The sequence below is a fragment of the Ctenopharyngodon idella genome, chromosome 12 (assembly GCF_019924925.1).
Source record: "Ctenopharyngodon idella isolate HZGC_01 chromosome 12, HZGC01, whole genome shotgun sequence".
Taxonomy (NCBI): Eukaryota; Metazoa; Chordata; class Actinopteri; order Cypriniformes; family Xenocyprididae; genus Ctenopharyngodon; species Ctenopharyngodon idella.
In genome coordinates, this window is record NC_067231.1 from 7,328,858 (window position 1) to 7,438,035 (window position 109,178).

Here is a 109,178-nt window from a genome sequence, read left to right on the forward strand (position 1 = left end):
TGTACTGAATGTTACCTTGCCACATGTCATTTTAACAAGAAACTATGCTTCTAACCATAGTACAAGAGCTGTAGATCCAACCACGTAAGTAGCAACTATGGTTTTGGGAAATGCCAAATCAATCAACTACATTGGAACTACAGAACTTGGCTAACAATGCTTTTGGGAAGCACCAGAGTGTTACAGACAGATTGGGACGAGAGGTGCTGCAATGTAGGATATGTGAAAATAATGTTTTTTGAACATTCAAGCATGACAATATATTCTAGTAGACCACAAAAACAAAATCAAGTATTTGAAAAAGTTAGGTCCTCTTTAAATTCAAATTGCTTTCGAATTTTGAAATGTAAGAAGTGTGCTTTCATGTGCTTTCCATAAAAAGTGTCCGGTCTATGAGGTTTTTTAAAAGCTGTATGCAATTTCTATAAAAATTCAAAATTTTCTTCATCTCTGCACTTTCTGTTCAACCCTGTTATTTGGTGGCATTTCACATAATTTAAAAATTATAATTAAAAATAATCTTTCTAACAACATTTTTTTAATAATAATAATAATAAAAAAGAATTCTCTAGTATTTTCAAGTTCAGAACAATTATTGGTCCTGAAAACATTAAATACTACATTAAATAATGTGCTCACCAATTGCTAACCAGTTTTTAATTATGAAACTAAACAATTATTATTAAAATCATGAAATTCTTTGTGCTAAATTGCAGTTATCTAAAGATATTCTTTACAGAAAGGGCATATGTCAGGACAAAAAGTCCTTCTCCAAGAAGTACAAGGTCTCTTGGAATCTGAGGTGCTTTTGAATCTCTTGAGTGATAATTCTGTAATTATTTTCCTTTTTGCATGGTGTAAGTATGTGCATGTGTAAGTGGTTAAGAGAAAGTTTAGGAGTGTGCACACAGTGTGATTTATTGTAGTATTTCTTCAGGAAGGCAGAACAAATCAGGGGTCAGACAGTAAGTGCATGTAAAGCGTGTGTGTACTGTGCATTATTCTTTTCATGTCTCCTAGTTCATTAGGTGACCTCTTTATGTCCTGCTTTTTCCTTTGAATATTTTACTTTCTCTGTGACTGTATAGATAGGGAAACAGCAAGGGGCAGAGTGAATCCATATGACGAGGAGCTCATACAGTATTTTCTTAAGAGATACACCTACAGTGACCTCAAAAACAATTTGTACACTTAGGGATCACCAAAAAATGAAAATTTTGTCATTAATCACTCACCCTCATGTCTTTCCAAACCCATAAGACTTTTCATCTTTGAAAAACACAAATGAAGATATATTTAATATTCTCAAAGTAACCTTTTGTTTTGTCAAGATTTAGTCTTTCTCAAAATCTAGTACACAATTTTTCAGACAGTCAACAACATCAGTGTAGACTAAACTGTGGATCACTCTCATTACTATACAGAATGCATGTATCTGCAGCTTACATTATGTACATACATTATTGGATGTACATATCACTGAAAAAGGAAGTAGTATTTGGATGAGCCTGTAATTATTTCATTTAACAGAGAACTTTTTCATTCCATGATTACAGTTACTGAGGTTTCTTTTTCCTGTGAAAAGTAAAACATCGAATACAATATATATGATTGTAGCATGTGCTGCAGTGCATGTAAAACAATAAAAAAGACATCTCTAGTAAAAAAGACACTTGTAAAGATAGTATAAAGGTACCAGTATTTACTGTTTTTGACTAGTGTGAATGTTTGTTATGTCATGGTAGAACGAACTGTTGTATAAAGTATGATGTATGATACAGTATGTTAATTATCTTTAGGTACCATTATGTACATTTTTACACTTCTGTTAATTTATGAACAGAATACTCCATGAACCAGGTGTTAACACATACTTGCATGGAAAAAAACATTTTATTCATTATACATCATACACGATGTTTGGAGAACATTATGTGCCCAAGGTCAGCAATAACAATTTATCATAAATTTACACCTTTGAAAAAGCAACAGTCTCCAAACTTTGGACAATGACAGGCATTCATCTTAGAAACCTACAGGCATGAAACACAAAAATGACAGAGAAGAAGATTTATGCACCTTTCAGGCTGATCAGTTCCAAAGCCAGCTGGATTATTTTAAATAGAACATTGTGACATCCAACCGCCTGAAGACTTGAGATGAACCGTATTATTTAAAGGTGCAGTGTGTAATTTCTGTGCCAATAACAGCATTTATGTCTCTTCCCGTACTCACGTCATTGGCACTAATTTTAAAACAAAATATAAAGACCATAATAGAGTCTTATGCCCTACCACTGACATCCAAATGGTCAAAAGTAATTTTTAACAGTATAGGCCTACTAAAATTGCTGTCGCTTGAGCTTATATTGAACACAGAATATTCTTTTGTAATGCAGTGGATTAAAATAGACTTGAGTCAGCTAGTTAGAGGCTGCTTTGCTATATCACACACAGTGTGACTTCTCAAGACTATTATTTAATGCAATTGACACTACAGGCAAAACCATTATTGTTGTTGTTTTTTCATGTACTCTGCAATTTTGAGATTTTGGGCTGTTCTGCTTCTGTAACATGTCTTCTTTAAGACTAGTGAAAAGAAAATATCCAAACTACGAATTTAAGTTAAAAAAAAAAAAAAAAACTTTATTCAACAATTTCTTCTCTCCCCTGTCAGTCTCTTATGCTGTTTATGTTGTATAGACAGTGCAGTGTTTCCAGGTTCTACGTCAAAACACTGGGCCCTGTCACACACCTGGTGCAATGCGGCGCCAGGCGCGACGCAAGTGTTTTTTTGCTAGTTTCACCCCGATGCAGTTATCATTTTCACGTCCTGCGCCACGTTGTTTAAATATTGTGCGCCCATTTGTGCACCCATGGGCGTGCTGGTCTGAAAGCGAGGTGTGTTCAGGTGCATTGTTGGCATATTGCTATTTTGAGGCAACTGAATTAGACTGCGCTATTGACTTTAGACCAGGTTTCAGGTCAATGGCGCAGTCTAATTCAGTTGCCTCAAAATAGCAATATGCCAACAATGCACCTGAACACACCTCGCTTTCAGACCAGCACGCCCATGGTCGCACATATTTGTTTTGTTATTTAAAGAAAGCGTTAAGGCCTTTGCACACTGAGTCCGAAATTCGCATGCGAAATTTTCGCACGTTAAAAAATAAATACGACCTCACGTTATGTCAATCACGTTTGCACACTGCCTCCAAAACTTTCGTCCGTCACAAAAAAATTCGGATCACGTTCGATTTTCTGCGTTTTTCGCATCTGTGGCACGCATTTTGAGAGACGTTTTGACAATTCAGAGCCACCGTACGCAAACGCCAAAATCCCCAATGCCATCTGACAAGTTGATCCACGTCGTGTACAGCACAAAGCAGTAGCACTGTATGACAAACAAATTGCGGAAAGAGACAGAATATAAAGTGCCAGTATCGCTAGCAAAGCATCAAACTGAGGCACTGACATCTTAAAGTAAACTTTGAAACGCTTGGGATAATCACGCAGCTCCTTGATGAGGTGGAACTCTCCTTCCTCTCTACGCAATCTCAGGATTGGATGTACCCAATATTTCCTCTTTCTTTTTGTCTTTTTAAGAAGAGAGAGGACAACTAAATCATGTTCACTGCTTGAAGGCTTCATTTTGTATTATTTTGCGAATTTTTTTCGCAACGGATTCATTAATACGCATCGCACTTACTGTGCAAGGTCTCTGTGCGTGACAAATTTTTAGGATCACGGATACGAAAAAAGCATACAAAAATTTTGGACTCAAAGGCCTTTAGTAATATGCGCCTATATGCGGGCGCACACCGTGCATACACTCTGGTTATTGCACACACATGGACACAAACATGCCAGCAGGACACAAACATGCCAAATATTAAAAATAAAAGGATTACAATGTAAAAGATTATTATTGTGTGCATAAAGATAAAAATGCTTCGGTGGAATCTGGCTTTTCCCGTAGATGGTCTGAGCAGACTCATTTCCTCCCCAGAGAAGCGTTCAGTTTTTCCGCTTGTAAATTCCGCCATGTAAACAGAGAATCCCCCATGGCGTGAGCGCAACTGGCTTTTAAAGGGAATGGGAGATGAGACTCTGATTGGTTTATTGCATGTTACACCCAAAACACACTCATTACTCATTAAGAGAATAGGGACAACCCTTTTAGACCATGCGCCGGGCACGCCGGCCATTTCTCCCGATCCTTTCTCCTTAAACTAGCAAAAGTGGATTCGGACACACCCTAAGCGCACTTGCGCCATGCGCTTTAGACCATGCGCTTATATCGTTAAAATAGGGCCCTCTGGCTCAGTATTGGCCGATGCTGTTCACGTGAGCAGCATGAAGCATGCGTGTAATGCTGGTGCAGGAACCGACCAATAATGAGTCGTCATTCTGACGTAGAACCCGAAAACGCTGCACTGTCTATACAACGTAAAGAGCATAAGAGACTGACAGGGGAGAGAAGAAATTGCTGAATAAAGTTGTTATTTTTGTTTTGTTTTTGCACAAAAAAAAAATTCTCGTCACTTCATAACATTAATGTTGAACCACTGTAGTCACATGGACTATTTTAACGATGTCTTTACTACGTTTCTGGACCTTGAATGTGGTAATTATGTTGCTTTCTCTTGGGGATAAGAAAAATCTCGGATTTCATCAAAAATATCTTACTTTGTGTTCTGACGATGAACGACGGTCTTACGGGTTTGGAACGACATGAGGGTGAGTAATTAATGACAGAAATTTCATTTTTGGGTGAACTAACCCTTTAATGGACAAAATCAAATTCCGCCCCACATTTTCTTTTTTGTTTGAGAAGCCATTTCAGATATCCATCACAATAGGGAACTGACTATTTCTCTTGTCGTGCAACAAAGGTCATGCAAATCCATCAGCTAGTTAGTAAGAATTTTTTGGGGCTATCCTTTTGGGAAATATCCTTTTAACACATTTCCTCATTTTTAGTGCTTAGCTTGAAGGTTGACATTTGCAACAAAATATTTGTTATTGAAATATTTGCACCATCTGCAATGAACCCTCTACATAAACATATCATTCCTGACCATGTTTTTCCTTCAGTAAAGCGCTCAGGACATAATCCCAGCCATTGGACCTCCTTCCCAGCCAATATTGGTTTCACATTTTTATCATCACCTCATTGACCAGCTCCCTAAAGGAGCAGAATGGGGCTGTGGTGAAATCTTAGCGGCTTTACAACGGATGAAATCTGGTTCTTTATCCAAACAAGCCTAGTATATGAAAATATGGAAAAATATCACCCAAGTCATCTGGCTGAGAAACCAGTAGGAGCATCCCAAAAAAAACATTATAGTTCTGGTCAATATGAACAGAATGTGTATCTGAAAGACATGTTGCTTTAATAAACTTATGACCACTAGTGGATTAAGTTTACAAAGAACTATTTGTTCATCTCAGTAATCGCAATTTCCTGTCGTCACCTACTGGAAACACTTTCAAACCTCACAGAAACCTCAAAGTTCCGACACCCACTTATAAACCTATTCTACAGAGCCTCTTGGGGAATAGATCTGTTATGAGAGTGTCATGTCTGTTTTCACGGCCGAGATTAAGACCCATTTCTGTCATGTTAGCAGCTTCTAACAGGAAAGATCAGGACTTCGCTCAGCTCAAAGAGAAGAATGTTTGGGGAGCTCTTTTATGTCCTCTTTATGTTTTTAACAATGGAGAGAAACATAATAGAGTAAGTTTACACTGCCAGACTCTTTCAAGCAGTCTCCCTCATGTTAGAGACACATGTAATAATACACCTTAGGATTCGGAAGCAAAATACAACTTTGCATTGTAAACATTAGTCATTCCTTTAGTTCGATAGCTTACATGTAAGCTAGATTTAATGTACAACAAAAAAACTCTATAGAAGCAAAAATATATCTTGACATTACATTTTACTCAAGGGAACTTGAGCTTCTTTTTTAAAGCCATAGGATAATAGCCTCACTGAAATAAGCATATTAAAACAAACACAACCTTTTTCATTTTTCTTTGTTACTGTACAGTTAAATGCTGATATAACTGAACATTAACATTTCATTGTTATTACAAGGGGTTACACAGCTCCAGTTTTTTTAATTTATGTATTTTCATTTGCAACAATGAAAATTCATAATGTAAACTTACATAATATCGCCCCCTTTCAGAATAAAGTGGTATTGCATGACCCCACATTACATCTTTAACTAAATGACAGGAGGCAATCCACCAAGCCAACACATATGTAAGTGGACAGACATAGCTAGATAGATAGTTACATTTGAATTCATGGACATCAAGTTTGTCAGTTATTGAATATTATTGTTTATAAAACGGAGAGTTCCGGCCCTTGATTCTGATTGGTTGAATCACGTTTGAAGCCATTGTAAAATTCACGAAAACATACAACTGGCCGCATTACATAAGTATGGCTGCACCACTGAGTGTGTTGCCACTCTTAGCAACATAAACACATATTTGCTCTGAATTGATTTTATTCATTGAAGCTTACTGAATTATGTAAAAGAGTACTGGGAGAGAGATATCGAGTGACCGAGTGTATTACTTGCATTCAGATTTAGCCTTTTCCTTCAGGTCAGTCCTATGTTCATAATAAAAATCCGTTTGAATGTCAGCTGCGATCTTGTTCTTTTAACATTTAATGGGTTTTTTCTCCGTGCCCTGCTAATACTGACAACGCTAGTCAAAGTATTTGTCATTTGCGTCTTGTTCCGTGTTCACAACAAGTTTCAATATAAAAGTCTTTGCGACTGAGGGACTCGCTCATAAAGACAATCTTTGCCGCCATCTACAGGCGTAATAAATGTAACTTCTGTTGCTGTTCACGGTCAGGGACTATTTTTTCCAGCGGAATGAAGGCTTTTAATGATTTTACTTAATGAAAGTTGCATTGATACATATTTTTTGGCTTTCATAGTTGTATTGTGTGGTAACCGTTTTATAAAAGCAATAAGCCCCGTGAAGTCGTGGTTTACACTGAATTTATAACAGCTAAGGGGGTTTTAGGCACTCCACTCTGCATCGTGCCTAACAAAGCCCCTTAAGTGTTATAAATTCACAGTAAACCACGGATTCTTGGGGCTTATTGCTTTATTATATATATTTACAATATACTGAAACATTCTGAAACATAAGGCCCCAGCAGCGCGGCTCATTCTCTGAGGTGGCTGCAGATGTTTTTGAAATGCCTATAACATCTCATGGTCATAAGTGTTTGTAGTGAGGATTATTTTGTGAATGAAGTCATCCTGTACATGCACCCCCCTCTCTGCACAAATAATCAACCACGGCACTCTGAATGACCGCGGACCTAATCAATCAATCTTCTGTTCTTTAGGGGGCAAAACAAATCTCGAATGTTCCTTACTGTGATGGCACAGCCCAGACAGACGCTACAAGAGTTTACGTTGAAATAAATGCCAGGTACAGCTTATTGTGTAACCAAAATACCAATAATACACACACACACACACACACACACACACACACACTGGGACTCTTATTTTGAAATGTCTTTGCTGTACTACTTCCAGCTGCTCATTCAAAAAGATGGAGATAAAATTTACAATCATTTACAACATATTACAAAATAAACATTAAGAACAAACTGTCATCAACAGTAGATCATAAACAATCGTTTGGCATAAATGCTCATATTCAATGATTGAAAACTGCTCTGAAACTGCGTTTGGACTTTGAAATGTACAGGGCTCACATTTATTAAAGGGATAGTTCACCTAAAAATGAAAATTCTGTCATCATTTACTCACCTTCATCTAGTTCCAAACCCGTAAGACTTTCGTTCATCTTCAGAACACAAATGAAAATATCTTTAATGAAATTTGAGAGATTTCTGTCCCACCACTGACTACCACTTTGACGCTTCAAAAAGTTCATAAAGAGATCGTAAAACTAATCCATACGAATCAAGCGGTTTAGTCCAAATTTTCTGAAGAGAGTCAATCGCTTTATATGATGAACAGATTGAATTTAGGCTTTCACATATAACCGTTCATCAGCAAACATAAACAAACCTCATTGGTTCTTCTGGTAGCTCAAACTTGCTGCGCAACACACAAGAATGAACCTCATTGGTTCACACACGTCAAGCAAACATGCTTGAGCTTCCATTTATCATAACTGATGTGTGCGATGATGAATGTTTATATGTGAATTAAATCCTAAATTAAATCTGTCCATCCTATACTGTAAAGCGATCGAGTCTCTTCAGAAAATTTGGACTAAACCGCTCAATTCATTTGGATTAGTTTTACAATCTCTTTATGAACTTTTTGAAGTGTCAAAGTTTAATTTGTGTGGACTGTCAATGGAGGGACAGAAATCTCTCAAATTTAATTAAAAATATCTTCATTTGTGTTCTGAAGATTGTGTTCTGAGAATTTTCCTTTTGTGAACTAACCCTTTAAATCATCACCTTTTGAAGTTTATCCTGTTATCTTGAGTCTACAAATGTAAGAGCTCTTGAACTTATGATTCAGATGTTTTTTATAGCATTTACACTAAGATATTGACTTCCATATGAAAAAAAAAAAATACTATGGAAGTCAATGGGGCCCATCAACTGTCCGATTACCAACATTCTTCAAAATTTCTTCTTTTGTGTTCAGCAGAAGAAAGAAATTCATACAGGTATGGAACAACTTGAGGGTGAGTAAATGAAATTTTCATTTGGGGTGAAATATCCCTTTAAGTCTGTCACCAAAGTCATTTTTGAGTAAATTGCGCCATCTATTGAAAGGCTAAAGACTCTCTGTCAGAGTAACCTTTTTAAGAAGACCTTTTTGAGTAGTCAACAACAACAAAAAAAATTGTAAGAAAACAGCTCTGATTTGATTTGGGTACCTCCATATTACAAATTGTTCTCATTCAAATTATTGTGGATAGATTCATCTTAAATCTGAAACTCTTTCTCTCTCTCTCTATATATATTTATTAAACATGAAAAAAAGTTCATAGCATTGGATGCTTCACACACAAACACACACACAAAACACTTCTGTTATTGCTGTCTGTCTTGTTTATTTGGATAAGAGGAAGATAACTTCAGACAATATTGATACATGATTGATGAAGCATTTCCCTTGAGGTGTCAATATGTGTATCTGTAAAAAATATCATTTCTGGATAAAGATAGACATTCAGATTTTATAGCTTATGTGTATGTGCACACTTTCTGTTTCTTTAAGGATTTTAAATGGTGATTCACATTCACAGAAGAGTTCTTGTATCTGATGTCATGTTGAATAGAAGTGCAGCGTTTAAGAAACCCAGCTGATTCGCTAGACTTTGCTCAGAAATCAGGCCTGTCCTTCTTCAGTTTAGAGTAGTCCATGTTGACAGAGAAGAGCTGTGGGAAGTGAAAATAAAAAAGTACCAAATATTACCATCATGAGACTATTTGTGAATTATAAGGATATAGGCTAACAGGCTATATTAGCTAAATATACAAAGCTGGATAATCAGAAATGGGTCAAAATGTGGTCTACGTAAATGTTGCTATCACCTTGTACTGGTCATTTGGACCCAGTTTATTCCAAGGCTCTGGGTTGTTCTTGCGATCCCATCTGTTGACAGATTTCAGTCAGTTCTCCATAAACTCTGAACTATATTGAAACCTAAAGATTGCTGCCTGTTTGATAAGGTACTTAATAAAAATTTTACTCACGAGCAGTCAGGGTTCTTTAGAGCGATGCGGCCCAGGTAAAGCATAGACATGGTCGCTCCACCACCGATGAAAATAAAGAGAGGAATCAACTTCAAAGAGAGAAAGAATTATAAATAAATTACTAAAGAAATGACAAAATTGGCCAATAGTAAAGCTGAACACCCAATAACCTGCCTATTATGCCACCTATAGGCTAATAAAAGACTGTCAACCCTGTTATCATCACATATATAGACCCTGAAACATAATTTGTCTAATGGAACGTTTAAATATTCAAAAATCACTTTAGGTACGTTTCCTAGAATGATCCATATAATGCTGTCTATGTAGGCAGCTCACTAGGTTTTGAGACACTGACGTGCTTGTCTGATGGAATTAGATCAATGGTATTTATATTGAGCAAAAAGCTAATTTCTTGCACATATATAGGCTATATATAAGTATATTAATAATCCTGAACTGCAGCATTGTATTAGTTACTGTACAACAAAATATGTAGAAAATGTTGGCCTATCAACCACAGACTTTTTTCTTTTTTTTTCAATTAGCCTAAGTATTCGTCCAAAATTCCTTCGCACAGGCTAATGTATGTTCTGTCCTATTATTTTATGCTTAAGTCTTTTAAGTCTCGATAGAAATATGTTATGTTAAATGAATAAAAAAAAAGGCTAAGCTGATTTCACCTCAATGCCCTTGACAGCTGCTGAACAGCCATGTATGACAGATACCAAGACCTACAGCAGGCATACGTGCTCAGCCACTGTTGTTATATGGGGAATTCACGTACACACTGTATTATAGACAGAAATACATTTGGGAAATGCCAATGCCCTCACCATCTCACAGAATGGCCAGAATATCTAATCACTGTGACATGAAATAAACCATGATTATTCCCCTAGTATGCGGCCATTCAATTTACTTAAAACCAAACAGCCTATTTATATTAAGTATATATCATCCCTCGAGCAGCGGACGAGGATGTATTTATCTAACGCCTGAAACGATTCAGAGACACAATTTGAGAATGAATGAATCATCATTATTAACAGACATGAGCATCATCAGTGTCAAATGTGAAATACTTACAGCCGGGTGGCTTTTCAGTTGTTTCAGTACGGTATTCAGCATGTCAAACCCCCAAAATATTTCTATACAACAGGATTTGATGAGCGTTCGTACACTGAACTGTAGGCTATGTTTCCTGAGCGGAGTGTGAAGGGATGCCTGATACAAATGAGCTGAAGGCTTGTCCAGCTGCTCCGTTCTGGCGATAGAGGGCGCCCGCGGGTAACACATTCCTCCTCATTCAAATCTCGGGCCGGAGAAATTCGTCCTTATAAAAATCAAAAAGGTACTGTCGTTGTCAAGCAAAATGATCGAGGTCTATTTGTAGATCATAAATGCTGGTGAATAAAACTAAATTAGTAATACGTTTAGATTCTTTGAAACCTCTGTCATCTGAATTTATATGTACTGATATTGTTTTAAAACATTTCCCGGTTTGACAAGGCTCAAGCCTAGTGCCAGACTAAAATGCATATTTGAGCTGTTTTAACTGAAAACAATTTACACTGACACACACGGATAGCCTACACAAAAGTAAGTTTTTTTTTTTTAAATGCGCGTTTATAAAAGCTACTTAAACATCCTAATATAACTATAGTTATATAACTATAACAATAACTAGCTATAACTATAACAAATATAACCTTATAAGACCACCCCTGGCTTAATCTAAGTCCTGTCTGTGAAACCAGGCCTAACTAATATCAGGAAAATAAGTGAAATCTCAAGGTAGGCCTTTTGTTCATGGGATCTAGCTAACTTTTTTTGTTCGCAGTACGTTCTGGGAAGGTTATTTTTGGAAAAAAGAGAACGTTCTTGTTTGGTTCCCACATGGGAACATTCTGTGATAGGAAACTGAATCGTGAAAAAAAATGTAAGGGCACACAAATTAAGTTTTTCCTGTTTAGTGCAGATTACATTATGTGAGATTGACAATTTTTTTTTACAGTCTTACCATTCAAAATCAGTTTGCTATTTCTCAAAATGCACCCACTTTGAAGTTAGTGATTGAATAGACATTCAGTCACTATTCTTGCTAATTTCTCCTTTATCAGTGCCAAAAACATACTGCAGACATGCAAGGATTTTTAAATTGATTTACAGCAATAAAAGAATAATAATAATAAAAAACAAGATTGATGAATCACCAATTTGCATGTAGTTTCCCCAAGCACTTCCCAACAAGAAGGCCAATAGTTCAAACTAATACATTTGAACATAAAGCATTTTAACCTAAACTTAAAACATCAACAAAAATCATGTGCATTAAATGAGCACATTGAATAAAGAAATACTTTGAAGTCAGATAATGCGTCACCACATTCTATAGCTTATGTTTAGCAAAAACGTATGTGCAAACAGTACAGAGCACCCAACTGATTTTACATTCATGTCCAGATTCATCTATTCAAGTATAAAATTAACATTTATATGTACAAGGTACACAATTTTAACATAAAAAAAAAAAAAAAAACACAAATGTAAAGGGTGATATTCACCTTAAATCAAATGACATGAATATACCCACCCACAGTACCTAATTCAATCTTTTCAATAACTGCAACTAAATAAAGCTAAGGTAAAATATAAAAAAATAAAACAATTGCCAATTTAATTGTTCATTATAATGCTGAAGTGGGTGGTAAAATACTGATTTAAAATACAAGCACTGTCTTAATCGTACCATTTGTCTTTATATAACAACAAAATCTACTTATTCTTTCCTATTCATCATTCAATATTCAAAGGACAGCCTTTCTCTTATAAAACCGTCTATTATTATACCATAAATCTATCATGTCTGCCATTCCAATAGGATATTTTCACCACTCTCACTGTGAGCCATATAAAGAAAGCTGGCACTCTCTTATTACAATTATTTTTTAAATTAGAAAATAAATGTATATATTTTTCACTGTTCAACAATGAAAAAATGTAATTTCTCGTAGTAAGGATGCTGAAGCAAGTGCAACATTACAAGCAAAGTACTGAGTGTTTTTAAAGACACGGTCACTTCATCTCTCTCTCTCTTTCTTTTCTTATCAAGTCATCACTGTCCCACCCAGCAGGACCCTGGAGAAACTGAGAGGCTGCAGATCAGGAAGTCCACTGGAGGAGGAAGGAGGGGCTTCGGGAGATTGACAGGGCAGAAGGCTGAGCCTGTGTGTGTGGTGAAGTTCACTTTGTTGGGGTCGGGGCAAGATGACACATACAAGCCTGGAGGGCTGAATTAGAGGATAGGAATAAAAAAATAAATGAAATATGATGCGAGGTGAAGGAAAACTACGAAAACAGCACTGTCGTTCAAAGCAAAATGCAGTTAATCAGTCAGAACACCTTAGCAATGACATAGCAACACCATCATGGTATGCCTACTTACACGTTCTCTTCACACACTCGGACTCTCTCACAGCCCTCTGGTGGATCTCTCTGAAAGCAGTAGGTCTTATTAGGCCGTGGTGATGAAGATAACATCAGGATACGTGAGTTGACCTCCTCAACTGAGGACAGAGCAGGTTCACAATCAGCTCAAATCAGACAAGAATACATAGCATAGTAAGGTGACCAAATGTCTGAAATCTTACTTGTTTTTATCTATTAAAAAAAAAAAAAAAAAAAAAAAAAAAACACGTGACAAATTTTTAAATATGATCAAAGATGACTGTAAAAATAAATCTGCATTGTTTATCCTTTTGATCTTTAATTCATAAAATTAGCAAAAATCTAACCTTTCATTGAAAGAAAAGAATTGAAAGTGGGAAAAAAAAAAAAAAAAAAAAAAAAAAAAAAAAAATCACATTATGAAATTAATGTTTTTCCTCAAACACGTTGGCCACAATTATTGGCCACCCTAGAATTTTTTTATGAGTAAAATATCTCTGAAGTATATTCCCATTCATATTTACATTTTTCACAAAATAGAAAGTGGCTGTAAGAAAATAGCTAAAGTATTGAAAGTATTAAGTTGTTCGGGAGGGTTTCAAGAAAAATCTTCTGCTCTCATCCAGAAACAATCTCCAGAATATTCAGTTGTCAGACAAGACTGGAACTTCAAACGGGACCGGCTTCTATGGTCAGATGAAACTAAAAAAATAAAATGAAAATAAAAAAGAGCTTTTTGGCAGCAAATCCACCAGATGGGTTTGGTGCACATATGGATAAAAAGTACCCCAAAGTATTGAATAAAAGGGTGCCAATAATTGTGGCCAACGTGTTTTGGAGAAAAACATTTATTTCATAATGTGATTTTCCCCCCCACTTTCAATTCTTAATAATAATATAATTGTGTTATTAAAAATGCCAATTATGTTTCTACTCATTTTCTGAAATATAAACATTTAAATGGTAGCCATCATAAAAACATTTACAGACATCCCACCTCTCCTGGAAGTTCCGGGAGTCTCCTGCAAGTTGTGGGAGTCTCCCGCATATTGATAGCAGCTTCCTGACGCCCGCAAATTATATACAATATCACGGAAATCAAAACTGCGAGACTAAAGCCCTGTTGCCACCTGGTATTATTTTTCGGTGATCCGATCACAAATGGTCAACCAACACCTATTACTGTTTTCACCTGGAAATATTATGCATTTCCTGTGGCTTACGTGAATGAATGTATAATATAATATAATATAATATAATATAATATAGACTAAAAAAAGATTAATTCTCAGGACTTGAATTGGTACCGTTTCATCAAAATGAGAATCAAGAAATCAATATGTTTAACCCAGCCCTATTTTCTAATTTCATTTCACATTTTCATTTTCACAAACTGTGAATATACTGTATATAATAATTACAACTTTTTTTCTTTCTTTTTTTTTTATTTTATGTTTGTGCTTTTGGAAATGGAACTTTACTATCCCTAATTAGGCTTATTATTTTGCCTTTTAGACTTATTTTTGAGCACAAAGTGCTTTCTGTAAAACGTAAGTGTAATTGTTGCAAGTGTAATTGTTCAGTTCAGGCTGTACTTTCACCCATGTGATATAGTTAAGATGTGTGTGGGAACTGTGGCTGCTGAACTTTTGGGAACATCTAAAATTGTGTGGAAAACAGGCCCTGTTATACAGTACATACTGTACAAAAAGTAAAACTATATTACATTAATCAGTGTAACATGCAGCCCTCTGTTGGTGAAAATAATCACTACACAATTGCTCTGGTAGACTGCAGGGTATGTAGGTCAGGCTTTTTGCTGTGTATTTAAGGGGTGTTTTGAACATGCTGTAAAATGGGGATAGATTTAGTCGAGGACAGGACACCAATAACGGGGACTGTTTCCGGAAACAGGGACGTCTGGCCACCCTGTTTCCCACCCTGGTAAGAGTTTGAAAAAAAGAAACCTACCAGTGTCAAGATCTAAAGGGCGCTGCGGAGAGCAAGATGTGGCTGAAGATGAAGAGGACTGGGAAGCTACACAGGAAGACTCAATCTGAAATCCACTCCTGGAGCTCAGGTGTGGAACAGGAGCCCTGTGGCCATCAGGAACCTCATATAGCTAAAAAAAACACAGATACAATTACATACAGGTTTCCAGTTGTGCAGGTTTGTAAAAAATAAATAAATAAATTACTGAGGACTTGACTGTCCAGTTTAAATAATATGCAAATTAGCATGATATCAGCCTTCACAATCAGTTGAAATGGTGAAACGTGTTAAGAAACGTACTCTACAGTTGCCAACCGGTGAATGATGTATGAAGACTTTCTCCAGCTCCTGATCTAGTCTCTCTTCACTGTGTCGCAGACGTGACGGCAGTCGAGTCAATGACGCAGCCGAGGACTGAAAAGAGATTAAACGCACACATATTGATATGATTACAAGGGCTTTCCATTGTCATCTTTTGGTTTTATACTGGAATACTGGAAGTCTGAGATCCCCATTTAGAAAGTCCTCATTATTTTCCTACATTTTCATCCCCATAATGTAGGTGAACCACAAACAATGGCTGCTTCCAAAATCACATTCTCTCTTGAGTAGGTACTTATTTTGAAAAATTACTTCACTAAAAAAAGTACGTTCTATATAGTACGAGTGCGTGTAGTATGAATGTAATCTGGACGTACTACATTTGCCATGCTGTCATTATCATGTGACCTACTAGCGTCAGTTGGCCTCATGGGATAGTAAAGTGTCCATCATATGCACACTTCAGAATCTTGGAAGTAGTCCGGGTACTTTTTGCCTAATCTTTTATTAGGAGTACTGTGAATTCAGACATACTTCTCTCTTTTTTTTTTCTTTTTTTTTTTTGTTGGTACAAACTGTTTTTCGCCTATATAGTAGGGAAGTATGCAATTTTGGATACAGCCACAGACTTTAAAGACATGCAATACATCTTTAAACTCCAGAGAATGTTGAAAATTACCACATCACACATATTGCAGCTTCATTTCATGCTCACACTTTTAGACAAATAGCAAAGATAAGGGAATGTGAATGAATGTTCATTCATATGCAAGAGCATATGACAAAAATGGTCTGATTTAATTATTCTCCTAAGCCTGGTATTAAAAAAAGACAAGAAAGAGGACCCTGATCAACATACTATATAAAAACAGCCCACCACAGTTTGCTTTCGTGCATGACATTTTGGGGAATGCAAAACCAAAACTGACAAAACAAACCAATGTGCAGCAAAATGGCATTACACTCTCAAAAAAAGCTCTTGAATAGGTGTATTTCAAAATTTTGGCTAATCAGTAAATAGTTTTTCTCCAGTGTGTACCTGAGTGGATCCAGTCTATGGTGTAGAATCATAAATGTTACAAAAGGTGGCTAAAATGTAGCTGTAAAGCAATATGTATTGCTCATTTCATTGTCAGTGAGTACTGCTGCATTCTTGTACATGTGATTAATAAAACTTTGTGGAGTTTACTTATAATACCAAGTTTACAGTACATATCTAATAAAGTGCTGTCATGTGGCAGATAGATGGCCTACAATTTGGTGCTAAATGTAGTAATGGATAAAAACTAACAATAACAATATTCAGAAAAACACCTTTATATCCAACTAAAGCTAAACTGAAATTAGAAACCATAATACAAAATGAAATAAAACTGAAACTAATAACCCTGGGATGTGTGATTTCTGTTTGCAGCTGGCCAGCATGCGTTAAAGCAGAACAGGTTTTGATACAACCACTCTTCCTGTTACATTTTGCAATCCTCCACACTTCCTCTAACATTTGTGTACATGTGTCAGAATATATCACTTGAGTGCATTTGAAGGCTTCACCCACAGACCACTGAACTCATTTGAATTTTACAAGTGTCTAGGAGCTTCTGGTACTGCCAAAAATGAGCCCCCTAAACTACAATACAAATAGAATCTTATTCTAATTTCATATGCAAAAATGTTTCGTAGCACACTGATACATGAAACGTAATCTCATAGATTTCCATGCAAGAACAAGCTAGATAAATACTGATAATAACTAAATGTTTACAATTACATTTTTTAAATAAAAAGTGATAGTTGTTTGACTGTGCAAAAATTGCTGCCACTATTCTAGGGTGTTGTGGGTGGTTGTCATGTTGCTAAGGTGTTGTAAGTGGCTGTTAGCATGTTGTTTTGTTAGGGTGTTCTGGGTGGTTGCTAACTGGCTGCTAACTAAGTAAAAAAAACAAAAAAAAAAAACACTAGTCTCTATGGCCCTGTTTACACCTGGCATTAAGATGTGTTTTTGTTGATTGGTAGACGAGGGAGACACATTCCCATTTACACCTGGTATTTTAATCCGTCTCTTTTGTTCATTTTCTTCGAGGGGAGGGTCTATGGGCAGGTAAATGTAGTTTTTTTTTTTCCCAGATCTAACGGACAGAATAAGCTTGCGCATTTTAAATATGAACGCGCACGGAGGCGATGGAAAAACATACAGAGAGCATCAGCTTTCGTTTCTGCTTTGATAGCCGAAAGACCAGCTGTGAGTGCGTGTTAGAAATCAGGAATGGTGAGATAACATTGTGTGTTGTGCAGCCAACAATGTTTAATCCGGTATGGCTAGCGCGCTTCCCAAAATGTTTACGCATTAAGTCAGCAAGCGGTCTTTTGTGGCTGTTTGAACACATTCAACCACATGAGCGTCTGCACTACGAAAGCAATCCGATCTAATGTGTTTCAAAACTTTTTAGACCCCATTTACACATGTATTTACCAAAAACGTATCAACCAAAACACATCTTAATCCAGTACCAGGTGTAAACAGGGCCTATGATATGATCTTTAGATATGGCTGGGTTCCCTCCTTAAAGGATTAGTTCACTTTCAAATGAAAATATCTAGCTTCCGCCAGACCGTCCTCCATATTGAAATTACGGAAAAAAAACGGAACTGGCGTCGCGTCAGACAAGCTTTTTCCGTAAGTTGAATAGGGAAGGCGTAGGACGTAGCGTAAGCTTTTTGAACTGCAAGAGTTTTACACTTTCTTCCTAAGTAAAATACGGAAGGCGGTCTGGTGGAAGCTAGATATTTTACTTCATAACTTGTTAAATATGGATTTTTTTTTTTTACACAAACACATCGCTTCGCTTCAGAATGCCTTTATTAACCCCCGGAGCCGTGTGGAGTACGTTTATGATGAATGGATGTGGATGGAGCCACTTTCTTCAGCTCATACTCGTTGATCCCGCTCACTGCCATTATAAAGCTTGAATGCATCAGAATATTTATTAATATATTTCCGATTGTGTTCATCAGAAAGAAGAAAGTCATATTCACCTAGGATGGCTTGAGGGTGAGTAAAGCTTGGGGTGATTTTCATTTGAAAGTGAACTAATCCTTTAAATGCAAGTCTGCCAACGTTTAATATAACACTATGTGAAAGTAGCTCGCCTTGTTGGCAGAGGCTATTTACACTAACTTCACCCTCAACTGTCTGGTTGAGACAGACAAAATTACAATCGAAACCTATTTGATAATATGAGCAGAGACATGAGTAAGAATTGTAAATTTAGCTTTTACCAGAGTTCGAAACTACCGTTTATCTTCTCCCTTTTTCTCATCGCATATCAGCTCGGAGAGGTGTTTATTTTAAATAATGAAGAAAATATTAGAAAAGTGGAAATAAAGTGTCCCTAATGGGTATTTAATAGGCATATAATTAAGGGTACCACTGGATGTGGTGCTACATGCTAAGCTAAAGGCCCTTGCCAACCGACCCCCTCTTCCTGCTATTCTGCTCGCCAATGTACATTCTCTGGATTTGTATTTTAAAGGGTTCATGACATGAAAATTAAAATTTTTCTTGATCTTTTGGCATATAAGAGGTCTTTGTATCATCAATACATCCAATCAAGATGTATAATTTCCGAGGTGGCATGTGATGTCACAGGGGCACAATCATTTGCATATGACTGCCTCTGGAGCAAGGACAACACCACCTACTTTTACATCACCACTGACGTTCAGTCAATGAGCAGCAAGTGGATCTAGGCTGCGTTCCACTCCAGTTTTAGACACGCACTTGAGAACTTCCCTAAGCACTTCCCCTCGGAGGAATCCCTGCCACCATTCTGAAGTGCGTTCTACTTCGTGAAGTGGACGAGGGAAGTTTATATGGACAGACCCTCGCTCCCTCGATTTTGACAGAGAAAGCGAGCCCACTTCATATGTACACTTCAGGCAGCTCAATATACCACAATGCAACACGATTGTGACGTCACCACACATCACATTTAATTTACCCCACCACAAACCACTCTATGATATATTAATTATTTCTTAAAAATATTTAAAACAACCCAAACACACCTATATACATATAGAATGCTACATTAAACAATTTTGTAAGGGAAAAAAATTATAATAAAAAAAAAAAAAAAAAAAAAAAAAAAAAAAATCAACTTCATAGCGGATTCTAAGTGATCAAGGGCTTAGGACGTTCCAATTCAGCCCATTGCAAAGGTTTTGCCAGTAGTGGGCACTCATGCAACGTAAGCAATGATGTACATCCGAGTCAACGAGACTGAGGGAAGTTAGCGAGGGAAGGGCATAAAAAACGAACTGGAATGCAGCCCTAAAGTAGGCCTAGATTACGATGAGATAAGTTTGCGATGCCAGTTTATTTTTGTGTTGTTGATTATTTGGTAATTCGGTCGCAATAACGACGCAGGCTTTGCAAACCGACTTTTACGATATGGATTCGACAGCCACAAACACTTAAGTAACAGTGTTCATTCTAATCCCCGATCTGTGATCAGTGATATCTGATGTGTAATTATTCAAGTTCAGGCAGATTTTCTCTGTACCAAAAATGTTTAATACTGTTTATGCATCAGTAAATCAAGTCAGTGACTAAACAATCAACTTCAAATTGTTTCTCTTAGTAGCATGTAGCATAGTAACTTAGTAGCATCTGATTTTTAAATTGTGATTAAATTACATACAGAAAGCGATCGAAGTATGCTCCCTTTACAATGGCTGAAGCTGTCAATCACACAGCGCAAGTTTATCTGGACACTTGCTAAAACTGCTGTTATAATAAATGACGCTGTTACACTACACAAGGAAGCTCTTAAGCCCCGGGTATACGTCGGTCGTCCGCGTTTGTGCACCGTCCGCATGACGTAATTTTCGTCATGTGGAGGGCTCGCGGCCGGCCGCACACCCCGTCCGCGTGCAGCCCAAATTTCGGTGCGCGCATGCGCAGGCAGGACAGAAGAGTCCACTAGGTGGCAATACGCACAGTACTGAGTACAATGTGCAGTCGTCGAAGAAGAGTGTGGAAAGAGCGATTCAAAAACAACACGAGTAAACTCAGAAGCATGCCTTCTCCATCGTTTTTGATTGCGTGTTCGAAGAGAGTGTGGAAGTGAATACCCGGGGCTTTAGGCTAACATTACTGTATTTACATCATGTTTGCTGTTAGTTGTGGTGAAAGCATTTCGTTAGAGTGCAGGAATCGAGTTACAATGACGAGATCACTGCATTCACGCGATCAACAGACTGTCATCTGCTCAATGCTCATCACTGCAGATCTAAATATAAGGCTATAAATCAACACTTTTCAGGATTTGTTAATCTCAACAGCTGTAATAGTAAAAACGTAGTAAAAGTATCCAAGAGGGTTCCATATGTAATACGTATTTCAAATATAAAGATGTCAGATTTATATTGAAGTCTCACAGCAGACACAGCCCTTCAAACAGAGCGTTCAAGCCAGAGGGCTAAAATCAGGATAAAAAAAATGCCTTTTATTTCTAAATTATGACATTTTATGATGTAAAAATCATACTAACATTATAAGTGCACCTCATGAAACATTATAAAATAATTTAAAAAAAAATCCACTTCTTTAGTGATCTTGGTTAGAATCCTGGTTATCTTCTAACATAAATATACACTGAATGTTATTATTATTGCATACCGTTTTATAATGCACTACTCTGCCACTACTCTAAGTATAAACAGAATCTAACACTTTACACTTTGCGTAAAGAAAATTCTGCTATTTTCACAAATAGTCACTGACTTAATAAAATTTAACCACAATTAGACAATTTCCGAATAGCTATGTTTAATCTTATGTTTAGGTTGAAAAGAGAAATGAGGATCAGGAATGAGGAACCAGAGAGCATAGAATAACGAGAAAGAGAGAATGATAGTGTGTGTGTGTGTGTGTGTGTGTGTCTGTGTGTGTGTGTGTGTGTGTGTGTGTGTGTGTGTGTTAGTACCTGATGTTGGTTGTGCAGTTTCTCTTGGTTGTCTACTGGAAAACCTGACCTTTGCTTCTGTTGAAGTGGTTGTTTCAGCTTGGAAAACTTAAAAACAAAAACAGTGTAAGGATAGAAAAGAGCAGAGAAACAGCAGACAATTTCTTACTCACATATACAGATGTATGTAGTGTGATGTAGATATAGTAATACATTTCTCATGAGCCAAAATACATGCAACCACACATGAACTTTCGATAGTTTCAAGCTATTTTCGTAACAGAAGTGAAGTAGCATGTTTATTGTGCAGTTTGTCTTACCGATGAACTTGCACACACGTCACTTCCATCCTGGAGATGTTCTGCATTTCCCAATGATGCCGAGCGTTTGTGAAATCCAGCAGCTGTTGTTTCAGCTCCAGCTAACCATGCTTGTGGTGTCTTTAACAAAAATATCAACCATCATTTTATAGTTGGCATGAAATGAAAATTTACCCCATTTATTTTATAAATGCATGTTATAGATCTTATTGTGAACAATTCATCCATGTATATTGTTTTTTGGACCTCGTAATGTTTAATTGAAATGTCATAACTGGATCTTCCAGTGAAAATGACTGCTGATGTACATGTATCTCACATCTCAAAATCCAATCAACAACTAATAAATAGAATGGAGTCCCTGACCTATATACAGTGTAGGGGGTAATGCATTACAAGTAACTTGAGTTACGTAAACAGATTACTTTAAGTAACTAGTAAAGTAATGCATTACTGTTTCAATTTACAACAAAATATCTAAGTTACTTTTTCAAATAAGTAACGCAAGTTACTTTTTCACATTTATTGACGGACAGCTCTCCTGTCCCCATGTTGAGAGAAAGTGCAGAGGTGCTGTGTGAACATGGTTATTTTATTTCTAGACTAAATGTGTACATACATCTCACTTGCACAAAAACATTCAGAATTCCTCAAAATGAATAAAAACAGTAAAATGCAATATCATAATTTTACGCAAACCTGTAATAATTAACTATATTAAACTACACTAATATACTTTATGTATTTAATCTCACTTTATTAACCAATGTCTTTGCTGCGGACCTTCAATGATCCAATTCAACTGTACTAATAAGCAAAAATTACTTTAGATTAGATTTAGAAATAAGAGTGTTGAACTTCCTTCTCCTGCGTCCTATTCTTCTTTAATCAGCACAGCTGAAAAGTTTATTTGAGCTGCGCCCTCTACTGTACAGGCATAAATATGCTTTTCCTTCAGCCTTAGGTTTATTCGTTTCACTTTTGCTGTGAAAGGGCCTTAACATTGGCCAAAAATAGAACATTTTTTGTTGTTGTTGTTGTTAAAAAACAAACAAGCCCAGCCCAGCCCAGCTGAGAAAAAGTAACACAAAAGTAATGTAACATTACTTTTCATAAAAAGTAACTAACGCAATTTGCTTACTTTTTTTTTTTAGGGAGTAATGCAATATTGTAATGCATTACTTTTAAAAGTAACTTTCCCCAACACTGCCTATATACTGTATATTCAATAAACTGTTACACGCAGATGTACATCAAAATGTGCCAGAGAAGATTTGCTTGTCTGTCGTGCAGGTGTTCATCCTCTGGAAAAACAGCTGTGTGAACATTCCACTAAATGTCTTATTTTGTTTCATGGAATAAAGAGTTTGGAACCAGGGCTGAAGCCACTGCATCCCCCTAACAAATCGATATGGGGTTTTCAATGAACAATTGAAAAGTCCTATAATTTTGCCTTTGGTCCCCCATAATCTTGAATATTTGGTTACATCCTTGTTTTACTCACAAGGTTGAGTAAAATAAGACAGAAGTCTCATCTTTGGGTGAACTAGTACAATCAGATATATTGTTATTAACCAGCATCACAAGCAAATAAAATACATTTACCATAGAGAGACTAATTTATAAGGTAATTTTACTAAGTAAGTGGGTAAAACAGTCTTAAGTCGACAATATAAAATGAAGGGTGAAATTTTGGCTTAGGTTATAAAAGGAACAGAAAACAGATGATATTTAAAAATGTGAAAAGCTAATGCCCTCACTTCCCTTCACAGCTGAGCTGAACGACTGCAGTAGATCATAGGCTGTGATGTAATAGCCTAGTTTGTGCACAGTGCACACTATGGTACAGTGATGGTGTCAGAAGATACCATGGACCTCTGGTATAAATATAATGGTACTGCATGGCCTGGTTTAGACTGGTATTAACATCCGTCTCAGGTGAGGCAGCTGACACATACTGCTGTTAAACTTGTCCACTTGTGATCAGGGCACCTGAAACTGATGTTGATTCTAAAAGTGGATGCACTAGGTGTAAACCAGGCCAATGATTACCATATTCATGTACCATGGTATTTATATGGAATACCACAGTCTACTTCTAATCAAATGGAACCTTAAAACAGTTTGATAAGCAGGAGTGTACAATGCAAAACAACATGACAGCACCCGTCCATTTTTCTGCACAGCACTGATGAAACCAATGAGAGATGCAGATAGTGAGAATGAGAACAAATGAAAGCAGCACTCGCTCAAGATCTATTTGTTTGACTAGAATCTCTAAAATTCCTACACTCTTAAAAATAAAGGTTCTTTATTGGCATCTGTGGTTCCATGAAGAACATTTAACATCCATGGAACCTTTCCATTCTACAAAAGGTTCTTTAGATTTTTAAAATGTTCTTGACACTAAAAAAAATGGTTATTTTAAGAACTGTCATCTGAACAGTGCTTTGGGGAACCAAAAATGGTTCTTCTATGGCATTGTTGTGAAAACCCTCTTTATTTTTACATCACACACTTCACAGAATCTCACTAATGGCTGAGCCGGTGATATGATGGACTAGAACCTATTATGGACTCGGATTATAATTTGAATCGCTTCACCTGTGTGGATTTGTCTTCCCTGCAGTGTTTGCTGGGACTGTGTTTGTCACCCACTTTGGGCCACTGGCCTTGCAAGTACGGCCCCACAATCGCATCCAAAGATAGTGTGCGCCGAATCCGAGTCTGCAAACGCCACTCTGCTTTGGACCAATCACCTGAGGAACCAAGAAAGCTTGTGTATTGAATAAAAAGGCTTTCAGAAAAAACAAAAACAAAGTGATCACAGTATATTGCATGGAGAGAAAACAAGTGCTAAGCCATTATATATACTTCAATGAGGAAACATGCTATTAAACTTCTTGTTCTAATAAATGTGTATTGCAAAAAAAGTTGCAATAAAAATTGTGTCCTAAATCCTCTTTTGTATTAAACTTCACCATTCACTGGTCTAGATAATAAAAGTTAGTGAATTACTGGATATGAAAAAGATAGACATATTATGTATTACATACAATGGGATCTCTAAAATATAAAATATATAACACTTTGAGCTGTAAACATTAACATGAATTTCAAAGTAATAGCATTTGGATTGTCTGTCTTTTGCTTTAAAGACAGTAACACTGTAGCTGACATGAACAAAATTCTTGAAAAAATGTTCTCTGCCATGACTTGAGATGTTTCAAAGAGCATTTTGTGCTTCAATGGAAGCAAGAAAATGTGACCTTTAGTACAAAGGAGTTCACATGACCAGTGTTACCAATTGTATTATTTGATTAGTGAAATATCTAAAATATTTCTTCTTCATTCTTCTCCAAATGTTATAAAAGTTCCTTGTTTCATCTTATATATAAAAAAAGCTTCTTTATTTCCAGCTTTAATATAAAGTTAATATAAGCCAGTGTTTATAATTAATAATGATGATGTGTTGCTATGCACCAACAAAGTCCAGAAGAAAATCCCATCTTTGCCCAGAAAAAATGAGGAACCATATTAATTAAAAAGCCCAAACAGTTTAATGCTAAAACAAGCTAAAGTAATTAATTTAAGCGTTTAGGTCGTTTAAAGCATATAAAAACCCAAATTCAAGTAATAATGTTGTTGCAAACTCAATCATTCACATAGCATTTCCTGTTAAAGTGGCTTAGATCATTTGTGATAGTCACTGATGAGCATTAGGCCTATTACTTCACCTGAAGTGATATTTGTGACAGCAGCTCCAGCTGGTTTGTGCAGTGTGAAGGGAAAAGTAGCTTTAAGAGGCTGGAGACCTGATCCGCTCCTGGACATCTTCATTTCTCCACAAACACTCACTCTGGCGTCATGAGCTCATAAGCTTCTTTTTGTCTGTGTAGTTACATAAAAAAAAACTGCGTAGAAGACGACGCGTGCAAACATCTAGTTTCTTAACTAGACAAATAACTAGAACACATACTTAATGAATCGTATAAGTATAAGACTATACAGTTGAGAAAAAAGTTACTCTGCTGCTCGACACGGACTGACACAGAACTCTATCAAGACGCTCTGTCGGATCTTTCATTCATTTTAGGAAGTGGGCGGATACCTTCAGAATTCGCCTTGTAATTGGCTAAAAGAAATGGCTATCCAGAAATACACCATAATGGCACGTTTAACTTAAACATTTTGTTGTAAAATATGTAGCCTACAAGTGCAAATGAGATTTGTATGGAAGCTTGTTTCTGCCACAAATAAACAATAATGTAATTGCGACTTTTTTTTATCTCACAACTCTTGACTTTTTTCCTTGTATTTGTGATACTATTTCACAATTCTGAGGAAAAAGTGAGAATTTCTCGCAGTTGCAAGTTGATGATTTGAACTTTTTTTTCTCAATTGCGAATTATAAAGTCTGAATTGTGAGATTTAAACTCCAATTTCAGAATGAGAAGCCTTAAAGAAAGAGTATGATAACAAATTGTTCATTTCAGGTGAACTATTCCTTTAGATTCTTTCTTTGTTGTCAAATGTAGCCTATTAAGTAACTGTACAGTGCATTAGCCAATGCTAGACACTTATTCAATAATATTGTATAATAGTTTTGGAAACTATCATATTGAATTGTGAGTAAAACATTAATTCACATATTTAAACTGCTTTACATTTGTCATATCTATATATACAGGTGGTATTTCTTCCATGGGTGTAACAGTCCCATCCCTGTGGGTGTCTTCAGCATGTATTGTTGGAGATAACCTTCGTCCAAATGACTGAAGACCAGGGAGTGCAATCAGTGGTGGTTTGCATTGGGTGGAGCTTGTGTGAGATAACATCTTGTGAATATGCCCATTTTTTGCAGAAGAGCTGTTTTGTGGTCTGTGCACTCACTTGTTTTTAATTTTTTTTAGTTTTTTTTAGTTTTTGAGACATACAGTGATCCATGAATGCTTTCTCATTATGTGTTTCACATGAGGAAAACGTGCGTTTTTTAGCCACGCATCCAACAGGAAGGGCTTTTTCTTTTAGTCTTTGTCTTTCTCTTAGAATTTAGTTATTTTGAAGATCAAGACATTCATTCTTTAGCTTCACCCTGCTGCATGCTGAGATATTAATCAAGTGTCACATCTTTTTGGTGAACCACCGGTCCCCATTTTGCATTTAGACACTTCTGTTAGGTTCTTTTTACTGCAACAGTCCACAGTGAACAAATGATGCTGATCTTTGACCCATAATTGACACTTGTTCTTTGTTTGACCCCTGGGTCACAGTGACCCTAAATTCAAGTCATGTTGTAATGAGTTTCACAGTGACATCTGGAGGAGGAGCAGGTTTGAAATAGATTAGAATGATGTGTTCCATGCATATGAGACAACAGAACGTTATGCATTTATCTGAGATTTTATAAACCACCCAGAAAACCCCAGCTAACAAAAATATATTTTAAGAACATTATGCTAATGTTCCCATTAAGTTATGAAAATGTTATTTCTTATTGTTCCCTAAATGTTCAAAATGGGCTAATATTTTGAGAACATTAATAGACCAGATAACTATGAATGAACATTCTAATAACATTTGTTCATAACTTTGATCTGAGCCTTCTGACCCCAGCAACCACAGCAATACACTTAAAACACTTAGAATACCTTAGCAACAGTATAGCAATGCCCTGGCAGCTACCTAGAACACCCAAGCAAATTCTACTCACATTTTCATTCATTTAGACATATTTTTTAAAGGGGACCTATTACACAAAATTCACTTTTGCATGGTGTTTGGACATAAATGTGTGTTGGCAGTGTGTGTACACAACCACCCTATAGTGATAAAAATCCACCCGCTCCTTTTTTTTTATTTTTAATCTCCATAAATCATAAACAGTGTCTTCCAATTACCTGTTCTCAGCCATGGTGCTATTGTGACATCACACTAGCCACAGTCCCCGCCCACGACCGCTGACTGACAGTCCTGCATTACCATAGTTTCCGCCCTCAGCGAGCTGTACATTGTCCGCCATTTTCTCCGCGCTTGAGCAGCTGTAGCAACAACAATGTCTGGTAAGTAATTGAGATGTTTTGTTGTTGGCTGTATGAGTGAACGTAACAGTTTTCATTGACCTACATTTGAGACGCTGAACGCAATGGATTAGTTTTATTTTAGAAGGGAATGCGCCACAGATCTAATATACGATTTCTGTAACGTTGCCTGCTATTTACGTTCACAGACATAACTGACTGTATTTATGTGAACTGTGTGTGTTTTTATGTGAACTGTGTGTGTTTTGACCGTGAGAGTGAACGTGATATAGATGATAATCAAAACCAAGCAGATGTCTTGTTAATATTTGGCAGAGAATCGGATTGAGGCAGGAACTGTGATCGTAGAGAGGGGCGGGGCACAGCAGCTAATTTGCATTTAAAGGCACATGCACAAAAACAGCCTGTTCTTGACTGTAGTCAGAAATGGGTATTTACAACATGGATTTATAAATGATCTGTGAGGTATTTTAAGCTGAAACTGACACATTCTGGGGATACCTGAGACTTAAATTACATCTTGTAAAATGGGCATAATAGGTCCCCTAACAACTCCTACAGGTATAGATGGTACAGTATACTGTACAACTGTATCAGTGTTATTACAGTGTTGTTCTGAAGTAAATCTAAACATTGGGTTACCTTTCGGGGGATCTCACCGCTCCCGCTTGACTCTTTTCTCTTGAGGTGTTGGCAGAGGAACTTGAGATGGGTACCTGTCTCAGTTCTCAACTGCCAACCCCAAAGCCTTTGTTTTGGATCCAGAAGCCCACTTTGCAGTTTCTTCTGATATGAATGAGGGCCCAATGTTAACTATGTCTGGCTCCAATTATCTGCATGTGGTTAGAATCAAAGCAGGGGGATTAAAGGAAGTGCCATCCCTTTTTTCCACTTATGATGTGCTCTTGAAGGTTATGATTTGACCTGTGGCTAGGCTTAGCCTTGATTGGCCATCCGAGGAGCAGGAAGTGCACAGGAAAAGTAAACTGGATGAGCACTTCCTCTCCGGTAGAGCCCAACCTCTGCGCCGGAGCCTTCCAATTTTTCCAGATCTCCACACTGAGGTGTCGAGATCCTGGTTAAAACCATACTTGGCTTGTGTTTATGCTCCTGCCTTGTCCACCTATTCAACATTTGCAGGTCTAAAATGAGCACTGTATGGGGCGATGCCCAAGGTTGAGGAGACATTAGCTAGCTATCTCTCACCTTAATCGGCATTGCCTCAGAAGGCTCTGACGCTGCCCACCAAGCCCTGGGTTGGTGGGCAAAGCGTATGCTGCTGTAGGTCATGGCAGTGTTGTAGGCATACCAGGCTGACCTGCTTAAAAACCTGTAGGCGAGGGAATTGGCCCTGGGGAGGTGAAAGAACTCCACCGGGCCACAGATTTGGCTCTCCGCGTCACCAAGCAGACGGCCCACTCCATAATCTCCATCGGCTGCCATGGATGTTGCGGAGAGTAATCTGTGGCTCAACCTATTCGGCAATAAAGGTCCTCTCAAAGGGGGATTGGTCCTCACCACACCACAGTGTGTCCAATTTCTCTAAATGCCCTCAGGATATCAGTCTGCTATCCCCGCCACCTTTGGTGCTTTGAGGTGCAGCCAAAAAATACAGCCATCATCATGGCAGCTGCATCCAATGTCATTCCTTTGGGCCTTTTGTTCTGTACAGGAGATCATTTTAGTGGTGGCTGAAGACCAAGGGGTTTTCTTAGAGGGGCAACCTATTAAGCTTCATCGGGGTTACATCTGCGTGTAACCCAGCAGGTTACACGCAGATGGTTCTTACCAACTCAACACAGGCCCAAGGTCCCGTGTCTGGGCCATCGTGTCATCGCAAAACACTAACGACAGATGCTTCCCTCATGGGCTGGGGTGCAGTCCTAGATAGCCACTCAGCTCGGGGTCTGTGGACAGGTCATCATCTTTTACAGCACATAAATTGCCTGGAGATGAGGGCTGTATTTCTGGCTCTGAAATACTTCCTCCAAGATCTCAGAGGCTACCATACACGAGGCTAACACATCGGTAGTTGCATACATAAATCTCTAGGGCAGTTCTGTTTGTGCCATACCTCATCCTTCTCGGTAAGAGCAGTCTACATCCCTAGTAACTGAATCAGGGAGCAGACATCCTGTCAAGGCAGGGGCTTAGGCCCAGGGAATGGCGACTTTACCCAAAAGTGGTGGAGTCGATCTGGCAGAGGTTCGACAGACAGAGCAGATGTGGACCTGTTCGCTTCAGAGAATTCGACACACTGTCTGCTCTGATTCACCTTCACACCTCCAGCACCCTTGGGGATGGATGCTATGGTACAGATGTGGTCGAAGTTATGTCTGTACACTTTTGCCCGATTGCTCCTCTCCCGGGAGTCCTAGCCTGGGAATGCCAGAACAGGGTTCGTCTACTACTCATAGCCCGTTTTGGCTGACCCGAGTTTGGTTTTCAGACCTGATATCTCTCCTGGATAGCCCTCCTTGGGAGATTCCCATTCAGAGGGATTTTCTGTTTCAGACAGGGAGCACAGTCCAACTCTGAGGGGGACCAACTGTTAGGCGGTGGTCTCTGAACTGAGGTTGTTGAGACCATCCTAAGTGCTAGGGCTCCATCCACGAGGAAAATGTACACCCTCAAGTGGAGGCTCTTTTCCTTGTGATGCAGAGAGTGCCACTTGGACCCACTTAACTGCCATCTTGGTTTAGTGCTGGAGTTCTTGCAAGATTGCATTTCTGCTGGGTTAACCCCATCTACAATTAAAGTGTATGTGGCAGCAATTTCTGCTAGCCACATTCACATTGATGAAGCATCCCTGGGAGGCATCCTTTCGTGTCTTAAGCCTGTTTGTTGTTCCTTCTAGAGACCTTGCAGTTGTCCTGGAAGGTCTCTCTATGGCACCTTTCAAGCCCCTGGAGTCAGCCTCTGAGCAATTTCTGACTCTCAAGGTGTTTTTTCTCTTAGCAATCACAAAAAAAGCAGGGGATTTGCAAGCCCTGTCAGTTGCCTCCTCCTGCCTGGAATTTGCTCCTGGTGGAGTCAAAGCTATTCTCCATTCTAGGCCAAATTATGTCCCAAAGGTGCTTTCCTCAGTGTCACATCTATAGGCCTTCTGTCCTCTGCCTTTTCAATCATAAGAGGCTAAATCTTTTTTGCCCTGTTTGGGCTCTCAGCATTTATGTCCACCTTCAGGTCGTTGGCATAAAACTGAGCAGCTGTTTGTTTTGGTGCACACAGCAGGGGTTTTGTGGCTTCCAAACAATGCACGTTAAATGATTTCACTTCTTTTCAGGCAGGCATCCTTTCATTATGGTGTAGTGGGTATTGAAGTTCCCATAGTGTCAACATTCTGATGCAGCGTTGAGTTCCCTCGAAAGGGAATATCTCTGGTTACGATTGTAACCCCAGTTCCCTGAGTAGGGAACGAGACATTGTGTCTTGTTGTCATACTTCCTACATGCTTGAGCGTCTTACTTCAGCCAATTAGAAGCTGATGACGTCTCCATGTTCTCATTCATGCCGGTACCCTTTCATACTCATAATGGCGTGCCATTTTGTGTCATATGACTGCCATCAGCCAACAGAATTGGTGTGATTTCACAACTACTTCAGAGAACAGTCACTCTCGTTCCCTACTCAGGGAACTGGGGTTACAGTCATAACCTGAGACTTTTTTTTCTTTGTGAATTAATAATTAATGTATCAGAGAGTTAAATTCACCAGTTCCACTCAAGTATCTCTCTCTTACCTTACCATTAGTCTTTACACCCACAAACTATATACAGCATACCCAGAAACACTCTAAAAATGGCACTGGTGTTTCATGTTTGTTTTTAGGAAACAACTATGACTCAATGGAAAACATTAGGACAAAAAAGGCAGTTTTATTGCAATTTAAAATGACAAACAGCATAGGTTCCAATGGCTTTTTAAACAATAAAATGTGCAATGAGTAAAAAAAAAATGAATTTATTTAATGATAATTGAAGGTGAACAGCCTAACACAACACACACACACACACATTCTCAAACAAATAGACTTTCAATTACAATGATAATGGAGGGGGGAGATCTAGCTTATCAATTTTATATGATGCCAATGTGATTAAAATCAATGCAAGGTGTCAAATCTGTTGCTAATATACCAAAAATGACAGTGGTCCACACACTGCAGACGTATTGTAATGATGCAACAACAGATGACAAATAGATGTCAAACATACAGTACAATACAACAGTATGCAGATATATACTGGTTCATCTGTTTATGTCAATCACTATCAGTCATTCAGCAATAGTACACTGCCATCATGTGCAGGATGCTCAAACTTTTTCAAGAGGCAAGAAAAGAGGAATAAGGCAGCTATTCCAGAAATGTCTTTCATTTTATTACCACTATAACTGTACAGTAGACTGTAAAGTAAGACATACACATCATCTTGTTATCAGTTCTTGCATGTTATTTGGCAGAAATGTGATGTTTAGATGGTTTAAAACAAATGTGACGATAATGTCAAAATACTACTTTGTAACTATAATATGCTTTCTTTCACACACTGTTCAATGTTAATTTCTGACTGTTAGTGTCTGTTTGATTTTGTTTGTATGTGTTTTGTAAGGGTATGTTCCCATAGGAGATTTTAAAGGGCAGCAGAATGTGGGAAAGCAGTGTTGGCCTTTAGTAGTGACGATTCAGGCAGGTCTCAGGTCAGTCAGTGCATAGTCCACAATTTGCCTTCACTGGTTACCACAACAAGTCAGGAGAAATACCTGAACAGCAAAGACATTCAGAGATATCCGCATTTGAAAAGCTCTGACAAGACAAAAACTGTAAGAAAACATCTCAACATAACTACAGTGGTCTAGCTATATCTCTTCAAGGGGAAGCAGGATGATACTTCTGTGAGAATTAGGGTAACACGGTTTACACAGGCTGTACCCAAGCCATTATATCTTTGGATGTCTTAGCTGACAGTGCAGATTCTCTCTGCTTGTGACATTGGTCTCATTTGCTGGACCCTAGCTGGGGGTTAAAGCAGGACTGGGCTCTGCGCTGATGTTCACCAGGCACTCTGTTGACCTCAGGCTTGGCAGGGACTTACAGCTGGGTAAAGAGGACAGAGAACCACACAGACCTAACATAGATGGAGTGTAGTCTTTTTCTGAAATGAAAATGGAGGGAATAGGAATTATTGTTGAACACCAATAATAGCATTTCCTGTTGGAAAATCCAAGACTGACAAGCTCAAAGGGATAGTTAACCCAAAAATGAAAATTCTGTCAACATTGTATCACCCTCATGTCATTCCTAACCTGTATGACTTTCTTTCTTTTGTGTAACACAAAAATGATCTTTAGATTAATGATGGTAACTAAACAATTTTGGTTAAAAAAAAAAAAAAAAAAAAAAAAACACAGTGTGATATTTCTCAAAAATATCTTCTTTTCTGTTCCACAGAAGAAAGAAATTCAAACAGGTTCGAAATTACATGAGGTAAGTAAATGGGACAGAATTTTTTTTTTTTTTTTGGGGAAATCAGGGAATCGTCCCTTTAAAGTTTGTATGAAACATTACTTGCAATCGCCTTTTCATCCCTATTGTGATGTATATTAGATTGAAAAAACTTCTTAAATTAGATGAAATTTGGGGCGGGACTTGTCTTTGTCCATCAGGAATTGACTGTATTGTTGGCGTTTTCTAATTGCTGTGATCTAATTTGAGTAACCGTTGCTGGAGGGATTATTGTCCAACCCTTTCACATGTTGGGAGGGGGAAAAGTTGTTTTGATTAAAGATTACGTGGTTACGGGAATTTAAAAATAATGTCCACGGGTAAATCATTTATAATAAACACTGCTATATTCCATAAAAAAAATTAGTCAATTTTGATTTTATGGTGACTTTAAGGTGGTAGCTGTACTTCGGAACATAGTAGCTGGTTTCTAGCAAGTTTTTGGCTTGTCAAAGCAGGTTTAGAAAGTTGTCCAGCTGGATTACCTAGATGGGGAACTAACCTTTTTTGTTTCTCTCTGTTTTTTGTTTCCCATCGTTTTGCTTTATTTAATGTTTGATTCATCGCGGGTTCCCTCCTACGTCATACCCTGGGGTTTCCTTGTGCCTTTCTTGTCCTTCATGCACACACACTCTTCAAAAACAACACTGATTGTTGACATGCTAAAATATATTGAATGAAATGTATACATATTTAAATGGAATGAAAGATATAGATTGTAGTGCATGTTACCTTGCTTATTCCCAACTAACAAAAATATGTTTTAAGTACTTTTTGCTAACGTTGCCATTAAATTTTGAAAACATTATTTCTGAATGTTCTCTGACCCTTCCAAACCTCCAGTTTTTTAAATGTTTTAAAAACATTTTTTCTTGGTTATGAGAACGTTAATGGAAAATTCCATTTTGTAAATATTATGGGAATGTTACTTTTGAATATTCTCTGAACATTCTGAAACAAGCAATAACATTTAAAAAAGGTTAGTAGATGAACATCCAACTAAAATGTTTCAGAAAAAACATTCCATGAACAATGTATAAGTAATGTTTTTGTGCTAACATTTTGAGAACATTATTAAAGACCAGATAACAAACATTTTATTAATGTTACTGGAAGAACGTTTGCTCATAACTTTGAAAGAACCTTGCCAGAACATTAGGGAAGTTCTGAGAATGTTCTCTGTTAGCTGGGTTCAGTGGGATGTGCCTAAAAGCATGATCTATATCAAGTCCACATTTATATACTAACAAGAAACTATCATTCTATCCACGAGAGCTGTAATTCCAACTACGCAAGATTGTCTTGATGTTTGCGAATGTTTGTTGAAACTTTGGTTTCAGGGAAACACCGAATCTTTGAACAATGTTAGTAACAAACGAACTTGAGACCACAGTTGGCTAACTATGTTTTTGAGAAACGCACCCTAGGTCTGTCAGTCTCCTCCTAAGAGGGTAATTCCTGACAGAATAAGCTCTAAAGAGGACCACACCTCATGCTGATAGTCAAAAGTCTAGCTACCATGCTCCAAAAACCTCAACCATCTTACAGCTAGTAACTCAGCTGAACAACCACCAAAACCAGCTTGGACTAGACAGCAAGGTAAAAACAAAGCTACCACTTTAGTCACCATGAAATCAAGTGGACAATTCTCACAGCAATGAAATCACAGCAATAGCAAACCACGATGATCCAATCAATTCCCGATGGACAAAATCAAGCCCCGTCCTACATTTTTTTCTTATTCAAGAAGCCGTTTCACTCTGATATACGTCACAATAGTGAAGTAAATACTATCGCAGCTTCCATTTCATGTCGACTTTAAGCATGTAGCTAGATTTTAAGGTGTACCTGCTGTGCACCAGGCTTTTCCATTCTGTTTCCTTTCCGTCCTCTGAGAACCTGTGGTTAGGCTGATATGTGGCTCCGGGCTGGGGAAACTACCCCTAGCAGACAACAACAGACCCACAGCATAAGTAAATCTTTGTCAGCATTCTAGATATATTTTAAGCAAAACAAACTCAATTCACAAAGCCAGTTGGTTGGTTAATGACTGGGATTTTGTTAGCCTGTATGAAAGAGAGCCTCTTATTACCTGTGGTACAATTTTCTGTCCTCCTGGTTGTTGTATTTGTGGAGTGATGGCCACTGGTTAACAAGAGGGATTGACAAATCCTTAGAAAGGGGATGCGATTCACCTGGAATCAGACTTGTCCTGCGATACAGTTAAAGACAAAAACATATTATGGACTTAGTGAGTAAATAATGTGAGATACTGTACATCCCACTGTTTTTTTTTTTTTTTTTTTACCAGCCATTAATTTTTAAAATAGCAATTTTATAATTTTTATAAGGTTTTTAGTTAACATCAGTTATTTATTTATATATATATATATATATATATATATATATATATATATATATATAAATTGTTGTAATCTTTCATGACACAATCAAGAGACAAGAAATTTTTTGGTATTATTAGAAAATGTCCCTCATTTTAAGTAACTAAAAACACAAAAAAACAAAATGGCTATTGTTTTTACATATGTGATGTGCCAAAATATAATTATTTTCAAAATAATAGATGAAGCTGAAAATCAGTCATATCATACTGTATACAAATCATACTTTATTGGAAATTCATTCATTCATAATTACGAAAGCTAGATGTGTCAATATTTATACATATTTATTTCAACAGTACAGGTTTTTGTCTCTGACAGTGTTGATTCACATTAAATGATTGATATAGAAAATGGAAGAAGCAGAATGTTTCACCAAAACAGGTGAATATGTCTGAACCAATTCAAAATAATTCCATTAACATCTCCAAAAGCAGTAGTGTGTGTATGTTGCTCTCACAGTTGTTCCTGCAGCTCCAGTATGATGTTCTCCAGTTCTCTCTTCTCTTTCTGGCTCTGTAGTTGCAGTTCTTCTAGTCCAGCTGTTAGTTTCTTATTCTCCATCTCCACATTCTTCAACTGAGATTCCCGCAGCCTCACCAGCTCCTCAAGGTACCCCTAAACACAAATAATACAAACACACACACACTTTAGCACATGAAACATTCATTTGAAACATTCATTGACTCACCCGCTATAGAAAATCATATATGTGTGTTTAACCTTTTGCGCATTGACGATCTTGAACCTCTGCTCCATCTTGCGGCACTTGATCCTCCAGCTCTCCTCATCTGTGACCAGAGGGATGTAAGGATGCTCGACGCTCTCATCACTGTTACTGCTGTCCACGCTCTGACCGTCCTCATCGTCACTAAGATAATCATAACTGAACACAGCACAACATCTCATTGCCATGGCAACAGAGCAGTGGCACTAAAGGCCCGTTCACACCATGGATGATAACAATAAAGGTATAGTTTTAAAATTGTTCTCACTGTAAAAGAATAGTAGAGTCCACAACACAACCATAATGCCACAGAGAAACAGTATCATTGGAATCAATTTCACAATGATTTTTTCCAACTGATGTGCTATAAAAACATTGACAGCCAATCAGAACCCATTCTGCTTTTGACCATTTTGAAAAGTACAGTATTCGGGTTTTTTCACTACTCCTCCTTCAAATTTAGTCCAATTTTGTCCAAAAACTGATCACATGATCTTTGGACTGTGCCGCACAGAAATAACTGAACAGAACTTTTTTATTCATCTTTGTTCAAAGTTATGATGTTGCGAACTTAACGCTGTTGATGCAAAATTGGTTCAGAGGCTGTATCTCAGCAAAATTTTGATCCATCGCAACGAAACTCAGTATTGCTTCATTGGAACCATGGTCTGAGAGTTTGGGAACAGTGCCACCTATGGGTCATGAGAAAAATGGCTATTTTAGCTCATAACTTTTGAACAGTTTGTCAGAAAATTGTGATCTTGGAATCTGAGATCTATGGATTCCTTGTCAGGCAAAATTGGTATCCACGTATTCAGACAAACCATCGGTCTGCCATTTTGAAATTTGCCATAAATTGAAAACTTTTTTTAACATTTTGACATATCTGCAAAAAAAAATAGGAAGGGATCATTAACAGCATGTCTTAGGGTTTGTTGCAAAAACACATATAACTTTTGAAACCATTGTCAAAAATTTGTTTTCCAAATTTTTTTGTTTTCTGTGTCATTACATTCCTTGGTTTATGCCAATTTAGATGATATCTCTGACGATTTGTCATTTTCCATCAATTTGCCTGTCCACCATATTGAAGTAAATGAAAAACAGTTTTTTCGCTACTCCTCCAACAAATCTTGTCAATTTTGCCCAAAATTGGCTCAGATGATCTTTGGACAGAACCACACAGAAATGACTGAACAAATTTTTGATAGGCCATTCGATACTGTTCCTGAGAAATACCTTTCTGAAGTCGACTGTCGCATCGTTTGTTGTCCTATGCTAAAAAGCTTAACATGCTAATTGGTTAACATGCTAACCTGTTGCTATTCTTTTCAATGTGAGTCTTGGGCTATCAGGTTAACCGTCAGCTACATTAGCAATTAAGTTAGCTTAGCATGCTAATCTAGTTAACATGCTAAGTAACGCTTTTGTGTGCTAATTCTCACACTGAATGCTCTCCTCGGCAGCCTGGTAAATGTGTGTCAACTGGGTGGCACACTCTGCTAAGCCACAGGCCCCAACCCTTTCAGGTCGTTTTTTGAATCCCATGTGGCACATTCCCAGACCACAAGAGGTACTGGGGCCAGAAGTAGTGCAAAATTTGCTTCTGTTCCAGACATTGTGTCTTCCTAAGAATAATCTAATCTGAATTTATTAAATATATCATGTGGTGCATTTATATACAAAATCTTCATAAGTTAATTCTTCCCTGAACTACTGAACCCCGGCAGCTGAGTGTAAGCGAATCTTCTGAGAGGCGCAAAATGTTAAGCAACAAGCATGTAATCTAAAGATTGTGTTTTTGGGTCCTGCCTGATCCAACATTATAAAAATGTGTGTGATGTTCTGTCACACCAATTCATTTATTATCTGGGTAAGCATTGTATTATTCTTTCTTATTCTTTGATTAGAAATTTTGTTCATTCTGTATTCATTCTCATCTGAACTTCTGTTCATTTTGAGTTCATTCTCACTTTCTGAACCGATCTGTTTTTCATGTACATTCTATTTCTGCTGTTTTTGCTCTTCTGGCTCTGCACTGCTGTTGCTGCCCCTTCAGGGCTTGGCCCCGTATCGCTGCTTGCAGCTATATTCTTTATAGTTAAAGTTCTTGGTGTGAACGGGCCTTAATGGAATAGATTCAATGGAATACTTGATTTGGCTGGTCAATTGCATTAAGCAGTTAAATATTCTTGCATAGTAATTAATCTAGTAGTAGTACTAGATTTATTACTAGTAATAGTAATGAATTTAGCAGATATTTTGCTATATTATCACCACCAACCCCTGAAGTGTCCCAGCACTTCAGGCAATAACAGACAGGTCTGACAGGTCTGAATAAAGAGTTAAAGAACTCACTATAGCACTTACTGGCACTTAATAGGGTGTTAAATTTATATTGATTTACTTATAACGTTTCGATATTTAAAGTGAATGTACATTAGCTATGCTGATATGCTGATTTTTACATTTTTATTATGTTGGCCCCTGAAATTAGTCATACCATTGACTTTAACAGAGCACACATTTATTGCATGTATGGAGAAAGAACATAATGTAAGTGTTTAAAATGCATATGCACAGTTTAGTTGAATCACAAAGTTTTCACTCTTTAACTTAATGCTGTTAAACTGAATGGATGAAGAAAATTGTTTGCTGCAATAACAACAACACTAAAATAAGAGTGTGCGGTTTAACTGTTGATCAGATGCATGTGAAAGTTGCACATTTTTCTTTTAGACTTTGCACATTCTCTTTCAGAATCTTTCATCATAGATGGTACAAAGAAAAACTACAGAAGTAGCATTTTATTTAAGATAGACCCTCATGTCATGCAGAGGTGTATTACAAAATGGTCGGTATAAATAAATATAGTTATTAAGAATAATGAACTGAGATTTCAATTACCAGTGAAGACACCATGAGCCAGAGAAAGGGAATAAAAAGGGCAGTTTTGTAATATCCAATGAAGAAAAGTTAGTTAATAATTTTAAAGCATTTTTAAATCTTGGCTTATGTAAATTTCTATATATACCAATTATTTTTAATATTAAAATAATGTGATGTAGCATCTATAAGAACTAACATGATCTAACAATGGATGAAAGTATATTTATAAATTAACATTAACAAAGAAGAACAAATACATGAAAATGATATTCGTTGATTCATTATGCCTAATTTAGAATGTAATACATGTGCAGATGGTAATGTATACAATCTTGTTGTAATAATAATCCCCATTGTACACCCCAAAAGCATAAAACTTTGGACCCCCACCACTTTTGGAGTAGTGGTGCCACCCTTGATATAGTAATATATAAACTCTAAACATCTCTCCCACACCATTCCCTTTATGAAACTGAGCTGTACTGTAGAATATAAAAGTTCTTACCTTTGTGTGAATTTCAGATAAGGAGTGTAGTCAATAACAGCCTCAGACTTCCCATCCAGAGCCTCCCCCTTCAAACAGAAACTGACAACAAACACAGATCAACAAAGATTTACATAACATTGATTACATTGCATAACATTCTCGCTCTGTTCCAGAACCAGCATTAAAGTATCGTACGCTTTACATTAGCATGGTTGCTGCCTATGTATAGCTTTCTAAACCAATTACTTTTGAGATTCCATTTCAGTTGGAATGCTGAGATTTTGAAACAGAGATTGTGTGTTTTGTATTCCTCAGTTTATTACCCTTTCCAATATCCATCCTCTTACCTGAAGTCAATCGCTCCGAGTCCAATGAGCATTCCAGTCAGAACAGTTGCTTCTTCTCGCAACATTATGGCACCTTCATCGTAGAACCTCCTGCAGACAAACACACACATGCAATACATAAACACACACAATCACATTATAGATGCATTCAATAGTTTAACGTACCTAATGGCTGTGTAAATTGTTATTTTTAAACTGGATATACTGTATGTATTGATGCCTGGGTGTGACCATAAATGGACCATATTGGTGGTATGATTAATATTGAGTTTTTTTCTCTTTTAGTCTGACCTTGTGGTGCGACTATCTCGCAAAGCTGTGGCGATGTATTCAGACAGACGTTTCTCCATTAGTGCAACCCGTAGCCATGCTCTGCCCTAGAGGCACGGATGAATCATAAATCACTGCAAGCTTCATCATACAAACCATATCAAACATGCATATGCATATGCTGCAGAAACATTAATGAACACATTTAAAGAAAGTTGAATCGATTAAAGGATTAGTTCACTTTCAAATGAAAATTAGCCCATGCTTTACTCACCCTCAAGCCATCCTAGGTGTACATGACTTTCTTCTTTCTGATGAACACAATCAGAGAAATATTAATAAATATCCTGAAGCATTCAGAGCTTTATAATGGCAGTGAACAGGGTTCACGAGTATGAGCTGAAGAAAGTACATCCATCCACATCTATCCATCATAAACGTACTCCACACCCCTCCGGGGGGGTTAATAAAGGCCTCCTGAAGCGAACAATGCGTTTGTGTAAAAAAAAATCCATATTTAACAAGTTATGAAGTAAAATATCTAGCTTCTGCTAAACCGCCTTCCTTATTCAACGTACGAAGAAAGTGTAAAACTCTTGCAGTTCAAAAAGTTTAGGATACATCCTACGCCTTCCCTATTCAACTTACGGAAAAAGTGTAACTGACACAACGCCAGTTTACACTTTCTTCGTAACTTGAATATGGAAGGTGGTCTGGCAAAAGCTAGATATTTTACTTCATAACTTGTTAAATATAGATTTTTTTTTACACAAACTCATCGCTTTGCTTTAGAAGGCCTTTATTAACCCCCCCGGAGCCGTGTGGAGTACATGTTTAAGATGGATGGATGTGGATGGAAGCACTTTCTTCAACTCATACTCGTGACCCCTGTTCACTGCCATTATAAAGCTTGGATGTGTCAGGATATTTATTAATATTTCTCCGATTGTGTTCATCAGAAAGAAGAAAGTCATATACACCTAGGATGGCTTGAGGGTGAGTAAAGCTCGGGCTAATTTTTATTTGAAAGTGAACTAATCCATTAAGCGTTTGTGAAAATATAACATATCAGAGTCAAATCATATTTTTTTTAAGAAAACTAAAAATGTTTACAATTCACCTGAGTGCAATTTTCTCCTGTACTCTTCTGTATTATTCATAACAGTTTCCCAAAAATGAAAATTCTCTCATTTATTTACCCTCATGTCATTCCAAACCTGTTTGACTTTCCTTCTTCTATGGAACACAAAAAAAAGAAAAAAGATATTTTGAAGAAAGTTGGTAACCAGTTGGTAAACAGTTTTGGTTACCACTGACAAAAAAAAATAAAAAAATTCTCAAAATGTCTTCTTTTATGTTCCACAGAAGAAAGAATGTAATACAGATTTGGAACGACATGAGGAGGAGTACATGATGACACAATTTTCATTTTTGGGTGAAAAAACCCTTTGGCTATTACGGTGCAATGAATTTACGGTATTTACTTATCCTACCATAACTATTTCACATGCCCACCTTTGCTCGTGAGGAGTTGATGTTCTCCATGTTCTCAATGCTGCTTATGCAGTTATTGGGGACTTTACTGCAGGCTAGACGGATGAAGTCCCAAAAACTGCGGTGACCATCAAACCAGCTACCAGAGCCTGCAAGAGACATGCCTCCATTCACATAACTGACTTAACTGACTTATCCGTAACGTACTTATAAAGTTAAAAGGTAAGTGTACTAGTGATTTTATATATACTGTCTTACCTTTAAAGCGGTGACTGAGGATGTGTTCCAGAATAGCAGCAAAGTTAATGAACTCCTCAGACGAGTCATCGATGGGCTCTGCTGTGTACTTCTCTAACAGTGTCTTCACAGAAAACCTGCCATACAAACACAAACAATACAATGTACTCCAATATGGAAAAAATGATTGCATCTATAATAGACAAAAACAAATCCTACAGACCTGAGTTGACACAAATGACACATTATATACTATGCACTTATGCAATGCTGTATGCACTTATGCAATGCCATAGTGTATGCATTTTATAAGGTTCTCTCTCTCTCACTCTCTCTCTCTCTCCTGTGTTTTTTGCTTTCCTGGTTGATTTGATTTGCATCTAAGAAATATCTTTTTTATTCCATTGACTTCAGTTGTGTGTTGTCTGTATTGTGGACCAACTAAGCTTAAAGGGATAGTTCACCCAAAAATGAAAATTCTGTCATCATTTACTCCCCCTCAAATTGTTCCAAACCCGTATAAATTTCTATGGTCTGTTGTACACAAAGGAATACTGGAAAAATGTTTGTAACCAAGCAGATCTCACCCCCCCATTGATTACCATAGTAGGAAAAATGTTTTTTCATTGATATGATTATGTTCTGCATCTGTCGTTCATTTCCGTTTGTCTTGTGTATTTAAGCCCTGTGTTTGTTCTGTTTATTGTCCAATCTTGTCAAAATTAGTTGGTTGTTCTGTTCGAGAGTTGATCCTGAGTATTCAGAGTGTTTCTGTTACCTTTTTTTGTTTGTTAATATAGAAAGACTGCCACGTATGGCAAGCCGTTTTGACTTTTATTCATTCTCAGGATATGAATTCTTGATATCAACAATTAAATTCTTGATATCAGGAATTGTATTTCCACTAGTAACAATGGCAATTTTTGATATCAGGAATTACATTTCCACTAGTAACCATGTTAATTCTTGATATCAACAATTCAATTCTTGATATCAGGAATTACATTTCCACTAGTAAAAACTAGAATTCTTGTTATCTGTAATTGTATTTTCACTAGTGAAATGTCACCATAGGCTGCCATTCAAATTCAATTGTTGATATCAAGAATTGATTTCTTACTAGTTGAAATTCCAATTTCACATATCAGAAACACAATTATTACTAGTAAAAATCATAATTTTTGATATCAATAATTACATTGTTACTAGTAAAAATGCAAATTTTTGATATCAAGAATTAATTTGGCACTAGTTGAAATGTCAGTTCCTGATATCAACAATTGAATTGCTAGTAAAAATGTTCATTTTTGATATCTGAAAATGTATTTCTGATATCAGTATAATTTCATATATCTAAAATGGCTTTCTTACTACTAACAATCACATTCATGATATCAGAAACTAACTTTGTCACAAGCAACAATCAAATTATTGATATCAAAAATTAACATTGTTACTAGTAGCAATTCAATTGTCGATATCAAGAATAGATATCTGCACTAGTAACAAAGTAATTAATGATATCAAAAATTATAATTTTTATGTGAAATTGGAATTTCAACTAGTAAGAAATCAATTCTTGATATCAACAATTGAATTTGAATGGCAGCCTATGGTGACATTTCACTAGTGAAAACACTTATCAATTACAATTATCAAGAATTGGAATTGTTGATATCAAGAATTGAATTATTGATATCAAGAATTGAATTGTTGATATCAAGAATTAACATTGTTACTAGTGGAAATGTAATTCCTGATATCAAGAATTGAATTGTTGATATCAAGAATTCATATCCTGAGAATGAATAAAAGTCAAAACGGCTTGCCATATGCCGCAACTAAATCCTGCAACTTTATTTCCATTGCTGCAACCAAGCATGACAATAACATAGGCTACTACAGTTAAAATTATACTCAAGCACTTTACATGTACTTTAGTATGTTAACACATCAAAATAAGTGTCCTTCTTTTTAATGATAAAAGATGATTAAAACATGATTTAAAATGTATGTTTAAAGGAAAACTTTTAATTTAATTTGACATTATTACAAAGTGTAAGTTATCTGCAAGTTCAGTTCTTTTAAAAATATACTTTTAAGATTTGAAGTACACTAAAAATGTCCACTTCTTTTTCACAAGGGATAATTAAAAAAAAGTGTAACAAGGCTAATCTATAGGCAAAGCATTACCACAATCTTTATCAAAGAGAACGTCTTTATATTTGTCCACAGTAATACATTGCATATTAAAAACAATTTCAGATACAAAGATAAGATACAATACATTTCAGTACACTCAAGTCTATGCATTACAAACCTGTTGCAAGAAGCAATGGTGACGTAATGGCCAATGATGATATGATGAGAAAGTGTGTTCCACTGAACTGTTTGGATCAATGCACTAAATGAATCTTTCTGATAAATGACTAAAACATTTACTTAACTACTTACTGTACTTACTTCATCTACAGATAGGCCATGACTCGTGAATATAACTGCTGTGTTTTGAATGTGTAGATACAAAGCATATTAGTGCATTCTTCTGTATATATGCCTCCCTGAAGAGCCATATATGCCTTAGAGATTATTAACATAATAATCTCTAAAATGTTTTATAGTAAAATGTTTAGTGTGGGAGTGCTGGAGCCCATCCCAGCATCTGAGGTGACTTCTAAACATAATTGTATTTAATTAATAATATTGTTTGTAATCTGCTGCCATCATTTTAGTGAGAAGATATACTGTATGTACCATTTTACAGTGTACCCACAAATATAATTTCCTTTAATGCATTAAATTATATGGTCATACATGGAGTAATATGTTATTCCTGTCAATGCCAAAAACAGCAGTGACGTCACCATCAACTGTTCTGATCACAACAATGACTCTTTCAGTACAGGCCTCCACAGCAGTACAATAGGCAGAGTTCAGAGACTGGAGAGAAAAACCTTGGTAATAGTTATGTAAAATGTACTCATTCTGTTCATGTTGTATTGCAAACTCTCAACGGGGTAAGGTTAGGGGCAGGTTTGGGTAGGTTTAAAGGTGGGGTAAGGGAAGGGTTAACAGTGTAATTATAGATGTAATTACAGAAATTAATCACCAATGTTATTACATGCTGGTATTTTTAAAATACAAATACAATGTATAAACATTTAGGCTATATGTACACAATAAGTGCACTGTATCAAATGATTAGCTTAAATGTTAATATACATAGTAGTTGAGGGCACTTAATATAAAGTGGGACCATCTACAGTAAAGAACCTTTTTTCACTATAAAGAACCTTTTGTGCAATGAAAAGCTTCCATTCATGTTAAAGGGTTAGTTCACCCAAAAATAAAATTTCTGTCATTAATTACTCACCGTCATGTCGCTCCACACCCGTAAGACCTTCGTTCATCTTTGGAACACAAATTAAGATATTTTTGATAAAATCCGATGGCTCAGTGAGGCCTCCATTGACAGCAAGATAATTAACACTTCCAGATGCCCAGAAAGCTACTAAAGACATATTTAAAACAGTTCATCTGACTACAGTGGTTCAACCTTAATGTTATGAAGCGACGAGAATACTTTTTGTGCACCAAAAAAACAAAATAACGACTTTATTCAACAATATCTCGTGATGGGCGATTTCAAAACACTGCTTCATGAAGCTTTACAAATCTTTTGTTTCGAATCAGTGGTTCGAAGCGTGTATTAAACTGCCAAAGTCACGTGACTTCAGTAAAGGAGGCTTTGTTTAATCATAAGTGTTTTGAAATTTCAATGGTTCACCACTGGGGGGCGTGACTTTGGCAGTTTGATACACGCTCCGAACCACTGATTCGAAAACAAAAGATTCGTAAAGCTTCGAAGCTTCATGAAGCAGTGTTTTGAAATCGCCCTTCACTAGATATTGTTGAATAAAGTCGTTATGTTATTTTTTTTTTTTTTTTTTTGCCGCACAAAAAGTATTCTTGTCGCTTCATAACATTAAGGTTAAACTACTGTAGTAACATGAACTGTTTTAAATATGTCTTGAGTAGCTTTCTGGGCATCTGGAAGTGTTAATTATCTTACTGGCAATGGAGGCCTCACTGAGCGATCAGATTTTATCAATTTCTGTTCCAAAGATGAACGAAGGTCTTACGGGTGTGGAACGACATGAGGGTGAGTAATTAATGACAGAATTTTCATTTTTGGGTGAACTAACCCTTTAAACCATAGATGCCCATAAAGAAACTAGAGACATTTAGTATGTAAGTGGGCCCAAAACGTTCAATGGTATTCTTCAGAATTTCGATAATTGAAGCGCATCATTTTATGACCCCTATTCTCTGTACAGCACAGCAGATTCCCATCGGCCCCCGCCAGCCCTGCTGCCCTTGCGGGAGGAAGGTTGTCGTCATAGCAACGACATCATCCGGGGAACAGACATAAATCATATCGCGTGCAATGTCCGGTTTCAAAAATAACGTTCATGTCCACACACATTTAATAACATACCCTTAATAATTAAGAATATACAAACAGACTCGTAAAACCAAGTCTACAGAACTTAACCAAAGATCTTTAGCGATCCAGACGTCCCTAAATTGTTTATATGTCTGTCAGACCTCACCAACGCCTCCAATCTACAGATACCTTTAGGATGATAGTGTAAACGTTCACCTTTGTTTTCAGCAAGACTCTCTATAAATCCGTTTTACATTTTGCAAATGAATTAAGGTAACAAATCCAGCAGAAAAATTACATTTGTTCGGATCGCATCCGTGTTTATGACCCGCTGAAGGCCATAACATTGCAACATAGGCTACTGTACATTCGTGACTTCTGAAAGCTTGTCACTCACCTACAGACCGTGATAAGGTTTTTTCTTTCCACGGCGATGCTTCTGGAGAAGCCTTTCTTGGACTGTGCACCCATAGCCATCGCGGACTGCATGAAACTCTGCTCCATCCCACTGGACCCCTCCCTTACGCCACAAATACACACACAACCGCATTCAGAGATGAGGCAGAACAGGCGAAGACAGTCGATATGAAAACGCCATTCTCCACTATTATAAAGTGCTGATGAACAGAGGCTTTCTCCTTGAGCGCTGTTAAAGAGAGAGACTTATGGCGACCGTCTGCACCCCTCCTCTATACTGACCTCATCATGATCTCAGCATCCACCGGATCAGCAAAATCATTTTTAGGATGTTTCACATTTCTTTCAAATTCCGGAAGAAGCTCTTCATATTAAACAACAATGAGGCTAAATTCATAAGATTGATTAACTTGAAAGGTTATTCTAAATGGGTCGTAGCCTAATAGTGCTGAAGGGACGTGCATGAAGGACGCACAGACCTTTCCTCCGCTGCTGAGACGCAGTGAACCAATGCGGCCGCTAGAGGGCTTCAGTCATCGAATAAGCGGGTCTGAAATTATCAGAATGTAGCATTCTACCATGCTACTAGGTTGCTATCTGGCTAGATTCAATAGAAACCCATTTTCAGCCACATAAGAAAAAAATAAATCATGCTAAATCACAATTAATTATGACATAAAGAAACCCGATTTGTTGTATGTAGGTTTCCAATTGAAAGGGTTTTTAAGTGTAAGGGTAGTTTTGAGTGTGTTTTTAAGGAGTAAGGGTAGTTTTGTGTGAGGTTTTAGGTGGTTTTCAGTGCAGTCTGTCAAAAAAAGACAAATATAAGAAGTAAATGATTTAGAATTAGGTGTGATGGTTAGGTCTTCTCAATGCTAAAAGTTAATGAGATTAAGCATAATTTTTTCCCAAACCACTTCACCAGAAATCCCGCCCTGCAGCTAATTTAATTGGTTAAGTTTACAATGACGGGTAGGTATAGGGATCAGTGTTTGGTGTAGGCAATCAGTACTGTGATTGACATGACCAATAAAATCAGCTGGAGGGCGGCATGGGCCTGGCTTCTGACATCACACTTGGATGTGGGCCGGGTTGGACGTCCACCGCAGGCTGCAACGAGACGCTTATCATTTTTGCTCTATTTCGCCAACAAAAATAGTTACAAAGAAAGCCACAGCGGAACTGTTTTGCATCTCTTGAGCAACACACAGCGGTGTTTTGTTACTGCATAAATCCACGTTTTTTAACGAATCAAGTGAGCAGTTTTAGTTTCGTATTTAGAGCTTAAGGGTTTCTTGTCTACTGTAATTGTTCAAATTTCCAAGGATCAGCGTTCTCCCATAAAAGTGAGCGGACAGACCAAACCGTAATTTGTAGAGACTTGAAACTTTGAGGGCTGGAAGTCTACAATTTCACCAAGGCTCTCCCTTATCAGCCTGATGGGGGCACTACAGCAGTGAAAAGTACTCCTAAACCGTTACGGTACATTCACGGAACATACACGGGGCGTCAGTGTTAACGCTTCTCTTTACTTTGAATGGGTGACATCATGCGTTGCCGAACTGAACTGCGTTGTGTCACTGGTGTTGCTCGCAGCAGAAGTTGAAAATTTTTTAATTTTTAAGTACCAATGCAGTCATCAGCCAATCAGATCACCTATGCAAATACCCTAATGCAGACGCTAGCCAATTGCATTCATGCAACACCAGAAAAGTAATATGATTGGCTGTTGTCACTATGAGGGTTGCGTCAGCAAAAAACTTCAGACACGCCCTCCATCAAACATCGACGCAGACACCCCGTGTGAATGCACCGTTAGGCGTAGGCTCAAGTGTCTTATATCGTTGGAATCAAGACGGACAAAATGTATGCCTTGGATTCGATCGTCGCTTGTGAAATTTTGGGGTATTTTGGATTTTTTGAAAAACCTACTTTTTGGTTTTTGGCAGTTGCCACCCCAAAGCTGACTAGTGCCACAGCTGGCATACTGATGTAATGCACAAATAATTTTCGCTTTTGGTTTGGCGTTAGTCAACATCCTCATCGGCTCATAATAAAAGATTATCTTACCTAAACTGGGACACTTTAAAAGCATATATCTAATACGAAATATCATTCACAATTTAGTTTCATGTCTGAAATTAATTTATTCAGATAAAGGCACATTTCTGTCTGAAATGCTGAGTAAAAAAGCTAGATCGGAGTGAATCCACAGACTGGAGCGCAGGCTACGCCGCTTCAGTATGTCGGAAGAACGCACTCTTGTCCACAGGAGTGTTGTTATATGGTTGCAAATGCACTCAAAAAAAAAAAATGCTAAGTTGTTTCAACCTAATTTTGGGTCAAGTATGGAGAAACCCAGCTGTTAGGTTTGTCCATATTTGACCCAAATTTGTGTTGAAACAACCTAGCATTTTTTAGAGTGTGGTTTTAATTTATATGTAGTTGCTAGAGTGTTGTGGGTGGTTGCTAGGTGGCTTACTCAAACCTATGGTGTTTTATTTCTAGTGTCTGAATACAATTTTACTCTATGCATCTTTAAAACTCATGCATAGCCCACCTTTACAAAAACTTGATGGAGATGCAGTTACCAATATATCCACTAGAGGTCTTCTTGTCAGCATCATTCAAATTGCTAAGAAGCGTGACACATTATCTGTCTGTTGTTGTTGCTGCACTGTGAATTGTAAATGTGAAAAGGCGTCAGTAATTGTTCACTGAATGTCCATTGCAAATTCATAATGCCAAAGGAACAACAGACAATGCAGTTGATAAGTTTAACGTGCTTGCACATTTTTATGTGAGGCAGGCCGAGACTGTCTATGTCCTGGTCTAGGTTTGGACCTGAAGCTCAGCTGTGAAATTCCTGACTGCAATGAGAGGGCGTCTAGGGCAGAGTGCTGAAAGACTGTGAAATGAATAGTAAGACTATGGGGGAAAGAACTGGGATTGAAGCAACTGGTATGTGAAAGTGTTTGCCAATCAAACACATGCATCCTTTCACATCCAATTTTTAAACCTCACTTCAAACATTTGTAATCATATAATTAATATCTCTACTTATAATAATATCTCCAAATTCTAGTGACAAAGTATTTAATAAATAAGTAAAATAAGTATTACATGTTACAGGCATTCCGGATTTTATTCAACACATCTAAAATAATGATTTTACATTAAACACAGCAGAACATCTACGGGACAAGCCGGATTCCACCAAAGCATTTTTATCTTTATGCACACAATAATAATCTTTTACATTGTAATCCTTTTATTTTTAATATTTGGCATGTTTGTGTGTTGCTGCTCTGTATGTGTAATAAGCAGAGTGTACGCATGTTGCGCGCCCGCATATAGGCGTATATTACTAACACGCTCTTTAAATAACAAAACAAATATTGCGCCATTGACTTTAGACCAGGTTTCAGTTGGTCAATGGCGCAGTCTATTTCAGTTGCCTCAAAATAGCAACACGCCAACAATGCACCTGAACACACCTCGTTTTCAGACCAGCACGCCCATGGGCGCACAAATGGGCGCAAATGCATTTGCTATTTAAACAACGTGGCGAAGGACGTGAAAATGATAACTGCGTTAGGCTGAAACTAGCAAAAAACACTTGAGTCGCACCTGGCGCCGCATTGTGCCGGGTATATGTATATCAGTTTATGCTTGCTACACTTACAAATATTAATGCAGGTTTTTAGGAGGGGCATTAGATTCTTACTGAACATTAACCAGACATTGAGTAACTTGAAAGATGGATTTAGAAATACTCGAAACTTGACAAATCGAAACTGATACTAAAGGTCATTTGTACAGTACATTTCAAATGTAAAAGCTTATCATATATACAAAGTTTTCCAGTGGCCTTCACATTCTTTATCTATTTTCTTGACATTTTAGCTCCAGACATCCATAATTCCAATATTAAAAACTGTATTTTCTTAAGAAATGATTGGTGCTTGTGCTTTTAAAACTCACCACCACAATGCTGAGGTACTGGGGTTAGTTTCTACAGTATTACTATGCAGTTACTAGGGCGTTCAGGGTGGTTGCTAGGACATTTCTAGATGGTTGCTTATCGGCCCAAGTCTCTATGACATTGTGGTTTCTAGATATCATCCCCTTCTTGAATGTAAATCTATGGTCAATCTTTTTTTTTTTTTTTTTTAAAGCAAAATTGAGGTTACAATGAGGCCTTTACAATGGAAGGAAATGGGGCCAATTTTTGGAGGATTCAAATTTTATCAATGTATTTATGAATCATCTATTTTATTATTTATAAAAGCACTTACGTTAGTTCTTCTGTTAAAACTTGTATTATTTGGGCTTTAAATCTGTTCACATCATTTTCATAGTGATTTTACGGTCGACGAGTTTATGGTGTTCCTTGTCAAGGCAACAGAGTTGTAAAATTGAATATAACTTTAGTCAGGAAAGGTTAGTAAGTGTTTTTTCCACATTAAATTCATGTTAACATGAATATCATTTACATCATGTGTAAACAATGTGGCTGTACTATTAAAACAGTTTTCATATGGATTGGCCCTATTCACTTTCATTGTAAGTGCCTCATACCTCAATTATTTTTTTTTTTTTTTTTTTTAAGAAAACAAGAGACATTTTGAAATTATTGACTGAAATTGATTGAGCTTAGCTTGTATTTAAAGTCACCATGAAATCAAAATTCTTATTTTTTTATCGGATATCGCCATATTTAGGTTTTTTTATAAATGATTTATCTGTGCACGTCATTGTTTTTGTTTTAATTCACATTCCCTCATAAACTTTAATCAAAATAACTTCCTTTCTCTCTTGCAGCATCATCTCTTCTCTAATGACGTGTTTACTGGCATGAAGGCGGGGCAACCTGTCACTCACATGACATCACAGCAATATCAAACCACAACCATCCAATCACAATGTACAATTTTTTTTTCTTGTTCGAGAAGCCATTTTTTAAATACATCACAATAAGAAAAGACTATCGCAACTTCCATTTCATCCTGACTTTAATACTAGCCTATTTAATACTTAAGAGTTTCTAACAACAGTAAGCACCATAATATCCAGCCAGGAGACCATCAAAGCATCGTTTCCAGTTCTTTCCAAGACATGGAACCAGAATGTTCCTCATCTGCTACAAAACATGGCTCAAAATCCTGCTCACTTTCCTCTGCATTCCTGCTGATCTGTTTGGACGGAGACCCTTTCCCATCAGTCTGCCTCAGAACCAACTCATGCTGCTGCACTGTATAAAACACAGTCTCTGTATCATGAGGCGCGTAGCCAGGTAAGTTTCCTGAATGGTGGAGACGTGGTTGTCCTTTGCCCCCGATGGTCCCCAGCGGCAGGCCTTTAGTACCACTGACGCTGAGACACACGCTCTGTGTGGTGGTGTGTGACATCATGCCTCCATAGTAGCCACTCCCACATCCCGCACTGCTGTTGACACGAGCCTTCTGCTTCAGGTCTAATGCAAGACTGCGCCTCAGCCATGCCTTCTTAACCTCTGCCTGCACCTGATGGCATCATAGAGAGATATGAAAAGATAGACACAGAAAAAAAAATGGGCTGAGAGACAAATATACTCTGACACACACACAAGTTTAAAAGGTGATGTGTGTAATAATTTCTTCAGTGTTAAAGTGCCCCTATTATGCTTTTTCGGATATTACCTTTCATGTAGTGTGTAATATAGCTGTTTGTGAATGTAAAAGGTCTGCAAAGTTTTAAAAGATCAAAATGCACAATAAATGGAGTTATTGTCTCCCAAAAGTAAGAACCAAGTCTGAACTGCCTGAAACGAGTTGTCAGTAATTCCAGTCTTACTTCCTGCACGTACCTATGTAGGTTTGTATCAAATGTGCAGAATGCCAGCCCTCAAACACTGTAGTTGTATCTGAGGCCTGGAAGAGTTTGGTTTGTGTTGTCGACATGTCAAGAAGAAGCTGTTTTCTGTGCTGTAAAAGCAATCCATTCACTTCCAAAGGATGAGGACTGGGGCTCGAATTGATATGTTAAAACCGACGCCATTGTTACTGTTTGTATCACTGTGTATTAAGTGCTGAGGAAGCCTCTGGAGCTGAAATTCAGATATGATAATGGGCATTTCGTCTTCAACATGCTGCGGTAGACCAATCACAACACACTGGGCCGTCTGACCAATCAAAGCAGAGCAGGAGGAGGGGTTTAGAGAGACTGGATTCTTTATCAGACTGTTTCAGACACATTGGGTGAATTCCAAACGCCGTTTTTGCCCCCTTGAAGGGCACTTCTGGAAGGGGACGCCATTTGTAGGGGCGTTCCAAACGAAAGTGAACAACTGAATCCCTTCACCAAGGGCCATTCTACAAGTCCGTTAGCGAAGGGAACATGCAATGGTCACTTCATGGAAGTAATTTCATTGTTTATGGTCATGTGACCCTCACAATTCATTTCAAATTTAGATATGGCGGGAGAGTTTGAGTTAACGTATAAACAGAATAATTCAAGTAGTTTTGTTGTGATATATTACACACATTTTCGTCATGCATTTCATATTAGGTTTAAAAAAGTTTCATAGGTAAGAAATGTGTTTAATGCTTTATGTTCAATGCTTAACTTATAAAGTTAAGGGAAGATCGGGAACACACACACATATAAAGTATATTCTAAAAAATGTACATTTATTTGCATATATCATATTAACAGCAATAATAAGATATTCCTGTTGTCGCTGCCTAGCTTTGTCGTGGAAACATTCCAAGTGAAGCTAATGAGGAAATTACAAAATTACATTCATTGCTTCCTTTGCCAAATGCGTTCCAAATGGCTTCAAAATGACACAAAAGTGCCCTGCTCCTCCAAAGTCCCCACTGCAAGCTCTGCCCTTCGGAGTCAGTAGGGCATAGGGATGCTCACTCCCGATTAGAAGAGGTGATGCTTCAATGTATATTATGAGAAATGTGTTTTTTGACCTTGGATGCATGTAAACTTATTGTAGCAGACCGCCAAAACAAAATCAGAAGCTTTTAAAATAGCATTTTAGGGGTACTTTAAAATAAATGATCCTATTCCAGCTTGTAGAAATAGTTCAACCAACGATTAAAATTCTGTATTTCGTCTTCATCTCACAAATTAAGATATTTTTGATGAAATCCAAGTTTTTTTTTATATCCCCCATAGAAAGCAACGTAATTACCATCATTCAAGGTCCAGAAAAGTAGTAAAGACATTGTTAAAATAGTCCATGTGACTACAGTGGTTCAACCTTAATGTTATGAAGTGACGAGAATACTTTTGCTCAAAAACAAAACAAAAATAACTTTATTCAACAATTTCTTCTCTACCCTGTCAGTCTTGTATGCAGTTGACGCAGTGAACGCAGTTCAGCACTTCCATGTTTACATCCGAACACCGGCTCAGTATTGGCCGACGCTGTACACGTGAGGACCACAACGCATGCATAAGTTTGAACCACTGCAGTCACGTTGACTATTTTAATCATGTGTTTACTGCTTTTCTGGACCTTGAATGATGGTTAATACATTGCTTTCAATGGGGGATAAAAAAAAAACTTGGATTTCATCAAAAAATATCTTAATTTGTGTTCCGAAGATGAACAAAGGTCTTACGGGTGTGGAACGACATGAGGGTAAGTACTTAATGAAAGAAATTTCATTTTTGGGTGAACTAACCCTTTAAGTATCACCTTAAATATTATTTCCGTAATAAGCACTCTTTTTAAAAGTATGCTAAAATGTGTTTTTTTACGAAGGAAGAACTGTGTGAAGCTTCTTCAAGCATCCAAGTCAGAAGAAAAAAGACATTTGCTATGGGTTTGGAAACACATTTGGTTAAGTAAATGCAGAATTTAAATTTCTTGGTGAGCTATGCCTTTAAACATACAGAGACAATTTTAACCAACCAGCCTGACACAGCAACATTAGCTGAACCAATGGTATAAGTTTAGGTAGGATTGGACAACCAATGGCAGACAGGGGTAGTGTGAAGAAAACCTGTTTGAAGTCATTATTCTCACAATTACAATTACTAAAGTGTCAAACACTCACCTCCCCATTGCAGAAGCAGTAAATAAATGCCACAAAGAAACCCTGAGGAAATAAAATACATCATAAAGAAAAAGCACAATTTTTAAATGGCAACAACAAAACAGTTTTGTAACCAGGTATGTTTCATGTGTCTTAACAAGGAGTAATACGAAAAGTTCTGGCAACAAGTCACACTTAAAGAAGAAAAGCTGCTTGACATGATATAATCACAACCAATCAACATATTTTATGATAATGTACAGCTGTGTGGAGTGGAATTTTGGAGGGGCTACACAGTGCAATGGCACAAAAATAATTTAAACCACTTAAGGCCACCAATTTTGCTGTAATAACCCTAACTAGTAGTCGTTCCTACTCAACTGCAGTGCCCAACATTATCAAGTGGCATACAGTGTGTGAGCTGCACTGTTTCCACTCCTGACAGATGTTTTTTTTTTTTCTCTCTTTTGCAACTTTATTGCGTTGCCAACAGCATCTGTTGACTCAAATCGGCAACTCTCATTGAAAATGAATGACTTCTGGCTGCCGTGTCGTTGAAAGTATAAATAATTGTCACTATGAACATACTGTAACCTATTCACTATTTCTGCTAATTTAATCCAAAATGCAATTTCCTTCATATGCTCTTTATTTCAGATTACAGATTTAAAATTACCTTGGGCAAGAAGACCTGGATTTTAATTTTTTTAAAAACTGGCATATACCTGTGAGGAGTTGAAGAGCATCTCATAATGCATCTGGATCTGCCACAGCAGACCTGTGACGTCAGTGTAGGGAAGAGCCATAAACAGCATGTAATGAACTCCAAACAGCGGCATCAGCACCAGGGTTGACTTCAGCAGCTTCCTACAGGCCACAGCAAACAAATCACTACAAATCATGAGTCCTCATATTTAAAATAGCTTTAAAACATACTAAACAATGTTTTTATTAAAAATGTAAAAATGCAGAATGTTTTCTGTGATGGGTAGGTTTAGGAGTAATGTAGGGGGATAGAATGTATAGTTTGTACAGTATAAAAACCATTAAGCCTATAGAATGTCCTCACTAAGATAGCAAAACAAACATGTGTGTGTGTGTGTGTGTGTGTGTGTGTGTGTGTGTGGTAATTTATAACCTGTACTGCTGTCTAGGGTCCAGTTTCCCTGTGTTTGTTTCCCACAACTTAGAGGCCAAAACCCTGATGATATTGAGGAAGAGGAAGAAGTTTACCTAGATGAAGAGTTATGAGGAACATAAGTGACTTTTCAGTATAGGGTATTTACTGATAGGAAATATTTATACATATTTTATACACAGTAAAATCCCAGAGTTAAATCAACTCTGCTCAGAGTACATATGGTCCCTCTCTAAATAGTGTTAAAGAAACACTGAACCAGAGTTAAAGTTAATGAGATAATTAAGCAATTAATATGGCTGTGACTGAAGTCAGTTGTAGTTCTTGTGTTTCTCTTTTTTTCAGTGATTCTGCTTGTTAACAGCAGGTGTTCATCACTAATGCGCAATCATTACTTAATTAATTGCTTAATTATCTCATTAATTTGAACTCTGCTTCAGTGTTATTTTAACACTATTTAGAGAGGGACCATATGTACTCTGAGCAGAGTTAATTTAACTCTGGAAATTTTGCTGTGTATGTGTGCATTAAGACGTAACAAGTGTTTATAAAATATGTATGATATACAGTATTTTGTACTTTATAAAGTACAGAGTTTTGTTATTGCATATCACATTTAAATATTTAAATTATTATTATAATTTATTGGAGAAAAAAAAAAATCTTACAACAATGGCTGCCAGGATTGGTACTTGATAGATCCATTTCAGGTTGCCTGCACTTATATCCCAGCACCTAGAGATGCAGAAATCCAACCTTCAACTGGATTGTGAGGTAATGTTCATTCATGTTAATTGGTAGTTCACCCAAAAATGAAAATTCTGTCTTCATCTACTCACCCACATGTCTTTCCAGTCTTTTGTTAATCTTCAAAACACAAATTGGGATATTTTTAATGAACCCTGAGAGGTTTCTCTTCCTCCATTGAAAGTCCAGGTAACCAAAACTTAAAAGATCCAAAAAGACATTGTAAAATGAATCCATATTGAGCCTTTTAATCCAAGTCTTGTGAAAAGATACATGATTTAACTTCGGCTTTTATTTATATCTAAACAACGATCGCATAGAGACAGAGCGATACGCATCACAATCTGTAAAATCATGCCCACCGGGGGTGAAAACAATCCAACCCTCTCCATTGACTTTGTATTGCGTGAAGCTGCCTCCTTGTCATTTCTGACTTATAACAAAAAACAGAACAATATCTAAAAGCTGCTATGTGACAGGGTGTATAGCAAACAAGCTAAAAAAAACCCAGAACTAAGTTTTTATAAGCTGTTGACCCCAAAAAACAAGCATTTAAGGACACAAAAGTGGATACAGGCAATTGAGACAGAGCGCAATCTGTCATATTACTCTGGGAACTACGCCCACTGATGGAGAACGTAATCGCCAACAGGATATGCTAGAAGTAAAAACACATTCATTATTTCTAACCATGTCAAAGGATTATTTCACCACCCTATGTGAACCCTAGAGGAGGAGATATATTGAGAAACTAATATTTACCAATATATAATCACTTTTTAAAGTGATTATATCTGTCCACAAGACTTGGATTATGCCATTCAATTCATATAGATTAGTTCTCAGGTTTCATTAAAAGTATGTTAATTTGTGTTTCGGAGATTAAACAAAGTCTTATGTGTTTGGAACAACATAAGGGTAAGTACAGTAAATTATGACTTTTTTTGATGACCTTTAGGAAATCATGTTAAATACATGAACAAAAACATGAATTTACATGCTTTATCACACCATAAATATCTTGACTTCACAGGTTCAACCAGAGACTATTTTTAGAAAGGCAGACATATGGTCATGCCTGGAATTTGCTAAAAACCATGCGACAAAACCTAGACCTTTTGGAAGGCAATTTTGTGGTCTGATGGGCCCTATTTTAGCCTAAAAGCGAAGTGCTAAGTTTGCACCAAGCCAAACAAAGCTCAACACCCAAGTGATTATCCATCTACCCATCCATTCTCCAAACCGCTTGTCCTATGTAGGGTCATGGGGACGCTGGAGCCTATCCAAGCATCTCAGGCCGAAGGCAGGGAACAGGTGATCATGTGGAATATATTCCAAGGTGTTAACATACAGAGATTTACCAGAAACCTTATACAAAAACGAATGTGGAAATAAACCTACTGTGTGTCTGCCAGAGACGCCCGGGCACTGACCCATATGGATACAAACACTGAAGGTATCCCTATGAAAGAGAAAACAAGATCAAACAAAACAGGACGTCAATGTAAAACCCTATCTACAAACTTCTGTTCACCCTCAAGATCATAATAGATTGCTCTACAAATATTATCATCTTCAAAACGAAAGTAACAACTCACCCCAGCCTATGATTGTCAAAGCCCACAGACAGTTCTTATCAGACAGGAAGGCCATGAAGATCAGACTATGCAAGTACAGACCCTCCACCAGGATCCAATAATGATTGGTTGCCAAGAGATACAGGAAAAGGGTCACAGCAACCTTGCAGCCCACCTGATAAACACACAGACCAATAAAACTGATGTTGGGCTTTGAAGAATTAATTACTGTATGTATTCATGTGCAAATGTGTTTTAGTGAGTACCATGTAGGGTCTTTGTCCAACTGCCCCATCCTCTAGTTTGCCGTCATCGGTGACGGTGTAAAGAACGGCATCTTTCACAAATATACTGATTGCTCTGCATATGAATGAGGTGAAGAGGTGGATGTGGATGTAGTTACGGGTGCAATGGAGACGTCTAGAGAGAGAAAAAGAAACACAGAAGAAAAAATAACGTTGACTTTGACGTAGTGGTGGAAATTGATTAATATTAGTGTCTCATAGATCAAATTACAATGCATCCAGATTACAATTATACTACACATATGTAACACCTCTACCCAGGTGCTACTCGCCCTGCTCTGCGTGGGCCTCAAACCTGGGTCTCCGGTGTGGGAGTCGGACACTCTAACAAGGAGGCTAAAGGCTGCAACTTCTAGTGTCAGTCGCTAGAGCATCTCTTAAGATCAGAGGAGTGAGGTTTACTCGCACAGCGACTACTAGCTGGCTTCCGTTACACATAGAACACTTTTTTAACAGTTGTGAAATTAAATACCTACACTTTTTTGTGATTTCGGATGCATTTAGTGTTTTTTGTGTGTTATGACTGTATCATTTACTCATTTAAAGACTCATTAAAAAACACTTGATGAAAATGTCTTTTATTAAAAGCTGTGTGACTACAAAGAGTGTTTAAGCATCATAAACAACAGAAATAAGACAAATTCACAAATTAAATGCCTTCAACATGTCCCAATTCTTTCATTTCAGCAAAACACTGCATCAGTCAGTGAAATGTAGGTCCATCATATTAGGTCTATCTAAATAATGGGTTCTTCAAAAAGGAAAGACTTCAGTAAATGACTGAGATTGATTTGGTCACTTAAAAAGATTCACAAATGTTGCGGTAACACTTTACAATAAGGTTCATTAGTTAACATTAGTTAACTACATTAGGTAACATGAACTAATAATGAACTGCACTTATACACCATTTATTCATCTTTGTTAATGTTAATTTCAATATTTACTAATACATTATTAAAATCTTGTTAACATTAATTAATGCATAAACAATGAACAACTGTGTTTTCATTAACTACGTTAACGAAGATTAGTAAATATAGTAACAAATGTATTGCTCGTGGTTAGTTCATGTTAGTTAATACATTAACTAATGTTTAACTAATGAACCTTATTGCAAAGTGTTACCAGTGTTGCTCCTGGACCAAGAATGTGGATCCAGGAAAGTGTTTCCTTGTGAAAAAGACGTGGGCTTAATTGTATTGAATGTGCACTTAAGAGTGTACTTCAAATCAAAGTAGATTTAAAAAAATAAATATATATATATATATATGTTAATGAAGACCCACTCTTTTTTTACACTTCTACACTTTTAAAAAGTGTACTTTGTAATAATGTGTTACATTTTAAATCATTATGTTTTAGTAATATTTTGTCATGTCATATACACTTATTTTAATGTGTTGACTAACATACTAAAGCACATGTAGCCTAAAGTACTTGAATTTTAACTGTAGTGTATCATTGTATATTATAAATTTGATTTTAAATGTACTAAATTGCAACTTCATCATTACATTTGTGCAATTATAAGTTTAAATTTAAATACATCACACAAGTTTCAACAGAAATTACATTAAAATATAAAGTTAAGAATAAATGCTTGTCAGTATTTGGCAGTGTGCTTTAACCATATTTCAAAGTCAATGGAAGTAATTACATATAGACCTGGTTTCACAGACAGGGCTTAGATTAAGCCAGGATTAAGTATTAGTTCAATTAAGGCATTTAAGTAGCTTTTATAAATGTGCCTTAGAAAAATACATTACTGGTGTGCTTCTTGAGACAAAACCAAGGCACTGACATATTTTAAGATTTGTCAGTGCAAGTTCATTTTTGGGTGAACTATCCCTTTAAGCCTTGTCTGTGAAACTAGGGGATAAAGATGTACTTAAAGGGTTAGTTCATCCAAAAATTAAAATAATGTCATTTATTACTCACCCTCATGTCATTCTACACCCCTAAGACCTTCGTTCATCTTTGGAACACAAATTAAGATATTTGTGATAAAATCCGATGGCTCAGTGAGGCCTCTATTGAGAGCAAAGCCATTGAAACTGTCAAGATCCATAAAGGTACTAAAAACATATTTGAAACAGTGCATATGAGTTCAGTGGTTTTATCTTAATATTATGAAGCGACAAGAATACTTTTTGTGCGCCAAAAAAACAAAATAACGACTTTTCAACAATATATAGTCATGGGCCGATTTCAAAACACTGCTTCATGAAGCTTCTGAGCTTTATGAATCTTTTGTTTCGAATTAGTGATTCCGATCTCCTGTCAAACGGCTAAACTGCTGAAATCACGTGACTTTGGCTCTCCGATTCACTGATTCGATTCGTAAAGCTCAGAAGCAGTGTTTTGAACTAGTCTCATCATTATATATTGTTGAAAAGTCGTTATTTTGTTTTTTTGGCGCACAAAAAGTATTCTCGTCACTTTATAATATTAAGATAGAACCACTGAACTCACATGAACTGTTTCAAATATGTTTTTAGTACCTTTATGGATCTTGAGAGAGGAAGTACCATTGCTGGCTATGCAGGCCTCACTGAGACATCGGATTTCATCAACAATATCTTAATTTGTGTTCCGAAGATGAACGAAGGTCTAACGGGTGAGGGTGAGTAATTAATGACAGAATTTTCATTTTTGGGTGAACTAACCCTTTAAGTCCTACTTACATAAGTGGGGTAAAAGCAAATTTAAGTTCAACTTAAATTTAAATTCTAATTCATTTTCATTTAATTACAAAAAACAACATGCAATTACTGTAAGTGTCAGAAAACATTACATTCAGTTATCATTTAAGTACATTCCCTTAAAGTGTATTATTTCCATAATAAGTACTCATTTTAAAAGTATATGCTACATTATACTACGGGGCTGTTGGATGCTCGAATCTGATTGGTTGACCAGTGTTCTAAGGCGTGCAATTATTTTCAGGGAAACGCATGGCTAAAGTAGTTCTAGCAGGTCTTGACCGCATTGCAATTCCATATCACTTCGCCAAATGATTTCAGCTATTTCAATAGGTCCTAATACAGCCAACCGCAAAAGAAATAAAACCCACAGCGACACTGATCAATCAAATAAATATAGTAAACAATAGGATGAAAAAGACAAATTATTGTCACGGTTTTTGCCACAAAATACGTTTTATTGTGTTCTGAAAGCGCATACTCCCTCCCCCTCTCTCTCTCTCTTTCAAGCGTACACAAGTCACTTGCACAGAAACGTTTTGTCAGCGCTGTTCTGATGAATTAATCAGTAAAAAAGTTTAGCAACTTAAAAGATACATGGCATTTCTCACCAGCGAGGTAATAACTGTGCAGTTCTTGAGGTAGATAAACTCATAGTTTCGCTATTAGTAGAGACACCACTGTCATGAGAGACGCACTCTCTCTCTCTCTCTCTCTCTCAACTGAGTTAATAACTGTATCAACGGTATTATTCCGATATCAAGGCTCAAGCCTCCGTTACTAGTTCTGAAATGACATTTTGGAATTAGCAACGGAGGCTTGCAGAACTACTACAACTATTCTCTACTCTCTTCCTCAGAGAGCAGAGGACCTGCTGACCGTCTGATCAGATCATAGCAAAGATATCTTAGTAAACATAAGTCTTTCTGTACAAATGGTTATCACGTGGATGTAGATAAGCATCAAGGCATCACATACTCATGAACATGAATCAGGCACTGACTGAGGGGACATGGAAACATGTAGCATTCTGCTGGATTAGATTTGTGTTTGTAAAGTGTATGTAAAGTGTTATCCATTGTTTTGTCTTGTTGAAATGTTCAGGTTGCACTTACTTGAAATAGCAAAGGATAAAGACAGCCACTAGTAACGCCGCCAGTGATATGGAGTATCCAACAGTGTACATGAGGTAAAGACGCTCAAAGACCTCCTAAATAAACACAGCAAAATAGTACACAATAATATAGAATTGTGTACATGTCAATGTCTATACATTTTAGTCTATGCTCTTGTTTAGACCTTTTGGACCTTTAGACAAATTACTCTTCATCTCCAAACTAAATACATTTTCTATGTGTTGCTATGGATGTTTCTGCATGGTTGCTACTGTAGGTACTGGTCCATGTAAAATAAGTCTCTATGATATTCTGGTCTATAGATATGGTTCAGGTCCTTCAATTATATACTGAATATATTGATTTTTTTTGTTAATCTGCCATGTGATAAAAATCAAATCATTTAGAAAATGGCAATTAGTCACATTCTGAAGTTTAATACTTATAGTTAACGATTTGTTCAAATCACTTAATCTAAGTATGAGCAACAGTAATAGTAATGCATGCAACCAATTAGATTATAGCTGCCTATGAGTTGAAAAATGCACACACCTCCTGTTCACTGTGGTTATTGTGCAGGTAAGTGGTGCATTCTGTGTAGTTGGCCCATGTCCGGTTTATGGTGGACACCTGCTCCCAGTTACCTGATGCATCACAGTGGCGATATGCATGTCCTAAAATACATGTAAAACAGACATGTATATAAATAGGTACACCAAAAAATCAGCCTCTGAGGGCATTTCTTTTGTGTATTCTTACAAGTTTATTCTATTATTGCTATTAGTATACTTCTTTTAATCTAAAAATAAGAGAGTGGCTATAGTTTCAACCTATTTTTAATGTATCACATATACAGTATATTTAACAAATTTATACTTAAGTGTACTTGGCTTATACTGACAAAAAAAGTCAAAGAATATCTGGTCTATACTTGTACTTAATCTTTTGATCTACCTATACTTAAGAAAAGTATAAATAAGAGAATGAACCTCATTGGTTACACCGCACGTTTGAGCTTCCAGAAGAGGTTTGTTCTTGTGCATCATTCAGGTTTGGTTGAGCTTCTGCTTATGTTCGCTGATCAATGTTTACATGCGAGTAAAAGCCTAAATTAAATCTGTTTATCATATAAAGCGATCGAGAAAATTCAGAAAATTTGGACAAAACCGCTCGATTCATATGGATTGGTTTACAATCTCTTTATGAACTTTTTGAAGCATCAAAGTGGTCGTTGCAAAGGCAGTCAATGGAGGAACAAACATCTCTCAGATTTAATCAAAAAATATCTTAATTTGTGTTTGGAAGATGAACAAAAGTTTTACGGGTGTGGAACGACATGAGGGTGAGTAATTAATGACAGAATTTTCATTTTGGGGTGAACTAATGCTGCGTTCTAGGCAGGTTTTTGAGCCCGTAAGTCACGACTTCAAACCACAACTTTGTAGCATTCCAGGCAAGTCAGGCCAAACTGCCTGAGTGTAAACAAACCAGCATGGCGGACCATACAGGGCTTATGCTCATTTACAATTATTTCTATCGCCAAAGGTGCTTACTCCTTGCTTATTTGAGGGAAACGGAGAAGGAAAAATGGCGCATAAGGCAAGAGAAGCTGTTATACCTTTTATTTTACTTTATTTTACCGTGCACTTGCATAAACACCGCATCCGTAAGGGCTGCCATTGTTGTTTCGCGGGCTATGTGACGTCAAAGCACGGAACTGGGAGTACATCGATCTAGTACGAGTTCACGGGTGGGAAGTCACGGGTTTGACTGCCGTTCCCAGTGCACTTTCATGGGTAGAAGGTTGGAAAAACACGGGTTACGGGTTGCCTGGAACGCGGCATAACCCTTTAAAAAGTGGGGTAGAAGTATAGCTGGTAAACTAACAGTTTCAGTAACTAAGTGTAGTACTGTTTACAGTGTAGCTGCAATACAAAAGAAAAACTTAGATTTAATTAACTAGTTGTGTGCTCAAAGTTTATATAAGGGCATGCTTTTATAAAGTAAATGTGAGCCATTTTATCCTCAGAAATATTGATATTGTGCAGTTAGGCCTATACTATGAGTACATTGATTTTAGTATGCTAACTACATAAAGTACAGTTGCAAGAAAAAGTATGTGAACCACTTGCAGAATCTGTGAAAATGTGAATAATTTTAAAAAAATAAAGGAGATAATACAAAATGCATGTTATTTTTTATTTAGTAGTGTCCTGAGTAAGATATTTTACATAAAAGATGTTTACATATAATCCACAAGACAAAAAAAAAAAATAGCTGAATTTATTAAAATAACCCCATTCATAAGTATGTGAACCATTGATTCTTAATACTGTGTGTGGTTACCTGGATGATCTACGACTGTTTTTTTGTTTTGTGATTGTTGTTCATGAGTCCCTTGTATGTCCTGAGCAGTTAAACTGAGCTCTGTTCTTCAGAAAAAATCTCCAGGTCCTGCAGATTCTTCAGTTTTCCAGCATCTTTTGCATATTTGAACCCTTTACAGCAGTGACTGAATGATTTTGAGATCCGTCTTTTCACACTGAGGACAATTGAGGGACTCAAACACAACTATTAAAAAAGGTTCAAACATTCACTGATGCTCCAGAAGGAAACATGATGCATTAATAGATGGGGGGTGAAAACATTTGGAATTTGAAGATCAAGGTAAATTGTATTTTATTTGTCTTCCGGGAAACATGAAAGTATCTTCTGTTGCTTCCGAAGGGCAGTACTAAATGAAAAAAAATTATATTTAAACAAAATAAGAAAAATTTGGACATCTTCATCCTGTTCAAAAGTTTTCACCCCCCGACTCTCAATGCATCGTGTTTTCTTCTGGAGCATCAGTGAATGTTTGAACCTTTTTTAATAGTTGTGTTTGAGTCCCTCAGTTGTCCTCAGTGTGAAAAGACAGATCTCAAAACCATTCAGTCACTGCTGTAAAGGGTTCAAATATGCAAAAGATGCTGGAAAACTGAAGAATCTGCAGGACCTGGAGAATTTTTCTGAAGAACAGAGCTCAGTTTAACTGCTCAGAGCAAACAAGGGACTCATGAACAACCATCACAAAACAAAAAAACAGTCGTAGATCATCCAGGTAACCACACACAGTATTAAGAATCAGTGGTTCACACACTTATGAATGAGGTTATTTTAATAAATTCAGCTATTTTTTTGTCTTATGGATTATATGTAAATATATTTTATGTAAAATATCTTACTCAGGACAGTACTAAATAAAAAATAACATGCATTTTGTATTATCTCCTTTATTTTGTTAAAATTATTCACATTTTCACAGATTCTGCAAGTGGTTCACATACTTTTTCTTGCAACTGTATACTTGGGAAATATAATTTAACTTTACTGAAGTTTAATTAATAAAATGAACTTTTCCCCTGTAAGGGTATGTACATTTTCAGTATTAAAATACTTTCTCCTCTCCCAGTTTAATATACAGAGTAATATAAGTAAAAAAAAATGAAATACTTCAGCTTTAGAGTTGGGGGGTAATGCATTACAAGTATTACTTTTTTCAAGTAACTAATAAAGTAACGCATTACATTTAAATTTACAACAAAATATCTGAGTTACTTTTTCAAATAAGTAATGCAAGTTACTTTGTTTTCCTTTTTATTGACTGTTGGAAGAAACTGGAAGTAAGGTGTAGAGGTGTTGTGTGCTCTGTGTAAACATGATGGATATTGTAGTTCTAGACTAAATGTGAACATTCATTTACTCATCTCACTTGCACAAAAACAGATAGCTCAAAATGAAAATCGTAATATGCAAACTCAGAATATTACACAAACCTGCAATAATTGAATGTCAAATTTTGTTTATGTATTTAATCTCACTTTATTAACCAATGTCTTTGCTGCTGACCAATGATCTAATTATTCAACCATACGAATAAGCAAAAATTACAGTACTTTGGTAAAACATCACATTTGTGTTTATTTTTTTGTTTTTGTTGCTGAAGTACGTGTTTTCTAATCCTGCATCCTATTCCTCTACAATTCAGAATGGCAGCACATCTGAAAAGTTTATCTGAGCTGTGCCCTCTACTGCACAGGTATGAATTTGAATCTCCTACAGCCTGAGGATTTTTTGTTTCACTTTTTGTTTGAAAAGACCTTTTCATTTGCCAAATGAAAAATGAAAATGCATTGCATTGCATTCCATAAAAAGTAACTAAGTAATGCAATTAGTTACATTTTTAGGGAGTAACAATATTTAAAAGTAACCTTTCCCAACATTGTTCAGCTTTAATTGTATTTAGTTCAGGTGGGTTAAGCAGACCTCTGTGGTTGAAGTCATAGATGTACTCCGGGCACAGAACTGCAACCATCTGACTGGGTTTTCCTGCGGGCCAGCAAATGATCCCATCCCACTCAGGAACACAGTAATTCTCTGAAAACACACAAAAATATCAGATTCATATGTTTTACAAAATTAACACTTATATATTTAACACAAAATATGCAATCAAATTATTCTTCAACAAAATGTTTGGAGACATGCCAAATTAGTCTCTTCAACATAGGAAGCCAACGATATGAATCCTGAATCTTTTCTCATAACCAGACAGCAGTGGATCTGTATTCATTCCACAGTTGTGGGTATGTCCGTATCCTGCTATAAAGTGACTCATCACTACGAACAACAAAGGAACCTGAGCTCAAATCAATATTCCTTATCCTAAAATCTTGCTATAAACAGCGCCGCAGAATAATTTGATCCTGCTGTCTTCAGGAAATTGGGTCTGTAGGGTTAGGAAGATACATGCTTTTGATTGCTTCAGTAGCTGTCAGTATGCTACAACTATTTTTGTTAGCTTTACATTATGCCAAATTACACATTTAATTTATTTGATAGGGTAGGTATCAGCACACATGGGTCATATGTTTTCTTCTGTTTTATCATTCGCCAGGTGAAAATCATAAGTCTGATTGCTTTAAAAGTAATAGCACACCTAAATTTGAGGTGTCAAAGTATAATACTTATGGTTAGGGATGTTGCTAACAATTATGACATTGTATAACAAACCCTATACCCACACAAAAATTATATCATAATACCTCTGACCACATCTAACTGTGCACGGATGTTTCTCTCACACCTCGCACGTGCACCAATCAGAAGAAAGATCTGTTCATCTCTGGTGAGGACATCATCAGAATCAATCTGTAAGAAGAGCAACAGAGAAAGACAGAACATTATTCTCACCCTTTCACTATATATAATCCCAAACCAAACCATGTTTGGTGAATACCAACAGCACAGTATCTTCATCATTTTACTGTTTATACAATGGTGTAATTTTAATTAGCCTACAACCAATAGATAGCAAACAGTTTGCTGAAGACAAGCAGACTAAGGACATGGATTACTGGAACCATGTCCTGTGGTCTGATGAGACCAAGATAAACTTATTTGGTTCAGATGGTGTCAAGCGTGTGTGGCGGCAACCAGGTGAGGAGTACAAAGACAAGTGTGTCTTGCCTACAGTCAAGCATAGTGGTGGGAGTGTCATGGTCTGGGGCTGCATGAGTGCTGCCGGCACTGGGGAGCTACAGTTCATTGAGGGAACTGTGAATGCCAACATGTACTGTGACATTCTGAAGCAGAGCATGATCCCCTCCCTTCGGAGACTGGGCTGCAGGGCAGTATTCCAACATGATAATGACCCCAAACACACCTCCAAGACGACCACTGCCTTGCTAAAGAAGCTGAGGGTACCTAAACCCTATTGAGCATCTGTGGGGCATCCTCAAACGGAAGGTGGAGGAGCGCAAGGTCTCTAACATCCACCAGCTCCGTGATGTTGTCATGGAGGAGTGGAAGAGGACTCCAGTGGCAACCTGTGAAGCTCCATGCCCAAGAAGGTTAAGGCAGTGCTGGAAAATAATGGTGGCCACGCAAAATATTGACACTTTGGGCCCAATTTGGACATTTTCACTTAGAGGTGTACTCACTTTTGTGGCCAGCGGTTTAGACATTAATGTCTGTGTGTTGAGTTATTTTGAGGGGACAGCAAATTTACACTGTTATACAAGCTGTACACTCACTACTTTACATGGTAGCAAAGTGTCATTTCTTCAGTGTTGTCACATGAAAAGATATAATAAAATATGTACAGAAATGTGAGGGGTGTACTCACTTCTGTGAGATACTGTATAACTTTACTTGCAGATAATATAATATTATTTAAATAAAAGGCCACTTAAGTGTACACACTTTATTTGTCCATAATAAGCTTCCTTTTAGTGTTTACATGTATTTGTATATAATATTTATTATGTAGTACTTGCTTTGTTATAATTTGAGTTGGTTTTTTTTTTCGGTCTCATTACTCATTGGGGGATTGACACATCAAAAAAGAAAGTCAGTGTTTATAACACTATCTAGATTTGTTGTTTTACCGTTTCATCTGCATCGCACAGGTGATGCCTGTGATACATCAGATCACAAAAGACTGATAAAAACCTTGTTTGTTTCTAAGAATATACTGTACATGTTGGTTTTTCATTTTCCACGATCTCAGCTGAAATCATTGACATATCATCCATCTATCACCACACCTGTCACACCTTCTTTAAGGCTGATGTGCTGTCTCTCAGTGTTGTGAAATATTTGCACTGTCCTGTGGTATGTGACAAGCTCTCTTCAACCTTCAGGATGAGAGAGCATATCCAACCTTACACACCTCACACCCATGGGCATCCCTCACCACCATCCTACACTATGAGCCCTTATCTCTGTGGAGAATCGCAGGAGCATTTGTGCCCTAAATACTTTCACAACCACCATTTCTTTCTTTGTCTTATATTAGGTGTGTGAGTTTGAGGTTTTCTCAAACTCACACACCTAATATGAGACAAAGAAAGAAAGAAAGACTCAAAAATAGCTCTTAAAAATAGGCTTAATCACGGACAGTGGACCCATGTGATTGAAACAAGTAAAAACCCAATAAAATCAACCATATAAAACTAACTAGAATCAATGGTCAATAGAATCAATTCATTTAACATGAATTAAGTGTTTTAGTTGAATAAATGATTTTCATTTAACTTGAATTATTCAAGTTATCCTACAACTAAGGCTTCTTGTTTAATGATCTGTTTATACAGTATACAAGCTAACTAAATATAACTTCCCTTTACACATTGTCAGGTTTATGTTCTGTTTTGGTACTCTTATTTTGATTTAAGCTTAGTTTTATGTTCTCTGTGTTCTTGGTTCCTGGGTGTATTTCCTGTCTACCTTAGTTGATCTAGTTTCCTAGGCTGCATCTGAAATCGCTAATCACTTGAGCAGGTACTTATTTTGAATAATGTCAAAATGTCATGTTGTCAGTAAAGTGTCCATCATATATGCACTCAGAATCTCACCGGAAATAGTAGGTCATCCAGGTACTTTTTGCTTACTCTTTGATGAGTACTGTGAATTCGAACATACCTCTTTTGTCACATACTCTTTTTCATCTATATAGTAGGAGTTTTTTCCCCTTTGTGTGTTAGTTTTGTTTAATTTTTGTAAATAAATACGGTTGCTGCTGCTAGATCCCGCCTCTGCATTTCCTTGCTCCTGCTGCAACCAGCACACTAACAGAAGAAAGAACCTATCATAAAATATGGATCTAGCAACAATTCTTTCACCTGTCACCCCCGAAGACCTTCTCCTCTCCTTCTCACAAGATGGCCGTCCCCTGGAAGACTACATGGAAGAGTTCCTCAAGCTCAGCCACCTGGTGTCCTAGGGTGACGGTGCCCTGAAGACCATTTTTTTTTCTTTTTAAGTGGATTGGAAATACCCCTTGGCTGTCCCAGTGGGTATTTTAATTGGACTGTTTGGAGTTGGGTCCCGACCATGCCCCCACTCCTGAGGTAGATTTGCTCCCTACGAGCTCATGTAATATAATAGACTCAATGTTTCTGCCCAGTTTCCTGTATCTGTCATCACTGATTCCGTCCAGTCTCCTGCCTCCTTTGTCATCGCTGGTTCCATCCTGTCTCCTTCAGTGTCATTGGTCCTGCTCAGCCTCCCTCTCCCTCCTCCTCTGCCAACTCTCTCCAGCTCCTCAGCTTAGTCTCTGCTGGCTCCCTTCACCTCTGCCGGCTGCCTTCAGCTCCTCAACTCCGTCCTCTGTGCCTCCATCATGCTCCTCACCTCTGCCTTGGGCTTCCCGGACTCCAGCCCCGCCTTGGTTTAAGGATCTCCCAGCTCCACCTCAGGCCTCTGAGCACATGACTCAACCTGTTAACCCATCAGCTCCAACTTGGCTCCACGATCCCTCGTCTCCATGTGGACTGCCATCCTTCAGGCTCCACCGGGCTCCCTCATCCCTCCGGCTCCGCCTTGGTCAGACATCACCCTGGTTTCACCACTGGCCTCCAGACTTCTGGCTACACCTCAGCCCTCCTGCGACTCCACTGGGCTTCACCTTCCCTCTGGCTCCACCATTGTCCTCTGTCTCTCCAGATCCACTGTGGTCTTCCGATCCCCCATCTCCACCTCAGCCTCATGAGCCGTTGGCTCTGCCTTGACCCTCCAGTCCAGTGGTGTCACACTGTGTCTTTGACTCCTCAGCTCTGCCCAGTTCTCCACCTTGCCCAGCTCCACCTCGATCGGTCGGATTCCTGAATCCGTCCTGGCCACTCCCTCCATTGGTTCCACTGTGGGTCTGCCTCTTCATGGCTCAGTTCTGGGTCGCTCCCTGGCTCCTCCCTCCTTCGTCTCCTCCCTGGCTCCTCCTTGGATTCTTCCTTTTTTTTGTTTCTCCATGGACACTTCCTCAGTTTCCCCTGTGGACTCTTGCTCCTTCCCCTTTTCCTATGAACCTTTTTCTGTTTTCACTCCTAACACTACAGTGTAGTTTCTGTTTATGAAAACGGTGGCGTCATGCGCATGCGTATTATAGGTTCAGTCTATAGGGATGTAGTAATTCTTTACAAATTGATATCACCAACTACTGGCCTGGCATGCACAACACAGCATTTTTAGTCATTTTTGGGGATCTCTGTGAACGAGGAACATTTTGACGTTGTTGTCTATACATGAAACATTTCAAAAACACAAAGGAAGAACTTTTCCGTTTTTAGTACATCGTTGTTGTGTAAACGTACCCTTAGTTTCTGTATACTCTGTTTAGCCTTTTTTGTTCGAGCTACTTGATTGAATCATGTTATTTCAAAATGAAAACATTGAGCTAAGCCAAAGCGTAGTCAATTTAACATGAAGCAATTCCATTTGAACCAGAAACCTGATACAATGGTTTTAAATTAAAAATGAATTGTTTAAATACAGTGAATAGTATCAAAATATAGATTTTTTTTAGTAATGTTCATTTTTTATAAAAAAAAGAATGAAAGAAAATTCAGAGATCTGAACAGACTGTATAAAATCATATTCTATTCTCCTATCCTATTAAATGTAATAGTCACCCACTTAAAATCATTTAGCTTGTTGAGAAGAGGTGTCCATTACTTTTCTAAGTGATCAAATGTATAATTTTTGTCTGACGAATGATAAAACAGGTAAAACATTTTTTTAGCTAAATCTCAAGACCAGAATATCACAGAGACTTGAAAATGAGCCCTTTTGATCGGAATAGAAGCAACTTCCTAGCAACCACCCTGGCAACCCAAACAACCACTTAGTAATTAGTAACCACTCAAAAACAGAATATTTACAGTGAATTCTGCACGGACAAGCCCAAAATTTTGCAATTTTGTTCCTCTGTGCAGTTATCGTTATAGTTGTGATGTGAACTGTGCTATTTTTTATATTTAGAACGATTTTTAGAACTATTATTATTATTATCATTAGCATTATAGTTACTGTTCTTGGTGTGAACAGGCCTTTACACTGAAACTGCAAGAGTCAATTAACCAACTGTCTTATTTGATTGTTGTTTTTTACCCTTGGAAAGCGTAGGGATTGATGAACCACACTTTCAGGCGCTCTAATGCCATTGATTCTTAATAATTGGTTTGCGTAACTGCCCAGTGGTCAAACATTTGTAAGGATATTATCATTATAGATGCTGTCCAGAACACTGAGCACATTTACTGTAATTCCAATTGCCTTCTCCAGCAAAGGTGAAATTAGTGGCATGGCAGTGCTCTTGATCAATCATGATATTCAGGGCCTAAATTGCCCATTTATCAAGTGTTCATCTCTCGCTGACCAACTAATTTTCTGCTTCATTGAGCATGTGCATGCATTGGCCAGTAAGTCTTTCTGAGGTTGACAGCACAAACAAAGAGACACATTTTCCTTTCCTCCTTACCAAGAAATATAGGACATGCGCAACCTATATATATATATATATATATATATATATATATATATATATTACAGCATTTACTTTGTTAAGGTTAGTTAATAAAAATGTACAGTTCACAATGCATAAACTAATACAAGTTTTGTATAATGTTGTATAATAGTTTTGGTTTTTATAATGAATTAGTAAAATAGAGGTTGCAATTTTGTACATTTAAATTATATTAACTTTAAAATGTAATATTAAAATATACACTAGAGTTAAAATTATAATCAAGTACTTTATATGTGTAATAGTATTAGTCAATTTTGTCATTCATCAAAGAATGATCAAAACGATAATTGAAATGTAATAATTTAAAATGTACATACATTAATATTATATTATTAATGAATAATGCCGATTTTTAAATATACTTTTAAGATCTGAAGTTCACTACAAGTGCACACACACTTAACACAATTAAGCACACTCCTTTTTCATAAGGGAAAGACTAAATGTGGCCCTTTATTTTACAGTCCTGTTCTACATGTACATACTTGTTAATAACTGGGTAATAACCTGAACCTACCCCTAAACCTAACCTTAACCCACACTGTAATTTTTTTTTTTTAATATTTACAGCAAAATACTGTAAAAATGCTATAGTAAAAACATGTTAATTGGTTAACTATAAGTTACCTTACCATATAACAGGTTTAACATGACATTATTTGTCATTTTACTGTAAAATACTGTCAAATTTATGGTTTTTGCAAGTAAAAACTATGAATTATATATTTTATGACTTATTGACTTATTCACGATACAGCACTAGCCTCGAGTACCTTATTGCTTTTATAAAACGGTTACCACACAATACAAATATTAAAGCCAAAAATATGTATCAATGCAACTTTCATGAAGTAAACTCTTACTAAAAGCCTTCCTTCCGCCGGAAAAAATAGTCCCTGACCGTGAACCGCAACAGAAGTTACATTATTATGCCATTAGATGGCAGCAAAGATTGTCTTTATGAGTGTGTCAGTCAATAGCGAAGACTTTTACATTGAAAAGACTGAATTGTTGTGAACACGGAACAAGACGCAAAAATACTTTGACTAGCGCTGTCAGTCACGGGAAAACCATTTATATGTTAAAAGGACAAGATAATACATAAGACATTTAAACAGATTTTTTATTATGAACATAGGACTGACCTGAAGGAAAATGCTAAATCTGAATGCAGGTAATAAACTCGCTCACTCGATTTCTTTCTCACAACTCTTCTAGTTCTACATACAGCTTCAATGAACAATATCAACTGAGAACAAACAGTTTACATTGCTAAGAGTGGTTGCTAAGGGTGTTGTGTAGTGATACACAGAACCGTTGGGTGAATCAGAATCAAGGACAGGAACTAACCGTTTTATGAATTAACATTATATCACTTAAAATATATATAGTAAAACTGGTCATTATATCACTTAAAAGGCATCTAGTAAAACTGGTCACAGTATTTTTTACTGGGAATTTCTGGCAACCACAGCTGCCAGGTTTTTTTTACCATAAATTTAATGGGATATTTTTTTTTACAGTGCATGTAGTTACCTTACTGTATATTGCCCACTACTTTGGTAAGTACACGTAAGTGCATGTACTGTAAAATAAAGTGTAACCCAAATGTATGCAAACTGTCCCCACAGTAGATGTATTAAATCATTTGTTACATTTATATAGCGCTTTCTGCTATGAATAAAGCAGGGAAGCCAGGCATAAGTCAGTAGTCAGGTACTCACCAGAGCTCTGGCTTTCATCAGCACACTGCACAGCACAAAAGCCACGGCGACCTCCACTGACAACATGCTTAACCAAAGACCTTTGACCTTTTCCAGAACGTCTGCTCACCAGAGGGCTCCTCTTACTTTTCAGGACATGGTGGTCACATCGAGGCGCCGAGAACTGAAGTCTGTAGCCTTTTGTTATTCTGACGCTGTTGTGTCTACCAGCAATTCATCTGTTGGAGTCTGACAAATATTTTAGCTGTGGTTAATTTATGAAATAACTGGATACACTTACATGTAGGCAAATTTCAAAAAAGTAAAATCCACTTTCTCTTTTTAAAGTAAAAAAAAAAAAAAAAAAAAAAAACGCTCCTTACCCATCAAAGATGATATTCTTCCATTTCTCTGATTCTTGTTTTTTCTAAACTCTTATCCTTGATTGAAGATGAGACTTCCATTTGGAGATCTGTTAAAGAGAGGCTTCACTGCCATTGTAGAGATGTGATCTCCTGCGTGTGAGAATGTGTGTTGTGAGAGTGTTCTTAGTGTGATGGTCATCGCTGGCCCTCGGCTGCTGGGCTCCACCACTGCGGGGTAGACATGAAGAATGTTAACCCTTCGCTGTCATGAGAAGACAAAGCCCTGACCCTCCTAATTACCAAGGTTTCTATTTTTCTAAGCTCATTCCTGCACACGCATTACAAACACGCTTCCTTATAAGAGGCTCTGGAATACTATAGATTGTGACTGATCATTGCATTCAAATATTTATAAATTGTTTAACCGAGTCTTTTGTATCCCTTCATGCTCTTTTTCTACTCGCATGAACATATTCGGTATACATAGCAGTGTAATAAGCAGGATAAACAGAGTGACACATGAAACCAGATAACCCATAACCTTCCCCTTCAGTGATCACCCCGTCTGGGTTTATTTTGGAATAATAACTGGCTAATTTCACCTGCATTATCTGTTGCTACTTACAGCATTTCCCAGCTTTGTGTGAAGAAAACAAAGAAGAGAAATCAAGGCAAACATAATTTGGGAATAGAAGAGTGTTATCTTAGTATCACTGATACTATTATAGTTTTCATTAATATTTTGAATTAGTACATAATGTGTGTATATATATATATATATATATATATATATATATACATATATGTAGTTATAATGTAGTGTTGTCAAAAATACCGATTTTTTGATACTGAAATATCTGAATCGCTCCCAATACTCACTTTCCGCAAAATAGATACATGACACCAGCTGCGCTTTCTCGCTCTCTCATCTCTTTTACAGCGAGGTGCCACAAACCCGCCTCCCCGCACTCACTCATTTCATTTGCTCTGGATGAATATTTTTAGTGTCATCAGGGCTTGAATGTCGGTGTGGAATTGCACGTATTGTGCAAAATTTTACTCATTCCCACAGATTTTGTGCTCACCTCCAAAGTGTGCACACATAAAGCCGCCTCTCTACTACATTGAGTTATTTTTCGCTGCTTATTGCACTTAAATGATTAGTTCACTTCAGAATTAAAATTTCCTGATGGGGCCCCATGTCATCCAAGATGTTTATGTCTTTCTTTCTTCAGTCAAAAAGAAATTATGGTTTTTGAGGAAAACAATCCAGGATTTTTCTCCATATAGTGGACTTCAATGGCTACCAACGGGTTGAAGGTCCAAATTCAGTCCCTCCAATGCAGCTTCATGGGGCTCTACATGATCCCAGCTGAGACATAAAGGTCTTAGCTAGCAAAACAATCAGCCATTTTATAAAAAAAATACAAATTATGTACTTTTCTGTGAAGAATCAAGGGTATGTAAACTTTTGAATAGGGTCATTTTTATAAATTCTGCTATTTTTTTTGTCTTGTGGACTTTATGTAAACAACTGTTATGAGAAATAGTTTATTAAGGACAGTACTAAATAAAAAATAACATGCAATTTTCATTAACCTTCTTATTTTGTTAAAATGATTAACATTTTTTGCAGATTCAGCAAGGGGTACAGCTCAACTCTATATATATGTGTGTAGAGCCCTTTATAGCTGCACTGAAACTGCAATTTTGTCAAAATTGTGGCCAGTGAGCAAAACAGTTAATGTCAATCCCTATACTATCCATTTTAGTGTTAGTACATCAAGTCAAGCTAAATGAAAATGAGAAATGTTGCCTTGGTAACTAGCTGAAATAAAATAAGTTTGAGTTTATTATATAATTTATTTTACTCCAATTGGCATTTATTTTATTTCATGTAACAAAAAAGTTTTAGCTTTAGTTTTAGTTAATTATAATAACCCTGGAACATTACATATTATATTATATTATATTATATTATATTATATTATATTATATTATACATTTTTAACTTCATGTAGAATGTGGAGTGAAATATATTACCGAAAAAGAGGTATCCTACATAAAAATAATTCTACATAGGCCTACGTTCAAAACTTCGGAACGATCCTAACGAACCTTAGGACTTTTATTTTGGCATTAGTTTGTTCACCGGTAATGACGTTTGTAGTGTTGCTGTCTCTTTTGCTCGTGTGGGATAAATTAGCCTTACAAAAGAATTATGGCATAATTTGACATTACCGTTTTATTTATTTTCGCAAGTAACGATCACGGAATATATTGAATTATGGTCGTAAAACCGTTCTTGAAACTATCCAGTTAAAACGTGCATGGTAGAAGCTCAAGACGTGTAAGCCAAAGACAGCATGTCATTTTAAAGTTTGACCAAAGTCATTTGATTTTGGACACTTAAATACTTGCTCATCTGTTTAGTGAGGGAAGGACAATGATAGGAGACATGATGCTGAGCGCTTTCAGGCTGACAGTGAGAGTGTCTGCAGCGGTTCAGAGAGGCTATCGGTGTCCAGCCCTCCATTCATGCAGAGCACTGCACTCGAGCCCTGTTCTCTGGGCAGGACATAACAAATGGTCCAAAGTGAAGGACATTAAAATACCCAAAGATGCTGCTCGAGCCCGTATGATTGCCAAGTACACCATGATGATTAGGATTGCAGTCAGAGGTGAATGCGTAAGATATGACTGAAAAATTGGCATTATCCAATCTGGCACTAACCAACAAGTATGGTAATGGTATACTTTAAAGTACCATGGCTCTCTTTTGGTTTTACCATGTAAAGAACATAGTAGTTACCATGTGATACATCTGGTATGTTCACTGTATCGTGACACAGTACAGTGACATTGCTCTGAGTGTGTGGATGCTGACATAACCCTGTACTTGTGTTTCAGAGGGAGGACCCAATCCAGAATTTAATGTTGCACTGGCACAACTTCTAGAGCAGTGTCGGAACAAGAATCTACCGAAAGCCACTGTAGAAGGAGCTATAAAAGGAGCCGTAAGACAGATTTTTTACCATTTCACCAAGTAATATAAAAAACATGTTTAAGGAATTTAGATTTTCGCTCTCACCCGCATACAGTTCATTTTTTCCCCGCTACATGCTTGGATTTGTGTGTTTCTACAGATTCTACATGCAGGCTGCATTTATTTGATAAAAATACAGTAAAAAACAGTAATATTGTGAAATATTATTAAAAATGTTCTATTTTGAATATATTTTAAAATGTAATTTATTCCTGTGATGGCAAAGCTGAATTTTCAGCATCATTACTCCTGTCTTCAGCGTCACATGATCTTTCAGAAATCATTCTGATATGCCGATTTGCTGCTCAAGAAACATTTCTTATTATTATTAATTTTGAAAACAGTTTTTTGCTGTTTAATATTTTTGTGTACCATATAAAAGTTTGTGGTAAGTAAAATTAAAAAAAAAAAAAAGGAAGAAGAGAAGCAGGGATGCATTAAATTGAACAAAAGTGGCAGTAGAGACATTTATAATGTTACAATAGATTTCGGTAACACTTTAGTATAGGGAACATATATAAACTATTAACTACAACTTTTCCCTCAATAAACTCCTAATTTACTGCTTATTAATAGTTAGTAAGGTAGTTGTTAAGTTTAGGTGTTGAGTAGGATTAAGAATGTAGAATAAGGTCATGCAGAATAAGGCATTAATATGTGCTTAATAAGTACTAATAAATAGCCAATATTCTAGTAATATGCATGCTAATAAGCAACTAGTTAAAAGACCCTAAAATAAAGTGTTACCTAGATTTCTATTTCAAATAAATGCTGAATCAAAAAAATGTATTCTGGTTTCCACAAATATATTAAGCAGCAAAAACTGTTTTCAACATTGATAATTGAACATAAGAGACTTTCAAAAAAATCGTAATGATTCCAAACTTTTGACTGGTAGTGTGTGTATGTGTATATATATATATATATATATATATGTTTTTATACATATATATATAAATGGGATGATTAAAAATGAGGTTTTAACAAGATTTAAAGAAATAGTTCCCCCAATAATTAAAAATCTGTCATTATTTACTTGCCTACATACCGTTCCATTTCTTTCCAAACAGCAATAACTGGAAAATGAAATCTTTCAAAATTCTCTAGAATTTTTTATTCTTTTAATCATGCATTGATTAAATGTTAGTATTAAAGGATTAGTTCACTTTCAAATAAAAATTTCCTGATAATTTTTACTCACCCCCATGTCATCCAAGATGTCTATGTCCTTCTTTCTTCAGTCGAAAAGAAATTAAGGTTTTTGATGAAAACATTCCAGGATTATTCTCCATATAGTGGACTTCAGTTGGCCCCAAACGGTTGAAGGTCAAAATGACAGTTTCATTGCATCTTCTAAGGGCTCTAAACGATACCAGATGAGGAATAAGGGTCTTATCTAGTGAAACGATCAGTCATTTTCTAAATAAATAAAAATGTATATGCTTTATAAACACAAATGATTGCCTCGCAAGTGCTTCCGCCAGACCGCCTTCTGTATTCTTCAAAAAGCTTACTCTGAATGTCCTACACCTTCCCTATTCAACTTACGGAACGAATGCGGTGCCAGTTCCGTTTTTTTTTTTTTTTGTAAGTTGAATAGGGAAGGTGTAGGACATACAGCGTAAGAAAATGACAGATCGTTTTGCTAGATAAGACCCTTATTCCTCGTCTGGTATTGTTTAAAGCCCTTTGAAGCTGCACTGAAACTGTAATTTTGACCTTCAACCGTTTGGGGCCAATTGAAGTCCACTATAAGGAGAATAATCCTGGAAAGTTTTCATCAAAAACCTTAATTTCTTTTCGACTGAAGAAAGAAGGACATGGACATCTTGGATGACATGGGGGTGAGTAAATTATCAGGAAATTATTATTTGAAAGCGGACTAATCCTTTAATACTGACACTCTTTTGTCTTTTTTAATGTTTAATAGAAGTCAAAACCAGGAGTACAGTATCTTTATGAGGCCACTGGACCGGGCGGGTGCACGCTACTCATTGAGATTTTGACTGACAACAACACACGATCTCACAGTGAACTCAAACGTATCATGACGAAACATGGGTTAGTACTGATGAGCTGTGAAGATAAGATATATAGGCCAAGTTTCACAGACAGGGTTTAGATTAAGCCAGGATTAGGCCTTAGTTCAATTAGAACATTTAAGTAGCTTTTATAAACATGCTTTGGATAAAACATTACTGGTGTGCTTCTTGTGACAAAACAGTGATACTGACTTACTTTAAGAAATGTCAGTGCAAGTTGCTTTCAGTTAAAACAGCTCAAACATGCATTTTAGTCTAGGACTAGCTTAAGCCTTGTCTGTGAAACCGGACAAAGAAGTAATAGTACTTAAAGGGTTAGTTCTCCCAAAAATGAAAATTCTATCAATAATTACTCACCTTCATGTCGTTCCAAACCTGTAAGACCTTCGTTCATCTTCGGAACACAAATGAAGATCTTTTTGATGAATATAAGCCTAAATTCAATCTGTTCATCATATAAAGCGATCGAGTCTCTTCAGAAAATTTGGACTAAACCACTCAATTCATATGGATTAGTTTACAATCTTTTTATGAACTTTTTGAAGCGTCAAAGTGGCATTTGTCTATGGAGGGACAGAAAGCTCTCAGATATCATCAAAAAGATCTTCATTTGTGTTTCGAAGATGAACGAATGTCTTACAGGTTTGGAACGACATGAGGGTTAGTAATTAATGACAGAATTTTCATTTTTGGGTGAACTAACCCTTCAAGTGCAACTAAATCTACAGCTTTTCTCTGTTTGTCCACAGCGGGGCGCTGTGTGAAGGAGCGCGCCGTAACTTTGACAGGAAAGGTGTTGTGGCAGCATCCAGAGATGGGATCTCCTCTGAGAAAGCTCTAGAACTGGCCATTGAGGCAGGAGCTGAAGATGTGCAGGAGACGGAGGATGAGGAGGAGAGACCCATACTACAGGTCTGAGCACACTTTCTTAACTGGACTGTACAAAATTCAGAATTTAAGCATTTAATTCTGCCTTTCAATTCATCTGTGTGAATTTGAAATTCCTTGGCAAAGGACAGACTTTTAAATTGGAATTAGAGGAAGAGGAATTTGATAATTTATTAATTATTTATTTCATATTGTAGTTTTATAAAAAAAAAAAACAGAAATATAGTCAATGATACATTATGTAGTGTTTACTACAGTTGACCAAGTAGATTAGGTATTCTGAGCTGGTGTGATTGAGTGGAGGCGGGGACTAATTTGCTGATGTTTCTAGAAGGGAAAATAAATTAAATATCAACATTACTGAGAAACTAAATTAATTATTAAAAACCACACTGTTCATTTTATTTTATTCAGCTTCAGTAGATACTAATTTAGTTCTACATCCTGTTTGCTACTTCAGTATAAATTAAGTTCAAAATCAGGAAATTGAATGGTGCACAATATTCCTTGAATTATATTAAACTTGACATGAAACGAAAGTTGCGAAAGTGTCTTTTCTTTCCTATTGTGACACTGACACATATCCAAGTGAAACTGCTTTTTGAACCAGAAAAATGTAGGCGGGACTTGATTTTGTCTATATGGGTCGTTAAATGGTTGTGGTTTGCTATTGGCCAATCTCATGTGAGTGACAGTTTGCCCTGCCCTCGCGCCAGTACACATCATCAGAGCAGAGATGTTGCTGCAAGAGGGAGGGAAGTTATTTTGATTAAAGATTATGAGGGCATATGAGTTTGGTTTTTTTTTTGGTTTTTTTTAAAGATGTACACTGATAAATCATTCATAATAAAAACTGCAATATTCCATAAAAAATAGGAATTGTCCATTTTTATTTCAGTGACGTGATTAGATATTGCCAGTAATTAGAGGATTGTGTAAAATTTGTTATGGGAAATTGTCTCAATTATTAATAACCATTCTTCTGTCCCTTTCAGTTTGTCTGTGACATGACGTCCATGAAGGCAGTGCGGAGTGCTCTAGAAAGTCTGGGCATTCACACGCTATCAGCCGGGCTGGAATTTGTTCCTCACACCCCCTCTCTCCTGACTCAGACTCAGCTAGAGACTGCGTTTACCCTGCTGGAGGCTCTCAATGACTGCCCTGATGTGGTCCGGGTATGGGATAACATCCACGCACAGAACTAGTGTTCACAATACTACAAGTCACAGATAGATGGACTAATTAATGATCTACATGCCTTAAGAGCAACTGGAAGAAAATGACCTGCTTGGCCAAATTTCATTGGACTTGGATTTTTTTTCTGTAATGATAAATGCTTGATTGACCTTGTTGATATATTTTCATCATGGCAATAAAAAAGACATTAGTCATAGATGTGTATCATTTTGAGTAGCGTTATATACTGAATGTTGTGAGCATAAAACTTTTGTTATAAAGATAATATTAGGCAGTAATCACAATTGAATATTGGACAATTTACTGTTTTTTGGGGTTTTTTTGTGTTGTTTGCTTTAAAAATCAGTTTTTTATCAAAAGGATAGAAAGGCAACTTGCAAGGACTGTTTCCCACAACCTGAAAATACAAAAAGAAAAAAGAAAAACAAAGCTGCTCTATGCAAATGTTTATTGAACAGTGAGAATCAGGGTCAGGAATTAATCGTGGCTTGGGGCAAAAATGACACAGGAAGTGAAAAAAAAACTGCCCCAGACATTTAAAGTTCAGGCTGAATTGCTCATTTAAACATTTGATATTTTTTATAATATTTTTGGCCTGTCTAGTTCTGGTTTTAGTACCTTAGCAGACACTGTATTTTTCTGTAGTTGTCAGATATCTGTATTTACTGTCTCAGAGGCTAGTGTTGTTGAATGTATCACTACTATGAATTAGTTTTTGATAAGCTAAACTAAAAACTCTAAAAACATTGAACAGGAAAAAAAAACTCTGAATAATTCCAAAAAATGTTTTTAAAATTACATCAAAACCTACAACACCGGAACCAGAAATTTTTTCAAATATATACTAGCAGAGCGTTTACCATGTTATGATATCCTATTTTCAGCAACTTGTGTATTTGATGTTAATTTCATTTTTAGTCAGCCATAATTGTTCTGATTGTTCAGTAGAATCAAACAAACATCAAACCAACAATCAAAAGTTTGCGCTTTTGATAAGGTTATAATTTTTTTCCATAAAATTCAAATCCAGAGGTCAAATATGGCTCTTTATTCCAAAAATAAATAAATAAATAAATTACATACCAGCTGTGTTTTAAATGGTAATGGTGTGTTCAAGTCATGTGGGAAAGATTGTATTTACAAGTTAAACACAGATGAAAGGCACCACAATGTCGTAATTACAAGTGGGAAACTCTTTCTTTAAACCCAGGGTTTCCGCATTGGAACCGTGGCAGTGAAAAAATATGAGGGATGCAATAGTATCTGTATTGATGGTAAATTTGTTGAAATTAATGAAATATTTTTTTCATTTACAACAAAACTATATAAATTGCATGTACAAAATATGACAGTATTGTACAATTACAATAGTATATACAGTATCTCACAGAAGTGAGTACACCCCTCATTTTTGTAAATATTTTATTATATCTTTTCATGTGACAACACTGAAGAAATGACACTTTGCTACAATGTAAAGTAGTGAGTGTACAGCTTGTATAACAGTGTAAATTAGCTGTCCCCTCAAAATAACTCAACACACAGCCATTAATGTCTAAACCGCTGGCCACAAAAGTGAGTACACCCCTAAGTGAAAATGTCCAAATTTGGCCCAAAGTGTCAATACTTTGTGTGGCCACCATTATTTTCCAGCATTGCCTTAACCCTCTTGGGCATGGAGTTCACCAGAGCTCTTCCACTCATCTATGACGACATCACGGAGCTGGTGGATGTTAGAGACCTTGCGCTCCTCCACCTTCCGTTTGAGGATGCCCCACAGATGCTCAATAGGGTTTAGGTTTGGAGACATTCTTTAGCAAGGCAGTGGTCGTCTTGGAGGTGTGTTTGGGGTCGTTATCATGTTGGAATACTGCCCTGCGGCCCAGTCTCCGAAGGGAGGGGATCATGCTCTGCTTCAGTATGTCACAGTACTTGTTGGCATTCATGGTTCCCTCAATGAACTGTAGCTCCCCAGTGCCGGCAGCACTCATGCAGCCCCAGACCATGACACTCCCACCACCATGCTTGACTGTAGGCAAGACACACTTGTCTTTGTACTCCTCACCTGGTTGCCGCCACACGCTTGACACCATCTGAACCAAATAAGTTTATCTTGGTCTCATCAGACCACAGGACATGGTTCCAGTAATCCATATCCTTAGTCTGCTTGTCTTCAGCAAACTGTTTGCGGGCTTTCTTGTGCATCATCTTTAGAAGAGGCTTCCTTCTGGGACGACAGCCATGCAGACCAATTTGATGCAGTGTGCGGCGTATGGTCTGAGCACTGACAGGCTGACCCCCCCACCACTTCATCCTCTGCAGCAATGCTGGCGGCACTCATACATCTATTTCCCAAACACAACCTCTGGATATGACGCTGAGCACGTGCACTCAACTTCTTTGGTCGACCATGGCGAGGCCTGTTCTGAGTGGAACCTGTCCTGTTAAACCGCTGTATGGTCTTGGCCACCGTGCTGTAGCTCAGTTTCAGGGTCTTGGCAAACTTCTTATAGCCTACGCCATCTTTATGTAGAGCAACAATTCTTTTTTTCAGATCCTCAGAGAGTTCTTTGCCATGAGGTGCAATGTTGAACTTCCAGTGACCAGTATGAGAGAGTGAGAGCGATAACACCAAATTTAACACACCTGCTCCCCATTCACACCTGAGACCTTGTAACACTAACAAGTCACATGACACCGGGGAGAGAAAATGGCTAATTGGGCCCAATTTGGACATTTTCACTTAGGGGTGTACTCACTTTTGTGGCCAGCGGTTTAGACATTAATGGCTGTGTGTTGAGTTATTTTGAGGGGACAGCAAATTTACACTGTTATACAAGCTGTACACTCACTACTTTATATTATAGCAAAGTGTCATTTCTTCAGTGTTGTCAAATGAAAAGATATAATAAAATATTTACAAAAATGTGAGGGGTGTACTCACTTCTGTGAGATACTGTATAACGATTCAATTTAAAGCACCTTCATAAATTGAATAAAAACACCAAAAACATACACATTCTTTATTCATCGTTTTGCAGAAGCAGAGTTAAAAATGTGGCTGAATGTTTTGTAGAAAAGGTTCATTGCCATCATGCTCCAACTTAAGTGACTTGAACACAGCATACGTCAAATACAAACTTCCCAGGAGAACTTGAATGAAACTTAAGTTCCCCCATCTATGAAGATATTAGACATTATGTGTCATAATTAATGGCCTTAGTATAGGACCTCATTATCAGACATAACTATGAATATACGTAGCAATAAATATGCATATAGTAATACAGACTTGGCGTCCTGTATGTAACCAAAATCATGGCTGTAGGTCAGTCAGTTCTCAGAAAACCCTATTTCACTGATCAAGGCCACTTCCTGTCTTTAGTGATAGAATAATGATGAATTGTCAATAGGTTAATGTAAAGCCCCGTCAAAGGCCTGGAGTTCAATCTATATGTGATGTGAATATTGATCCAACACTGGATCTCTTCCCATTCGCGTATTCATTTTTTTTTCTGGTAAAAGGTTGGTCCTGAAGGCAAATGCACTCTGTTGATTCAACAGAGTCTGAAAACGCCAATAAGAAATAATTGTGCCTTCATGAACATGTTTTATTGTGATGTAATTGATTTGTTTAGGAGTGGCCGCTGCTGCAGCATGCAGCTGACTAGTTCACACTGACGGGTTTTTGTCCACGTGAGGGTTTGTTTGTCGATGTTCTGGGTCGAGTCACAAGAGGACGACCCTATCAGAGATTTCAATGTGTTTGTACAGGAAGGGCATTTGGATTATGTACCATATGAAGCTGGATCTGTAACAGATTGCCCTGACGGGTAACCCGGTGAGAACTGACAAAATGCAGCACTTCCACGGTAAGAGAGAGTTTATTATATAACTTTACTGTACAGTGCAGTGTCTCTCAGTTAAGGTCAGATGTAGAACCAAAGCAGGGATGGAGTCCCCAACAGTGACGTAGGAGGAGCTTCCACACATGAAGACACTGTTTCTTTGAAGGACTTACAACTGATTTTAGGTATGTTTTGAAAACTCGTACCAAAAAAAAAAAAAAAAAAGGAAAAGAAAAAAGATTTAACAAAGATTTGCATCAGAACATCAGGAGAGCTGACTAAGAACATGACCACTTTAACTGCACCAGAACGGGATATTTGGGGATGATGTTATTGTTCTGTTATTATTCCAATGTGAAGGTAACACCATATGGGACAAACAGCAACTACTTTAGTAACAAAACAGTAAGTAGATTTTTTTTTTTTTTTTTAAGGGGAGCAGCCTGGTTCTTCAAACAAATCTAACAAAAAATGTATTTATGTAGCTATAGGTCATTTCATATCTATAGAAAATAAAAATCACTAAGAGATCTCCTTAATATTTCAATTGTTTCTTCTAGACACCAATGAAATTAAAAGTGCAAATGGAGTCTCCTGCTTCTCAGATGTTCTTCCTGAGAAAGACTAATCTCATATGTATCCTTTAGAGCTTCAGTTTCTCAATTATTTTCTCAAAATTTGCTTAGATTTGATAAGATACCAAAGTCTGAGAACAAGTCAAAGATCTCTAGCATCTCATCAAATCCTTCCAAGATCACATTATGAGCCATGCTATCTACATTGATGTTTCTCTGTAATACAACTGAATATCAGCAATTGACTCGTGTGATGAACTGTATATTATTTCTCCCAAAGAGATGTCTGAGACAAAGTTCATACTTTTTAACCCTGCCTTGTTCTTACATTTTAATATTCTTTTTAGTTCTAAACTACAGTATATATATATATATATATATATATATATATGATATAAATAGGCAAATGCTTAAGAGTCAATGATTGGATCATTATTGCAGTGATTATTATTTCCATGATTATTATTACTTTCTAGCATGTTATATGTTTAAAAGTTTTCTAACCCTAATTGATTTGTGAGTGTGTAGCTTTTCAGTTCTTAAACAACCATGTAGGAAGACGTATCATGGTCATATTCCAGGATGACAATGTCAAGATTCATCAGGCTCAAATTGTGAAAGAATGTTTGGGAGGGAGCATGAAGAATCATTTTCACTCATGAATTGGCACCTCTGAGTCCTGACCTTAAATTCATTAAAAGTCTTTGGGGTGTGCTGGAGGAGACTTTATAGAGTGCTTGACTCTTGCATTGTTAATACAAGATCTTGACCAAAAATTGATGCACCTATTGATGGAAATAAATGTTAATTTATAATAATAGACTCTGAAGCCTTAGCCTATTTACAACCCGAATTCCAGAAATGTTAGGACGTTTTTTAAAATTTGAATAAAATGAAAACTAAAAGACTTTCAAATCACATGAGCCAATATTTTATTCACAATAGAACATAGATAACATAACAAATGTTTAAACTGAGAAATTTTACAATTTTATGCACAAAATGAGCTCATTTTCAATTTGATGCCTGCTACAGGTCTCAAAATAGTTGGGACGTTGGCATGTTTACCATGGTGTAGCATCTCCTCTTCTTTTCAAAACAGTGGGAAGACGTCTGGGCATCGAGGTTATGAGCTTCTGGAGTTTTGGTGTTGAAATTTGGTCCCATTCTTGCCTGATATAGGTTTCCAGCTGCTGAAGAGTTTGTGGTCATCTTTGACGTATTTTTCGTTTAATGATGTGCCAAATGTTCTCTATAGGTGAAAGATCTGGACTGCAGGCAGGCCAATTCAGCACCCAGACTCTTCTACGACAAAGCCATGCTGTTGTAATAGCTACAGTATGTGGTTTTGCATAGTCCTGCTGAAATACACAAGGCCTTCCCTGAAATAGATGTCGTCTGGAGGGGAGCATATGTTGCTCTAAAACCTTTATATACCTTTCAGCATTCATAGTGCCTTCCAAAACATGCAAGCTGCCCATACCGAATGCACTTATGCACCCCCATACCATCAGAGATGCTGGGTTTTGAACTGAACGCTGATAACACGCTGAAAGGTCTCCCTCCTCTTTGGCCCGGCGGACACGGCCTCCGTGATTTTCAACAAGAATGTCAAATTTAGACTCGTCTGACCATAGAACACTTTTCCACTTTGAAACAGTCCATTTTAAATGAGCCTTGGCCCACAGAACACGACGGCGCTTCTGGACTATGTTCACATATGGCTTCCTTTTTGCATGATAGAGGTTTAGTTGGCATCTGCAGATGGCACAGCAGATTGTGTTTACCGACAGTGGTTTCTAAAAGTATTCCTGGGCCCATTTAGTAATGTCATTGACACAATAATGCAGATGAGTGATGCAGTGTCGTCTGAGGGCCCGAAGACCACGGGCATCCAATAAAGGTCTTCGGCCTTGTCCCTTACTCACAGAGATTTCCCCAGTTTCTCTGAATCTTTTGATGATGTTATGCACTGTAGATGATGAGATTTTCAAAGCCTTTGCAATCTGACGTTGAGGAACATTGTTTTTAAAGTATTCCACAATCTTTTTATGCATTCTTTCACAGTTTTGCCCATCTTTACTTCTAAAAGACTCTTCCTTTCTAAGACATCCTTTTTATAGCTAATCATGTTACAGACCTGATATCAATTAACTTAATTAGTTGCTAGATGTTCTCCCAGCTGAATCTTTTCAAAATTTATTGCTTTTTCAGCCATTTGTTGCCCCCATGCCAACTTTTTTGAGACCTGTAGCAGGCATCAAATTTGAAATGAGCTCATTTAGTGGATACAATTGTAAAATTTCTCAGTTTAAACATTTGTTATGTTATCTATGTTTTATTGTGAATAAAATATTGGCTCATGTGATTTTGAAAGTCTTTTAGTTTTCATTTTATTCAAATTTAAAAAAGTCCCAACATTTCCGGAATTCAGGTTGTAAATCCAAACAGCGACTGTTTTTTTTTTGGCTGGACTGTGTGTGTGTATGTGTGTGTGTGTGTATATATATATATATATATACACAGTGCTCAGCGTAAATGAGTACACCCCCTCTGAAAAGTAACATTTTAAGCAATATCTCAATGAACACAAAAACAATTTCCAAAATGTCGACAAGACTAAGCTTTATATAACATCTGTTTAACATGAAAGTAAGATTAATAATATAACTTAGAGAACAAAATTTTCAGTTTTACTCAAATTAGGGTGATGCAAAAATGAGTACACCCCACTGAAAGTTTCTGGATAAAGCTAAATTTTAGACTACAAATGTCTAATTTAACAAGAATTCAACCATAGATGAGTCTAATTATTCATTACACAGGTGTCCAGCAGACAGCTGACTATAAAAGGGTGTTACAGCCCCATCCCATTTCATGGTGTCAGCAATGGCACCACATGGAAGAGAAATGTCACAAGACCTGAGAAAGAAAATCATTTGTTTACACCAGAAAGGTGAAGGCTACAAGAAGATCAGCAAAGCTTTACTTATCAGTCAGAATACTGTAGCAAAAGTGGTACAAAATTGATAAATTGGTACAAAGTGGTACAATAAAAAGATGGAACTGCAACCATCTCACAGAGACGTCCAGGTCGTCCACGGAAGTTAACACCTCAACAGGAGCGTCTTCTGATGAGAAGGGTTGAAGAAAATCGGCATGCAATTTCACTGCAGTTATCTAAAGAAGTAGAAACCAAACTGGGGTGACTATTTCCCGTGACACAATATGGCGTACACTGCAGAGGAATGGCATGCATGGGTGCCGTCCACGAAAGAAGCCTCTCCTAAAGCCCAGGCACAAAAAAGCCCGCCTAGAGTTTGCCAGGGCTCATGCTGACAAAGATGAAGACTACTGGGACTCTATACTCTGGAGTGATGAGACTAAGATAAATGTTTTTGGAACTGATGGCTTCAAAAGTATATGGCGTCGCAAAGGTGAGGAATACAAAAAAAAATGCATGGTGCCTACAGTGAAACGTGGTGGCAGAGTCCTTATGTGGGGCTGCATGAGTGCTGCTGGTGTCAGGGAGCTGCAATTCATTGATGGCATCATGAATTCACAGATGTACTGCTCTATACTGAAAGAGAAGATGTTACCATCACTCCGTCAACAGTCTTGTCAACATTTTGGAAATTGTGTTCATTGAGATATTGGTTAAAATGTTACTTTTCAAAGAGGGTGTACTCATTTATGCTGAGCACTGTATATCCTTTAAATCACTGCTCTGAATTCAATCCATTTTATTTTTTCTTTTATCATAAAGGCTTGAAGCCAAGTTTGTGGAACTCTACCTCCAGCTCTGAGCGGAAGAAAGCTTTAAACCGATTCCCTTCATTCAATCTAAACTTGCGTCGACCCAATCACTCCACGGCACACTGCAACATTGAGCTTGTTACCCCAAAGGTGAAGGAGCGCACACAGAATGTGACAGAGAAGGTCACGCAGGTAGGATGCATTGTTGGGCTTGCTTTAGGTCTTAGATGAAGATCTGATACTGTTTTTGTAAAAACCTCTGGCTGTTGTGTTGCTGTACAACATATTCACATCCCATCCTCTCACATCAAAAAAGTAAAAAAAAAAAAAAATCCCATTGCGCACTTGATAGTTGATGTCTGAATAAGGCAGTTGGCACAGGGAAAACAATGTGGCCAAAAACCACACGTGGAAAGATCATTAGGACAGAAACATGAACTCTCATTGAAAGACAAATGGCCCTTTGCCATGGCAAAAATCCATAACCCCTGTGGCCCCTGGTCCAAAACAGTGGAGTATCATCATGTAGTCTCACACTGTGTTTTGTTTTGATGATTATTTAAGGATTTGTCTGTCTACCCAAATTTTACATGGCTTTTCCTCTATAATTCTCCTTTCATTTCACCTTTCTATTTCCAAAATGAACACAAATCTCTCACATCCCCAGGCATTCAGTTGTGACCATTTGACCCATTATTTAAGGTTAAAGTCAAAATTGACTATTCTTATTTTTTTATGGAAAATTGCAGTATATACATAGTTCTGTCATTAAACTCTAGATGGCACAGGCTGATGGGTCTTAACGCAAGCTGATGATAATTACAGCATTAACTACTGGCACAAGCTGATTGGTCCTTGTCACTTCTGCAGCCAATGAGCTTGTTGCTCACACATTTAAATGGCTGGTTACATTCACTATAGCAGTTTGCAGCGTACTTAGTTTTTAGTTCCTCTAAAACCCTACATCTTCCCCAGCTCCACCTGTATAGATCTGCTGTGGGTTATTGACATATGCTATTTGTGCAGAAGCACTATGTCTTACTCGCACAGTGTATCTGCTTATAAAGTTCCTGTACTTGCTCTGCAGCAGTCATTAGGCTCTTATTCTTTCTTGTTTTGCTTTGAGCAAAAGCACCCGACTTATTGCCTTTTGTAGTGATTTCCATTTGTTAGACATTCTTGCTAAAACTGATCATCTTGCACAGGTACTGTCTCTTGGTGCTGATGTCTTGCCGGAGTACAAGCTCCAGGCTCCAGACGTCCACAATTGGATCATGTTGCACTATAGTCCTTTCAAAGCCATTTGGGACTGGATCATCCTCCTTCTAGTGCTCTACACAGCGGTCTTCACTCCATACTCTGCTGCTTTCCTCCTCAATGAGCAGGAGGAGGAGAGGAAACACACCTGTGGTTACACCTGTAACCCTTTAAATGTAGTAGACATGATAGTGGACGTTCTGTTCATCATAGACATTGTGATTACCTTCAGGACGACGTATGTGAATCGTAATGATGAGGTGGTGACCCATCCCAAGCGTATCGCTATTCATTATATCAAAGGCTGGTTTCTCATCGACATGGTGGCTGCAATTCCATTTGATCTGCTCATCTTCGGGTCAGGATCAGATGAGGTATGAACTTCTACTGAATGTATGTTAATTTGTGGTTCCGATAAGACACAGCAATGTGTTTCGTTATCTTTTTAAGAAGCGTTTTTTTTTCGAATAAATCCAGAAAACAGTATACTATAAATGTGTAAGGGATATTTCAAAGCAGTTACTTTTATAGAAACATCATTCTACAAAACAAGTGCCAGTCATGTGCCTCATCTATATTTGTGTAAAATATGACTTTAACATTGAACAGACCAGTGGTTCTCAAATGATTTGGCCATGGAACCCACATTTTCCCACAGTCATTAAGCCACGACCCATTTTTTTTTTTTAGGAATTTGACCCAATTCCTAAAAAATTATGGTCCCACTTAATATTAGGTGGCCTTAACTACTATGTACTTGCATAAAAAAATAAGTACATTGTACTTATTGTGTTCATATTGTATTGCAAAACACTTTTGCTGCTATTGAGGTGTGATACGGGTAAGGTTAGGGACAGGTTTGGTGGTATGGGTAGGTTAAGGTGTAAGGGAAAGGTCAACAGTGGAATTATAGATGTAATTACAGAAATTAATTACAGATGTAATTACATGCAGGTATTTTTTAAAATATAGGTACACTGTAAAAACATGTATGTATACAATAAGTGCATTGTATCAAATGATTCATTTAAATGTAAGTACATAGTAGTTAAGGCTACCTAATATAAAGTGGGATCAAAATTATATATACAATTATAATTTGCTTTCAAAAAAACAAGCAAATTTATTTCACAAAAATGTTGACACACACAAAGTAATGTCCCACTTTACTTAACATACTGTACACATAAATTGTAAGAATATACTAATACTCATGAACTCATGAATAAACAGTATAAGGTAAGGCAATTAAATAGCAGTCCCAAACTGGTTTTTATTAATACAATAAAGTTGGCAACCAGAATCATTTTAAAATATACATATATATATATATATATATATACACAAATATAACAACACAAAGTGAAAATAAATTGGATTTTTGGGGTTACAGAAACAACATTTCCCATGGTAAATACACAATACTAACATGAACTGTTAATGAAACATATGGAAACTGCTTCTGATGAATAGAATGAACATCACACCTGCATGTAAATCTTTCCCAGCTAACACGCAAAGTACCAGTTACATAATTTATTGGTTCTTTTTGGTAATTTAATGATTTACTGACATACAACCTGACAACATCTCATCTGACCGCAGATACTGAATCAGGACAACACATTTTTCTCAGGCACTTTACTCTGACAGAAATGTCAACAGCTTTCACGCACGTCTTTCAAAATAAAAGTCTTGCATCAGGAAAAAAAAAAAAAAAAAAAATTAGAATGACGTTTTTTTTTCTCTCTCTCCTTTTTTTAGTTGTTGTTTCTTTGACTACACAGTCCACGACCCACTTTTGAGTTGTGACCCACCAGTTGAGAAACGCTTGCAATTTTAGCACATTTTGATGAAGTATATGGAAATAAGAGCCAGCATTTTGTCTTTATTTTCTCTCTCTATATATTCTTTTTCTATTTTGTAGTTGATATAATACAACTAAATTTGCAACATAATTTATTTAGAATAGGTTATGTTTCAACCTGGTTGTATGTCCCATTTTAAGGAACCATTGCAATAATAATAATAATAATTTAAAAAATCATCATAATTGCATAAAATTTTAAAGAAGTGAACCCTTCAAGGACAAATTAAAATGTCATTTTTATCACTTTGTGTTTCATCTTATGTTTAATGTTTGTCAGTACAGGCCAGGGTTATCTTAAAATGTCAACCCTGTTGCCATGATTTTGTAGAGTGAACATGTTTTAATTGAAAAAAGGAGAAATAGCAACATTAAACTGTAGGTGAAACACCTAGTTTTACAACCCTGAAAACCTGGTTACCAACCCTGTTGCCTATCTGGAGGTTTAATTATATCCAAGTTCCAACATATATTAAAATGTTTTAATTTTGCTTAAAAAAAGGTGACATTTGTGAAAGTCACTTAAAAAAAAAAGTGAATCACTTAATTGTACTGAATGTGCACTTGTAGATTTTAAAAGCACATGCATGAAAACATTGCATTTAGTTTGCACTTAACTTCTTTTAAAGTATATTATTTTCGTAATAAGTACTCATTAAAAAAAGTATGCTAAAGTGTACTTCTGTTTTACAAGGGATATCACACTGGGACACTATTTGTGTCATGATGCTTACTATTCTTTTTTTGACCTCCCATCATTTAATTTGCAGACGACAGCCACTCTCATTGGCCTGCTGAAGACAGCCCGTCTGCTGCGGTTGGTCCGTGTGGCCAGAAAATTAGATCGATACTCAGAGTATGGAGCTGCAGTCCTCTTCTTGCTCATGTGCACCTTTGTGCTGATTGCTCATTGGTTGGCTTGTATCTGGTATGCCATCGGCCATGTGGAGAGGCCTTACATGAAGACAGGTTGGCTGGATAACCTGGCCGATCAACTGGGGAAGCATTACAATGACAGCGATGCCAACTCAGGACCCTCCAATCAGGATAAATACATCACTGCACTCTATTTCACCTTCAGTAGTCTGACCAGTGTGGGCTTTGGGAACGTCTCTCCAAACACCAACTCTGAGAAGATTTTCTCTATCTGTGTCATGCTCATTGGCTGTAAGTAACTGTAAAAAAACTCTTTATTTCTCATTGAAATATGTCATTTCTATCTCACTGTCCTGAATACTTCTACTGTCCCTTCTTTAGAATATCTGGCTAGTGACATTTAGTGTTGGTGAACTACACTCTTACAAATAAAAGTTCTTTATTGGCATCTATGGTTCCATGAAGAACCTTGAACATCCATGGAACCTTTCCATTGCACAATTTCTTCAGATTATTAAAAAGTTCTTCAAACTAAGAAAAAATGGTTCTTGTAAGAACTGTTCCTTGAAAGGTTCTTTGGGGAACCCAAAATGGAATTTTTAATGGCACCGCTGGAACCTTTATTTTTAAGAGTGTAACCAGAGTTGTGGGGGATCTGAACAATTCTCTTAAAATCTTAGCCTAGTTGTTTGCTCTCTCTGTACTTTGGGAAGCTTTGGTAAGCATGAATGTCCACTCCTAAACCTAACTGTCAGTGGAGCGTAAGCAGATTGTACGAAATTGTACGAATGAGATTGTACAAATTCATATGCCACCAATTCGCCAAAACATAAAGTAGTTACGAATTGCCATGAAAGTGTTGTTATATGACAACTGGCCTGCCGTGGCCTCATGGGATAGTAATAATACTTAAAAAAAAATTTCTTACTGACATGCACAGCCAACGCATAATCATCATCTCACTTTGATAGATGTAGTAGTAAATTTTCCATCTTACTCTCTTTTCATCTGTCAGTAAAATATTTGCTATTTTTAGTCTTATTCTTTCAGCATTTAAGCACAGTGGGAATCTATATAATGTGGGCAAATGCAATACACTAGATGGTTATGGTTTTACTTTTAGTTTCAATTTTAGTTAAAATTGCAGTAAGCAATTTCTGAGAAACACTGTTAATATTTGAAATCGACACCCAAGCAAACACACCTCTCCCTTCATTGCTCCGCCCCCAAAATAACGAACATACTATGCAACACAGGCAACTACAGCTGGCACATCAGACAGGTCGTGCAAGTATGGATGAATCAGCTGGAATTCAACAACAACCACATACAACAGCATATCTTGGTTCCATGAAACAGCAAAAACCAAAGTTAGGTTTTTTCAGATCGAGCAGAAACAAAGCAACCTCGGCCTCCGTTTTCAGGCCTTCCCTGTCTCTAATGTCTCTCCAGCGCTGGAAAGCTTTTCCCTTGAGGGAATCTCCGCTACCATTTTGAAGTGTGTTCAACTTCGTCAAGTGGGCAAGAGAAGTTTATTTGGACAGACCCTGGACCCCTTGGTTTTGACAGAGGGAGCGAGTCTACTTGATATGTACACTTCAGGCAGATCCATAGACCACAATGCAACATGATTGTGACGTCACCGCATATTGCGCTTAATTTACCCCCACCCCACAATAGTGTATGATATTAGAGTTATTTTGACATTTAACTGCATAATATTTATAGCTACCTTTAGGTGGATGTTATAGTTTATTGTATTGTTATAATTTTTTTATATTTTCTCCAACAGCCCAAGCATACATACAGACCTATAGAATGGTGCGTAAAACAAACTCATAAGGGGAAAAAAAAGCTGTAAATAATAAATCGGCTCCATAGCGAATTCCAAGAGCTTAAGGTGATGATACAGGGCAACTTTTTGAGCAATGTTGCTGGGCAATGTTGCCGTCAATGTGCAACCTGGTGAGACACAGGGCAACTAATTAGGGCAATGGACAGCTGGCAGCAACTAATCAGAGAGGAGCAAATCTATTGCCAACCCAATAAATACTTTATTATAAACACTTGTTAGGCACTTTATTTCAACTTTTCAAATATTTTCTTCGTTTTTATTAAATATAAATGCCTTTCCGTTCTGATTTGTGATAGGAAAAGTTTGGCAAAAGGCGGATTCGAACCCACGTCAATTGTGCCACTACAAACGTTAATTGAAATGCATCTTTTTAGTATTTAACTGAAAACATTCGGTGGCTAAGTTACAACCTACATACATTAAATTGGACACCTGTTGGTATTTTAAGCATTAAATTAGGTAAATTCCCTGTTTTGGGTTGACACATGACAACTTACCAGCGTAAAAAGATATAAGTTCACGCTCCTTTTCTTTGCTCCACTGCCGCTGAGAGGCCACCATCTTGTTTGAATTTTTTCTGAAATCTCCAAGCCGGTCACGTGATCGGCTGCTAGCAATCTGATTGGAGGGTCTCAAAAAACTGCCCACGACCGAGCTAAAGTATCCAGATAGAAATTTGTTGCTCATTCTCAATGGGAAAGTGACAAAGCAACATTGCTCAAAAAGTTGCCCCGTGTATCATCCCCTTTAAGGGTGTTCCATTTAAACACAATGCAAGGGTTCCACCAGTAGTGGGCACTCGTGCAGCGTAAGCAATGACATACAGATCCGAGTGAAGGAGACGGAGGGAAGTTAGCGAGGGAAGGGCATGAAAAAATTGGACTTAAAGGCAGCCCTAGTACAAATATCCTGCTTGCTCACTCTCTCTCCTCCCCCATCATGAGCATAATTGGCTACAAGAGTGTTTTGATGCTCGGTGGATCAGTCCGATTCACTTTTTTTTCTCCTATTTACACAGCCAGGACTATGTACAAACACAATTTTTTTTTCAGCACAGATAGAACAGACATCTAGCAAATATTCACAAAATATTTTTTTGGGTGTTGATTTCAGTTTTTAACAGCATTTCTCAGAAATTGCTTACTGCACCTTTAATAACCTTTACCTTACACTTTGCTTGATGTCAAAAAAAAAAAAAAGGAAAAAAAAAAAAAAACGCACTGTCGACTAAATATTCTCCTATTGACTTTTTGTCTTAGCTCTCATGTATGCCAGCATATTTGGGAATGTCTCTGCAATAATTCAGAGGCTTTATTCTGGGACAACACGCTATCACACTCACTTGCTGCGGGTTAAAGAGTTCATCCGCTTCCATCAGATACCTGGAGATCTGAGGCAAAAACTGGAGGAATATTTCCAACATGCCTGGTCCTACACCAATGGCATTAATATGAATGCAGTAGGTTATACTTTGCCAGAATCATTAACCCAAATACCATTGTTGTCTACATACTATAGATGCAAATACAGTGGATTAATCTATGTAATAAAATCCAATCAAACTGCTTATTTTCAAATTATAGGTCATGAAAGGTTTTCCAGAGTGTCTGCAAGCTGACATTTGCCTGCATCTGAATCGAAGTCTGCTGCAGAACTGTAAAGCGTTCCGTGGGGCGAGTAAAGCGTGTCTGAGAGCTCTCGCCGTGCGCTTCAAAACCACCCACTCCCCACCTGGAGACACCCTCTATCACCATGGCGACATGCTCAAAGCACTCCATTTCATCTCCCGTGGAGCCATTCAAGTGTCGCAAAATAACATTGTGCTGGCCATACTTGGTGAGATTAATATTAAACCTGAGCAAACAGCTTTCTGATCCATTGACGGTTTGAGACATAATATAAACTGCTTCCTGTTTCATGTACAGGAAAGAACGACATCTTTGGCGAGCCCATAAATCTGTATGCAGATCCTGGTCGCTGTAATGCTGATGTTACTGCACTTACCTACTGTGACCTTCATCGTATCCAAAGAGACGACATTCTGGAGGTGCTGGACATGTACCCTGCATTTGGAGAGAGCTTTTGGAGGAAACTAGAAATCACCTTTAACCTACGAGACGTGTGTAAACCCAACATCCCAAACACATTTATACATTCCCCTCACTGGATATTGAGTAATGAGATAAAAAAAAAAGAAAAAAGACAGAAAGCATAAAAATGTATCTTCCAAGGAAATAATTATTAATTGGGTTAATTAATGTTCATAATGTTAATTTGTCACAAACTAAATATATATTATAAACATTGTCAAATGTAGCATTCTCACTTAAGAATGAATGATTTGAGAATATAGGATGGATTCAACCCAACTGTCAGCATAAAATCTGTTTTTTTTTTCTTGTGTTAATAGATACTAATAGGACTTACTTTAAAAAAGGAAATTATTTAAAAATCCTAAAGAATTTCTTTAGTTTGTGTGATGGATTTGACATCACTATTGTGACAGAAATAATAAGCACAATTATTTTAAAGGTCACATATTATGCCCATTTTACAAGATGTAATTTAAGTCTCAGGTGTCCCCAGAATGTGTCTGTGAAGTTTCAGCTTAAAATACCTCACAGATTATTTATAAATTTATGTTGTTAATACCCATTTCTGACTACAGTCAAAAACAGGCTGTTTTCGCGCATGTGCCTTTAAATGCAAATAAGCTGCTGTGCCCCGCCCCCTCTCTATGATCACAGTTCCTGCCTCAATCGGATTCTCTGCCAAATATTAACAAGACATCTGCTTGGTTTTGATTATCATCTATATCGCGAACACTCTCGGATAGCATAGTTTCTTTCATCATTAAAGTTTATTATTTCCACGCGTTTTAAAGCTATCAGTTTAAACTTCTAATGGATCGTTTTCTGAGCGCACTTATCTGAAGCACACACACACACACACAGACAGCTGGCTGTCAGACGTCAAGTCTCGTGAGTAACTTCTCTTTCACATTTTTTGTTTTGTTTAAACTGTCAAATACACACAAGGTTCTGTCAAAAACACACACAGTTCACATAAACACAGTCAGTTATGTCTGTGAACGTAAATAGCAAGCAACATTACAGAAATCGTATGTGTATATTAGATCTGTGGCGCATTCATTTAAAAAATAAAACTAATCCACTGCATTCGCTCAGATGTCAGTAAATGAAGACTGTTATGTTCACTCTTACATCCAACAACAAAACATCTCAATTACTTACCAGACATTGTTGTCGCTACAGCTGCTCGAGCGCGGAGAAAATGGCGGACAGCTTATAGCTCGCTGAGGGTGGAAACTATGGTAATACAGTACTGTCAGTCAGTGGGCGTGGGCGGGGCATGAGCAATGTGACGTCACATTACTCAAAGAATCAAAAGGCCTTGTCTAATGAGACTGCTTTGGTTTAATAGGGATTTAAAAACGGAGGAGATATATTTTTATCATTGTAGGGTGGTTGTGTTCACACACTGCCAACACACATTTATATCCAAACACCTTGTAAAAGTGGATTTAGCATAATAGGTGACCTTTAATTATTTTATATCCCTTGTGAAAAAGAAGTGCGCTTAATTGTATTGAATGTGCATGTATAAAGAGAGTACACGCGTAGGTGTGCAGTTCACCTGTTTTTAAGATTTAAAGATTTTGAAGTGTCAAAAGGTCATTCGGTTTAACCGTCCAAAGGCCAGTACAGCCATTTCATTTGTGATTAAAATATCTTAAAATGTAATAAATGTATAGATTTTTTTATTCTGACATGATTTTATAACATCATATATCAACATAGTGCAAAATGATATTAAAATTATGTGTAGAAGTCGTTGCTTTGTTTTGAGAAAGAATGTCCGGAAAAATTAATTTCATTGATGTCATTCGGAGTAACCAATATAAAGGGAACATTTTTGATCAAGCCATGCGGTCAATATCATGTGACAGGATGTGACATCATTCAGACACCTGCAAAGGACCACATGGTCATGAAGCAAAGTAACTAACTCTCGTTTAACTATTTGAAAAATTCATGTTTTCACTTGCTCATATGCATGTCCCAAAACATCAGGTCATTCGGTACAACCGCTATAAAACATGGAAAATGTTGTAATATTTTAATAACTTGTACTAAATATAAAATGTTTGATTGTCCTTTTGCTAGCTAGCTAGATAGATGTCAGCCTTTTAGCATTGTTTGAAAATATCGTCATCCGGTATAACCAAAAGTGTCATTCAGTAAAACCGAAATTTTGGTTAAACCGAATGACTTTTTTGGTGACAAATTTTGCCCATCTTGTAAAAAATGACAAAAGCGGTGTTAATTGATTAAAAAAACACATAATCTCATTGTTAACACTTAATAAAACTTCAAAATGAATTATATCTCCATTCATGTTTTTTTTTTTTTACACTTTTAAAAACCTTATTCGTCAATAACCCAATTAAAAATATATTTAAATACATGACATACAATACAAAGCTTCAATAGAGATTACATTAAAGTATATTTTAGTTTACCATAAATGTAGTCGGTAGATTCAGCTTTTAACATATTTCAAAGACAACAGAAGTAAATTACATATATGCCTGGTTTCACAGTCAAGGCTTAAGCTAGTCCCAGACTAAAATGCATGTTTTACCTGTTTTAACTGAAAGCAACTTGCTGTGATGTATCTTAAAATATGTCAGTGCCAATGTTTTGTCTCAAGATGCACACCAGTCATGTTTTTTTCTAAGGCATGTTTATAAAAGCTACATAAATGTCCTAATTTAAGGTCTCCTCTTGGTTTAATCTAAGCACTGTCTGTGAAACCAGGCCCTAAAGATGTACTTAAGTCCTACTTAAGTGGGTGAAAAAGCACTCTAAAGTTCAGCTAATTGCATTTAATATAAATTTAAACTATAATGCATTTTCATTTAATTTCAATTAACATGCAGTTATGGTAACTGAACATTACATTTATTTTGCACCTAAGTCTATTCTTTTAAAGTATATTATTTCTGTAATAAGTATGCTTTTGACAAGTATTTTCCACAAGGTATAACACGTCATTAATATAATTTAATTTAATCTAAAACATTGAAACAAATGCTCCCTGTACAATAATCATTGTATGTAATCAGGCTGAACAGATGATGGCAAGTGAAAATTTGGACTGCGGTTACCATGCAAGCCGCATACGACACAGACGAAACTCACTAGACAGGCGCAACAAGCCAGGTGAGTAGAACACTCACAAACAAATGCAAAAATACTAATTGGAAGTTGTGTCCAGAATTCCACATTTTGCTAAAATTATAAATTTTCGAAGTAAAAAGATTTTAATTGTAGCAAACACACTAAAACTTGACATATTTCAGAATAATTTAATTCACAGTTCGCCACAGTTCACATCTACCCACATTTTAGAGCCAAACATTTGACTATCGACATCAGAAGAAAAATTTGTAGAGAATGACAAAGACACATTTTTTTATCACCTAACAAAAAATATTTATGAATACAAATTCAGCAAACAGATTGTGAGAGAACAAAATATTCTGCAAAATTAGATTTTTTGCATAAAATCACCCTTGTCTTACTACTTGCTACTAGATGGAATGGACCAGAATGACTCATACCCATCTCGGACGTGTTCGACCCTGGGTCGTCACCATTCTCTAACCACTCACATGCACTGGGAGGAGCTGTGCAGCTGTGCAAGCTCCACATTGCAGTCCAGTGAAAACCTCAGCAAGTCTCCCATCAGCCACTGTGAGCTTTATACTTCTGAGGCAGACCATCTGGACTACCCCTCTCCTGTTGTGAGATTAATACCACAGAGTGGTGCCTCTGGGAACAGCGGAGAGCCTAGCATGGATATGGGGCACTTGGGTGGGTATACAATATTTATTGGACTTTATACTGATATCTTATTGAAAAATGTAAAATCTGGGTCCTGAAGCCAAACCATAGAGTGCTGTAGGGATGACATATTTTTGTAGGCCAAAATCCAAAAACGGGTTAGCATTTTAGCACTTCCGGTTCCATTTTCTCAAATTCAGTGGGTTTTTGGTTAAATGCCTGACATAAGCTCTGTGGTTAACAGAAGCTCAAGATATTTTCACGTTTTATTCTACAACATAAAATACATCAGTAATACCACCTTGTGATTTTTTTTGTTTTGAAAAAGGTGGTTGCTAACAAGTGGACTACAGAGGTCGTCAGTAACTCATCTACTCACTAGTCACTTTCACAGCCTCATTGTGTTTATAATCACACTCTTGCAAACTATTCTAATTTTTTTAAATAAAGACTGAAAGAGTTGTTGGAAGCTTGATGGTGGTGACGTTGAAGTCATGCAACCGTGGTGTAGTTTGTTTATAGCCTACATTTAGCTTTTTCCTTCTGGACATTCTATTTAGGCTTCAGAATTCATAAAAGTTGTGTTCATTTGTGAAGATTATCATAATGAACAAAATGTGTAAGTATCATAAACTTTGGTTATCATAGAGCTTATTTTCTGCCATAATCCAGAAGCCAATGGAAAAATCCTATTGGGTTTTTATCAGTGAAAATTTTGGAACCAGGGTGATGCTGACTTTCAGGTTGGCCTACAAAAATACCTAATCACTGCAGCACATTTTGGAAAATTTGGGGTAATTTTAGGTCATTGCAACCACTTTTTTAGTGCTAAACATTTTCACAGTTGAACAATTACTTTGTTACACCATTACAATCTTTAATGACAATGTAAATATGAATGTTTTTCTTGAATCGTTGGATTGTTATTATACAATATCTCTTCCTAACACAAGATTCTCCTCCATCTGGATTGTACCATTACTGGCCTGACCACCAGGCAGCTCATTTTGCTGAACAGTCTCGGTGCTTTTCGTCTGTCCAGACATCATTTCCTCCACCGCTCTTTGCAGATTATCATCCCAGTGAACTTGAGTCCAGACTGGAGCTCCTGCAGAGCCAGCTTAAGAGGTAGGTGATGCATCTTAAATGAATACTTAAGGTTGAAGTATGTAGTTTCTGCAACACTAGTGGCACTTAGTGGAATTACAAAAATAAAGCATATTTTTCAAACAAACTTGCATGTGGTGCCTACTCCAAGACAAACATCACAAACAAAGCTCTTAAGGTGCTTGTGAAGGCTTGTCTCAACAGGTAAAAGTAGGCTACTTTCAATAAAAGCTCCAACATACAATGCCCGGCCAAAAAAAAGTTGCTGTTTGGGTTTAAAAGGCAAATGCTTAAAAGTGGGGTCACAATCATAAAATTGATGCACCTCTTGTAGAAATAACATCACAGCATTTATTTCCATCAAGAGGTACATCAATTTTTGGTCAAGATCTTGTATTGACAATGAAAGAGTCAAGCACTCACAATTTGAGCCTGATGAATCTTGATATTGCTATCCTGGAATATGGCCATGATGCATCTTCCTACATGGTTGTTTAAGAAATAAAAAGCTACACACTCCATCATTTAGGGTTAGAAGACCTGTTGCCAAACATATAACATGCTAGAAACATAATAATCACTGCAATAATGATCCAATCTCTTAAGCATTTGTCTATTTAAATCCAAACAGTGACTTTTTTCTGGCCGGGCAGTTTATTAGGAATACTTTTAGCTGTGTTGCTATGTGTCATGGGTAAGCAATTGAGTAGACTTAACACTCGAACGAGAGTGTCTCGCTTATAATAAACCCAACCAATGTATCTACACGGGGTGCATTTTTTGAAACAACGCACCAAAAATCTTTAAATTACATTTATCTTTCTGAACGGGTACATGATGGTGCTGTATAGTACTATAGCGTCCATTGTAGCGTGTAGCATTGCATTGCCCCTCTAACTAGAGGAAGCGTCTTTGTTGGTGCGCCCGCATCCCATACCAGAAATGCCGGTTTGAATCCCGCTCGGAGCAGTGCAGGTAGAACCGGAGGGGTTACGTTGGTGCCGTGACCCGGATGGGAGTGAGTGTAATGGAGGCCAGCTAGTAAGAGCTGTGTGAGCAAACCTCACTCCCCTGGCTTCAAGAGGCACACTGACGACTGATGCTAGAGGCTGGAGGTCTTTAGCATCTTTGTTTGTGCGCCCACCTCCCATGCCAGAAACACTAGTTCGAATCCCACTTGGAACGGTACGGGTAGAACTGGAGGGGTTATATTGGTGTCGTGACTGGGATGGGAGTCGATGGGAGTGAGGTTTAGGGGGGCGAATGAAACGGAGGCCAGCTATTATGAGCTGTGCAAGTAAACCTCACTCCCCTGGCTTCTAGAGGCACACTGACGACTGATGCTAGAGGCTGGAGGTCTTTAGCATCTTTGTTTGTGCGCCCACCTCCCATTGCCAGAAACGCTGGTTCGAATCCCACTCGGAGCGGTGCGAGTGAACCGGAAGGGTTACGTTTTCTCATGAGTCAGCCATGGTCCCACGGCGGCTAAACAACCTCTGGCTCAGCCTGCTACAGTAGCCACACCCCAAACCACTCTCTTTTGTTACATTGACACATACAGTGACTAGGGGCTGTCAAGCTGTCCAGCAAATAACTACTTAAATACTGCCGTTTTCTGCTCCCTTGCTCCCAGGCTAGAGACAAGAATGACAGCAGACATCAATGTGATCCTTCAGCTTCTCCAGCGACAGATTGCCCCCGTGCCTCCAGCATATAGCACGGTATTACCTGACAACCACATTCCTGACCCTGCTACACTGTATGGAAGCAGCACACCAGTACTTCACAGCATGTTCCCCATTCCAAATATACAAGTGGAGAGTAGAAGCACTACCATTCAGGTAAAAGTGCTGTCCAATAAAAGTTTTTTTTTTTTTTTTTTTTTTTATTTTCAATGCCAGACTTCTCTTGTGAAAACAAAGTGTAAAAAAAAATGCAAAGAAAAAAAGTATATTTTAGATTGCCATAATGCTTGTTGGCAGTACACTTCAACCATATTTTAAAGAAAGTCCTTAAAGCTGCAGTCCGTAACTTTTTTTTTTGGTTAAAAATGACCCAAAATCAATTTTTGAGCAAGTACATAACCAGCCAGTGTTCAAAACTATCTCCTTACCTTAGCCCGATTCACAATGGCAAGCTTGCAATAATGTTTTTTAATTCGAGTGGTACTGTGGTAGGTTTCCGCAGGAAATTCGAGCATGCCGCCGTGCGTCTTTGCGTCATTTCGTCACGTCTGTTTACATAAAGGAGGAGTCCCAACTAGTAGGTTATATCGCATATGAGGATGCTGCAGGTGACGGATCATTTATAGCCTTTTCTCACAGCAGCAGCAATAATTAAACTTATCATTTTGATGGTGGATTGTATGGTATGACAAATTAATGTTAGAAATTAGACTGTACAGAGATTGAAATGTACAGGTAACGCTAATACACACTAAATACACGTAGTCATGCAATGCTGATGTTGTTAACATTAACAATTTAAGAACAAAGTATAACAATAATAATAATTTGCACGGTTTGATGTGATATGAGCTAAGCGATCGTTAGATTTAATGTAATGCTTTTTTTTCTCAGTTGGTCAGAACAAAAGTGGCAGATTTGTTACTTACTTGTTCACATTTGATTACATTTTCCGGTGAAAATTCTTATTTTGGTCATACTTCCAAGACTATAATCTGTGATTCCGAAGTACAGTATCCATCGGTGCGGCGACTGACAGCCACACATTCTCCTCAAAAAATTAGATTCATCCGCTCTGAGGAGCCGTGCTGATGCACAACCCACGTAAAAATGATAATTCCGCAAATAACTGCAATTGCAGGTTTCAAACAGAGATGGCGACAAAGAGGCAAAACTTATGGACTGCAGATTTAACTAAGCGCATTTAATATAAATTTAAACTATAATGCATTTTCATTTAATTGTAAATAATATGTAATTGTCTGAAATTTGCACTGAAGTATATATTTTTAATTATATTATTACATACTTTTAAGGGTGTGTTCACACTTGGCAGGTTAGGTTCGATTAAAGCAAACTCTGGTGCGATTGCTCTGTTAGTGCGGTTCATTTGAATAAGTGTGAATGCTGCCACCTGAACCCTGGTGCACACCAAACAAGTGGTACGAGACCCCTGAAAAGGTGGGTCTCATTCCACTTCCAAATGAACTCTGGTGCGGTTCGTCTGAAATATGAGCACAACACGAACCAGGACGCGATGTCACTAGATGCAACCCTAAAAAGGACAGAATGCTGAAGCATACCTGTTTTTTCTCGTCATAGGAACTACGTTGCCCATTACAGTTTGGTACAGGCATCAGGAATGCTGTCTCCTTGCGGCAGATCTTTGTTTGTGTGCAAATTCCTTGAGGAATTCCTTGTGCTGTTTTGACTCCTTTGCACATTTTATAAACTCTTCACAAGTTCTCAGCTGGTAAAAATTTCATCATAGGTACATACATACAAAGAGCTCATTCAGCCCAGAACACGGTCTTAAAAATTATAGTGTGAATGCTCAGAGAACCAGGACTTGGATGTTTTATTTTGGTTTTTTTGGTGAAAAAAGTGTGAACACACACTAAAAGTATGTTCAAGTGTACTACTTTTTCACAAGTCAAGTCACCTTTATATTTATAGCGCTTTATTCAATACAGATTGTTTCAAAGCAGCTTTACAGTGATCAACAGGAAAATAATAATTCAATTATGCAAACAGATTTAAATTCGGCTGTAAAGCAGCTCTAAAAAGAAAATCATCATCCATCACTGTTTTTTGCAGAGCTGTTATATAGCCGAATTGAATCTTTACAATGGAACTAAATCAATACTGAACTGACTTCAGCTGAATAATGACACTATTTTCTTTTTACATCTGCTTTACAGCAAAACTGAACTCTGTTTGCATTATTCATAAGGGTTAGTTACTTATAACTTTTAATTTTCTCTGATCTGAATGTTGGGGTAGGTGTACCGGATCGGTCTCACACCTGAAAATTCTCCGTCCCTCACTTACTCACCTTCAAAACCATCCTGATACTAAATACTAACCTTTAGCTAAACTATATCCACATTATGACAAGCGAAGTCCAGACCTGGGAGGACTTTAGATGATGCAAAGTCTGGATCAACATCCTATATATATCCTAATCATTGTCAACATGTATTCATTACTTCAATGAGCTCATTGTTTCTGCCTTAAATTAATACATTGTTTAAATTAATACATTGTTAGCAAACTGCAGGATTTGTATATGTAAATTTCTGAAATTACATAATTTAGACACAGTCACTTTTGATAACAGATTACTCTAAATTGTAATGTTGACATGCATTTTCTGTAAAGCTGCTTTGAAACGATATGTATTGTAAAAAAAAAAAGAAAAGAAAAAAAAAGCACTATACAAAAAATTATAATTTAATTGAATTGAAAAAACAAGCAAATATCTGTGGAGCTTTTTTTTTTTTTTTTACTAGAATGAATTAACCAAATTAACTATCTTTAACACTGTTTCCAGAGTTCAACCCAGCCAGAATCCATGATCCAGTCAAATTCCCAGGGTTCTCTGTCCAGTGGGGTCCACATGGGAGCTGCGTCAGATGACTGTGAGCCTGATAAACTAGAAACTAATGCTGTTTCAACTCCAGCGCTTAAGCCCGTTTTTATAGATGCACCGCGGCTCTGTGCGTCTCTCCGCTTTCCCTCATTACCTGGCAACCTGAACACTTCATCACACCCGGAAGACATTCAAAAACACATGTCCGATCCTTCCTTGCCAGTCAGCTAAAATCACAACACGTCATCAACCGGCTTATCATAACAGAACAATGAGCACACATCAAAACTCAATCAATAAATACCCTGCTGATGTCACCAGCTTATGTTGTGTTGTGGATGCTAGGAAGACCGTGCAATTCCATCATCTTGGTTAACAAATGTTGCTGGCCACCAGTTAGGACAGCCCCAAACTAGCACTAGTAACTAGCATGAACACGCAAACTGGTATTTTCAGCAGAGAACAAAAGCACAAAATAATAAGCCACAGTTGTGAGTAGGATCTCAAACCTCAAGGTGAATGTCAGTGATCATCTGAAAAATCTTTTTGTTGTACATGGACATCAGTGACATGTTCTTCAAGCAGTGAGACTCAGGGAAGAGTCACAATTGTCGACAAACCTTTGGAATGATAAACCTAACCAAAGAATGTCTCTATGTCTGGAAATGTATGTTTTGTGTATTTACTGTTTGTAATTAAAACAATGTTCAATAAAAATATAATAATTTTTGGGGTTGTTCTTTAAAGACCCACCAGATAAAATGATAAAATCAGATGGCTCAGTGAGGCCTCCATTGCCAGCAAGATAATTAACACTTTCAATGCCCAGAAAGCTACTAAAGACATATTTAAAACAGTTCATGTGACTACAGTGGTTCAACCTTATTGTTATGAAGTGACGAGAATACTTTTTGTGTGCCAAAAAAACAAAATAACGACTTTATTCAACAATATCTAGTGATGGGCGATTTCAAACCACTGCTTCATGAAGCTTCGAAGCTTTACGAATCTTTTGTTTCGAATCAGTGGTTCGGAGCGTGTAATTGCCAAAGTCACATGATTTCAGTAAACGAGGCTTCGTTACGTCATAAGTGTTTCAATGGTTTACGTGACTTTGGCAGTTTGATACACGCTCCGAACCACTGATTTGAAAACAAAAGATTTGCAAAGCTTCGAAGCTTCATGAAGCAGTGTTTTGAAATCGCCAATCACTAGAAATTGCTGAATAAAGTCTTTTTTTTTCTTTTTTTTTTTCTTATGCACAAAAAGTATTCTTGTCGCTTCATAACATTAAGGTTGAACCACTGTAGTCACATGAACTGTTTTAAATATGTCTTTAGTAGCTTTCTGGGC

At 37.1% G+C, this 109,178-nt stretch overlaps 7 protein-coding genes across 9 annotated transcripts; 3 read left to right on the plus strand and 4 right to left on the minus strand.

Moving 5' to 3' along the window:
- Positions 1-9,064: 9,064 nt before the first annotated feature.
- ndufa4b (NDUFA4 mitochondrial complex associated b) lies at positions 9,065-11,002 on the minus strand. Its single transcript, XM_051915151.1, has 4 exons — positions 10,825-11,002; positions 9,736-9,824; positions 9,574-9,634; positions 9,065-9,417 (listed from the first exon to the last, which is right to left on the minus strand). Exons 1-4 carry the CDS (start codon positions 10,864-10,866, stop codon positions 9,361-9,363), a joined length of 249 nt encoding a protein of 82 aa, XP_051771111.1. The 5' UTR covers positions 10,867-11,002; the 3' UTR covers positions 9,065-9,360.
- A 690-nt stretch (positions 11,003-11,692) lies between these two features.
- fam117ab (family with sequence similarity 117 member Ab) lies at positions 11,693-25,882 on the minus strand. The gene is made up of 8 exons (XM_051915150.1): positions 25,522-25,882; positions 24,389-24,543; positions 21,785-21,904; positions 21,486-21,572; positions 15,478-15,591; positions 15,157-15,307; positions 13,184-13,304; positions 11,693-13,028 (listed from the first exon to the last, which is right to left on the minus strand). The coding sequence occupies exons 1-8, from the start codon at positions 25,622-25,624 to the stop codon at positions 12,854-12,856; spliced, it is 1,026 nt and encodes a 341-aa protein (XP_051771110.1). The 5' UTR covers positions 25,625-25,882; the 3' UTR covers positions 11,693-12,853.
- A 5,801-nt stretch (positions 25,883-31,683) lies between these two features.
- Positions 31,684-47,550, minus strand: rundc3ab (RUN domain containing 3Ab). The gene is made up of 12 exons (XM_051915413.1): positions 47,331-47,550; positions 47,029-47,151; positions 42,206-42,321; positions 41,969-42,096; positions 40,475-40,560; positions 40,184-40,273; positions 39,855-39,935; positions 36,457-36,619; positions 36,194-36,351; positions 35,424-35,543; positions 35,180-35,274; positions 31,684-32,981 (listed from the first exon to the last, which is right to left on the minus strand). The coding sequence occupies exons 1-12, from the start codon at positions 47,336-47,338 to the stop codon at positions 32,839-32,841; spliced, it is 1,311 nt and encodes a 436-aa protein (XP_051771373.1). The 5' UTR covers positions 47,339-47,550; the 3' UTR covers positions 31,684-32,838.
- Positions 47,551-49,878: 2,328 nt separating this feature from the next.
- pth3r (parathyroid hormone 3 receptor) lies at positions 49,879-75,368 on the minus strand. Its single transcript, XM_051914777.1, has 13 exons — positions 74,741-75,368; positions 67,756-67,861; positions 66,977-67,087; positions 63,224-63,345; positions 62,672-62,766; positions 58,813-58,966; positions 58,568-58,721; positions 58,371-58,431; positions 56,891-56,957; positions 56,223-56,317; positions 55,810-55,951; positions 55,106-55,147; positions 49,879-52,573 (listed from the first exon to the last, which is right to left on the minus strand). Exons 1-13 carry the CDS (start codon positions 74,804-74,806, stop codon positions 52,136-52,138), a joined length of 1,653 nt encoding a protein of 550 aa, XP_051770737.1. The 5' UTR covers positions 74,807-75,368; the 3' UTR covers positions 49,879-52,135.
- A 1,858-nt stretch (positions 75,369-77,226) lies between these two features.
- On the plus strand, positions 77,227-82,453 carry LOC127524091 (translational activator of cytochrome c oxidase 1). 2 transcript variants are annotated; one of them, XM_051915445.1, is made up of 6 exons: positions 77,227-77,434; positions 77,518-77,765; positions 77,995-78,101; positions 80,061-80,191; positions 80,922-81,084; positions 82,056-82,453. In XM_051915445.1, the coding sequence occupies exons 1-6, from the start codon at positions 77,415-77,417 to the stop codon at positions 82,263-82,265; spliced, it is 879 nt and encodes a 292-aa protein (XP_051771405.1). In that variant the 5' UTR covers positions 77,227-77,414; the 3' UTR covers positions 82,266-82,453. The 2 variants fall into 2 exon arrangements, with proteins under 2 accessions (XP_051771405.1, XP_051771406.1); XM_051915446.1 differs by having other exon boundaries at positions 77,227-77,765.
- Positions 82,454-86,113: 3,660 nt separating this feature from the next.
- Positions 86,114-97,881, plus strand: LOC127524231 (potassium voltage-gated channel subfamily H member 6-like). Its single transcript, XM_051915693.1, has 6 exons — positions 86,114-86,129; positions 90,447-90,628; positions 91,642-92,067; positions 94,331-94,727; positions 97,551-97,764; positions 97,875-97,881. Exons 1-6 carry the CDS (start codon positions 86,114-86,116, stop codon positions 97,879-97,881), a joined length of 1,242 nt encoding a protein of 413 aa, XP_051771653.1.
- A 259-nt stretch (positions 97,882-98,140) lies between these two features.
- Positions 98,141-108,550, plus strand: LOC127523625 (potassium voltage-gated channel subfamily H member 6-like). 2 transcript variants are annotated; one of them, XM_051914540.1, is made up of 6 exons: positions 98,141-98,410; positions 101,441-101,537; positions 101,913-102,191; positions 103,115-103,289; positions 104,902-105,109; positions 107,787-108,550. In XM_051914540.1, the coding sequence occupies exons 1-6, from the start codon at positions 98,348-98,350 to the stop codon at positions 108,054-108,056; spliced, it is 1,092 nt and encodes a 363-aa protein (XP_051770500.1). In that variant the 5' UTR covers positions 98,141-98,347; the 3' UTR covers positions 108,057-108,550. The 2 variants fall into 2 exon arrangements, with proteins under 2 accessions (XP_051770500.1, XP_051770501.1); XM_051914541.1 differs by lacking the exon at positions 98,141-98,410 and adding an exon at positions 99,098-99,272.
- The last annotated feature ends 628 nt before the right edge of the window (positions 108,551-109,178 follow it).

What these genes read in the sequence shown, in the direction of transcription:
- rundc3ab (XM_051915413.1), bottom strand. An exon ending in CTCGGAGCGATTGACTTCAG is followed by an intron (nt 39,936 to 40,183) that starts GTAAGAGGATGG and finishes GTTTGTTGTCAG; the next exon opens with TTTCTGTTTGAAGGGGGAGG. An exon ending in CTGGAGCTGCAGGAACAACT is followed by an intron (nt 35,544 to 36,193) that starts GTGAGAGCAACA and finishes ACTGTATCGCAG; the next exon opens with GACAAGTCTGATTCCAGGTG.
- pth3r (XM_051914777.1), bottom strand. Translation starts at nt 74,806, where the DNA reads ATGTTGTCAGTGGAGGTCGCCGTGGCTTTTGTGCTGTGCAGTGTGCTG. An exon ending in ATAACCACAGTGAACAGGAG is followed by an intron (nt 62,767 to 63,223) that starts GTGTGTGCATTT and finishes GTGTTTATTTAG; the next exon opens with GAGGTCTTTGAGCGTCTTTA. An exon ending in ACTGCTTCTGCAATGGGGAG is followed by an intron (nt 52,574 to 55,105) that starts GTGAGTGTTTGA and finishes TGATGCCATCAG; the next exon opens with GTGCAGGCAGAGGTTAAGAA.
- LOC127524091 (XM_051915445.1), top strand. Translation starts at nt 77,415, where the DNA reads ATGGTAGAAGCTCAAGACGT. An exon ending in GATTAGGATTGCAGTCAGAG is followed by an intron (nt 77,766 to 77,994) that starts GTGAATGCGTAA and finishes CTTGTGTTTCAG; the next exon opens with AGGGAGGACCCAATCCAGAA. An exon ending in CGTATCATGACGAAACATGG is followed by an intron (nt 80,192 to 80,921) that starts GTTAGTACTGAT and finishes GTTTGTCCACAG; the next exon opens with CGGGGCGCTGTGTGAAGGAG.
- fam117ab (XM_051915150.1), bottom strand. Translation starts at nt 25,624, where the DNA reads ATGAAGATGTCCAGGAGCGGATCAGGTCTCCAGCCTCTTAAAGCTACT. An exon ending in GGGAAGACAAATCCACACAG is followed by an intron (nt 21,905 to 24,388) that starts GTGAAGCGATTC and finishes TTTTTGTTAAAG; the next exon opens with ACACCACAAGCATGGTTAGC. An exon ending in CCCTTTAGATCTTGACACTG is followed by an intron (nt 13,305 to 15,156) that starts GTAGGTTTCTTT and finishes CTCTGTCCTCAG; the next exon opens with TTGAGGAGGTCAACTCACGT.
- LOC127523625 (XM_051914540.1), top strand. Translation starts at nt 98,348, where the DNA reads ATGTACCCTGCATTTGGAGAGAGCTTTTGGAGGAAACTAGAAATCACC. An exon ending in AGACAGGCGCAACAAGCCAG is followed by an intron (nt 101,538 to 101,912) that starts GTGAGTAGAACA and finishes ACTTGCTACTAG; the next exon opens with ATGGAATGGACCAGAATGAC. An exon ending in GTAGAAGCACTACCATTCAG is followed by an intron (nt 105,110 to 107,786) that starts GTAAAAGTGCTG and finishes CACTGTTTCCAG; the next exon opens with AGTTCAACCCAGCCAGAATC.
- ndufa4b (XM_051915151.1), bottom strand. Translation starts at nt 10,866, where the DNA reads ATGCTGAATACCGTACTGAAACAACTGAAAAGCCACCCGGCT. An exon ending in AACTGAAAAGCCACCCGGCT is followed by an intron (nt 9,825 to 10,824) that starts GTAAGTATTTCA and finishes CTCTCTTTGAAG; the next exon opens with TTGATTCCTCTCTTTATTTT. An exon ending in GTCCAAATGACCAGTACAAG is followed by an intron (nt 9,418 to 9,573) that starts GTGATAGCAACA and finishes CACTTCCCACAG; the next exon opens with CTCTTCTCTGTCAACATGGA.
- LOC127524231 (XM_051915693.1), top strand. An exon ending in TGACAGAGAAGGTCACGCAG is followed by an intron (nt 90,629 to 91,641) that starts GTAGGATGCATT and finishes CATCTTGCACAG; the next exon opens with GTACTGTCTCTTGGTGCTGA. An exon ending in CTGTGTCATGCTCATTGGCT is followed by an intron (nt 94,728 to 97,550) that starts GTAAGTAACTGT and finishes TTTTTGTCTTAG; the next exon opens with CTCTCATGTATGCCAGCATA.